The 144,179-nt window shown below is 42.9% G+C and overlaps 6 protein-coding genes across 7 annotated transcripts in view; 2 read left to right on the top strand and 4 right to left on the bottom strand.

Annotated features, from left to right (window-relative positions):
• Positions 1-40,423: 40,423 nt before the first annotated feature.
• Positions 40,424-49,737, top strand: gtf2a2 (general transcription factor IIA, 2). Its single transcript, XM_075471328.1, has 4 exons — positions 40,424-40,595; positions 41,329-41,433; positions 46,432-46,589; positions 49,489-49,737. Coding segments are annotated over exons 1-4 (336 nt in total). The 5' UTR covers positions 40,424-40,523; the 3' UTR covers positions 49,490-49,737.
• Positions 49,738-50,551: 814 nt separating this feature from the next.
• znf395a (zinc finger protein 395a) lies at positions 50,552-67,170 on the bottom strand. The gene is made up of 10 exons (XM_075468646.1): positions 67,072-67,170; positions 60,735-60,895; positions 59,340-59,494; positions 59,150-59,256; positions 58,101-58,303; positions 57,924-58,024; positions 55,826-56,069; positions 55,512-55,595; positions 53,156-53,226; positions 50,552-53,068 (listed from the first exon to the last, which is right to left on the bottom strand). The coding sequence occupies exons 2-10, from the start codon at positions 60,891-60,893 to the stop codon at positions 52,957-52,959; spliced, it is 1,236 nt and encodes a 411-aa protein (XP_075324761.1). The 5' UTR covers positions 60,894-60,895; positions 67,072-67,170; the 3' UTR covers positions 50,552-52,956.
• Positions 67,171-72,931: 5,761 nt separating this feature from the next.
• Positions 72,932-87,393, bottom strand: LOC142382594 (uncharacterized). The gene is made up of 7 exons (XM_075468632.1): positions 87,329-87,393; positions 80,311-80,487; positions 79,336-79,396; positions 79,204-79,264; positions 78,213-78,290; positions 76,961-77,035; positions 72,932-76,091 (listed from the first exon to the last, which is right to left on the bottom strand). The coding sequence occupies exons 2-7, from the start codon at positions 80,439-80,441 to the stop codon at positions 75,850-75,852; spliced, it is 648 nt and encodes a 215-aa protein (XP_075324747.1). The 5' UTR covers positions 80,442-80,487; positions 87,329-87,393; the 3' UTR covers positions 72,932-75,849.
• Positions 87,394-90,675: 3,282 nt separating this feature from the next.
• On the bottom strand, positions 90,676-101,393 carry LOC142383411 (membrane progestin receptor beta-like). 2 transcript variants are annotated; one of them, XM_075470296.1, is made up of 6 exons: positions 101,271-101,393; positions 98,205-98,515; positions 97,279-97,391; positions 95,919-96,075; positions 93,958-94,173; positions 90,676-91,320 (listed from the first exon to the last, which is right to left on the bottom strand). In XM_075470296.1, the coding sequence occupies exons 2-6, from the start codon at positions 98,481-98,483 to the stop codon at positions 90,979-90,981; spliced, it is 1,107 nt and encodes a 368-aa protein (XP_075326411.1). In that variant the 5' UTR covers positions 98,484-98,515; positions 101,271-101,393; the 3' UTR covers positions 90,676-90,978. The 2 variants fall into 2 exon arrangements, with proteins under 2 accessions (XP_075326411.1, XP_075325570.1); XM_075469455.1 differs by lacking the exon at positions 101,271-101,393 and adding an exon at positions 100,069-100,468.
• A 2,143-nt stretch (positions 101,394-103,536) lies between these two features.
• Positions 103,537-106,510, bottom strand: il17a/f2 (interleukin 17a/f2). Its single transcript, XM_075468740.1, has 3 exons — positions 106,475-106,510; positions 104,646-104,800; positions 103,537-103,838 (listed from the first exon to the last, which is right to left on the bottom strand). The coding sequence occupies exons 1-3, from the start codon at positions 106,508-106,510 to the stop codon at positions 103,610-103,612; spliced, it is 420 nt and encodes a 139-aa protein (XP_075324855.1). The 3' UTR covers positions 103,537-103,609.
• A 35,853-nt stretch (positions 106,511-142,363) lies between these two features.
• The window catches only part of LOC142381787 (interleukin-17F-like), a 3,378-nt gene continuing 1,562 nt past the window's right edge, over positions 142,364-144,179 (top strand). Inside the window, exon 1 of the mRNA XM_075467429.1 lies at positions 142,364-142,420. Within this exon, the coding sequence (XP_075323544.1) occupies positions 142,388-142,420 (33 nt within the window). The 5' untranslated portion in view covers positions 142,364-142,387. The remainder of the gene's footprint in view (positions 142,421-144,179) is intronic.

Here is a 144,179-nt window from a genome sequence, read left to right as displayed (position 1 = left end):
ATAATCTGTAACATCTGTAGCATCTGTAGCATCTATAACATCTGTAACATCTGTAGCATCTGTAGCATCTGTAACATCTGTAACATCTGTAACATCAGTAACATCTGTAACATCTGTAACATCTGTAGCATCTGTAACATCTGTAGCATCTGTAGCATCTGTAGCATCTGCACAGAGGAGACGGCTGTTCATCTGTAAAATCTGTAGCATCTGTAGCATCTGTAGCATCTGTAGCATCTGCACAGAGGAGACGGCTGCACATCTGTATAATCTGTAACATCTGTAGCATCTGTAGCATCTGTAGCATCTATAACATCTGTAACATCTGTAAAATCTGTAGCATCTGTAACATCTGTAGCATCTGTAGCATCTGTAGCATCTGTAGCATCTATAACATCTGTAGCATCTGTAGCATCTGTACAGAGAAGACGGCTGCACATCTGTAAAATATGTAGCATCTGCACAGAGGAGACGGCTGCTAATCTGTAACATCTGTAGCATCTGTAACATCTGCACAGAGGAGACGGCTGTTCATCTGTAACATCTGTAGCATCTGTATTTATTATTTATTCTCTTTATATTCTTTTATGTATTTTAATGCTTCTTCCACTCCCTGCTGCAATGCTTTTATTTTATGTGAAGCACTTTGAATTGTTTTGTACATGAAATGTGCTACAAATAAATTTGATTTGATTTAAATTAAATCAAGTTTGATTCAACTTTGATCAAATCAAGCTCAAGTTTGACCTTCAGATGGGACTTTTACTGATTTATTTGTGTTTCATGTGAAGGATTTTGGGCTTTTTGTGAAGCCAAACAGCACATTTTCCTCACAGTTACTACTTATTTATCAAAAACTCCTCAGTCTTTGACTCTCATTTTTTTCCGGATCAAATGAAATGAATTATTGAGGAAATGTTGTCGGGTCGTCTCTTGATTCTGTGCGTTTTGTTATGAATCGGTTGGATTTCACTTCCCTGTCGTTCCGTCTCGGTTCACTCGTTCCCAGAACAGTAAGTTGTGCAGAAATAAAGATACTTTTATCATCATTATTCACCTGAAACGAGTGAGTTCATTCGTTCTCTTCAAAACCTACAGCCGCTCGCAGCGTTTGATGTATTTTTTGCAGGTGCAAAGCAGAATAAGTGCGAGTGGATGCAGAATCAAGATGAATGCTGAGCGCGGACGGGCCGCGGCTGATGGAAACTCGCCGGGAGGCCACTCCATCTTAACATGGCCGTCCTGTGTCTTATGATATCTTATCATTAGTTTCTCTGACAGTGATGGAGCAGCCGGCGGCGCCAACCCCCCCCCAGCGCTGCGAGCCGTGTATAAAAGTAACCTTCTTTCCATAATAATGGCCATTCGTCACTTCTTTAACTGTCAGAGGATGAGAGACGCAAACAAAGTGGGATTTAACAAGCCGTGGGGGGGGGGCATTCAAATGGTCCTGAAGTGTTAGAGAGACCATCTGATGTGTCCAGGGAGCGTGGGACCAGAGAGCAGCGGTGGAACTACATCGACCCTGTGGTTATTAAATAGAAGTGAGGAGGAAGCCCTCCATTATTCTGCGGTGACGGGTCCCTGAGGAATCGAGCGGAGCTCGCGTCCTGTCAGACAGAACTGAGGGCGGATTAGAACCGGCCAGAGCTCACGTCCTGTAAGACAGAACTGAGGGCGGATCAGAACCGAGCAGAGCTCAGGTCCTGTAAGACAGAACTGAGGGTTTACCAGAACCGAGCCGAGCTCATGTCCTGTCAGATAGAACTGAGGGCGGATTAGAACCGAACCGAGCTCACGTCCTGTCAGACAGAACTGAGGGCGGATTAGAACCTTACGGAGCTCACGTCCTGTCAGACAGAACTGAGGGCGGATTAGAACCTTACGGAGCTCACGTCCTGTCAGTCAGAACTGAGGGTTTATACAGAACCGGGCAGAGCTCACGTCCTGTCAGACAGAACTGAGGGCGGATTAGAACCGGTCAGAGCTTACGTCCTGTAAGACAGAACTGAGGGCGGATCAGAACCGAGCAGAGCTCAGGTCCTGTAAGACAGAACTGAGGGTTTATACAGAACCGGGCAGAGCTCACGTCCTGTCAGACAGAACTGAGGGCGGATTAGAAACGGTCGGAGCTCACGTCCTGTCAGACAGAACTGAGGGCGGATTAGAACCGACGAAGCTCACGTCCTGTCAGACAGAACTGAGGGCGGATTAGAACATTACGGAGCTCACGTCCTGTCAGACAAAACTGAGGGTTTATACAGAACCGGGAAGAGCTCACGTCCTGTCAGACAGAACTGAGGGCGGATCACAACCGAGCAGAGCTCACGTCCTGTCAGACAGAACTGAGGGCGGATCAGAACCGAGCAGAGCTTACGTCCTGTCAGATAGAACTGAGGGCGGATCAGAAACGAGCAGAGCTCAGGTTCTGTCAGACAGAACTGAGGGCGGATCAGAACCGAGTAGAGCTCACATCCTGTCAGACAAAACTGAGGGTTTATACAGAACCGGGAAGAGCTCACGTCCTGTCAGACAGAACTGAGGGCGGATCAGAACCGAGCAGAGCTCACGTCCTGTCAGACAGAACTGAGGGCGGATCAGAACCGAGCAGAGCTTACGTCCTGTCAGACAGAACTGAGGGCGGATCACAACCGAGCAGAGCTCACGTCCTGTCAGACAGAACTGAGGGCGGATCAGAACCGAGCAGAGCTCACGTCCTGTCAGATAGAACTGAGGGCGGATCAGAAACGAGCAGAGCTCAGGTTCTGTCAGACAGAACTGAGGGCGGATCAGAACCGAGTAGAGCTCACATCCTGTCAGACAGAACTGAGGGTGGATCAGAACCGAGCGGAGCTCAGGTCCTGTCAGACAGAACTGAGGGTGGATCAGAACCGCTCGCAGCTCAGGTCCTGTCAGACAGAACTGAGGGACGGATCAGAACCGAGCAGAGCTCACATCCTGTCAGACAGAACTGAGGGATGGATCAGAACCGAGCAGAGCTCACGTCCTGTCAGACTGTGGTATGCAGTATGTAGTATGCATTATGTAGTATGCATTATGCAGTATGCAGTATGCAGTATGTAGTATGTAGTATGCATTATGTAGTATGCAGTATGTAGTATGCATTATGCAGTATGCAGTATGCATTATGTAGTATGCAGTATGTAGTATGCATTAAGTTGTATGCAGTATGTAGTATGCATTATGCAGTATGCAGTATGCAGTATGTAGTATGCAGTATGCAGTATGTAGTATGCAGTATGTAGTATGCAGTATGTAGTATGCATTATGCAGTATGCAGTATGTAGTATGCAGTATGTAGTATGCAGTATGCAGTATGTAGTATGTAGTATGCAGTATGCAGTATGTAGTATGCAGTATGCAGTATGCATTATGCAGTATGCAGTATGTAGTATGCAGTATGTAGTATGTAGTATGTAGTATGCAGTATGCAGTATGTAGTATGCAGTATGCAGTATGTAGTATGCAGTATGCAGTATGTAATATGCAGTATGTAGTATGCATTATGCAGTATGCAGTATGCAGTATGTAGTATGTAGTATGCAGTATGTAGTATGCAGTATGCAGTATGCAGTATGTAGTATGCAGTATGTAGTATGTAGTATGCAGTATGTAGTATGCAGTATGCAGTATGCAGTATGCAGTATGTAGTATGCAGTATGCAGTATGCAGTATGTAGTATGCAGTATGTAGTATGCAGTATGCAGTATGTAGTATGTAGTATGCAGTATGCAGTATGCAGTATGTAGTATGTAGTATGCAGTATGTAGTATGCAGTATGTAGTATGTAGTATGCAGTATGCAGTATGTAGTATGTAGTATGTAGTATGCAGTATGCAGTATGTAGTATGTAGTATGCAGTATGCAGTATGCAGTATGTAGTATGCAGTATGTAGTATGCAGTATGCAGTATGTAGTATGTAGTATGCAGTATGCAGTATGCAGTATGCAGTATGTAGTATGCAGTATGCAGTATGCAGTATGTAGTATGTAGTATGTAGTATGCAGTATGCAGTATGTAGTATGTAGTATGCAGTATGCAGTATGTAGTATGTAGTATGTAGTATGTAGTATGCAGTATGCAGTATGTAGTATGTAGTATGTAGTATGCAGTATGCAGTATTTAGTATGTAGTAGGTGGTTTCTAACACAGCCAGCAGGTATCCCTGGCCTGGTGTTACGCTGCTTGTTGTCCCCTCTTTCCTGTCCTCTCAGCCCCCAGCTGGTCCAGGCAGATGGTTCCTGGTTCAAAGGGAGTTTTTTCTCCCCACAGTCGCCTCGTGCAGCTCAAGACGGAGGATTGGATCAGAGAGAAGTTTTAGTTAATCTGTTGGTTTCTTTTAGCTCGGCTACTTGTGTGTGAACTGGACTGATTTGGAATTTAATGAATTTAATGAATTGCGTCTTTGAAGTTCTGTGATTTGTTGTGATTTAGCACTCTATAAATAAAGCTGTAGTGAACGGAATAAAATCATTCACCCACATGTGGATTGATATTGTGTCGTACTAATCGAACATTGAATATACCCAAAAATAATCAGACAATAAGGCAGCAAATAAAATGATACATTTAATCACCTAAAACAACTTTAACTGGAAACATTTGACTTGTATTGCACCATTTTGGTCTCCTCGATAATAGTCTCATTATAGCGACTCGGAGTTATAACGCTCATTTTTTTATCATTTGACCCCATGTGTGCAGCAGAGTGGCCAAACCCCCCCCCCTTGTACATGCAGAGCAGAAGCTGGCGTGCATGTCCTCAAATTTCTTCATGTTGTATTTGTAGTTTGTTGTTGTAATCATAGTGAGACATTCAGGATGAGCATGGTTTCTGTGCTGGTTCTTGCCCTTTTTAAATTAAAAACCGATCCATTGTGCCTGCATCTCGCGCTGGCTAAAGCAAAGCATCTTTATTTATACAGCGTATTTCATACCACAGGCAACTCGATGTGCTTTACATAAAGACAAGGCATTTAAAAGAACAGCATAAAGCAGCAATTTAAAGAGAAAAAAAATAGAATAAAAATTAAAAGAAAGGGAATAAAGGAGCTAGCGTGCTCTGCGGTCAAGTGTGATGGTGGTTTAAGCGGGCTGCGTTGCCAGGTTTAACAGAGCCCCCTTTAGGAAACACCATTAAGCCTTAATTACTATTTAACAAAAATACTTAATAATACAAAAACACAAACTTAATAAAAATACTTAATACTGTGCAGTATTCGCTGTATGTTATTTGAAAAAAATGTATTGTTATTGTTACCAAATTGTTATAAGCTACTATGCGAGTGCGAGCCGCCAATTAAAGGTTGAGGAGCCGCACAATGAGTTTCTCTGGTTTAATGCATGTTTTCCTTTTCTTTAACCTAAATTTTAACCTGAATGTTTGGTTTATCCAGGCTGCTGTAGTACCGCTGGTGGCCACTGGGGGGAGCAAAGCTCAACGCGGCCTGGAAAGATGATGCAGCTGAGACTTTAACTGATTAATAAACTATAATCGGTGTGTGTGATCTGGTTGTGTAAATCATTAACTTTGAGGTGCAGACCTGGTTCAGGATGACAGATTTCAGAGTGAGACCGTAGACGTGTCCGTGTGCTGCAGACTGACGGCGGGTTAATGACGGCTTTGTGCGGCTGACACTTGGGTCGATACTGTTTCGGCGCCCCGGTTAAGCCAACAAACGAGCAGATCATTGCGTCTCCTTCTGTTGGAGAAGCGATCGATCTGCTCCGTGTTCGTCCATCCATCAGCACACACACACCTCTCAGATCTGTTGTCGTGGTAACCTGACTCTGAAGCTGCTCTGTTGTCGTGGTAACCTGACCACCTCTGAAACCCTCCAGTAATGCAGGTGAACCATGAAGCCATGGGCGTCAATTGGGTATGTCAGCTGCCACTCGGCTCCAGGGGAAAATGGAAATGTTCGTTTTTCTTTTTTTTTTTAATGGATTTATGGAATTACTCTGTGTCAATTTGTATTGATTATTTTATTATTTTATACATATAAAGCACGATGTAAAGAATGAAGTAAAGCACGAAGTAAAGAACGAAGTAAAGAACGAAGTAAAGCATGAAGTAAAGCACGAAGTAAAGAACGAAGTAAAGCACGAAGTAAAGCATGAAGTAAAGCACAAAGTAAAGAACGAAGTAAAGCACGAAGTAAAGCACGAAGTAAAGCACGAAGTAAAGCACGAAGTAAAGAACGAAGTAAAGAACGAAGTAAAGCACGAAGTAAAGAACGAAGTAAAGCACGAAGTAAAGCACGAAGTAAAGAACGAAGTAAAGCACGAAGTAAAGCATGAAGTAAAGCACGAAGTAAAGCACGAAGTAAAGCACGAAGTAAAGCACGAAGTAAAGAACGAAGTAAAGCACGAAGTAAAGCACGAAGTAAAGAACGAAGTAAAGCACGAAGTAAAGCACGAAGTAAAGCACGAAGTAAAGCACGAAGTAAAGAACGAAGTAAAGCACGAAGTAAAGAACGAAGTAAAGCACGAAGTAAATGAAAACGAAGTGAACTACAATTGAAATTCTGAACAACACAATCAATTGATCTAAGTATCATCTTCCCTTTTGAAATGTGGTATCTCCCAGCCGTCCCTCCCTCCCACGAGATGACGGAGCCTGGAGGTCAAAGCTGATGTTATTAGCTGGATTTATTGTTTGCTAATTAATGTAAAATATGAAAAGGAAACAGAAAACTTTAGATTTATTTATCACCAAAAAAAGGGCAGGTGATGATGGGTCCAATGTTGCCCCAGCGGCGGAGGAAGGAGGACCAGGTAGTGAAGGCGGGATTCAGGCTGTTAACGAGGCTGTCTACTTCAGCACCTCCGCAGCTAATGCTAAAACTAATGATAATGCTAATGCTAACAGGGAGACGGAGACGAGTCCATTGTTATGTTAGCAGCTATGTGAGTGAAACTGCATTTGTACATAGATAAGCTACATAGCAGACTTTTGTGGTGATTATTTGCTGGGCATCTATATTTATTGATTGTTACTGTAGTCATGTGACTATAGTGACCTTGCCATACCTTAGCTTTGGCTGAATTGATGCCTCTGCATGAAGCGTCAGCAGGAGCTCCATCCGCATGCTGGACCATAGATCTAGTTCCAACATGAGATTCTGAACCGGTTGAACTCGGGTTGATGAACAACATCTGGAGGCCGATCGTGAAACTAAAGGACCGCAAAGAGAAGGGCTCCAACAGATACTTTGAACATGATTTCAACGTCATTTGAAGTCAGTTTCTTATTTGTTACACAAACCAAGAGAAAAGAACTTGGACTTTAATGAATCGGACTCTAATCGGCTTGAATTGGAGTGCATCTTTAAGTGTCCTGAGGTGACATCTGTTGTGATTTGGCACTTTATAATTCAATTCAGTTTATTTATACAACAAATGTCATCTCAAGGAGCTTAAATAATAAAGTCCAATTCAAGCCAATTGGAATTCAATTCATTGTAATCATAATTATTTACAAAATAATCCAATTCATTCATACAGAGCCAATTCAAAAACTATTTCCTAGCTAAGGAAACCAACAGATTGCACCGAAACTCGTCTTTATAAATCAAACTTAATTGAATTGTTGAGGGAAGGTGAGCCAACACAACAACATATTGTATTATTTTATTAAATATAATCTTAAATACAAAAAGGTACAAAAAGATACCACACGTAGCTTACAAAATGCCATGTCAATATATATTAGAAGTTATTTAAGTTATTTAATTTAGCATATAGCTCATAACAATAAAACAAATCCACAGTCAGGACTTCTTGTTGTGTTGCAAACACAAACCAGACCAGGTTGCCTTTGGGTGAAATTAATTGTATGACATGATGCCTCAATTCTAATTCTAGTTCAGCGTAAAACTAAAAATCAAACACAGTCATGGCTAATAGCAACATGTTAGCAAGAGGCTAACAGATAGCCTATAGCCTACGTTCCTCAGGTCACTCAGGTGACTACCTACATGCTAGCTTGAGGAGCAGAGCAGCTTGAGAACAGGCACAAACCGCCAGGTCTACCATGTTTTGACTGGCAGCCAATCAGAAAGACAAGCATGGCAAATAACATTTTGATATGATACATTATTATAAATTGTATTTTACAATACTGATTAAAGAAATGTGACAATTTTTTATAATGAAGTTTAAAAAAAAATTTAATTCTATTTTTTTATTTTTGCATTTTTTTCTTATCTTCACTCCAATTATCTGAGGCCCCCCTAGCGCCCTTTTGAAAACCACTGGTCAAGAAAACTGGCAAGTTTTTGGGGTTTTTTGTTTGTTTTTTTGAGGGCGCTCGTGCGCCCTGGGCGGTCGCCAACATTGCCCATAGAAAAAACCGGCCCTGGACGGAGGACCGATAAAGTTTGGGCCGATGATGATGCCAGGAGTCTGAAGCTGCGATTTTTTGATGAATCGACTCCAAACTCGTTCGGTCTCTGGTTAAACAGACAGCACTGATATCCTTCAGTCTGGTAACTTCTGAGTAAAAACAGTTTTAAATTGAATCGCTGATTGAGTTTCAGCTGAATGATGAGCTCAACACTGACTGAGCAGCGACAGAGAAGATTAATTCGTCCGGGCACAGGAGCAGCCCTCTCTCCCCTCTTTCATTAGTCTTTAGGACCATTTAACTCCGAACTGGGGGGGATGAACGCAGCCCCGCTGCTCTGCTGTGATTGATGCACCTGATTACCATCATAAAGTGCTGTTAGAGGAGGTCGCTTGTGTCATGTATGAGGAAATGACTTACGGCTCCGTGTTCTCGACACAAAGAAAACAGAGAGCATTGGAAAAGAAAGTTAATATGTGATTAGCTGCGGTTTGTTGGCCGATCAAACTCCGAGCGGAGAAGCCGGCATCAGCTTCCAGCATGCTTCATCATGTCGGAGCAATGAGACACCAGGAGAACGCTGCCTTTTAAAAAGAAATACACCAGACGATGGGAGAAAGGTTGAAAACCTGACCTCAGCTAAGTTCTGACACTTCTAGATGTTTTCTGCTCTGAAAAACCTTTTTAAAAGGTCACAACGAAAAGAAATCACACAACTTTTTAACGTAAAGCATGAATTAAAGCACAAAGTAAACCCGAAGTAAAGAACAAAGTAATGAACGAAGTAAAGAACGAAGTAAAGCACGAAGTAAAGCACAAATTAAAGCACGAATTAAAGCACGAAGTAAAGCACGAAGTAAAGCACGAATTAAAGCACGAAGTAAAGCACAAAGTAAACCCGTAGTAAAGAACAAAGTAAAGCACGAAGTAAAGCACGAAGTAAAGAACAAAGTAAAGCACGAATTAAAGCACGAAGTAAAGCACGAATTAAAGCACAAATTAAAGCACGAAGTAAAGCACGAAGTAAAGCACGAATTAAAGCACGAAGTAAAACACGAAGTAAACCCGAAGTAAAGAACAAAGTAAAGCACGAAGTAAAGCACGAAGTAAAGAACGAATTAAAGTACGAAGTAAAACACGAAGTAAAAGACGAAGTACACCTGAAGTAAAGAACGAGTAAAGCACGAATTAAAGCACGAATTAAAGCATGAAGTAAAGCATGAAGTAAAGCACGAAGTAAAGCACGAAGTAAAGCACGAAGTGAAGCACGAAGTGAAGAACAAAGTAAACCCGAAGTAAAGCACGAATTAAAGCATGAAGTAAACCCGAAGTAAAGAACAAAGTAAAGCACGAAGTAAAGCACGAAGTAAAGCACGAAGTAAAGCATGAAGTAAAGCACGAAGTAAAGCACGAAGTAAAGCACGAAGTGAAGCACGAAGTGAAGAACAAAGTAAACCCGAAGTAAAGCACGAATTAAAGCATGAAGTAAACCCGAAGTAAAGAACAAAGTAAAGCACGAAGTAAAGGACGAATTAAAGCACGAATTAAAGCACGAAGTAAAGCACGAAGTAAAGCACGAAGTAAAGCCCGAAGTGAAGCACGAAGTGAAGAACAAAGTAAAGCACGAAGTAAAGCACGAATTAAAGCACAAATTAAAGCATGAAGTAAAGCATGAAGTAAAGCACGAAGTAAAGCACGAAGTGAAGCACGAAGTGAAGAACAAAGTAAACCCGAAGTAAAGCACGAATTAAAGCATGAAGTAAACCCGAAGTAAAGAACAAAGTAAAGCACGAAGTAAAGCACGAAGTAAAGCACGAAGTAAAGCACGAAGTAAAGCACGAAGTAAAGAACAAAGTAAAGAACAAAGTAAACCCGAAGGAAAGCACGAAGTAAAGCACGAAGTAAAGAACAAAGTAAACTCGAAGTAAAGCACGAAGTAAAGAACAAAGTAAACCCGAAGTAAAGCACGAAGTAAAGCACGAAGTAAAGCACGAAGTAAAGCACGAAGTAAAGCACGAAGTAAAGAACAAAGTAAACTCGAAGTAAAGCACGAAGTAAAGAACAAAGTAAACCCGAAGTAAAGCACGAAGTAAAGCACGAAGTAAAGCACGAAGTAAAGCACGATGTGAAGCACGAAGTAAAGTCCGAAGTGAAGCACGAAGTAAAGCACGAAGTAAAGCACGAAGTAAAGAACAAAGTAAACTCGAAGTAAAGAACCAGTTCTTCAAACTTTCGGCTTCACTGGAGATACAGCTGAAATGAGACTTTTCAGAGTTCATATCATGTTTCTGTGATGATGCTGAAACACGCCACTACAACACGTGTGTGTGTGTGTGTGTGTGTGTGTGTGTGTGTGTGTGTGTGTGTGTGTGTGTGTGTGTGTGTGTGTGAGTGAGCGTGTGAGTGTGCATATGAGTGTGCATGTGAGTGTGTGGCGACTGCCTGGTAGGATGAATTACTGTAATCCAGATTTTTTTCTTACATATTCCACTTAACAGGAACTGAGACATAATTAAATATGCGGCTGAGCGACCTTGAGAGTTAAAAACATGATGGATGGAAGGCACATGCACACACGCACACACGTGTTCCTACACCTGTGAGGACGCTTATAAGTCAAGTCAGGTCAACTTTATTTATACGGCACATTTAAAAACAACTGAGCTTAATAAAAGAATACAACCATCACAAAAGCAACAATGAATAATCCATCATGATCATGAAGCATCATGGAGCTGCTCAACTTTAGAGGGATGCGGAGACAAAGAGAGTCTTCAGACATTATTTCACCTGTTCAGCAGCGGGAGCAGATTTAATATAAAGAGATAAACTGTTCCAAAGTTTAGGGGCAAACTTTCTGACAAAAACTGAATTTTATTAGTTTGAACCGGAGTCAAAGATCTCCAGAGGTTCAAACATCGAGGCTTCAGCAGGATGTTGGTGAAGGGTTAGTTTCTGTCTCTCTGTTGGCTGAGGACATGCTGTCCTGCTGCTGTGCAGAGTTATGCTGCGTTTACCTGCGTTAGCTGCGTTTACCAGCGTTAGCTGAGTTTACCTGCGTTAGCTGCGTTTACCTGCGTTAGCTGAGTTTACCTGCGTTAGCTGTGTTTACCTCCAGAGGTTCAAACATCGAGGCTTCAGCAGGATGTTGGTGAAGGTTTAGTTTCTGTCTGTCTGTTGGCTGAGGACTGAGGACACGCTGTCCTGCTGCTGTGCAGAGTTATGCTGCGTTTACCTGCGTTAGCTGCGTTTACTTGCGTTAGCTGTGTTCACGGACATGAGCTGCGTTTACCTGCGTTTACCTGCGTTAGCTGTGTTTACGGACATGAGCTGCATTTACCTGCGTTAGCTGCGTTTACCTGTATTAGCTGCGTTTACCTGCGTTAGCTGCGTTTACCTGCGTTAGCTGCGTTTACCTGCGTTAGCTGTGTTTTAGGGACGTTAGCTGCGTTTTAGGGACGTTAGCTGCGTTTACCTACGTTAGCTACGTTTACCTGCGTTAGCTGAGTTTACGGGCGTTAGCTGCGTTTACCTGCGTTAGCTGCGTTTACCTGCGTTAGCTGTGTTTTAGGGACGTTAGCTGCGTTTTAGGGACGTTAGCTGCGTTTACCTACGTTAGCTACGTTTACCTGCGTTAGCTGAGTTTACGGGCGTTAGCTGCGTTTACCTGCGTAACCTGCGTTAGCTGAGTTTACCTGCGTTAGCTGTATTTACCTGCGTTAGCTGAGTTTACCTGCGTTAGCTGAGTTTACGGACGTTAGCTGCGTTTACCTGCGTTAAGCCTGATTCTTACTCAGCACAACCTCGCTTTGACCCATTCTTACTAGCTGGTCGCAAATGGCACAAACGGTCACGTGACCCAAAATTCCGCCACGCCCCCCGTCGCAAGCTAAAAAATCCTCGCGCGAAAGGAAACATGAACACTGCAGAGACCGCGGTGACCGAGAGGGTGCGCCTCTACAAACATCTGTACGACACGTCTATGAAGTTACACTGGGACAACGTTGTCCCAAAGGACAACGTTTGACAACGTTTGACAAAGTTCGTCTTGTTGCAAAGGACGAACATTCCACCTTCTCTTATGTTTTTGCCAAAGCCGCTTAGCTCTGAGATACATATACAGTTCTACACCCAGAGTAAATTCATTCCGCATCAGATGTGCCAGCCTCTGCTGACGTGACACCACAGGTGGCATTGTGTATGCTTTCTTCGTATGCTTTTCTTCGTCCGGTTCTTCAGCTTGTTTCCTCAACAGTGACGCCCGCTGGTCTGGAGAGAACTGCAAATGTGACGCATACTTGGCGCAAACTGCGCTTATGAGCTGAAGGAACTGTGAAGGGGCTGGCGCTTTCGATGACGTCATTAATGGTTCTCGAGCCAGAACAGTTGCGCGTTTGCGCCGAGTAAGAATCAGGCTTTAGCTGAGTTTACCTGCGTTAGCTGAGTTTACCTGCGTTAGCTGAGTTTACCTGCGTTTGCTGAGTTTACCTGCGTTTGCTGAGCTTACCTGCGTTAGCTGAGTTTACCTTTGTTTACCTGCGTTAGCTGCGTTTGCTTCCGTTAGCCGTATTTACCTGCGTTAGCTGCGTTTACCTGTATTAGCTGCGTTTGCCTCCGTTAGCCGTATTTACCTGCGTTAGCTGCGTTTACCTGTATTAGCTGCGTTTACCTGCGTTAGCTGAGTTTACGGACATGAGCTGCGTTTACCTGTGTTAGGTGCGTTTACCTGCGTTAGCTGCGTTTACCTGCGTTAGCTGTGTTTACCTGTGTTAGCTGCGTTTACCTCCGTTAGCCGTATTTACCTGCATTAGCTGCGTTTACTTGTATTAGCTGCGTTTACCTGCGTTAGCTGTGTTTACGGACGTTAGCTGCGTTTACCTACGTTAGCTACGTTTACCTGCGTTAGCTGCGTTTACCTGCGTTAGCTGAGTTTACCTGCGTTAGCTGAGTTTACCTGCATTAGCTGCGTTTACCTGCATTAGCTGAGTTTACGGACATTAGCTGCGTTTACCTGCGTAACCTGCGTTAGCTGCGTTTACCTGCGTTAGCTGCGTTTACCTGTATTAGCTGCGTTTACCTGCGTTAGCTGCGTTTACCTGCGTTAGCTGTGTTTACCTGCGTTAGCTGTGTTTACGGACATGAGCTGCGTTTACCTGCGTTAGCTGCATTTACCTGCGTTAGCTGTGTTTACGGACGTTAGTTGCGTTTACCCACGTTAGTTGCGTTTACCCACGTTAGTTGCGTTTACCCACGTTAGTTGCGTTTACCCACGTTAGTTGCGTTTACCTGCGTTAGCTGCGTTTACCTGCGTTAACTGCGTTTACCTGCGTTAGCTGAGTTTACCTGCGTTAGCTGCGTTTACCTGCGTTAGCTGAGTTTACGGACGTTAGCTGAGTTTACCTGCGTTAGCTGAGTTTACGGACGTTAGCTGAGTTTACCTGCGTTAGCTGTGTTTACCTGCGTTAGCTGAGTTTACCTGCGTTAGCTGCGTTTACCTGCGTTAGCTGAGTTAGCTGCGTTTACCTGCGTTAGCTGAGTTTACGGACGTTAGCTGAGTTTACCTGCGTTAGTTGAGTTTACGGACGTTAGCTGCGTTTACCTGCGTTTACCTGCGTAACCTGCGTTAGCTTAGTTTACCTACGTTAGCCGTATTTACCTGCATTAGCTGCGTTTACCTGTATTAGCTGCGTTTACCTGCGTTAGCTGTGTTTACGGATGTTAGCTGCGTTTACCTGCGTAACCTGCGTTAGCTGCGTTTACCTGCGTTAGCTGCGTTTACCTGCGTTAGCTGAGTTTACCTGCGTTAGCTGAGTTTACGGACATTAGCTGCGTTCACCTGCGTTAGCTGAGTTTACGGACGTTAGCTGCGTTTACCTGCGTTAGCTGCGTTTACCTGCGTTAGCTGCGTTAGCTGAGTTTACCTGCGTTAGCTGAGTTTACCTGCGTTAGCTCCGTTTACCTGCGTTAGCTGTAAACACTGCTGGTGACCTCAGACGCCCTGATATATGCTCCCAGGAACAGGAAGAAGGAGTTTTACACTTCAGACGCCCTGATATATGTTCCCAGGAACAGGAAGAAGGAGTTTTACACCTGCTGGGGCCCTCAGACGCCCTGATATATGCTCCCAGGAACAGGAAGAAGGAGTTTTACACCTGCTGGTGACCTCAGGCGCCCTGATATATGCTCCCAGGAACAGGAAGAAGGAGTTTTACACCTCAGACGCCCTGATATATGCTCCCAGGAACAGGAAGAAGGAGTTTTACACCTCAGACGCCCTGATATATGCTCCCAGGAACAGGAAGAAGGAGTTTTACACCTCAGACGCCCTGATATATGCTCCCAGGAACAGGAAGAAGGAGTTTTACACCTCAGACGCCCTGATATATGCTCCTAGGAACATGAAGAGGGAGTTTTACTGAATACGTCACCTTTAACAGATCATTAAACCATAAAAATTCACCATAAGACAAAGTTTCCTATCTGTGTTTGTAGCCTACTTTTTTTTTTTTGAGAATCAGACCAAGTCAGAGATGAGAACAGAAGGTCAGTTAAATTAATGAGACGAGTTTCCATGATATACTTTCTACACACCAAAGAAGCGTGTTTGAACCAGTTTTAACTGTCCACCTCCTTCAGACCATGAAACTCGCAGATAACTTTTGTTTCTGAGATATTTTTCTGTTGCGAGCTGTTCGTTGGGACGTTCAGTCTGAATGAGGATCTGGAACCGGCTGCTGGATGTTTGACTGCAGATTACTGAGAGCTAATTAAACCAAATGCTGCTAATGAGAGCAGCCATGTTTGCTGTGTGAGATCAGAGGAGCCCGATTAAAGGAGTAATCCACCAAAATGACTCAAACAGCAGCATGTTTGTCTTCTGCTGAGGAAATATTGGAGTTTTCTGTCGTCAAACACACCGAGACAGCCGTCCACACACTCTTTAAGAATGTGTAATTAACTTCCATTCATTGTGGAAAGCCTAACCAGTGACAGTGATTAAAAAACAGCCTGGGCCTGTACAACAGCAGCTAACTTACCAAACTCCAATCCCACACGATGTTAGCATAAAAAGCTTCAAGTTAAAACTAAAAACTAGGGCTGGGCAACGATTAAAATGTTTAATCTAATTAATCACATGATTTCCCTGATTAAAGACATGGTTGGTAATCCTGTTCAGAAACACATTTTGTAATACTGGGTGAAATGGTCCGTCTATCCTGAGAGAAATCTATACAAGATGTATTTAGAAAAAGGGACGAAAATAATCAGACCTCTGTGGCAGCTGCAGGACTGAGAAAAAGCTGACGCCTACAAAAAACCAATCAGATGCCTCTGCTTTCTGCCTACGCCCCCCTCTGCCGGCTCCCTGCTCCGTGTGCGCATGCGGTTCCACCGGCTTTGGATGAAGCACTGACGGAATGGGGAGGGGGGGGTGGAGCTTAGAGGAGTGGACACTTTCGAATCTTGCTAGCTCTCTTGCTAGCTCTCTAGGATTACCTACCATAGCTAGCCTGGGAATTCCCATGCTGCTTTGCGCTCGATTTCATTCTCATTGCAAAGTCAGCCTGGAAACCACCGCCCTTATTTTTGCTAGAGTTTGGGAACCAATCACAGAACGGGGGGGCAGCAAGACGATGACGACGTCTATGCGCTACACCGAAGCTTGTAGAGCGTTAATTCAACATGACAGCGGACACAACGTTACCGTTCAATGCAGCCTTAGAAAGTGATGGTTCGGAGTAGATTCAACCTGGGGTCATTTGAACCGTGACATCCAGCCAAGTAGCCCACCCGAAATTTTTCCGATATTGGCTGAACATCAGCTGAGTTACTGAGTTATCCCGAATAGCTTAGTACAAGCGCTAACGGACCCTGGCAGTATCTCCAAAATTACCACACTAAAATCACGTCATGACACCAAACTTCTACAGTAGATACAAATATGGTCTGTACTCACAAAACGATGCATTTGGAAGTTTGTACATAGTCCAGGAGTTTATTATTATCAACACAAGTCTGATAGCTTTTCTGCTGCTAAAGCTGCGTCGACGTCACTTCTGGGAGCTGGGAGCTTCAAAGTAAGATGAGGGTTGATCTACTACTGTAGACAACAAAGCAAGGCTGCTCAATTTCTCCATTATTAAAATAAATTCACAACTCTACAACATAAAAATTCATGTAGAATATAGCATATAGGCCTACTTTGTTGTCAATTTAAGTAGCTTAGAGCGCAAGTCTACTTTTATTTTCCATTTTTTTCTTCTTCCTCGTCGAATTTCTGTCGCTCTACATACGTCATCTGGTATAAGTGATACAATTGTCTATGAATCGCGCGCAAAGCAGCATGGGAAGAACCAGACGCCATTTGATAGACATTCGTAGCGCCCAATAAACGGCTCTAGGCATTCGTAAACCACGCCTCAAATACGAGAAAATGCACACCTAGTTCCCAGACCACCATCTCATCGAGATTGTGGACGCGTCAGCCAGACTATACCATAGCTTTAATCACGATTAATCGCATTTGTACGCAGAATCCAAAAATGAATCCAAAAGTAGCGTATAGCTTTTAGCATTTAGCTTTATTTTAAATGTGCTGCCATATGAATGAAAGTGCCATAACATTTGTTGTGCAAACACACTTTTAACATCAGCATCTTTCTGTAGTTTTTATGTAGAAGCCTCGCTCCACTGTCTGTTTCCTTGAATGACTTGCTGCTATCAGTTGTGTGTTTTGCCTTTAAGTGATATTTTAGACTGGAACTACTACGCTGAGAAGACAATTCAACTTGGCAGTGTTTACAGATGACTTTGGTTCTGTCGACTCCGCTGTCTTAAATTAAAATAATCCAGGTAAATTCAAGAACTTCAATAAAAAATAAAAGAGACTTAGGAAATGTTTAAAACATATGTAACCCATATGTAACCTAAAAAACAAACATTCACCTATCCATGGGGGGAAAAACGAGTTTAGGAAACTTAGCGCTACATGTTTCCTCAAGTTAGATGTTGAGTTTCTGCTGAAATGTGCGTTTGTTTTGGTTGACACAGAAGACACATAATGTAGCTGCTGTTTCTCACTCTTTGTAAGGTAAACATGCTTTCAGTATGAGGCCTCGTCTGCGTCTTCATTTCCCACCGTTGGTTCTGACATTTTTCATCTGTTTCTTTGTTTGTTTGCTACGACTAATGCTAATGCTAACGCTAACCCGTCCCGCCGCTGAGATTGAGTACGGTCACGTGACCAGACTGCACGGCTGCGTCTGATTGGTGGAACACAGTCAGGTGGTAGAGCCTTTGGCGGAAGTCTCTCTCTCTGTCAGAATAAAACATTAAAATGAGGCGTACGCGGGGGGATAAAAATAATGAGGCGCAGAATACCAAAGAGGTAAGAAGAAAAGTAACCAGCTCATTGTAGCCTAATGTAGCGGAGTAAGGCTGTGTTCCAAACCGCATACTCCATACTGCATACTCATCGATCAGACAGTATGCATAGCGTTTACCCACAATGCATTTCGCTCCTGCCCGAGCCCAAATCAGCCGGCCTGAAGCTGATTTCTCTTAAGCTCTAAACTCTGTAAACTTTAGCAACATTTGAAACATTTTCAGGTGAGAAAGTAGTCGTTTAGATCCCCAACGTGTTGAAAACCTGACAAAATACCGGCTGTTTACAATTTTGTTCCCACGAATTCGGGGCTACTAAAGCTAGCCGCACTGAGCTAACGCATTTCCGGTTATTTTCACAAAATTTGAGAAAGAGGGGTAACTCTAGCCTGTTTCACAAAGAGAGGTAACTTAGGCTCTCGGTCTGTTACCGTAGTAACAGACTCTCTGAACTTAAAGGGGAACTCCGGGGCATTTGAAGCGTGTTTCCATTGCTAGAGGTTGTCAAATACTGATACTAGGACACAGAGAGGTCCAGATCTGTGCTCCCTGTGTGAAGATCGCTCTGTCCGCACAGCATGTCATGCGAGGCTAATACGTGGTGGCTAAGGGGCAAGCGCTAACCCTTCCACGTAAAACAACAACTTGCACACTGCAGAAACGTCACACCACTTTATAACCCATCCGACAATAAAGTCACAAGCCTTACCATCAAAACCATATGCATGGTTCTCACATTACTGGCATGGGGACGTTACAAAACAACTTTATAAACAGCATGTAACTCACCGGCTGGTTGTAGGCTCGCGCATGTGAAAGCCCAAAAGAGTCGATGGACGATAATCCCATATACAAAACAATTATATTCTCTAGAAAAACTGCGTTCAAGTATTTAAAACATTACAAGAATATTACTGGGCATGTATTGTTGTAATGTTTTAAATACTTGAACGCAGTTTTTCTAGAGAATATAATTGTTTTGTATATGGGATTATTCTCCATCGACTCTTTTGGGCTTTCACATGCGCGAGCCTACAACCAGCCGGTGAGTGACATGCTGTTTATAAAGTTGTTTTGTAACGTCCCCATGCCAGTAATGTGAGAACCATGCATATGGGTTTGATGGTAAGGCTTGTGACTTTATTGTCGGATGGGTTATAAAGTGGTGTGACGTTTCTGCAGTGTGCAAGTTGTTGTTTTACGTGGAAGGGTTAGCGCTTGCCCCTTAGCCACCACGTATTAGCCTCGCATGACATGCTGTGCGGACAGAGCGATCTCCACACAGGGAGCGCAGATCTGGACCTCTCTGTGTCCTACTAGCAGTATTTGACAACCTCTAGCAATGGAAACACGCTTCAAATGCCCCGGAGTTCCGCTTTAACCTGGTCAGGTTTTACAGGGGGAACAGATGGATAAACAGAACCAACACTAACTCCCCGGCAGACGTCCATCGAGCTGAGACACAAACCGAACCACAACACTTCCAACTGCTGACTCCCATTCATCAGGTGACATCCACACTTTGTAAATCCTCAAATTAAACCTGCAAACAAACAATTACTGGAGTCAACGAGAACAATTAGGTGCGCGAGGCCTCTGAGGGCCCCGATCTGCATACTGAAGGAGCTGATTATCATACCGGTGAGCGATGGAGGAGCCCCACATTAATCAGCTGGCTAACCTCCAGATAAACACTCCACAATTAAACCCTCAGCTGGTACCAACACTCTCTGCTGAGCCCATGTGTTCGGATCTGTTGGCACGAGTCTGAAGGCTCATTTCACACGTTAAACTGTAGACTTTCTGCTCTGGATTCTGTGAATCTGAGCATCAAACAAGTTTTAAAAAAGTTTTATAAAGTAGCCTAGCTAAGGAAACGTCTCTCTGATCCGATCCCCCGTCCTGAGCTGCAGGGGGCGACTGTAGGGGGAAAAAACTCCCTTTAACAGGAAGAAACCTCCATCAGAACACAGAATCAGTCCAACATGGCCGCCGTGTCTGTGCTCGCTGTGAGAGGAGTAACGCAGTAAATATCCATCGCTGCCATCACAGGTTCATCCTCACACCTCCGGCTGCTCAGGTTTGTGATGCTCCAGGCTTCATTTTTACTCCTTCTGCCTGATGCCCCCCCGACTCGGTCAGAGGTCAGAGGTCACATATCTGTTCATTAACAAACAGCCGCTCCGGTCGGCAGCCTCATGCAGCAGCCCGAACGCCGCCTCCACCTGCAGGTCAAACGTGCGCTCACGGTTCACGGCCGCCGCTCGCTGAGAGGAAGCGTGCACGTTTGTCTCCTGACACCGAGGTGCACGTGATGAACGAGTCCAACAGGGAAGAAACGCTGCTTTTTATCCTGAAACGAGGAACATTCAGTCGTTCAGACCGACCGTGGGACAGTCATTTTTTCAAATACACAGCGAATACTGCACAGTATTAAGTATTTTTTATCAAGTTTGCGTTTTTGTAGTATTAAGTATTTTTAATTAAGTATTAATTGAGGCTTGATGGTGTTTCCTAAAGGGGGCACACTGTTAAACCAGGGAACGCAGCCCGCTTAGCGCACGCTAGCTCCTTTAGCCAGTGGATCAGTTTTTGATTAAAAAAGGGCAAAAACCAGCACAGAAACCAGCACAGAAACCAGCACAGAAACCAGCACAGAAACTAGAACAGAAACCAGCACAGAAACCAGCACAGAAACTAGAACAGAAACCAGCACAGAAACCAGAACAGAAACCAGCACAGAAACCAGCACAAAAACCAGCACAGAAACCAGCACAAAAACCAGCACAGAAACCAGCACAGAAACCAGCACAAAAACCAGCACAGAAACCAGCACAAAAACCAGCACAGAAACCAGCACAAAAACCAGCACAGAAACCAGTACAGAAACCAGCACAGAAACCAGCACAGAAACTAGAACAGAAACCAGCACAGAAACCAGCACAGAAACCAGCACAGAAACCAGCACAGAAACCAGCACAGAAACCAGTACAGAAACCAGCACAGAAACCAGTACAGAAACCAGCACAAAAACCAGCACAAAAACCAGCACAAAAAACAACACAGAAACCAGCACAGAAACCAGCACAGGAACCAGCACAGAAACCAGCACAGAAACCAGCACAGAAACCAGCACAGAAACTAGAACAGAAACCAGCACAGAAACCAGCACAGAAACCAGTACAGAAACCAGCACAAAAACCAGCACAAAAACCAGCACAAAAAACAACACAGAAACCAGCACAGAAACCAGCACAGAAACCAGGACAGAAACCAGCACAGAAACCAGTACAGAAACCAGCACAAAAAACAACACAGAAACCAGCACAAAAACCAGCACAGAAACCAGCACAGAAACCAGCACAGAAACCAGTACAGAAACCAGTACAGAAACCAGCCCAGAAACCAGCACAAACACCAGTACAGAAACCAGCACAGAAACCAGCACAAACACCAGCACAGAAACCAGCACAGAAACCAGCACAAACACCAGCACAGAAACCAGCACAGAAGCCAGCACAGAAACCAGCACAGAAACCAGCACAGAAACCAGTACAGGAACCAGCACAGAAACCAGCACAGAAACCAGCACAGAAACCAGCACAGAAAACAGCACAAAAACCAGCACAGAAACCAGCACAAAAACCAGCACAGAAACCAGCACAGAAACCAGCACAAAAACCAGCACAGAAACCAACACAAAAACCAGCACAGAAACCAGCACAGAAACCAGCACAAAAACCAGCACAGAAACCAGCACAGAAACCAGTACAGAAACCAACACAAAAACCAGCACAGAAACCAGCACAGAAACCAGCACAAAAACCAGCACAGAAACCAGTACAGAAACCAGCACAGAAACCAGCACAGAAACTAGAACAGAAACCAGCACAGAAACCAGCACAGAAACCAGCACAGAAACCAGCACAGAAACCAGTACAGAAACAAGCACAGAAACCAGTACAGAAACCAGCACAAAAACCAGCACAAAAACCAGCACAAAAAACAACACAGAAACCAGCACAGAAACCAGCACAGGAACCAGCACAGGAACCAGCACAGGAACCAGCACAGAAACCAGCACAGAAACCAGCACAGAAACCAGCACAGAAACCAGCACAGAAACTAGAACAGAAACCAGCACAGAAACCAGCACAAAAACCAGCACAAAAACCAGCACAAAAAACAACACAGAAACCAGCACAGAAACCAGCACAGGAACCAGCACAGGAACCAGCACAGGAACCAGCACAGAAACCAGCACAGGAACCAGCACAGAAACCAGCACAGAAACCAGCACAGAAACCAGCACAGAAACTAGAACAGAAACCAGCACAGAAACCAGCACAGAAACCAGTACAGAAACCAGTACAAAAACCAGCACAAAAACCAGCACAAAAAACAACACAGAAACCAGCACAGAAACCAGCACAGAAACCAGCACAGAAACCAGCACAAAAAACAACACAGAAACCAGCACAGAAACCAGCACAGAAACCAGCACAGAAACCAGCACAAAAAACAACACAGAAACCAGCACAGAAACCAGTACAGAAACCAGCACAGAAACCAGTACAGAAACCAGTACAGAAACCAGCACAGAAACCAGCACAGAAACCAGCACAGAAACCAGCACAAAAACCAGCACAGAAACCAGCACAGAAACCAGTACAGAAACCAGCACAGAAACCAGTACAGAAACCAGTACAGAAACCAGCCCAGAAACCAGCACAAACACCAGTACAGAAACCAGCCCAGAAACTAGCACAAACACCAGCACAGAAACCAGCACAGAAACCAGCACAAACACCAGCACAAAAAACAACACAGAAACCAGCACAGAAACCAGCACAGAAACCAGCACAGAAACCAGCACAAAAAACAACACAGAAACCAGCACAGAAACCAGCACAGAAACCAGCACAGAAACCAGCACAAAAAACAACACAGAAACCAGCACAGAAACCAGCACAGAAACCAGCACAGAAACCAGCACAAAAAACAACACAGAAACCAGCACAGAAACCAGTACAGAAACCAGCACAGAAACCAGTACAGAAACCAGTACAGAAACCAGCACAGAAACCAGCACAGAAACCAGCACAGAAACCAGCACAGAAACCAGCACAAAAACCAGCACAGAAACCAGCACAAACACCAGTACAGAAACCAGCCCAGAAACCAGCACAAACACCAGCACAGAAACCAGCACAGAAACCAGCACAAAAACCAGCACAGAAACCAGCACAGAAACCAGCACAAAAACCAGAACAGGAACCAGCACAAAAACCAGCACAGAAACCAGCACAGAAACCAGCACAGAAACCAGCACAGAAACCAGCACTGAAACCAGCACAGAAACTAGCACAGAAACCAGCACAGAAACTAGAACAAAAACCAGCACAGAAACCAGCACAGAAACCAGCACAAAAACCAGCACAGAAACCAGCACAGAAACCAGCACAGAAACCAGCACAGAAACCAGCACAGAAACCAGCACAAAAACCAGCACAGAAACCAGCACAGAAACCAGCACAAAAACCAGCACAGAAACCAGCACAGAAACCAGCACAGAAACCAGCACAGAAACCAGCACAGAAACCAGCACAAAAACCAGCACAGAAACCAGCACAAAAACCAGCACAGAAACCAGCACAGAAACCAGTACAGAAACCGGCACAAAAACCAGCACAGAAACCAGCACAGAAACAGCACAGAAACCAGCACAGAAACCAGCACAGAAACGAGCACAGAAACCAGCACAGAAACCAGCACAAAAACCAGCACAGAAACCAGCACAGAAACCAGCACAGAAACCAGCACAGAAACCAGCACAGAAACCAGCACAGAAACTAGAACAAAAACCAGCACAGAAACCAGCACAGAAACCAGCACAAAAACCAGCACAGAAACCAGCACAAAAACCAGCACAGAAACCAGCACAAAAACCAGCACAGAAACCAGCACAGAAACCAGCACAGAAACCAGCACAGAAACCAGCACAAAAACCAGCACAGAAACCAGCACAGAAACCAGTACAGAAACCGGCACAAAAACCAGCACAGAAACCAGCACAGAAACCAGCACAGAAACCAGCACAGAAACCAGCACAAAAACCAGCACAGAAACCAGCACAGAAACCAGCACAGAAACCAGCACAGAAACCAGCACAAAAACCAGCACAGAAACCAGCACAAAAACCAGCACAGAAACCAGTACAGAAACCAGCACAGAAACCAGCACAGAAACCAGCACAGAAACCAGCACAAAAACCAGCACAGAAACCAGCACAAAAACCAGCACAGAAACCAGTACAGAAACCAGCACAGAAACCAGCACAAAAACCAGCACAGAAACCAGTACAGAAACCAGTACAGAAACCAGCACAGAAACCAGCACAGAAACCAGCACAGAAACCAGCACAGAAACTAGCACAGAAACCAGTACAGAAACCAGCACAGAAACCAGTACAGAAACCAGCACAGAAACCAGCACAGAAACCAGCACAGAAACCAGTACAGAAACCAGCACAGAAACCAGCACAGAAACCAGCACAGAAACCAGTACAGAAACCAGCACAAAAACCAGCACAGAAACCAGCACAGAAACCAGCACAGAAACCAGCACAGGAACCAGCACAAAAACCAGCACAGGAACCAGCACAGGAACCAGCACAAAAACCAGCACAGGAACCAGCACAGGAACCAGCACAAAAACCAGCACAGGAACCAGCACAGAAACCAGCACAGAAACCAGCACAGAAACCAGCACAGAAACTAGAACAAAAACCAGCACAGGAACCAGCACAGGAACCAGCACAAAAACCAGCACAGGAACCAGCACAGGAACCAGCACAGAAACCAGCACAGAAACCAGCACAGAAACCAGCACAGAAACCAGCACAAAATCCAGCACAAAAACCAGCACAGAAACCAGCACAGAAACCAGCACAGAAACCAGCACAAAAACCAGCACAGAAACCAGCACAAAAACCAGCACAGAAACCAGTACAGAAACCAGCACAGAAACCAGCACAGAAACCAGCACAGAAACCAGTACAGAAACCAGCACAGAAACCAGCACAAAAACCAGCACAGAAACCAGTACAGAAACCAGCACAGAAACCAGCACAGAAACCAGTACAGAAACCAGCACAGAAACCAGCACAGAAACCAGCACAGAAACCAGCACAGAAACCAGTACAGTAACCAGCACAAAAACCAGCACAGAAACCAGCACAGAAACCAGCACAGAAACCAGCACAGAAACCAGTACAGAAACCAGCACAGAAACCAGCACAAAAACCAGCACAGAAACCAGCACAGAAACCAGCACAGAAACCAGCACAGTAACCAGCACAGAAACCAGCACAAAAACCAGCACATAAACCAGCACTAAAACCAGCACAGAAACCAGCCCAGAAACCAGCACAGAGACCAGCACAGAAACCAGCACAGAAACCAGCACAGAAACCAGCACAAAAACCAGCAAAGAAACCAGCACAGAAACCAGCACAGAAACCAGCACAAACACCAGCACAGAAACCAGCACAAAAACCAGCAAAGAAACCAGCACAGAAACCAGCACAGAAACCAGCACAAACACCAGCACAGAAACCAGCACAAAAACCAGCACAGAAACCAGCACAGAAACCAGCACAGAAACCAGCACAGAAACCAGTACAGAAACCAGCACAGAAACCAGCACAGAAACCAGCACAGAAACCAGCACAGAAACCAGTACAGAAACCAGCACAGAAACCAGTACAGAAACCAGCACAGAAACCAGTACAGAAACCAGCACAGAAACCAGCCCACAAACCAGTACAGAAACCTGCACAGAAACCAGCACAGAAACCAGTACAGAAACCAGCACAGAAACCAGTACAGAAACCAGTACAGAAACCAGCACAGAAACCAGCACAGAAACCAGTACAGAAACCAGCACAGAAACCAGTACAGAAACCAGCACAGAAACCAGCACAGAAACCAGCACAGAAACCAGCACAGAAACCAGTACAGAAACCAGCACAAACACCAGTACAGAAACCAGCACAGAAACCAGCACAAAAACCAGCATAGAAACCAGTACAGAAACCAGCACAGAAACCAGCACAAAAACCAGCACAGAAACCAGCACAGAAACCAGTACAGAAACCAGCACAGAAACCAGCACAGAAACCAGCACAGAAACCAGCACAAAAACCAGCACAGAAACTAGCACAGAAACCAGTACAGAAACCAGCACAGAAACCAGTACAGAAACCAGCACAGAAACCAGCACAGAAACCAGCACAGAAACCAGCACAGGAACCAGCACAAAAACCAGCACAGGAACCAGCACAGGAACCAGCACAGAAACCAGCACAAAAACCATCACAGAAACCAGCACAGAAACCAGCACAAAAACCAGCACAGGAACCAGCACAGAAACCAGCACAAAAACCAGCACAGGAACCAGCACAGAAACCAGCACAAAAACCAGCACAAAAACCATCACAGAAACCAGCACAGAAACCAGCACAAAAACCAGCACAGAAACCAGCACAGAAACCAGCACAGAAACTAGAACAAAAACCAACACAGAAACCAGCACAGAAACCAGCACAGAAACCAGCACAGAAACCAGCACAGAAACCAGCACAGAAACCAGCACAGAAACCAGCACAAAAACCAGCACAAAAACCAGCACAGAAACCAGCACAGAAACCAGCACAAAAACCAGCACAGAAACCAGCACAAAAACCAGCACAGAAACCAGCACAGAAACCAGCACAGAAACCAGCACAGAAACCAGCACAAAAACCAGCACAGAAACCAGTACAGAAACCAGCACAGAAACCAGCACAGAAACCAGCACAGAAACCAGTACAGAAACCAGCACAGAAACCAGCACAGAAACCAGTACAGTAACCAGCACACAAACCAGCACAGAAACCAGCACAGAAACCAGCACAGAAACCAGTACAGAAACCAGCACAGAAACCAGCAAAAAAACCAGCACAGAAACCAGCACAGAAACCAGTACAGTAACCAGCACAGAAACCAGCACAAAAACCAGCACATAAACCAGCACTAAAACCAGCACAGAAACCAGCACAAAAACCAGCCCAGAAACCAGCACAGAGACCAGCACAGAAACCAGCACAGAAACCAGCACAGAAACCAGCACAAAAACCAGCACAGAAACCAGCACAGAAACCAGTACAGAAACCAGTACAGAAACCAGCACAGAAACCAGTACAGAAACCAGCGCAGAAACCAGCACAGAAACCAGCACAGAAACCAGCACAAACACCAGTACAGAAACCAGCACAGAAACCAGCACAAAAACCAGCACAGAAACTAGAACAAAAACCAGCACAGAAACCAGCACAGAAACCAGCACAAAAACCAGCACAGAAACCAGCACAGAAACCAGCACAGAAACCAGCACAGAAACCAGCACAGAAACCAGCACAAAAACCAGCACAGAAACCAGCACAGAAACCAGCACAAAAACCAGCACAGAAACCAGCACAGAAACCAGCACAGAAACCAGCACAGAAACCAGCACAGAAACCAGCACAAAAACCAGCACAGAAACCAGCACAAAAACCAGCACAGAAACCAGCACAGAAACCAGTACAGAAACCGGCACAAAAACCAGCACAGAAACCAGCACAGAAACAGCACAGAAACCAGCACAGAAACCAGCACAGAAACGAGCACAGAAACCAGCACAGAAACCAGCACAAAAACCAGCACAGAAACCAGCACAGAAACCAGCACAGAAACCAGCACTGAAACCAGCACAGAAACCAGCACAGAAACCAGCACAGAAACTAGAACAAAAACCAGCACAGAAACCAGCACAGAAACCAGCACAAAAACCAGCACAGAAACCAGCACAAAAACCAGCACAGAAACCAGCACAAAACCAGCACAGAAACCAGCACAGAAACCAGCACAGAAACCAGCACAGAAACCAGCACAGAAACCAGCACAAAAACCAGCACAGAAACCAGCACAGAAACCAGTACAGAAACCGGCACAAAAACCAGCACAGAAACCAGCACAGAAACCAGCACAGAAACCAGCACAGAAACCAGCACAAAAACCAGCACAGAAACCAGCACAGAAACCAGCACAGAAACCAGCACAGAAACCAGCACAAAAACCAGCACAGAAACCAGCACAAAAACCAGCACAGAAACCAGTACAGAAACCAGCACAGAAACCAGCACAGAAACCAGCACAGAAACCAGCACAAAAACCAGCACAGAAACCAGCACAAAAACCAGCACAGAAACCAGTACAGAAACCAGCACAGAAACCAGCACAAAAACCAGCACAGAAACCAGTACAGAAACCAGTACAGAAACCAGCACAGAAACCAGCACAGAAACCAGCACAGAAACCAGCACAGAAACTAGCACAGAAACCAGTACAGAAACCAGCACAGAAACCAGTACAGAAACCAGCACAGAAACCAGCACAGAAACCAGCACAGAAACCAGTACAGAAACCAGCACAGAAACCAGCACAGAAACCAGCACAGAAACCAGTACAGAAACCAGCACAAAAACCAGCACAGAAACCAGCACAGAAACCAGCACAGAAACCAGCACAGGAACCAGCACAAAAACCAGCACAGGAACCAGCACAGGAACCAGCACAAAAACCAGCACAGGAACCAGCACAGGAACCAGCACAAAAACCAGCACAGGAACCAGCACAGAAACCAGCACAGAAACCAGCACAGAAACCAGCACAGAAACTAGAACAAAAACCAGCACAGGAACCAGCACAGGAACCAGCACAAAAACCAGCACAGGAACCAGCACAGGAACCAGCACAGAAACCAGCACAGAAACCAGCACAGAAACCAGCACAGAAACCAGCACAAAATCCAGCACAAAAACCAGCACAGAAACCAGCACAGAAACCAGCACAGAAACCAGCACAAAAACCAGCACAGAAACCAGCACAAAAACCAGCACAGAAACCAGTACAGAAACCAGCACAGAAACCAGCACAGAAACCAGCACAGAAACCAGTACAGAAACCAGCACAGAAACCAGCACAAAAACCAGCACAGAAACCAGTACAGAAACCAGCACAGAAACCAGCACAGAAACCAGCACAGAAACCAGTACAGAAACCAGCACAGAAACCAGCACAGAAACCAGCACAGAAACCAGTACAGTAACCAGCACAAAAACCAGCACAGAAACCAGCACAGAAACCAGCACAGAAACCAGTACAGAAACCAGCACAGAAACCAGCACAGAAACCAGCACAGAAACCAGTACAGAAACCAGCACAGAAACCAGTACAGAAACCAGCACAGAAACCAGTACAGAAACCAGCACAGAAACCAGTACAGAAACCAGCACAGAAACCAGTACAGAAACCAGCACAGAAACCAGCCCAGAAACCAGTACAGAAACCTGCACAGAAACCAGCACAGAAACCAGTACAGAAACCAGCACAGAAACCAGTACAGAAACCAGTACAGAAACCAGCACAGAAACCAGCACAGAAACCAGTACAGAAACCAGCACAGAAACCAGTACAGAAACCAGCACAGAAACCAGCACAGAAACCAGCACAGAAACCAGCACAGAAACCAGTACAGAAACCAGCACAAACACCAGTACAGAAACCAGCACAGAAACCAGCACAAAAACCAGCATAGAAACCAGTACAGAAACCAGCACAGAAACCAGCACAAAAACCAGCACAGAAACCAGCACAGAAACCAGTACAGAAACCAGCACAGAAACCAGCACAGAAACCAGCACAGAAACCAGCACAAAAACCAGCACAGAAACTAGCACAGAAACCAGTACAGAAACCAGCACAGAAACCAGTACAGAAACCAGCACAGAAACCAGCACAGAAACCAGCACAGAAACCAGCACAGGAACCAGCACAAAAACCAGCACAGGAACCAGCACAGGAACCAGCACAGAAACCAGCACAAAAACCATCACAGAAACCAGCACAGAAACCAGCACAAAAACCAGCACAGGAACCAGCACAGAAACCAGCACAAAAACCAGCACAGGAACCAGCACAGAAACCAGCACAAAAACCAGCACAAAAACCATCACAGAAACCAGCACAGAAACCAGCACAAAAACCAGCACAGAAACCAGCACAGAAACCAGCACAGAAACTAGAACAAAAACCAACACAAAAACCAGCACAGAAACCAGCACAGAAACCAGCACAAAAACCAGCACAGAAACCAGCACAGAAACCAGCACAGAAACCAGCACAGAAACCAGCACAAAAACCAGCACAAAAACCAGCACAGAAACCAGCACAGAAACCAGCACAAAAACCAGCACAGAAACCAGCACAAAAACCAGCACAGAAACCAGCACAGAAACCAGCACAGAAACCAGCACAGAAACCAGCACAAAAACCAGCACAGAAACCAGTACAGAAACCAGCACAGAAACCAGCACAGAAACCAGCACAGAAACCAGTACAGAAACCAGCACAGAAACCAGCACAGAAACCAGCACAGAAACCAGTACAGTAACCAGCACACAAACCAGCACAGAAACCAGCACAGAAACCAGCACAGAAACCAGTACAGAAACCAGCACAGAAACCAGCACAAAAACCAGCACAGAAACCAGCACAGAAACCAGTACAGTAACCAGCACAGAAACCAGCACAAAAACCAGCACATAAACCAGCACTAAAACCAGCACAGAAACCAGCACAAAAACCAGCCCAGAAACCAGCACAGAGACCAGCACAGAAACCAGCACAGAAACCAGCACAGAAACCAGCACAAAAACCAGCACAGAAACCAGCACAGAAACCAGCACAAACACCAGCACAGAAACCAGCACAAAAACCAGCACAGAAACCAGCACAGAAACCAGCACAGAAACCAGCACAGAAACCAGCACAGAAACCAGTACAGAAACCAGCACAGAAACCAGCACAGAAACCAGTACAGAAACCAGCACAGAAACCAGCACAGAAACCAGCACAGAAACCAGTACAGAAACCAGCACAGAAACCAGTACAGAAACCAGCACAGAAACCAGCCCAGAAACCAGTACAGAAACCAGCACAGAAACCAGCACAGAAACCAGTACAGAAACCAGTACAGAAACCAGTACAGAAACCAGCACAGAAACCAGCCCAGAAACCAGCACAGAAACCAGTACAGAAACCAGCACAGAAACCAGTACAGAGACCAGCACAGAAACCAGCACAGAAACCAGCACAGAAACCAGCACAGAAACCAGTACAGAAACCAGCACAGAAACCAGCACAGAAACCAGTACAGAAACCAGCACAGAAACCAGCACAGAAACCAGTACAGAAACCAGCGCAGAAACCAGCACAGAAACCAGCACAGAAACCAGCACAAACACCAGCACAGAAACCAGCACAGAAACCAGCACAGAAACCAGCACAAACACCAGCACAGAAACCAGCACAGAAACCAGCACAGAAACCAGCACAAACACCAGCACAGAAACCAGCACAGAAACCAGCACAGAAACCAGCACAGAAACCAGCGCAGAAACCAGCACAGAAACCAGTACAGAAACCAGCACAGAAACCAGCACAGAAACCAGCACAGAAACCAGCACAGAAACCAGCACAGAAACCAGTACAGAAACCAGTACAGAAACCAGCACAGAAACCAGTACAGAAACCAGCGCAGAAACCAGCACAGAAACCAGCACAGAAACCAGCACAAACACCAGCACAGAAACCAGCACAGAAACCAGCACAGAAACCAGCACAAACACCAGTACAGAAACCAGCACAGAAACCAGTACAGAAACCAGCACAGAAACCAGCACAGAAACCAGCGCAGAAACCAGCACAGAAACCAGTACAGAAACCAGCACAGAAACCAGCACAGAAACCAGCACAGAAACCAGTACAGAAACCAGTACAGAAACCAGCACAGAAACCAGTACAGAAACCAGCGCAGAAACCAGCACAGAAACCAGCACAGAAACCAGTACAGAAACCAGCGCAGAAACCAGCACAGAAACCAGCACAGAAACCAGCACAAACACCAGCACAGAAACCAGCACAGAAACCAGCACAGAAACCAGCACAAACACCAGTACAGAAACCAGCACAGAAACCAGTACAGAAACCAGCACAGAAACCAGCACAAAAACCATCACAGAAACCAGCACAGAAACCAGCACAAAAACCAGCACAGGAACCAGCACAGGAACCAGCACAAAAACCAGCACAGGAACCAGCACAGAAACCAGCACAGAAACCAGCACAGAAACCAGCACAGAAACTAGAACAAAAACCAGCACAGGAACCAGCACAGGAACCAGCACAAAAACCAGCACAGGAACCAGCACAGGAACCAGCACAGAAACCAGCACAGAAACCAGCACAGAAACCAGCACAGAAACCAGCACAAAATCCAGCACAAAAACCAGCACAGAAACCAGCACAGAAACCAGCACAGAAACCAGCACAAAAACCAGCACAGAAACCAGCACAAAAACCAGCACAGAAACCAGTACAGAAACCAGCACAGAAACCAGCACAGAAACCAGCACAGAAACCAGTACAGAAACCAGCACAGAAACCAGCACAAAAACCAGCACAGAAACCAGTACAGAAACCAGCACAGAAACCAGCACAGAAACCAGTACAGAAACCAGCACAGAAACCAGCACAGAAACCAGTACAGAAACCAGCACAGAAACCAGCACAGAAACCAGTACAGTAACCAGCACAAAAACCAGCACAGAAACCAGCACAGAAACCAGCACAGAAACCAGTACAGAAACCAGCACAGAAACCAGCACAAAAACCAGCACAGAAACCAGCACAGAAACCAGCACAGAAACCAGCACAGTAACCAGCACAGAAACCAGCACAAAAACCAGCACATAAACCAGCACTAAAACCAGCACAGAAACCAGCCCAGAAACCAGCACAGAGACCAGCACAGAAACCAGCACAGAAACCAGCACAGAAACCAGCACAAAACCAGCAAAGAAACCAGCACAGAAACCAGCACAGAAACCAGCACAAAAACCAGCAAAGAAACCAGCACAGAAACCAGCACAGAAACCAGCACAGAAACCAGCACAGAAACCAGCACAGAAACCAGCACAGAAACCAGCACAGAAACCAGCACAAAAACCAGCACAGAAACCAGCACAGAAACCAGCACAAACACCAGCACAGAAACCAGCACAGAAACCAGCACAGAAACCAGCACAAACACCAGCACAGAAACCAGCACAGAAACCAGCACAGAAACCAGCCCAGAAACCAGTACAGAAACCAGCACAGAAACCAGCACAGAAACCAGTACAGAAACCAGCACAGAAACCAGTACAGAAACCAGTACAGAAACCAGCACTAAAACCAGCACAGAAACCAGCACAGAAACCAGTACAGAAACCAGCACAGAAACCAGTACAGAAACCAGCACAGAAACCAGCACAGAAACCAGCACAGAAACCAGCACAAACACCAGTACAGAAACCAGCACAGAAACCAGCACAAAAACCAGCATAGAAACCAGTACAGAAACCAGCACAGAAACCAGCACAAAAACCAGCACAGAAACCAGCACAGAAACCAGTACAGAAACCAGCACAGAAACCAGCACAGAAACCAGCACAGAAACCAGCACAAAAACCAGCACAGAAACTAGCACAGAAACCAGTACAGAAACCAGCACAGAAACCAGTACAGAAACCAGCACAGAAACCAGCACAGAAACCAGCACAGAAACCAGCACAGGAACCAGCACAAAAACCAGCACAGGAACCAGCACAGGAACCAGCACAGAAACCAGCACAAAAACCATCACAGAAACCAGCACAGAAACCAGCACAAAAACCAGCACAGGAACCAGCACAGAAACCAGCACAAAAACCAGCACAGGAACCAGCACAAAAACCAGCACAAAAACCATCACAGAAACCAGCACAGAAACCAGCACAAAAACCAGCACAGAAACCAGCACAGAAACCAGCACAGAAACTAGAACAAAAACCAGCACAGAAACCAGCACAGAAACCAGCACAGAAACCAGCACAGAAACCAGCACAAAAACCAGCACAGAAACCAGCACAGAAACCAGCACAGAAACCAGCACAGAAACCAGCACAGAAACCAGCACAGAAACCAGCACAGAAACCAGCACAAAAACCAGCACAGAAACCAGCACAGAAACCAGCACAAAAACCAGCACAGAAACCAGCACAAAAACCAGCACAGAAACCAGTACAGAAACCAGCACAGAAACCAGCACAGAAACCAGCACAGAAACCAGCACAAAAACCAGCACAGAAACCAGTACAGAAACCAGCACAGAAACCAGCACAGAAACCAGCACAGAAACCAGTACAGAAACCAGCACAGAAACCAGCACAGAAACCAGCACAGAAACCAGTACAGTAACCAGCACACAAACCAGCACAGAAACCAGCACAGAAACCAGCACAGAAACCAGTACAGAAACCAGCACAGAAACCAGCACAGAAACCAGCACAGAAACCAGCACAGAAACCAGTACAAAAACCAGCACAGAAACCAGCACAAAAACCAGCACATAAACCAGCACTAAAACCAGCACAGAAACCAGCACAAAAACCAGCCCAGAAACCAGCACAGAGACCAGCACAGAAACCAGCACAGAAACCAGCACAGAAACCAGCACAGAAACCAGCACAGAAACCAGCACAGAAACCAGCACAGAAACCAGCACAAACACCAGCACAGAAACCAGCACAAAAACCAGCACAGAAACCAGCACAGAAACCAGCACAGAAACCAGCACAGAAACCAGTACAGAAACCAGTACAGAAACCAGCACAGAAACCAGCACAGAAACCAGCACAGAAACCAGCACAGAAACCAGCACAGAAACCAGTACAGAAACCAGCACAGAAACCAGCCCAGAAACCAGTACAGAAACCAGCACAGAAACCAGCACAGAAACCAGTACAGAAACCAGCACAGAAACCAGTACAGAAACCAGTACAGAAACCAGCACAGAAACCAGCCCAGAAACCAGCACAGAAACCAGTACAGAAACCAGCACAGAAACCAGTACAGAGACCAGCACAGAAACCAGCACAGAAACCAGCACAGAAACCAGCACAGAAACCAGTACAGAAACCAGCACAGAAACCAGCACAGAAACCAGTACAGAAACCAGCACAGAAACCAGCACAGAAACCAGTACAGAAACCAGCGCAGAAACCAGCACAGAAACCAGCACAGAAACCAGCACAAACACCAGCACAGAAACCAGCACAGAAACCAGCACAGAAACCAGCACAAACACCAGCACAGAAACCAGCACAGAAACCAGCACAGAAACCAGCACAAACACCAGCACAGAAACCAGCACAGAAACCAGCACAGAAACCAGCACAGAAACCAGCGCAGAAACCAGCACAGAAACCAGTACAGAAACCAGCACAGAAACCAGCACAGAAACCAGCACAGAAACCAGCACAGAAACCAGCACAGAAACCAGTACAGAAACCAGTACAGAAACCAGCACAGAAACCAGTACAGAAACCAGCGCAGAAACCAGCACAGAAACCAGCACAGAAACCAGCACAAACACCAGTACAGAAACCAGCACAGAAACCAGCACAGAAACCAGCACAGAAACCAGCACAGAAACCAGTACAGAAACCAGTACAGAAACCAGCACAGAAACCAGCACAAACACCAGCACAGAAACCAGCACAGAAACCAGCACAGAAACCAGCACAAACACCAGTACAGAAACCAGCACAGAAACCAGTACAGAAACCAGCACAGAAACCAGCACAGAAACCAGCACAGAGACCAGTACAGAAACCAGTACAGAAACCAGCACAGAAACCAGCACAAACACCAGCACAGAAACCAGCACAAACACCAGTACAGAAACCAGCACAGAAACCAGTACAGAAACCAGCACAGAAACCAGTACAGAAACCAGTACAGAAACCAGCACAGAAACCAGCACAAACACCAGCACAGAAACCAGCACAGAAACCAGTACAGAAACCAGCACAGAAACCAGCACAGAAACCAGCACAGAGACCAGTACAGAAACCAGTACAGAAACCAGCACAGAAACCAGCACAAACACCAGCACAGAAACCAGCACAGAAACCAGCACAGAAACCAGCACAAACACCAGTACAGAAACCAGCACAGAAACCAGTACAGAAACCAGCACAGAAACCAGTACAGAAACCAGCACAGAAACCAGCCCAGAAACCAGTACAGAAACCAGCACAGAAACCAGCACAGAAACCAGTACAGAAACCAGCACAGAAACCAGCACAAACACCAGCACAGAAACCAGCACAGAAACCAGCACAAACACCAGCACAGAAACCAGCACAGAAACCAGCACAGAAACCAGCACAAACACCAGTACAGAAACCAGCACAGAAACCAGTACAGAAACCAGCACAGAAACCAGTACAGAAACCAGCACAGAAACCAGCACAGAAACCAGCACAGAGACCAGCACAGAAACCAGCACAGTAACCAGTACAGAAACCAGTACAGAAACCAGCACAGAAACCAGCACAGAAACCAGCACAGAGACCAGCACAGAAACCAGCACAGTAACCAGCACAGAAACCAGTACAGAAACCAGTACAGAAACCAGCACAGAAACCAGCACAAACACCAGCACAGAAACCAGCACAGAAACCAGCACAGAAACCAGCACAAACACCAGTACAGAAACCAGCACAGAAACCAGTACAGAAACCAGCACAGAAACCAGCACAGAAACCAGCACAGAGACCAGTACAGAAACCAGTACAGAAACCAGCACAGAAACCAGCACAAACACCAGCACAGAAACCAGCACAAACACCAGTACAGAAACCAGCACAGAAACCAGTACAGAAACCAGCACAGAAACCAGTACAGAAACCAGTACAGAAACCAGCACAGAAACCAGCACAAACACCAGCACAGAAACCAGCACAGAAACCAGTACAGAAACCAGCACAGAAACCAGCACAGAAACCAGCACAGAGACCAGTACAGAAACCAGTACAGAAACCAGCACAGAAACCAGCACAAACACCAGCACAGAAACCAGCACAGAAACCAGCACAGAAACCAGCACAAACACCAGTACAGAAACCAGCACAGAAACCAGTACAGAAACCAGCACAGAAACCAGTACAGAAACCAGCACAGAAACCAGCCCAGAAACCAGTACAGAAACCAGCACAGAAACCAGCACAGAAACCAGTACAGAAACCAGCACAGAAACCAGCACAAACACCAGCACAGAAACCAGCACAGAAACCAGCACAAACACCAGCAGAGAAACCAGCACAGAAACCAGCACAGAAACCAGCACAGAAACCAGCACAGAAACCAGCACAAACACCAGTACAGAAACCAGCACAGAAACCAGTACAGAAACCAGCACAGAAACCAGTACAGAAACCAGCACAGAAACCAGCACAGAAACCAGCACAGAGACCAGCACAGAAACCAGCACAGTAACCAGTACAGAAACCAGCACAGTAACCAGTACAGAAACCAGTACAGAAACCAGCACAGAAACCAGCACAGAAACCAGCACAGAAACCAGCACAGAAACCAGCACAGAAACCAGCACAGAAACCAGCACAGTAACCAGTACAGAAACCAGTACAGAAACCAGCACAGAAACCAGCACAGAAACCAGCACAGAGACCAGCACAGAGACCAGCACAGAGACCAGCACAGAAACCAGCACAGAAACCAGCACAGAAACCAGCACAAACACCAGTACAGAAACCAGCACAGAAACCAGTACAGAAACCAGCACAGAAACCAGTACAGAAACCAGCACAGAAACCAGCCCAGAAACCAGTACAGAAACCAGCACAGAAACCAGCACAGAAACCAGTACAGAAACCAGCACAGAAACCAGCACAAACACCAGCACAGAAACCAGCACAGAAACCAGCACAAACACCAGCACAGAAACCAGCACAGAAACCAGCACAGAAACCAGCACAAACACCAGTACAGAAACCAGCACAGAAACCAGTACAGAAACCAGCACAGAAACCAGTACAGAAACCAGCACAGAAACCAGCACAGAAACCAGCACAGAGACCAGCACAGAAACCAGCACAGTAACCAGTACAGAAACCAGTACAGAAACCAGCACAGAAACCAGCACAGAAACCAGCACAGAGACCAGCACAGAAACCATGCTCATCCTGAATGTCTCACTATGATTACAACAACAAACTACAAATACAACATGAAGAAAGTCGAGGACATGCAGGCCAGCTGCCGCTCAGCCCAGTATTACATTTATAAGGTACATGTGGTCTGAGTTGAACATGTATTGGCTGTGTTGTTTCTTTTTTATATGTAGAAATGCATATTTGCAAAAGGGGACTTTAGTATGTTGTCGTAAAAGTGGCTCTCATCAGGCTTTTTAACAGTGATGCTGAGTTCTTCTCTTTAATTAATTATGTATTGATTGATTGATTGATTGTTTTATTTATTTCTTTAATTATTTATTGATTTATTGATTGAGTGATTGATTTAATTATCGATTTAGTCATTTTATTATTATTATTAGTTAGTAGTTGTATTTTTATTAGAATTGGTATTATTATTGTTGTTGTTAATATACAATCATTGTAAATATTAATAATTTTTTGAGCTACTTGACTAATTTGAATTTCCCCCATTGGGGGATGAATAAAGTATTGTTCTATTCTATGAAGACGTGTTATTAATCATTAAGGTGGTGTCTTTAATTATGAAATTTCTAACTTGTAGACATCTGTAGAAGTCCCCTTGCTGAAAGGAAAGTAGAATCTGGCCTTTAACTGGATCCCCCAGTTTCTTTAACCCTTGGTTGCCCCACACTTTAAAGCCCTGGTCCTAAAAGCCCGGCAGGAAGTTATCAAGAAAGGGAGTGAGAGGAGATGGTAACTGAGCCCTGCTTCTGTAGAGCGAATGGATCTCCAGAGGGTGATAGGGTCAGTGCAGAGGCTTGTTTTAACAAATTCAGGATTACTCATAAACAAGTGTTGCTGTTTTCTGAGAGCTGGAGTTCAGACTTTGTGTTCATTCTGTGTCTCATGACAGTAAAATCAGACCCGAAGCAACAGTGAACTAAAACAAGACTTTAATTCTGACAGAAAAACTGAGAATCTGAGCTGAACAGGGTGAAAACTGTCAGAGTTTGATGCTCTGCTGCCACCTGGTGGGTGTTTTCATCAGCTGGCTCCATCTCAGCTGCAGTTTAATGACTCAGCTGTTTGGAAGCTCCTAACCTGAGACTAGCAGCAGGAGGCAAGAAATATACAAAAAAACACCTTTTTTTAATAAAGGACCAAAATTTAAACATTAAACAAAATCATGAAAAAACATTCTGACTTTTTTTATTAAAAAAAAGGAAAAAAGATCAAATAAAATGTCTAAAAAAAAGGATGTAAGAATGTTTATAAAAGATCCACTACTAAAATACGTACAATTTTAATTCCCCAAACAGTTGGGACGCTGTGTAAAATGTGGCTTCTTCACTGTCCACTGAGAGAAATCTAACAAACAACTTTTGATTTACAATAAAAACAAAACATATCGAATATTTTGAATGAGAAATTTAACTATTTCATGAAAAATATGAGCTCATCTTGAGTCTGATGGCAGCAAAGCTCAGAAAAGCTGGAACACATGAAGATTGATTCATTTCTACATGAAACATTCAAATGCAGCTTTGAGTTGTTTTTATTCAGTCTCACGGCCAGCAGCACTACTCAATTAGTTTAACGTATATAACTTAATTACGTATAAAACTTAATTACGTATAAAACTTAATTATAACGTAAATAACTTAATTATTTAACGCCGATAAATATTTTATCGTCCATTAACACTGATTTTATTTATTTATTTTTTGGGGCTTTTGTGCCTTTAATGTATAGGAAAATCCTACAGGTATGTACAAAGACAATGAGACACACGTACAGTCAAAATCTGGATTTCTTACACTTAATCACAAGAAAAAAGAAAAAAAAGACCATTTTTGCTGGTTAAATGAAAAAAAGGCTAATTGTGGTAGTTGTGTGTGATGAATTGGATCTGATCCGTCAATAATTAAGTTGTTTTTTTTATATTTTGCTATTTTGTTTGGTTTAAGTTTAATTTGTTTTTTATGGACAAATGGCCACAACAGGACCAAAATTTAAACATTAAACAAAATCATGAAAAAACTTTTTTTTTCATTAAAAAGATCAAATAAATGTCTAAAAAAAGGATGTAAGAATGTTTATAAAAGATCCACAACTAAAATACGTACAATTTTAATTCCAAAACAGTTGGGACGCTGTGTAAATGTGTCTTCTTCACTGTCCACTGAGAGAAATCTAACAAACAACTTTTGATTTACAATAAAAACAAAACATATCAAATATTTTGAATGAGAAATTTGACTATTTCATGAAAAATATGAGCTCATCTTGAGTCTGATGGCAGCAAAGCTCAGAAAAGCTGGAACAAAGGCACCAAATCATAAAAACAGCCATTTAAATCCAAATTTAAACTAATTTCTTACCATTAACGAATTTACGTTGAAAGGTTTGTTTCCGGCCGGCTTCTCGGTTTTATTTTTAAAAGTCTAAGCGGAAGCGTGTCGTCGTGTTGTTCCGCGCATGCTCAGTCTGCGTTTTGTAGAGGAACGCAGCTAGCTTCGTTAGCTTCGAGGTTGTGTTTGGAGGATAGTTTGCTGCTGTTACTCGCTGCTGAAGTAGTTCTCATCATGGCGTACCAGCTGTACAGGAACACCACTCTGGGGAACAGCCTGCAGGAGAGTCTGGACGAGCTCATCCAGGTGACACCGACCCGGCCAGGCGGCGGCGGTTAGCGCTCCGGCAGCCTGAATTAGCGGGCTGCTAACAGGCTAGCAGCGGTTAGCACCATTAGCAGCGGCTTGTTTCAGGCTGATTCACATGAGACTGAAGTTAAGAGTCGCGCTTTGTGTCTGTGGCGCCACTTTTGTGCACGTAGCTCTGCTGAAGCTAATTAGCAACAGCTTTTTAAAATAAAAAAATAAAAAGTATGTTTAGGTTAACAATAAAAAAAAGTCAGTGGGGGATGGATTTGGTATTTATGGTGCTAAAACTAAAAGATTCCGATTTCACATTCTGCTCATTTATGTTAATCAGAATATTTTGTGGTTGTCGGGGAGACGGATTTTATTTAAATAAAATACTTAAAAATCCTTTTAGAGAAGTAGAACTGCAGATTGAGTCAAAGTGAAAATATTACAGGGTGTAAAGTGTGCTTTATTGATTAAAGAAAGACTTTAAAGGACTGTTCCACCAGCTTAGTTATGTGGGGGGGGGGCTGTGTGTAAAACTCTCTGAAACTGAACTTTATCAGCTGCTGCTGGAGAAGAATACAAAGAGGTTTTTAAAAGTTAGATTATTTTAGGGGGGGGGGGGGGGGCAGATCTGAGCATCTGGACTGCATCAGATGATAAAATGTCCAAAGAGTGTCTGTGAAACATTTATTAGATTAGAAGAAGATTACATGTTTGAGTAAATGTCTCGTTTTGTGTTCAGGCTCAGCAGATCACTCCTCAGCTGGCTCTTCAGGTCCTCCTTCAGTTCGATAAGGCCATCAACACGGCGCTCGCCAACCGCGTCCGAAACAGAGTCAACTTCAGGGTGAGTCTGCCCGTTAGGCCCCGCCCCCAAAACTGACCACACCAGCCTGAAACCGTAACACCAGGCCCGGGTCCCACTCCATCCGACCCCGTCTCACTCCATCCAACCCAGTCTCACTCCATCCAACCCGGTCTCACTCCATCCAACCCGGTCTCACTCCATCCAACCCAGTCTCACTCCGTCCGACCCGGTCTCACTCCATCCAACCCGGTCTCACTCCATCCAACCCAGTCTCACTCCATCCAACCCGGTCTCACTCCATCCGACCCGGTCTCACTCCATCCAACCCGGTCTCACTCCGTCCAACCCAGTCTCACTCCGTCCAACCCAGTCTCACTCCGTCCGACCCGGTCTCACTCCGTCCAACCCAGTCTCACTCCATCCGACCCGGTCTCACTCCATCCGACCCGGTCTCACTCCATCCAACCCGGTCTCACTCCATCCAACCCGGTCTCACTCCATCCGACCCGGTCTCACTCCATCCGACCCGGTCTCACTCCGTCCAACCCGGTCTCACTCCGTCCAACCCGGTCTCACTCCGTCCAACCCGGTCTCACTCCGTCCAACCCGGTGTCACTCCATCCAACCCGGTGTCACTCCATCCAACCCGGTGTCACTCCATCCAACCCGGTCTCACTCCATCCAACCAACCCAGTCTCACTCCATCCAACCAACCCAGTCTCACTCCATCCAACCAACCCGGTCTCACTCCATCCAACCCGGTCTCACTCCATCCAACCCGGTCTCACTCCATCCAACCAACCCGGTCTCACTCCAACCAACCCGGTCTCACTCCATCCAACCCGGTCTCACTCCATCCAACTTGGTCTCACTCCATCCAACCAACCCGGTCTCACTCCAACCAACCCGGTCTCACTCCATCCAACCCAGTGTCACTCCATCCAACCCAGTGTCACTCCATCCAACCCGGTCTCACTCCATCCAACCCGGTCTCACTCCATCCAACCAACCCGGTCTCACTCCATCCAACCAACCCGGTCTCACTCCAACCAACCCGGTCTCACTCCATCCGACCCGGTCTCACTCCATCCGACCCGGTCTCACTCCATCCAACTCGGTCTCACTCCATCCAACCCGGTGTCACTCCATCCGACCTGGTCTCACTCCATCCAATGCTGTCTCACTGTCTCACTCTCTCTCACTCCGTCTCACTGCTGTCTCACTGTCTCACTCTCTCTCACTCTGCTGTCTCACTCTCTCTCACTCCGTCTCACTGCTGTTTAACGGTCTCACTCTGTCTCACTCTGCTGTCTAACGATCTCACTCCGTCTCACTCCCTCTCACTCCCTCTCACTGTCTCACTGTCTCACTCCCTCTCACTGTCTCACTCCCTCTCACTGTCTCACTCCCTCTCACTGTCTCACTCTGTCTCACTCCCTCTCACTGTCTCACTCCCTCTCACTCTGTCTCACTCTCTCACTCTCTCACTCTCTCTCACTCCGTCTCACTCCGTCTCACTCTGCTGTCTCACTCTGTCTCACTCTGTCTCACTCTCTCACTCCGTCTCACTCTGCTGTCTCACTCCGTCTCACTCTGCTGTCTCACTCTGCTGTCTCACTCTGCTGTCTCACTCTCACTGTCTCACTGTCTCACTCTCTCACTCTGTCTCACTCTCTCACTCTGCTGTCTCACTCCGTCTCACTGCTGTCTCACTCCGTCTCACTCTGCTGTCTCACTCCGTCTCACTCTGCTGTCTCACTCTGTCTCACTCTGCTGTCTCACTCTGCTGTCTCACTCTCTCACTCTGTCTCACTCTCTCACTCTGTCTCACTCTGTCTCACTCTGTCTCACTCTGTCTCACTCTCTCACTCCGTCTCACTCTGTCTCACTCTCTCACTCCGTCTCACTCTCTCACTCTGTCTCACTCCGTCTCACTGTCTCACTCTGTCTCTCTGTCTCACTCTGTCTCACTCTGTCTCACTCTCTCACTCCGTCTCACTCTGTCTCACTCTCTCACTCCGTCTCACTCTCTCACTCCGTCTCACTCTGTCTCACTCTGTCTCACTCTGTCTCACTCTCTCACTCCGTCTCACTCTGTCTCACTCTCTCACTCTGTCTCACTCTCTCACTCCGTCTCACTCCGTCTCACTCTCTCACTCCGTCTCACTCTGTCTCACTCTGTCTCACTCTGTCTCACTCCGTCTCACTCCGTCTCACTCCGTCTCACTCCGTCTCACTCTCTCACTCTGTCTCACTCTGTCTCACTCTGTCTCACTCTCTCACTCCGTCTCACTCTCTCACTCCGTCTCACTCCGTCTCACTCTCTCACTCCGTCTCACTCTGTCTCACTCTGTCTCACTCTGTCTCACTCTGTCTCACTCTCTCTCACTCTGTCTCACTCCGTCTCACTCCGTCTCACTCCGTCTCACTCTCTCACTCTGTCTCACTCTGTCTCACTCTGTCTCACTCTGTCTCACTCTGTCTCACTCTCTCACTCCGTCTCACTCTCTCACTCCGTCTCACTCTCTCACTCCGTCTCACTCCGTCTCACTCTCTCACTCCGTCTCACTCTCTCACTCTGTCTCACTCTGTCTCACTCTGTCTCACTCTGTCTCACTCTCTCACTCTCTCACTCTCTCTCACTCCGTCTCACTCCGTCTCACTCTGCTGTCTCACTCTGTCTCACTCTGTCTCACTCTCTCACTCCGTCTCACTCTGCTGTCTCACTCCGTCTCACTCTGCTGTCTCACTCTGCTGTCTCACTCTGCTGTCTCACTCTGTCTCACTCTCACTGTCTCACTGTCTCACTCTCTCACTCTGTCTCACTCTCTCACTCTGCTGTCTCACTCCGTCTCACTGCTGTCTCACTCCGTCTCACTCTGCTGTCTCACTCCGTCTCACTCTGCTGTCTCACTCTGTCTCACTCTGCTGTCTCACTCTGCTGTCTCACTCTCTCACTCTGTCTCACTCTCTCACTCTGTCTCACTCTGTCTCACTCTGTCTCACTCTGTCTCACTCTCTCACTCCGTCTCACTCTGTCTCACTCTCTCACTCCGTCTCACTCTCTCACTCTGTCTCACTCCGTCTCACTGTCTCACTCCGTCTCACTGTCTCACTCTGTCTCTCTGTCTCACTCTGTCTCACTCTGTCTCACTCTGTCTCACTCTCTCACTCCGTCTCACTCTGTCTCACTCTCTCACTCCGTCTCACTCTCTCACTCCGTCTCACTCTCTCACTCCGTCTCACTCTCTCACTCTGTCTCACTCTGTCTCACTCTGTCTCACTCTCTCACTCCGTCTCACTCTGTCTCACTCTCTCACTCCGTCTCACTCTCTCACTCCGTCTCACTCCGTCTCACTCTCTCACTCCGTCTCACTCTGTCTCACTCTGTCTCACTCTGTCTCACTCTGTCTCACTCTCTCTCACTCTGTCTCACTCCGTCTCACTCCGTCTCACTCCGTCTCACTCCGTCTCACTCCGTCTCACTCCGTCTCACTCTCTCACTCCGTCTCACTCTCTCACTCTGTCTCACTCTGTCTCACTCTGTCTCACTCTGTCTCACTCTGTCTCACTCTCTCACTCCGTCTCACTCTCTCACTCCGTCTCACTCTCTCACTCCGTCTCACTCCGTCTCACTCTCTCACTCCGTCTCACTCTCTCACTCTGTCTCACTCTGTCTCACTCTGTCTCACTCTGTCTCACTCTCTCACTCTGTCTCACTCTCTCACTCTGTCTCACTCTGTCTCACTCTCTCACTCTCTCACTCTGTCTCACTCTCTCACTCTGTCTCACTCTGTCTCACTCTGCTGTCTCACTCTGTCTCACTCTGTCTCACTCTGCTGTCTCACTCTGCTGTCTCACTCTCTCACTCTGTCTCACTCTCTCACTCTGTCTCACTCTCTCACTCTCTCACTCTGTCTCACTCTGTCTCACTCTGTCTCACTCTCTCACTCCGTCTCACTCTGTCTCACTCTCTCACTCCGTCTCACTCTCTCACTCTGTCTCACTCTCTCACTCTGTCTCACTCCGTCTCACTGTCTCACTCTGTCTCACTCTGTCTCACTCTCTCACTCCGTCTCACTCTCTCACTCCGTCTCACTCTGTCTCACTCTCTCACTCCGTCTCACTCTCTCACTCTGTCTCACTCTCTCACTCTGTCTCACTCCGTCTCACTGTCTCACTCTGTCTCACTCTGTCTCACTCTGTCTCACTCTCTCACTCCGTCTCACTCTGTCTCACTCTCTCACTCCGTCTCACTCTGTCTCACTCTCTCACTCCGTCTCACTCTGTCACTCTGTCTCACTCTGTCTCACTCTGTCTCACTCTCTCACTCTGTCTCACTCTGTCTCACTCTCTCACTCCGTCTCACTCTCTCACTCCGTCTCACTCTGTCTCACTCTCTCACTCCGTCTCACTCTCTCACTCTGTCTCACTCTCTCACTCTGTCTCACTCCGTCTCACTGTCTCACTCTGTCTCACTCTGTCTCACTCTGTCTCACTCTCTCACTCCGTCTCACTCTGTCACTCTGTCTCACTCTGTCTCACTCTGTCTCACTCTCTCACTCTGTCTCACTCTGTCTCACTCTCTCACTCCGTCTCACTCTCTCACTCCGTCTCACTCCGTCTCACTCTCTCACTCCGTCTCACTCCGTCTCACTCTCTCACTCCGTCTCACTCTCTCACTCTGTCTCACTCTGTCTCACTCTCTCACTCTCTCACTCTCTCACTCTGTCTCACTCTGTCTCACTCTCTCACTCTGTCTCACTCTCTCACTCCGTCTCACTCTCTCACTCTGTCTCACTCTGTCTCACTCTCTCACTCCGTCTCACTCTGTCTCACTCTCTCACTCCGTCTCACTCTCTCACTCCGTCTCACTCCCTCTCACTCCGTCTCACTCCGTCTCACTCTGTCTCACTCTGTCTCACTCTGTCTCACTCTGTCACTCTGTCTCACTCTGTCTCACTCTGTCTCACTCTCTCACTCTGTCTCACTCTGCTGTCTCACTCTGTCTCACTCTGTGGCTCTTCTGTCCTGCAGGGCTCTCTGAACACCTACAGGTTCTGTGATAACGTCTGGACGTTTGTTCTGAACGACGTTGAGTTCAGGGAGGTGACGGACCTGGTGAAGGTGGACAAGGTGAAGATCGTTGCCTGTGATGGAAAGAGTGAGTCCACCCAGAACAAATCCGACAAATGGTGAGAATAACATCCGCACATTTCACAACTCTCACATTCTTCTTCTGTCTCTGTTCAGCGTTACAGCATTTACCCGCCATGCTTCTCCTGTTTAAAGGCTTGTGTATACTTCGCAGCAGTGTGTCGCAGACACGACGCAGTTATTTTTGATTTATGCCTTGAAGTGCTGTCTTCGCTATGTTAATCCCACGCCACAACGCAAGAGGGACAATCACGAACAAGCTAGGATTGTGGGTGTTACGGTTACGGTGCGTTCACACCAGACGCGGTCGGGCGACGCGATTACATACAAAGTCAATGCAAAGACGCGATTAGACGCGGATTCGAGCCGGCGGCGCGATGAGGAGCGGTCGGGCGGCGCGGTGAGGAGCGGTGAGGAGCGGTGAGGCGGTGCGGTGCTGCGGTGGCCGCCGCGCGAGTGAAAATATGCGATTCGCGCGAGTTCAAAAAATCCAACTTTGGCGAAATATTCGCGCCAGACAGCCTATCAGCGTTGAGATTCTGGACGACAGTGACGTGGAGACAGATGGACAGGCGCTGTCTGTGACATGCAGATGGGACTGCAGATGGAAATTAGCTTCTAAGCTACAATCTGGTGCAGGTCATCTACTTTGTAATTAATGTACTTTGCACATGGTCCCTGACTAAATAAAATAAAAAAATTAAATCACCGCCTTCTCCAGTAGTTCCGTCTGGATGACGGCCGCCTCCGAGCAGGCCACCAAACTGGGTCCCGGCGAGCCCGAAACACCGCTGGAAGCGGCCGCCACGGGAGGATCGGTGCCGTGATCTCTCGGCGGGACGCCGGCTGCAGGCGCTCCGCAGCTGGGCCGCGGCTCCGTTTCAGCTGCGGGGCGCCTGTGGCATGGTGTCCTGCCGAGAGATCGCGGCGCCGGTTCTCCCGAGCGGGTCGTCGGGCTGGGGCCTGGTGGGCCTGGGGTGCCGCTGGAGGCGGCCGTCATCCAGACGGAACTCATGGAGGACCGGCGCCTCGATCTCTCCCGCAGCTGAAACGGAGCCGCGGCCCAGCTGCGGGGCGCCTGTGGCATTGTGTCCTGCCGAGAGATCGCGGCTCCGGTCCTCCCGAGCGGGTCGTCGGGCTGGGTCCTGGTGGGCCTGGGGTGCCGCTGGAGGCGGCCGTCATCCAGACGCAACTCCTGGAGAAGGCGATGAAATTATCCGAGCTGAATGCACCACCGGATGATGTCACTGATCCAGACAAGACGGCGTGTGCGTTTCAGACGAATCTCGGACTGCCACAGCAGGTACAAGGACGCGATCAGCCATGGATAGCCCCTTGAGCTATTCACTCGTTTTTTTACTCGCGCGAAAGAGGCGTTTGAGGCGATGGAATTTAATTTACACCTGCGGCAACGATCGCGCGATGAAGGCGGTGCGAATATTCGCATCGCGTTTGGTGTGAACGCACCGTTACGGAGGTCATTCAACAACAATGGCGACTGGACGAATGCGCACTTTGATTGAGATGCAGCTGATCGATCTAGAAATAGAAGAAATATTGCTACTACTGGAGCTGGCCGAGAGGCGAAAGAATCGTCACGGTTAGCACGGTTAGCGTCAGCCGGTTAGCAAACCGGAAATACGCATAGTGTAGAGCGGATGTAGAGTTGACCAATCAGAGGCCTCCTTTCTCTCCTCCCTGCGGCGATGTCTGCGGCACTGTCTGCGGTGAGTTACAATTTTGAGGAGGTGCACCAGAGTGTCTGCGTAGTGTCTGCGTAGGGGGGGGGGGCATGTCTGCGTTAACTGCGACACACACGCAGACGACCTGGTTTCCGAGTATAAATCAGGCTTAAGGCTGTCTTTATCTAGTGATTTAATCTGATGAGTCTTCTTCTTCTGTGGCTGTTTTACCTGTAGTTAATGCTGTTTCTTCTTCTCTGGCTGTTTTACCTGTAGTTAATGCTGTTTCTCTTCTTCTTCTGTGGCTGTTTTACCTGTAGTTAATGCTGTTTTTCTTCTTCTTCTCTGGCTGTTTTACCTGTAGTTAATGCTGTTTCTTCTTCTTCTCTGGCTGTTTTCCTGTAGTTAATGCTGTTTCTTCTTCTCTGGCTGTTTTACCTGTAGTTAATGCTGTTTTTTCTTCTTCTCTGGCTGTTTTACCTGTAGTTAATGCTGTTTCTTCTTTTTCTCTGGCTGTTTTCCTGTAGTTAATGCTGTTTCTTCTTTTTCTCTGGCTGTTTTACCTGTAGTTAATGCTGTTTCTTCTTTTTCTCTGGCTGTTTTACCTGTAGTTAATGCTGTTTCTTCTTTTTCTCTGGCTGTTTTACCTGTAGTTAATGCTGTTTCTTCTTTTTCTCTGGCTGTTTTCCTGTAGTTAATGCTGTTTCTTCTTCTTCTGTGGCTGTTTTACCTGTAGTTAATGCTGTTTCTTCTTCTCTGGCTGTTTTCCTGTAGTTAATGCTGTTTCTTCTTCTCTGGCTGTTTTCCTGTAGTTAATGCTGTTTCTTCTTCTCTGGCTGTTTTCCTGTAGTTAATGCTGTTTCTTCTTCTTCTTCTCTGGCTGTTTTACCTGTAGTTAATGCTGTTTCTTCTTCTTCTCTGGCTGTTTTACCTGTAGTTAATGCTGTTTCTTCTTCTTCTCTGGCTGTTTTACCTGTAGTTAATGCTGTTTCTTCTTCTTCTCTGGCTGTTTTACCTGTAGTTAATGCTGGTTTTCTTCTTCTCTGGCTGTTTTCCTGCAGTTAATGCTGTTTCTTCTTCTTCTCTGGCTGTTTTCCTGTAGTTAATGCTGTTTCTTCTTCTTCTCTGGCTGTTTTACCTGTAGTTAATGCTGGTTTTCTTCTTCTCTGGCTGTTTTCCTGTAGTTAATGCTGTTTCTTCTTCTTCTGTGGCTGTTTTACCTGTAGTTAATGCTGGTTTTGTTGTTTCTCTCCAGACTCGGGCTCCAGAGCGGCAGAGACTGACCACCTCTGCGTATTTCAGCATCAGCTGGAGTTACAGGCGGACCTGGACTGTACATATAATTTATTACAGCACAGTTACGTGTGTGTGTGTGAGTGTGTGTTTGTGTGTGTGTGCTCACCTGCAGCAATTTTTTCTATGAATATCAGGAGGTTTGTGTTCAGTTTTCTGTTATAATAGAGCTGAATTATCTTGAATAAAAACTTTATTTAAAGCACAGAAAGGCTTCTCTAGTGTCTCTGTTAACAGTCTGTTTTCATGATGAAGCTGTTCCTGCAGTCAGACCAACAACCCTCCAGCTCTACATACAGATACAGATAGCTCCTCTGTTGATCCCAGAGGGAAACAGGTTAGCATTGTTAGCTGTAAGCTAGCAGCAGATGCTAGCAAACAATGCTTCCTCATCAACAGTGATGGACCAAGCCGGAGATGTACGCAGCGTAACTCGTAGTAATGCACGTGTCCCGTTAATTACTGCGTTTAAACACTTTGGATATATTAACCTCATTAAACAGTTGTGCTGGGAGACCTCCATCTTTATCAGAAACATGCCGATAATGTGACGTAAGCGCACCGAGTGCGACACCTGCTGGGGCCCTCAGACGCCCTGATATATGCTCCCAGGAACAGGAAGAAGGAGTTTTACACCTCAGACGCCCTGATATATGCTCCCAGGAACAGGAAGAAGGAGTTTATACACAAGATTTCATCTTTAAAAGATAATGAAACCATAAATATCTCAGTAAATGTTGTAACATACTGAGTAACAGATCTTTTTCTGCCACTTCAGCTGACTTGAAAACAACTCTTATAAGATGGTGAGGTTCCTCCATCGCCACAGTTCCATGATGTTATTTTTTACGTATCGTAAAAAACTATAATTTCTCTCATGTTTGTTTGTCCAATTGAAATAGGTCATTTTTTTAAACTGAACAACTGAATTAAACCGATGTGTTGAGGATCCTGCTGATCGAGCCGAGGTCACATGACCTGAGTTCTGAGACGATTCAACAAACAGACAAAACAAACGAAGCCATTTCTCTGCTTTATTAGAACATCAGGATTGATATCATGTAGAAAAGATCGTAAAACAGATCCATTTATGATCATAAAAGTTTCTTATTAACAAGATAAACAGAGCCGTGTCTTCGCAGTGGAATGATTTTCTGTGGACCCCAGAATACATCCGAATAAACAAACTCCAGGACAAAGTAGATGCTATAAAACCTACTGCTTGTGTTTCCCACAGTGAAGAGGGGACATGGCTTCTGCTTCCTTTCAGAAAAAAGAACAGATGAGAGGTTTAAACCGTTTAAAAAACAGTTTGTTTTTACGGAAGAACCACGGCTGGAATAAGTGCTGCTTCAAACCAACAATAACAAAAAAAAGTGATCTTTAAAGGATCCGTCTGCTCTGAAATGACGAGACACATTTTCCTCAAGAATGACAAAAAAACTTGCTTTTCAAATGTAATTCTTTTTTTAGTTTCTTCGGATGTTTTTAAAATTTATTTTAAAAGCTGTTAGTTTAATAAAATCAGTTAGTAGCTAAGTTTCCATTTCTGTCCGAGCCGACAAACAATAAACTCAGTGACTGACCGGCGTCTTCCCAGATATGATAATATATCCCAGATATTCCCAGATATGATATAATATTCCAGATATTCCCAGATTTTAAAGTAATTCCTGAAGAAGAGCTCTCTCCATTTTCCTCTCGTGGATGTCCTCCACAGCTGTTGTTTTTTCCTCCTATAGGTTTGTTTCCTGTTAGAATAACTACTTCTTCTACTGAATTACAGCCACTAACAGCGCAGCCTACAGCGCCCCCTCTGGTGACACCACACAGCTGAGTTTATTCACCGCAGACCATCGATGGAAACGTGTCAGATTCATGCTGGTTTTAGATTTACTTTCAGTGAACAGAAATCTGACAAATCTTCTACTTCTTTGACGAAGGAGTCTTTCTTTTCATGAAGGTGTTTCTGGTGTTTCACCGTTTAAACCGGCTTCAGTAACGGAGACACGAGGGAGTTCCATTTGCCTCAGAAATCAGAAATCGGAGTTGGGAACGACGCCACGCTCCAGTCTCCAGTTGGAAAACCGACAGGATTTGCTTACAAGTAGCGTTACAAGTTGATAACATCCAGAGGTGGGTAGTAACGAGTTCCATTTACTTGAGTAAGTTTTTGAAAACATACTTCTAGGAGTAGTTTTAAATCTCTATACTTTTTACTTTTACTTGAGTAGATGTGTGCAGCAGAAACTGTCCTCTTACTCCGCTACATTAGGCTACAATGAGCTGGTTACTTTTCTTCTTACCTCTTTGGTATTCTACGCCTCATTATTTTTACCCCCCCGCGTACGCCTCATTTTAATGTTTTATTCTGACAGAGAGAGAGACTTCCGCCAAAGGCTCTACCACCTGACTGTGTTCCACCAATCAGACGCAGCCGTGCAGTCTGGTCACGTGACCGTACTCGATCTCAGCGGCGGGACGGGTTAGCTTTAGCATTAGTAGTCGTAGCAAACAAAGAAAGAAACAGATGAAAAATGTCAGAACCAACGGTGGGAAATGAAGACGCAGACGAGGCCTCATACTGAAAGCATGTTTACCTTACAAAGAGTGAGAAACAGCAGCTACATTATGTGTCTTCTGTGGCAACCAAAACAAACGCACATTTCAGCAGAAACTCAACATCTAACTTGAGGAAACATGTAGCGCTAAGTTTCCTAAACTCGTTTTCCCCCATGGATAGGTGAATGTTTGTTTTTTAGGTTACATATGGGTTACATATGTTTTAAACATTTCCTAAGTCTGTTTTATTTTTTATTGAAGTACTTGAATTTACCTGGATTATTTTAATTTAAGCTATTTTGTAATTAATGAATTCGTTTTAATTTATTTTATCAATTGGATGAACTCTAATTAGCCTAAAGATGATTATTTAGTATTTTTGTCTGTCTGATTGAATGCTTGTGTTAACAAATAAATCAGACGTTACTCAACAGTTACTCAGTACTCGAGTAGTTTTTTCACTGAGCACTTTTTTACTCTTACTCAAGTAATTATTTGGATGAATACTTTTTACTTTTCCTTGAGTCATAATATTGTGCAGTAACAGTACTTTTACTTGAGTACAGCTTTTGGCTGCTCTGCCCACCTCTGGTAACAACACATCCGGCCGAATTAGTGCAAACACGACAGCAACATCCTAACAGATGGAGGTTGGATAGTTCTCTGTGTGTGTGTTCTCTCTTCATGTTCCTGATAAACGGACAGCCGAGTGCGTTCAATAAGCACAAAGAAGAGGAGAAAGCAGGATAAAAACTCCTGAAACAAACTGCAACCTGACCGAGTTTTTCTTTGAACAAACATAAAGTAGATAAACTGAAATAATTCTGATGTATGAAAGTAGAAAACAGGTCGCCTTTCTTCCTCTGGTTCAGTCCAGGAAGCGCTGGCAGGCTTTCTTCCAGCGGCAGGCCGTGCACCACTGCTCTCTGTGCTCGATGCCGTAAACTTTCCGACACTTCTTGGCCTCGCTGCGAATCCTCCTGAACAAACAAGAGAGGCGTCAGTGACTCATGGACCCTCGGAGCCCCGTGAGGCCCCTGGAGTCCCCGACAATGAGCAACACTGACCTGCAGGGGGCGCCCTGATGCTGCAGCCACTGCTCCCCAACACTGACCGAACGCACCCGGGGTGCCACGCCCTGAGGAAGAGGAGCAAGAAGAAGAAGAAGAGTTCAGTTTATGGTTAAATTCTGCTGTTTTTACTGCTTCAGAGTCAGAATCTAAGGATCTATCGTTCTGTTTTTCCTCTGTGTCAACGCTCAGTAAAATATCTCTTCTTTTCACTTCAAAGGAAAAAGTTAAAGGAATTAAAGGAACTGCATTAGGCTGGTTTAAATCATATTTATCTGATAGATTTCAGTTTGTTCCTGTAAATGAAGAATCTTCCTCACACACCAGAGTAAGTCATGGAGTTCCTCAGGGTTCTGTGCTTGGACCGATTCTTTTCACTTTATACATGCTTCCATTAGGTAACATTATTAGACAGCATGGCATAAATTTCCATTGCTATGCTGATGATACTCAGCTGTACTTATCTATAAAACCAGATGAACCCAATAGGTTGGTCAGACTACAAGCATGTCTTAAAGACATAAAGACCTGGATGACTCAGAACTGTCTGCTGCTAAACTCAAACTGAAGTCGTTATCTTTGGACCTGAGCGTTTCAGGGAGAAATTGTCTAGCTATATAGTTACTCTAGATGGTATTTCCTTGGCTTCTAGTTCTACAGTGAGGAACCTTGGAGTTATTTTTGACCAGAATTTATCATTTGACTCGCATATAAAACAGGTTTCTAGGACTGCCTTCTTTCACCTTCGTAATATTGTTAAAATCAGGAACATCTTGTCTCAGAGTGATGCAGATAAACTAATTCATGCATTTGTTACTTCAGGATTGGACTACTGTAATTCTTTATTATTGGGCTGTCCCACATATTCTCTGAAAAGCCTCCAGCTGATCCAAAATGCTGCAGCCAGAGTTCTGATGAGAACTAACAGCAGAGATCATATTTCTCCAGTTTTAGCTTCTCTTCATTGGCTCCCTGTTAAATTCAGAATAGAATTTAAGATTCTTCTCCTTACATATAAAGCTCTTAATGACCGAGCTCCATCATATCTTAAAGATCTCATTGTAAGATATTTTCCTAACAGATTACCATCATAAAAAGACAAAAAAATCTTTCTTTTATTCTCTTTTGTGGCTGTTTTGTGAGTCAGAAGCCTGGCTGTCTGATGTGTTGCAGTAGCGTATGTCAGCCTGCAGGGGGCGGTGCTACACCGAGGCAAGCTGATGGACAACAGTTCACCCACTCCCTCCCTCCAGCCAGCAGCCGGTTCCAGCAGGAAATAACCACCAGGCTGCTGCAGGATTCAGTGGCAGTTCAGAGTGGCAGCAGGGGACTGCCGGGTGTAAAAAATAAAGTATTTTCTCAGGGAAAGTCCTGAGAAAAAAACAGGGGACGGTCCTAAAGAAGAAAGTTGCAGAGTAACAGCATCTGGGTTTCAGCTCACACGTGATCATCATGTGCTCAGATCTGTAACCTGCCTCCTGAACACGCAGACTTTGGGTCAACAATAACAAATAAAAAAGGAGTTCACACGGTGACCCACAGATTCCCAACCAGACGTGTTGACCTGAATGTCTGAATCTGGTCAAAGTTACTGTGGAGACTAACCAGCTAAAGATCCACTCTGTTAGATTACCTGGTTAAAAGCTTAGTAACGGCAATAATTTACTAGCCTGGCTGAGGCGTCCACATCTGGATGAGATGGTGGTCTGGGAACTCGGTGTGCATTTTCTCGTATTTGAGGCGTGGTTTACGAATGCCTAGAGCCGTTTATTGGGCGCTACGAATGTCTATCAAATGGCGTCGGGTTCTTCCCATGCTGCTTTGCGCGCGATTCATAGCCGATTGTATCACTTATACCAGATGACGTATGTAGAGCGACAGAAATTCGACGAGGAAGAAGAAGAACGTTGCTCTTTTTTAAAAGTAAACTTGCGTTCTAAGCTACTTAAAACACTTTCTAAGGCTGCATCAAACGGTAACGTTGTGTCCGCTGCCATGTTGGATTAACACTCTACAAGCTTCGGTGTCGCGCGTAGACGTCGTCATCGTCTTGCTGCCCCCCCCCGTTCTGTGATTGGTTCCCTAACTCAGGCAAAAATAAGGGCGGTGGTTTCCAGGCTGCCTTTGCGGTGAGAATGAAATCGCACGCAAAGCAGCATGGGAATTCCCAGGCTAATAATTTACAGCAGAAGATGATTATATCAATAAATAGTCATGTCCTTCAGTTCTAAGGCTTCACTTATGATAAAATCATGAAAATTACACTTAGTTTTTCCCACCCTGCTTCTGTGTTCTGTCTCAGTTTCTGTTCAGTAAATAACGACTCGGTTTACATTCCAGATCAGCGTGTTACCTGTCTGGTGCAGGTGGTGGGCAGGGCTGTCAAACCACACAAGGCTAAAGCTGCCGGGGACACCATGGGACTCGGGGGCGGAGCCTAAATGACAAAATTGAAAACTTTTTACATAAAATATATATATTTTTTCCATATTTAAAAACATTTATTTCCAAATTTGTTATGAAAAATGGATAAAAGCTGCAACAAATACAGTTTTTTGTCCTTCTTTTCTAAACTTCTTCCACATTTCAGAGGAAAACTTTTTATTGATGAACCTGAAAATGATCAGTTTATTTGTCACACGATCAATCATTGGTGGGAAGTCCTACCTGGTAAGAATGCTCTGAATGGACCTGCCAGAAGCTGCCGCAGGGGGAGGGGGCGGAGCGACTCAGCGCGGCGGGGGACGGCGGGGACGGAGGCGGGGGGCTCGGGGGCGAGGATGGGGACGAGTTGGGTGAGGCGGCGGCGGGGCCAGAGTGGGCCGGAGGGGTGGGAGGATCCCATTGGTTGATCTCCGTGTAGTAAAAATCCTCCTCGCTGCGGGAACAGCGCTCGTGCTCGCCTCCGCGGCTGTGAAAGGTCAAAGGTTAACGTCAAAAGACGAGTCAAAACATCACGATTCACACGTCGTAACGAAGTTAAACATTTTTGCTAACAGGGATTAAACTGTGTAAACTGAACACGATAAAACTGGGTTTTACGGGTTTTACTAGTGGTTAGTTTGGGTACTGCACAGAGGAAAGAGGACTTTACTGTGGTAAGACGTCCTCTTATATAGTCCGGGATAATTAATAATTTTATATTATGTTTCAGATGTTTAGTTTTTATAATTTGCCATGTACTCACTGTGACCTTTGCTAACTGTTCTGAGCGCTAACTGTGAGCTATTAGACCATAAAAGTATGTTTACAGAGTTGTTAATGTTGCTAACCTAGCTTAAATGTTTCTCCTCGTGTCAGGTGTTGTTGATTGTTCAGACCGTGACGCTAACTTTCCCCCCACTGCGGTGCTACATGCTGTGTTGCAGGAAAAGAGCTGTAATAAACACCCCATAATCCACCTGGTCGTCGTCTGTGATATGTGGAAGCAACAGCAGTGTGGAGCTGCTAGCTGTGATCTGCTTGCTGTGATCCGTAACATGTGTTTGCAGATGTTTACAGATGTTCATACAGTGTGTATAAATTCTGGACTTATATACTGGAATCACTTTGGTCCTATAAGAGTTTGAGCTGCAGGTCTGAGCGGTAATGAAGCTGCAGACAAACAAATCGGCAGCATGGCACCTTCCCAGAGGGTCGTGTGGATATCTTTCAGAATCAGAAAGTAAGAATTTATCTCTCCGACCTGCTGCTTTCGCCTCATGATCAATGCTCTCAGAAGTATTCTCCAAACCGGGGCTGTTTTGGGCTGTAAACGTGTAAAAATATTGCCATAATTTAACTTGTATCTAGGGCTGGGCGAGTTAACTCGTTACTGTCGCGTTAACTCGTTAGTTATTTAACGCCGATAAATATCTTATCGCGCATTAATGCAGGTTTTATTATTTATTTTATATTTTTGTAAAAGTCTGTTGCTCACAGGCTTTTATTTTGTAAAAGTCTGTTGCTCACAGGCTTTTATTCTGTAAAAGTCTGTTGCTCACAGGCTTTTATTTTGTAAAGGTCTGTTGCTTACAGGCTTTTATTTTGTAAAAGTCTGTTGCTGTCTGCTGTGGAACAGGAAAAGAAAGTAATCGGCGGATCCACCAAACATGGAGAAGGGTACGGAACTTTTACTCGGCCATTTTCATGTTAAAGTTCTTCCAGACGGCGGAGTCGACAGAACCAAAGTCATCTGTAAACACTGCCAAGTTGAATTGTCTTCTCAGCGTAGTAGTTCCAGTCTAAAATATCACTTAAAGGCAAAACACACAACTGATAGCAGCAAGTCATTCAAGGAAACAGACAGTGGAGCGAGGCTTCTACATAAAAACTACAGAAAGATGCTGATGTTAAAAGTGTGTTTGCACAACAAATGTTATGGCACTTTCATTCATATGGCAGCACATTTAAAATAAAGCTAAATGCTAAAAGCTATACGCTACTTTTGGATTCATTTTTGGATTCTGCGTACAAATGCGATTAATCGTGATTAATCAGGGAAATCATGTGATTAATTAGATTAAACATTTTAATCGTTGCCCAGCCCTACTTGTATCATAAATAATTTTGGCATGAATGAGCCTCCATACTCAAAGAATACTGTTTTTTTGTTGTTTTCCTGTATGGAAGCTCATTGCCACCAGATAAATTAAAAAACCTCTTTACGGTTGTATTAACAAATGTTATAATCCGCTTCATAAACGTTTTTAAATCTTTAAACTTTAAAGCCTTTTGTCATGTAGCCGAGCAGCCGCACAGGAAGTGTCCGTCAGGTGAGTCTTACCACAGGTGAGTCGTCCTGATGTGGCGTTTGATTCCCACCACGGACGTCAGCACCTTCCCGCAGCTCGGCCACAGACACCTGTACGCCACCTTCACCGAGTTCTGCAGGAGGAAACGCACGTCACCACCTGCACACTTTATTTTCGTCCCTCCGTGACCTCCGTACGAACCCGCTCACCTTGCGTTTCCGCGGCGCCGGCTCGTCAAACAGAACCTGATCCAATTCCATGTCCAGACCCTCGTCAGTGGGCGTGGCCGCGCCCCCCTCAGGCTCCGCCGCCGGCGAGGAGGGGGCGGAGCTACCGTTGGCGTGGCCGATGCTCCAGTAGCCGCTGCTGCCGCTGTCAGAGAGCTCGCTGCCGCCACAGTCCATCGAAGAAGCTGCAACGCCAAAATTATCGATAAAATATCAGAAAAAATTAAATAGACTTTCCAACTCTCACTTAAATATCTATTTACAAATTTTATGTTTAAATTTATGCAAAATTATTCCACAAAATCATCAGAAAATGTTATTCGTCGGATCAGCTGGTCAAAGGTAAAACTTGTCTGAGAGGAAATCTGCTTTTAAGGCCAGTAAACAATAAGTAAACATCTGTTTATTAAAAGTTAACATCTGTTTATTAAAAGTTAACATCAGTTTATTAAAAGTTAACATCTGTTTATTAAAAGTAAACATGTGTTTATTAAAAGTTAACATCTGTTTATTAAAAGTAAACATGTGTTTATTAAAAGTTAACATCAGTTTATTAAAAGTTAACATCTGTTTATTAAAAGTAAACATGTGTTTATTAAAAGTTAACATCTGTTTATTAAAAGTAAACATGTGTTTATTAAAAGTTAACATCTGTTTATTAAAAGTAAACATGTGTTTATTAAAAGTTAACATCTGTTTATTAAAAGTAAACATGTGTTTATTAAAAGTTAACATCTGTTTATTAAAAGTTAACATCTGTTTATTAAAAGTAAACATGTGTTTATTAAAAGTTAACATCTGTTTATTAAAAGTTAACATCTGTTTATTAAAAGTAAACATCTGTTTATTAAAAGTAAACATGTGTTTATTAAAAGTTAACATCTGTTTATTAAAAGTAAACATGTGTTTATTTAAAGTTAACATCTGTTTATTCCGCCGTACATGGTTCTGTAGAGCAGTGGACACAGGGGTTTATTTGTTGTTTATTAGTTGTTTATCTGTTGTTTATTTGTTGTTTATTTGTTGTGTACCTGCTGCCTCTGAGGGGGCGGGGCACTGCGGTGGCGGCGGGCTGCAGGACAGGCTGCTGAGGACCATGGCCGCCATCAGCTCGTCCATGTCCACTTTCTGTGGACTCCTGAGGGGCGACAGGAAATGGGTCTGGAGTTGTTTATCAGTAAACACGAAGGTAAACAACAACAGAGAGGGGAGGAGTCTGACCTTCTGGGGACGTCGATGCAGGAGGAGACGGATCTGCTGCCGGACGGAGACGCAAAGGACGAGGAGGAGGGACGAGATGAAGACCAGGTGTCTATATGAGCTCCGTCGGGCTGATCGAGCACACCTGAGTGTTCGCCGCCGCACTGGAAGTACACCTGAGAGAGGAGGCAGCTCTGTGATAGGCTGAGACAGCTGTCAATCAAACTGCTGCTCATCACTACAAATATATAAACAGTAAACAGTTCCCGTTGTTCTGTAAACAAACAAACACAGCTGGAGGGGGGGGGGGGGGGGGTCATGATGCTGATGATGAAGGCGCCGAACCCAGAATGCTGTCATTTATTTATTTATTAGCTTGGTTTAGAGGTTTGTCTAAAAGAAAATAGGAGATGGTGGAACATGTGGCTGTGATGTACGGAACGAAGGAAGAAAAGAAAACTGAAATGATTGTAAAAAGAAACTAATAAAAATGTCTTCCTTCAAAAGGTAAGAAACCAGCTAAATTCAGCTTCTAAAAGAACCTAAGAGGCCGAGTTGTTGTTTTTATTCAGCTCGCTGCTCTGTAATGTTGGACTGGAACTCTTATTGGAAAACTGGCACTCTGGACCATACCTGACTCAATCTAATGACGAGCTTTTATTAAAAATAAAAATAGTTCCTCAGGGTTTAATTCTGGGGCCTCTTTTAGTCAACATTTACATGCTTCCACTGGCTCAGATTATGTCACAGTTAAGGCCTCAGTATGCTTCTCCGTCAGCTCTCTGTCCTTTCGAAGTTCTCAGTCGGGATGTTGGATACCCAAGGCAGTTCACCTCCCGATCAGCAGGCGGCGCTACGTTAGACGACCCAATCTCTTACGTCTATGGTGAAAGTCGTTGATCGATGGTTCACCTTCCGGCTCGTTCCTCTCCTCACAGTGAACGATGGCGACCGAGAGAGAAAGACTGTTGTTGGAGTCGGAGCTTGTTGATGTTGAAATGCAAATAATTCTGACCAAATGTTGACCGGCACACAGTAAACTCTTTCAGAAATGGCGGCGTTGTTGAATCGAACCACCACCCTTCCGACGACCGACTCTAACCACTGAGCCACGGCCGCCCGGATCGAGCCTGAACTAAGGCTGTTAAACTCAGCAGGAACAAAGCTGTCGGGAGCACAAACAAGAACTTCTGTTGTCCAGAGAGAAGGAAGGATAATGATCAGAACTCCGGTTCTTTATCTGGGTGTCATCTGCGTAATAACGACCCCTTTTAAAGGTGCCCGAGATGTGTCCGAGTAGCAGTGAATACAGTGCAAACAAAACCGGCCCAAAACAGCTTCCAACATCATTCATTCCAACACAAACTCAGACTTTTTTATTGAGTAAATATTTGTGTGTTTTTTTCCTCCTCTCACCTTCAGGTCAGCGTGACCTTTGACCCTGTTGATGCCTTCTTGTCCGGTCCCCGTTGCGATGGTCTTGCCCATCTCCAGGTGGGACCCGGCTCCCGGACAGGCGGCGCTCAGCAGCGCCCCGAAAGGAGAACGCTTTCCCAGACGAGTCTTCGGGATCATGTCTGCGGGAGAAGAGCTGATCAGGAACCGATCATTTCATTGATCAGGAACCGGCCGGTCCATCGTTTCATCGATCAGGAACCGGCCGGTCCATCGTTTCATCGATCAGAGCAGAGCTCAACGTCAGCTTTAACAGGAAGTGGTGAAGGAGAGCCTCCTCTGAATATTCCAGATGAAGTACGGTGCACTAAATGGGACAAAACTTTAGGCCTCCATCAGCTGATCTGCGGTCTGTCCCTCTTAGTGCACCGTACTCTCCAACCTTCTCACATGATTTTACATGATACACCTCCTACATTTGGTTAGAACCACTTTGGACCTGATTCTTAAACTTTTCTTATTCTAGAAGAGAACAGAAAGAAGCTAGCGGAGAACAGAAGGAAGCTAGCGGAGAACAGAAGGAAGCTAGCAGAGAACAGAAGGAAGCTAGCAGAGAATAGAAGGAAGCTAGCAGAGAACAGAAGGAAGCTAGCAGAGAACAGAAGGAAGCTAGCAGAGAATGGAAGGAAGCTAGCAGAGAACGGAAGGAAGCTAGCAGAGAACGGAAGGAAGCTAGCAGAGAACAGAAGGAAGCTAGCAGAGAACAGAAGGAAGCAAGCGGAGAACAGAAGGAAGCTAGCGGAGAACGGAAGGAAGCTAGCGGAGAACGGAAGGAAGCTAGCGGAGAACGGAAGGAAGCTAGCGGAGAACAGAAGGAAGCTAGCAGAGAACAGAAGGAAGCTAGCAGAGAACAGAAGGAAGCTAGCAGAGAATAGAAGGAAGCTAGCAGAAAACACAGAACTACTTGAAGTCAGGGTTGCCAACTCTCACGCATCTGCCGCTCTCACACTTAACAAAGAAATCTCACGCTAGATCATTTTTTCTTTCTGTGTTGATTTTTTTCACTCTCGTTCTATAATTTCCGAATGCCCTAACTCATGATTGGACCACAGCAGAATGTCTAATCCCTCTCTGATTGTTGATTCGCTGGAAACGGCTTGTCATTACGTCAGTCGGTACGTCAGTGACGTTGGTCTGCCGAGGCCAAACCTGATTGGTAACGCAGCGCTGTCTCACTACAGCAATGTAGTCTTATTCGATTCAAGTGAGCGCGGCCAGTTCAGTCTGAGGGGAAGGACAGAATTTGCCACTTCACTGAGAAGCCGTGAAATCAGTAAGATAACACAAGTAATAGGCTTTCACTCGATGGTACCCTCTCTTCCATTATGTGCATAAAAATGAACGACCTAGAGCCGTGCTACAAGTATGAGCCCCCGGCAAGTCTGCCACAACCCGCTATAACAGTTCTTTACGATGTGATGATTAAATATGCACACACTGATATCTTCTGGGTTTTTTTGTGCCTGGTGGTGTCTGTCTGTCTGTCTGTCTGTCTGTCTGGTGGTGTGTGTGTGTGTGTGTGTGTGTGTGTGTGTGTGTGTGTGTGTGTGTGTGTGTGTGTGTGTGTGTGTGTGTGTGTGTGCCTGGTAGCCTTTTGGAGGGGACTGTACTGTATGAGTTGGAAATTGAAGAGAGACACTTTGGATATGGACATTAAAGGCAAAAAAAAGATACCAAGAAAAGGCAAACAAAAAAATGGATGAGCAACCCTGATGAATGGTTATTTTTTGATGGTTAAAAATTTACATATACCATCTCACCTTTGCCCTGAAATTTGTTGAACCAGCCCAGACTAGTTTCTCTCTGTTAAACAACATTGTCTTTTGAAGGGCAGCTGAGGATGTAGGCTATGAATGAGATGTGGATTTAGGATTTGCCATGTCTAACTAGTCACCCTAAAATCAACTAGAATGGAAGAAATTGCATTTAAGAAATGCAAAATTTTCTAGAGGAAGGCCCCACACTCTGCACTATTGCATATTCATAAAATGTATACATGCATCTACATCATATCTACACAGATATATATATATCTGTACTGTGGAACAACTTCTGAGATGCGTGTCGCGAACCGACCCGCTGAAATCTCACTCCAAGGTTTTTGGAAAAGTTGGCAACCCTGCTGAAGTGCTCTTTGAAGATATATTCTGATATGGCAATTAAATGCACCAGTTGGTTTAGTTCTTTATACATTCAGTTAAATACTTAAATTTGTTGCTTTTTTTTTTTTTTAAATAAACCAATGAATGGTTCATTGTTAAGACACTTGTCTTTTTTCTCTTTTAGAAAAGCTATTATTGCAAAAGTATTTCTTATCCGATTACTCAATTAATCGATGGAATAATCAACAGAAAACTCGATTAGCTAAATAATCGTTTGCTGCAGCTGTTAACAGGATATTTGGACCTTTCCTGATAAAAAAAGCCATCTTGTTTGAGCCCCTCAGCAGAACAACACTGTAAATCTTTTCCTGTTAACTTGGCCTCAGATTTCAGATTGAAGCTCATGAACAGTTTGTTACTCAGCGGCTCGCTGGACGCTCTGCTGGTTTTGGTGGTAAATCACCAGCTTTGGTGGAGCTAAAATGGAATTAGACACGATTTTACAGGTTAGATCTACGGTTTGTGAACCAAACGATGACCCTTAACGAATCAAAATTCAACGTGGCACAGCTTCACGTTAATATTCAGGACTTGAAACAGATGAATTTAACTGTAAATATGTGTTTCTTCATCGGGCAACGTGCCCCCTCCTCCTGCAGCAGGTTTCCCGTTGATCAGTGAGTCACTGTTTCCATGTTGGAACGCACACACGTGTTCATACGCACATACATTAACACTGTGGTGTCTGCAGCATTAAGATCCTAACAGAGGAAACAGGACCGTCCTCATACTTCTGACCATCATTCATCCAGATATAACTGAAAGAAGTTTTAACGTAAATGTACAAAAAAGTTGAAACTATGAAGCCGTTTTCACACATGCAGCTAAAGAAATGGGAACAAATCTTAATTCCAGTCTGAAACCCACAAAGAGCTTCTAGATTATTCATTTCTGGTAGCATAAAACAGTTTAATCATTTCATTTATATTAATTGTTCCATAATTAGTCATTAGATTATATCTTATATTCCTTTTTAAAGATTTGAATTGAATCTTATTTACTTTTTCTTGATGTTGAATAACATATAATTCTTATTATTGTCTGTTTTTTTCCTACTTTTCTACTTTTAGACGTGATAACGTTAAATTTTTTTGGGATTAGGATTTTTTTTAAACTGAATTTCTTATATTAATTTGACTCTTTTGGTAACTGAAAGCAGTTTTAATGTAAATGTACAAAAAAGTTGAAACTATGAAGCTGTTTTTCACACATGCAGCTAAAGAAATGGGAACAGATGATGTGTCTCTGTGACAGGCTGCTGGGAACAAAGTGCCTAAAGATCCAGTTTAAAAGCTTCTTTGCTAAGTTGTCTGTTTATTGATTTTATTTAGTGTTTTTCTGTTTTATTTAGTGTTTTTTGTTTTGTTTAATTTTGTGTTTTTCTGTTTTATTTTGTGTTTTTTCTGGTTTTTGTGGTATTTTTTGTTTTATTTGGTGACTTTGGGTCACTAGACTAAGTTGTCTGTTCTGTGTGGACACAACACTGGTTCATCCCTTGAGTTAGGAGCCTTTTTCCGGCCTCAATGCTTCACAGCTCAGAGTTAAGTGGCTTAAAGGGACAGTTCGCCTCTTCTGACATGAAGCTGTATGACATCCCATATCAGCAGCATCATTTCTGAACATCTTCTTACCCCCTGCTGCGTCCTGTGAGCAGAGTTCCAGCCTCGTTTTGGTGTTGATGAAGGTAGTCCGGCTAGTTGGCTGGGGTTTAAAAAATATGTCTTTCAGTCGGATCTTTTTCACGTTTTTCTGTCATTTTATCCACATAAAACTCAGGAAAAAGTCAGACCTCACAATCTCTTGGCCCTATTTTCTCTCCCTTCGTATCACTGCCTGCTGCCACCTAGCGACAGCCGCGCCTGTTACGGTGTTTGCTGCTCGGTCTGCACAGCAGGCAGTGATACAAAGGGAGAGAAAATAGGGCCAAGAGATTGTGAGGTCTGACTTTTTCCTGGAGAACCATTTTGTGATGCAAATGTATTACTCTTTTGAACGCATATTGTTTTGAGAAGCAAAACGCTTTATTTTTTAAACCCCAGCCAACTAGCCGGACTACCTTCATCAACACCAAAACAAGGCTGGAACTCTGCTCACAGGACGCAGCAGGGGGTAAGAAGATGTTCAGAAATGATGCTGCTGATATGGGATGTCATACAGGCTTTTCTCTGTTCTGGCCCCCCGATGGTGGAACGATCTCCGACTGATGTCAGGACAGCTGAGTCGCTGCCCATCTTTGGCCGCAGGCTGCAAACCATCTCTGCAGGAAACACTACCCAGATCCGCCCTCTGAGGACATCACCTGCTTCCTCCCAGCTCCTTACGCACTGATTTGTTTCCTAAATTGTCTTCCCATTTGTCTCGGTACCTAACTTACTTCTATCATCATGCACTGCTCACACTTTATCACGCACACACTTTGTTTTTGCACTATTCAGCACAAGCATCCCACTCCTCTTCTTGTACAGTTTTGTTCATTCCTTGTTTTGTGTATGTGAACTGTGATCTGTGATGTTAGTAGGCTGTGCTGTGTGTTGTGTTGCACTAGTGTTGTATTTTGTATTCTGATTCATAATCAGTGTATTGTGTGTTCTGTGTCTGTGTATAAGCTACTGGATCCTTAAATTTCCCTTGGGATTAATAAAGTATCCATCTATCTATCTATCTATCTATCTATCTATCTATCTATCTATCTATCTATCCATCCATCCATCCATCCATCCATCCATCCATCCATCCATCCATCCATCCATCCATCCATCCATCCATCCATCTATCTATCTATCTAGCTATCTATCTATCTATCTATCTATCTATCTATCTATCTATCTATCTATCTATCCATCCATCCATCCATCCATCCATCCATCCATCCATCCATCCATCTATCTATCTATCTAACTTACCGCACTTACTCTAGCACTAGTTCTGCTCTTAGCTGTTTGGTTTTGGAAGGAAATGCACTTCTGATTTCTTGTGACATGAAGTTCTTTTGCCTACCGATGTGGAACACACTTATTGTAAGTCGCTTTGGATAAAAGCGTCTGCAGAATGACCGTAATGTAATGTAATGTAATGTAATGTGATGTGATGTAAAGATGAGGGAAGAAGCAGAAAATGTCCAAAGAGAAACTCTGAAAGAGCTTCAGGAAGCTGCACAACTGCTGATCAGGACACTTTAAAGGTTCCAGGAAAGTCTGAGAGAAATGAGGCTGATCAGGACTTCATGGTTTTCAGACACTCAGAAACATGAAAAAGTCAGACTTTTTCTAACTGTACTTGTTTATAAAGGTTTAGCCTTTATGATCTCAAACCTCTTTCCTGTAAAAAGTCTCTCAGAATGAGTCAGATTCAGGTCGACACAACAGAAAAACCTGTTTTTTTACCTGGAAATAACAGTAAAAAACTGTTCTAACTTCAGGGCCCGATCATGGCTGAGCTGTAAAAACACACCCATTCAGAGGGGGAACACCCCCCCACACACACCCCCCATCCGCCTGCAGCCACTCTGAAGCCTTCAGAAACTCCACATTCAGAGTCCTGAATGAGCAGAAAATCAGGTTAAATCTGCTGCAGATCCTCTTCATCATCATCAGAGACATTTTATCTCTGAACCGAGTCTTCAGCTTCAGCCCAAAGTTCCCAAACTGTTCAGTCTGAGCGACTCAAAGCTTCAAACCCAAAGCTTCAAACCCAAAGCTTCAAACCCAAAGCTTCAAACCCAAAGCTTCAAACTCAAAGCTTCAAACTCAAAGCTTCGAACTCAAAGCTTCAAACCCAAAGCTTCAAACTCAAAGCTTCAAACTCAAAGCTTCAAACTCAAAGCTTCAAACTCAAAGCTTCAAACCCAAAGCTTCAAACTCAAAGCTTCGAACTCAAAGCTTCAAACCCAAAGCTTCGAACTCAAAGCTTCAAACCCAAAGCTTCAAACTCAAAGCTTCAAACTCAAAGCTTCAAACTCAAAGGTTTCACACCAAAAACCAGCGAAGAAGAAAACCAAGAAGGAGAAAAGCTGCTGATCAGCCACAGAAAGGAGAGAAAGTGGTTTTTCTCTGTTTTCTGTGTTCAGCAGCTGCTTCACAGGCAGAGTCTGAGCACAACAACAACAACAACAACAACAACAAACAGGAAGCACCTACCTGCAGGCTCAGGGGCTCCACCGAGGTAAACGACAACAAAACAACACAAACAACAGGAGCTGTGAGTGAGTCCAGAGCTGCTGAATGAGAACTGAGAGAGAGATCTACTGCAGCAGCACCGTCAGGGAGGGGCGGGGCCCCCACCAAGACCTGGGCCGGATCCACAGGGCCGGAGCAACAGGGCCGGATCCACAGGGCCGGAGCCATCGAGAGCAGGGCCGGATCCACCGAGAGCAGGGCTGGATCCACAGGGCCGGAGCCACCGGGAGCAGGGCTGGATAAAGTCTGATTCACCACGTGCTTCAGCGTCTACAAGCAGGTTTAGAGTGACTTTCAACCCAGTTCTCTTGGGGTCTGAATCCGATCCGATCCAGTTCTTAGTCAGATTAAGGTGTCTACATGCACTTAATAACTCGGTCTGATTGTAATTTAGCCAATAATCCGATCTGATCCAATTCTTAGTCAGATTAAGGTGTCTACATGCACTTAATAACTCAGTCTGATTGTAATTTAGCCAATAATCCGATCTGATCCAATTCTTAGTCAGATTAAGGTGTCTACATGCACTTAATAACTCGGTCTGATTGTAATTTAGCCAATAATCCGATCTGATCCAATTCTTAGTCAGATTAAGGTGTCTACATGCACTTAATAACTCAGTCTGATTGTAATTTAGCCAATAATCCGATCTGATCCAATTCTTAGTCAGATTAAGGTGTCTACATGCACTTAATAACTCGGTCTGATTGTAATTTAGCCAATAATCCGATCTGATCCAATTCTTAGTCAGATTAAGGTGTCTACATGCACTTAATAACTCGGTCTGATTGTAATTTAGCCAATAATCCGATCTGATCCAATTCTTAGTCAGATTAAGGTGTCTACATGCACTTAATAACTCAGTCTGATTGTAATTTAGCCAATAATCCGATCTGATCCAATTCTTAGTCAGATTAAGGTGTCTACATGCACTTAATAACTCGGTCTGATTGTAATTTAGCCAATAATCCGATCTGATCCAATTCTTAGTCAGATTAAGGTGTCTACATGCACTTAATAACTCAGTCTGATTGTAATTTAGCCAATAATCCGATCCTTTCAGTGTCATGTCACCCCAGTGAGTGAGTGTGACCCTGTGATGGATGGGCGACCCGCCCAGGTGTACGCCGCCTCTGACCCGATGTCAGCTGGGATCGGCTCCATGTTCTGTCTTTGGTTTGTTATCAAACTTAAAGGGATAGTTCGCCTCTTTTGACATGAAGCTGTATGACATAGGACTTCGGTAAGACTATCCACAGAAGACTTCATGAACAGAAACACGGATGCTACGCTGCTACATGCTAACCGCTAGTTAGCCACAGAAACACAGAGGCTACATGCTAACTGCTAGTTAGCCACAGAAACACAGAGGCTACATGCTAACTGCTAGTTAGCCACAGAAACACAGAGGCTACACTGCTACATGCTAACCGCTAGTTAGCCACAGAAACAGGAAGGCCACATTATAGTTTGCCAAAAAGTCCTTAAAGGGATGTTCATATAGTCAATGTTCATAAATGATGTTGCTGATATGGGATGTCATACAGCTTCATGTCAAAAGAGGCGAACTGTCCCTTTAAACTGAGAAGTTTTGTGTCTTGGTGACATTTTAATTCCTCTTTACAACTCCACACGATCACATGGACACAAAAATAAACGTTCTATACTAAATACTACAGGCTCCGCCCCCTTCACCATCTTGGCTCCTCCCTCCCCAAACATGTTTGTTTTCAGAGGATTTTAATAAAGTTGTGTTTGTAATTTCCAGAGTCAGCAGCACGTTTTTCACGTGCAGCGGCGTCGAACAGGGGGGAAAAGTCAGACTGATTCACAGGGTACAGCCTACAGGGGGGGGGGCCCTAAGGAAAATTGTCTTCTTCTTTCGTTTTTTAAAAATCATTTTTTTAAATAATGTCAATATATGTTGGTAATTTATAAAAATCCAATGTTCTCTGGAAATACATCTGTTGAAATGTATATCCCAGCCTGCAAATAGGCTATAATCTATATCAGACACCCCCATTATCAGTGCGCATTGGTTTAGTCCGCCTTCTGGCGGACTTTTGATTGTACATGCGCAATAAATTCACTCGCTTCATTATTAGGCATTAAGCAGCAGCCGGCACATGAAAGATGTCATCCAAAAAAAAAATCAGGCTTTCAGAAAAGAAAAGAAAGGCAAGAGAGACAAAATGAAGGAAAGCAACTGCTTACTGATTTATTTCCCAAGAAAGGTGAGCCCAAATGTCAAAATTACAGCCTACAGTAACTGATTATCCCATTCCGTTGCATACCACTGTGATAGCAGCCGAAGTCAATTAATTAAAAAATAATCTCTCATTTTGTTGGCTACCACATAATTGTGATATAGAAGCCATATTTGTCTTAAATGTATTTATTTTCATAATAACTATTAGCCTATACAAGTGTCCCAAAAGCCTAACATAGGGTCGATGTTGGTTCAAATATGCACGGTAGTGGTTGCTCCTGGGGCCCCAAATTTGGTGCTACGGCCCTGTTCACGTGACTCCTGATCCTCTTTACTCCGGTCCGGTTGTTCCCGTTTACTACACGCTGGCCCTCCAGCCGTGTAGTAAACAGGAGGACCACGTGGGCAGCAGGTGGCCGCTGATTGGTGGATGGGCTCTCACACACCCCGTGGAAGGCCTGTTTACTGAGTGTTGGGTTGTAACTGTGGAGTTCTGCAGCACTTTTAATTTCATCGATGCCCTATTTTTTTTTTTGTTTTGTTTGTTTTTTTTTGTTTGTTTGTCATGTTTTTTTAAAAATTTTTTTTAAATTTTGATTTTTTTTTTTTCCTTTTTGATCATTTCAGAATGAACTGTGGGAAAAGGCATGAGGTTCTGCGGCTGCGCTTTGGAGCCCAGGCAGCAGCTGCACGAGGTCCAGGTGTTGCTGCAGCTGTGCTCCGGTCAGCGCGAGCTCAGTAACAAAGAGCAGCCGGGGGGGGGGGCGGAGCCTCCGCCGCGCGGGTGTGTGCGTGCGAGACACAGTGCGCACCCTTCCCCCCACACGCGCCAGCGCGTCGCGCTCGTGAGCTACGTGCAGAATTTGAGGGGGCTTTCCTTAAAGGAACAGTGCTCCCCTTTTTTTTTTGTCCTTCATGTTAAAAGTCACTGATGGTTTGATCGATTTTTACCTGTGATCACACAGCTGCTGCCATGGCAACAACCACGTGCGTGAGGGACGTGATCATCGATATCATGATCAGTTTGGTTAAAGTATGGAGAAACTTTAAAATAGTAAAAAAGGGAAGTAAAGAGGGGGTAAAAGAGAGAGCCATACTTTAAAATGTAAAGAGAGAGCCACTCATTATGAACTCATTATGAATTATTATGGCTAATAATTCATTATTATGTTTTATAATGAATTATAATGGTTTATTATGGATTATAATTCATTATTATGGATTATAATGAACTGGACTGTATCTCTAGGTGCCTTGAGATGATGTTTATTGTGATTTGGTGCTTTATAAATGAAACTAAACTGAATTAAACTATTTTAATCCATCTATCAATCTGAAAAACATGATCAGCCTTCCTGATCCAGTCAGAAAAACGGAGAGATCTGAGGAATTACTTTCATATCTGGAAATATCTGCGATATGATCTGATATCTGTGAAGAGAGAAAAGCTTCCAGGCCTCCTGCTGCCTCTGATCCTGGTCCCTGTGAGTCCAGTTCTCTGTCTTTGAGCTGCTTTAATGCTGATTCTGTGGTTCTAAAATCAGGATTTTATTAGAGCAGAGCGACAGTCTGGAAACGCTTTCAGTGAGCCGACTCGTGGTCTTAATGGGCTGATTTTCAGTCCCAGTTTCTGACAAAAGAACCTGTGAATGAGAGCAGCTTATTGGGGAATTCAGCTGGATTAATAAAGACTTTGCAGTTTTTACTGAAAGATGCAGAAAGATGGAAGTTTGGAGCCTGAACAGAGCAGCTGAGTCCAGCTGAGTGTTTTGGTTTGTCTGGTTTTGGTCAGATTTACACAATAAATATTCTTTTAATGACTCAAAATGAACGTCAGAGCTGCTCCTCAACAGGCAGCTGATCGACGAAGGAGACGTGCCTGGCAACTGGTTTCACAGCATCTTAGTCATCAGCTGAACTCTGAACCAATCTGACTCACAGGCAGCATGTTACTCTCACACGTTCGTCTGTTTGTGTACGTGAGGCCTGTCAGAAACATCCACGAAACCAGGTCTGAACCCTCCAACAAACCCGTAGAGCTCCCAGATCAGAACCAAAAAAAGGCTCAACTCTTCAGCAACGTCCCCACGCTCCAAAACATTTTGTCACTTTCCAAAACGTCCCGACTGTCTGAGAATATCTGACACCTTTCAGAAGGCGTCCTCACTTTCTAAATGCTTCTCTGCCCCTGGACTCGTACCTTCTCCTGAACCCCAACCAGCTCCAAACCCTCAAACACCAGAGAGAAAGTTTGAGATTAAAGCGCGTCAACACATGCTCTGACTCACCGTGGATTTCTGATTGTTGCAACTTTATTTCACACCACAGCGGGACAACAGTTTGATGGACATAATGAAATGACTTCCTGTCACACTATTACTTTGGCTGTGTTCCAAACTGCATACTTCTCCTACTTCTCATACTAACTTTTTGAGTTAGTAAGCGAGTTTGAGTAAGCAGAAGTTCCCGGATGCATACTAGATTCTCCGAAATGTTGGGTATGCATCATGAGGTCACTACTTATACTCAAACTACCCAAGATGCAACGTAACGTGACGTCGCCGATCGTCATTTCCTGTCAAAACGGCAGTTTCAAGCTAGCTACAACGAGGGTAGGTTCACTTCCTGTTTTCAAAACAAAAGCACCAATTGTATGGTAATGGCTTTCCCTATGATAAAAGGCAACGGGTATTTTATTTTGTGAAAATAACCGGAAGTGCATTAGCTCACTGCGGCTAGCTTTAGTAGCGCCGAATTTGTGGGAACAAAATTGTAAACAGCCGGTATTTTGTCAGGTTTTCAACACGTTGGGGATCTAAACGACTACTTTCTCTCCTGAAAATGTTTCAAATGTTGCTAAAGTTTACAGAGTTTAGAGCTTAAGGGAAATCAGCTTCAGGCTGGCTGATTTCGGCTCGGGCAGGAGCAAAATGCATTGTGGGTAAACGCTTTGCATACTGTCTGATCAATTAGTATGTTGTTTGTAGTATGTAGTTTATAGTATGTAGTATGCAGTATGTAGTGTGTAGTATGTAGTATGTAGTATGTAGTATGCAGTATGTAGTATGCAGTATGTAGTATGCAGCATGTAGCATGTAGAATGTAGCATGTAGCATGTAGCATGTAGCATGTAGAATGTAGTATGTAGTATGTAGCATGTAGTATGTAGTTTGTAGTATGCAGTATGTAGTATGCAGTATGTAGTATGTAGTATGTAGTATGTAGTATGCAGTATTTAGTATGCAGTATGTAGTATGCAGTATGTAGTATGTAGTATGTAGTATGTAGCATGTAGAATGTAGCATGTAGTATGCAGTATGCAGTATGTAGTATGCAGTATGCAGAATGTAGTATGCAGTATGTAGTATGTAGAATGCAGTATGTAGTATGCAGTATGCAGTATGTAGTATGCAGTATGCAGAATGTAGTATGCTGTATGTAGTATGTAGAATGCAGTATGTAGTATGCAGTATGTAGTATGCAGTATGTAGTATGCAGTATGTAGTATGCAGTATGCAGTATGTAGTATGTAGTATGTAGCATGTAGTATGTAGTATGCAGTATGTAGTATGCAGTATGTAGTATGTAGTATGCAGTATGTAGTATGTAGTATGTAGTATGTAGTATGTAGCATGTAGTATGTAGTATGTAGCATGTAGTATGTAGTATGTAGTATGTAGTATGCAGTATGTAGTATGCAGTATGTAGTATGTAGTATGCAGTATGCAGTATGTAGTATGCAGTATGTAGTATGCAGTATGTAGTATGCAGTATGTAGTATGTAGTATGCAGTATGTAGTATGCAGTATGTAGTATGTAGTATGTGGTATGCGGTTCGAACACAGCCTTACAGAAATGGACTAAGTATATCTGCACACAGCCAGACCTTCAGCACAGAATCCTTCTCTGCTGTTCCAGGAAGCTGGGTTTTCTGTCTGATGTCATGTGACGTTTGAACAACAAACACACGAGGTGAAACATTAAGGTGAGTTCATGTTGTAACTGTGATCTCTGCAGCCATGACCTGAGATCAGAGGCAGAGTAACGTTAACACGGCAGCACACACAGGTCCTCCAACAGCTTCATCAGCAGCTGATGGGAAAAGGTTTGCCGTGATGTCAGAGCGCTTCATACAGAGCTGACCTCAGCGTTAAACGTGAAACGATTGAATTCAGACGACAGGTTCAGAGGTGAGAGACGAGGAAAACAGGTCAGAGGTCACAGGACACACAGATAACAGCAGGAGGAGCCGTTACCCTGTCAGTTATAAGGCTGTTCCAACCTGGAAACAGCCGATGTGTGAAAGGTCCGTTATGAAGCACTTGGTCCTGGTGATGGACACCATGAAGGGTGTTGTGCTGTGCAGACCGAAGTGCAGTCCGAGCAGCAAACACCGTAACAGGCGCGGCTGTCGGCAGGCGGCAGCAGGCAGTGATACGAAGGGAGAGAAAATAGGGCCAAGAGATTGTGAGGTCTGACTTTTTCCTGGAGAACCATTTTGTGATGCAAATGTATTACTCTGTTGAACGCATATTGTTTTGAGAAGCAAAACGCTTTATTTTTTAAACCCCAGCCAACTAGCCGGACTACCTTTATCAACACCAAAACGAGGCTGGAACTCGTGTTTCTGTGGCTAACTAGCGGTTAGCATGTAGCATCGTAGCCTCTGTGTTTCTGTGGCTAAATAGCAGTTAGCATGTAGCAGTGCAGCCTCTGTGTTTCTGTGGTTAACTAGCGGTTAGCATGTAGCAGCGTAGCCTTTGTGTTTCTGTGGTTAACTTGCGGTTAGCATGTAGCAGTGTAGCCTCTGTGTTTCTGTGGCTAACTAGCGGTTAGCATGTAGCAGCGTAGCCTCTGTGTTTCTGTGGCTAACTAGCGGTTAGCATGTAGCAGTGTAGCCTCTGTGTTTCTGTGGCTAACTAGCGGTTAGCATGTAGCAGTGTAGCCTCTGTGTTTCTGTGGCTAACTAGCAGTGTTGGTCAAGTTACTTTTCAAATGTAAGTTACAGTTACTAGTTACTGCTCCCAAAAAGTAATTGAGTTAGTAACTCAGTTACCACATTGTAAAAGTAATTAGTTACCCAGCAAAGTAACTGTGGCGTTATTTTTTATGTTCTGTAATGCTGTTATGTTCTATAACATCTTTAACATCAAATATGTTTATTTTAACTGATTGAAGAATAAAAACACTACATACAGTAATTTAGAACATTCGGTATTTATTTGAACTCAATAGATTGCAGCCTGCCATATAAGGCACAGAAATAAAAACATAAATGTTGAATATAAAATGGTGATGGTGGTAACCTGTTTCTGACCCGAAAAATGGAGTGTTGTTTGTTTTCGATTGGCTCCGCCTCCTTCGCTGGGGCTTACGCTAGCTGCATTTGGGCCTGGGGTTGGGTTAGCTAGCTGCATTTGGGCCTGGGGTTGGGTTAGCTAGCTGCATTTGGGCTTGGAGTTGGGTTAGCTAGCTGCATTTGGGCCTGGGGTTGGGTTAGCTAGCTGCATTTGGGCTTGGGGTTGGGTCAGCTAGCTGCCTTTGGGCTTGGGTTAGCTAGCTGCATTTGGGCTTGGGGTTGGGTTAGCTAGCTGCATTTGGGCCTGGGGTTGGGTTAGCTAGCTGCATTTGGGCCTGGGTTGGGTTAGCTAGCTGCATTTGGGCCTGGGTTGGGTTAGCTAGCTGCCTTTGGGCTTGGAGTTGGGTTAGCTGGCTGCATTTGGGCTCGGGATTGGGTTAGCTAGCTGCATTTGGGCTTGGGGTTGTGTTAGCTAGCTGCATTTGGGGTTGGGGTTGGGTTAGCTAGCTGCATTTGGGCCTGGGGTTGGGTTAGCTAGCTGCCTTTGGGCCTGGGGTTGGGTTAGCAGCTGCATTTGGGGTTGGGGTTGGGTTAGCCAGCTGCCTTTGGGCTTGGGGTTGGGTTAGCTAGCTGCATTTGGGCTTGGGGTTGGGTTAGCTAGCTGCATTTGGGCTTGGGGTTGGGTTAGGTAGCTGCCTTTGTGCCTGGGGTTGGGTTAGCAGCTGCAGAAGCAACAAGTGCTTCATATTCGCATGGGTTGATGGAAGGTGCTTCATCAGATTTGAGTTACTTGAGGCAGATGTGGATAAAGTTTTTTTCCCTGGGCATAGCGTGCATGTTACATACACATTCTTGCCTTTAATCTCCACGAGTGAGAAGTAGTGCCGGTACTTCCAGTTAGAGAACGCTACCTTTGAACTTTCCTGGCTCGTCGCCGCTGTCCTGTGTGTGTTTAGTAGGCATCATTCCCCACCCCTGCTCTCTCCAGGCAGCTGATGTGTAGCCGAAAGCCTACAACCAAATTGTAGTAACGCGCCACTTTATATTCTCAGTAACGATAACGGCGTTGTAACGATGGGAAAATTAATTAATTAGATTACTCCGTTACTGGAAAAATAACGCCGTTAGTAACGCCGTTATACTTAAACGCTGTTACTCCTAACACTGCTAACTAGCGGTTAGCATGTAGAAGCGTAGCCTCTGTGTAGCCTCAGTTCTCTCCCGCCATCCTTCATCCCTCCATCTCTTCGGTCCTGTAGGGCAGCGGAGGTGAAGGCTCCTCCTCCACCTGTGACTCCTCAGCTGTGGGAACAGGCGGCTCGGTCAGACGCATCTTCTTGTTGATTCGAGCGTAAACCGAATTCCTGCCTCGGTCGCCTGGCTCCTGCGCCGGCTTGTGATTCGCCGGTGCATCACTGCCGCCTCCCCGCCCTCCTTCGATGGTTTGGTAGATGTGGGAGGAGCCGTTCAGATCTGTAAACACACAAACACAACTTAATAAATCGATCTGCTTCCTAAGAGGTTGAATAACAGCCGCTGGACTTCTTGGTTTCTGCACCACAGCCAGAGGTGGACCTGAATCAGCTCTGAGGGTCACCTGACCCGGATGAGTCTAATCACTCCTCTTTCCTCTCCTTTATTCTCTCCGGTTGTGTTCCAAACCGCATACTTCTCCTACTACTCCTACTAACGTTTTGAGTTAGTATACGAGTTTGAGTAAGCAGAAGTTCCCGGATGCATACTAGATTCTCCTAAATGTTGGGTATGCATCATGAGGTTACTACTCATACTCAAACTACCCAAGATGCAACGTAACGTGACGTCGCCGATCGTCATTTCCTGTCAAAACGGCAGTTTCAAAGCTACAACGAGGGTAGGTTCACTTCCTGTTTTCAAAACAAAAGCACCAATTGTATGGTAATGGCTTTCCCTATGATAAAAGCCAACGGGTATTTTATTTTGTGAAAATAACAGGAAGTGCGTTGCTCACTGCGGCTAGCTTTAGTAGCGCCGAATTCGTGGGAACAAAATTGTAAACAGCCGGTATTTTGTCAGGTTTTCAACACGTTGGGGATCTAAACGACTACTTTCTCACCTGAAAATGTTTCAAATGTTGCTAAAGTTTACAGAGTTTAGAGCTTAAGGGAAATCAGCTTCAGGCCGGCTGATTTCGGCTCGGGCAGGAGCGAAATGCATTGTGGGTAAACGCTCTGCATACTGTCTGATCGATCAGTACGCAGTATGCGGTTTCGAACACAGCCTCCGTTTCCTTTTCAACACTTTCTTCTTTCTCTCTCTATCCTTTCAGTTCCTGCAGATTTAGAAAAACAGATGGTAGAAACCTTTGCTCTGCGGCGCCATCAGGTGGCTCCTCCAGGGAGTGAACGCGCCCGAGGGTTCCTCCTCAGGAAGTGGGTCTGAAAACACAAGCAGGCATCATGGGAAATGTAGTCTGCCGAGTGTCAGATCCGAATGTATTTCTGAAGCACATCTGGAAGCTGAACAAACAAACATTATCAACAAGTTCTAAAAGAGTAATAAACACGAGTTCAAATTAAAACAGTAAAACTTCACACAGATAAAAACTTTATGATAAAAGCCAAAAGCTGGCTATTTATTATTAATTTATTATTGAATAATTTTTTCTGATTTAATAAATAGTATTAAATTATTATTTAATAATAATATAATAATATTATTATTATCTAATATATTGAAATAATATAATATTTTATAAAATATTATTAAAATACAATATTTTTATAAAATATATAAAATATATTTTTTATACATGGCACTAGCCAGACTAGCCGGAGAATAAATAGGACTAAGAAACTGTGAGGTCTGACTTTTTCCTGGAGAACCATTTTGTGATGCAAATGTATTACTCTGTTGAACGCATATTGTTCTGAGAAGCAAAACGCTTTATTTTTTAAGCCCCAGCCAACTAGCCGGACTACCTTCATCAGCACCAAAACGAGGCTGGAACTCTGCTCACAGGACGCAGCAGGGGGTAAGAAGATGTTCAGAAATGATGCTGCTGATATGGGATGTTACACAGCTTCATGTCAAAAGAGGCGAACTGTCCCTTTAATGTTTTAGATCCGGTCTGACGGCTGCATTTTCTTCAGCACTAACATACAAAGAGCTGCAATAACCTGAACAAGAGGTAATAAAAGCATGAATAACCCCCCCAGAGTAAAAGGATGCAGGCCGTCGCCTTACTGAAGGAAAAAGGCTCATTTTGATGACTGAACCAATCGAATTCAAAGATCACACCGACCAACAGCACAGCTGGAACCATTTAAAATTATACAATTATTCTCATTTTGGTTTAATTCAACTTCATCCATGATTGTGCAGAATGAACATACTTCAAGTCCTAAAAAAGAACAGGAAACATCCTCATAAAAGCTTCTTTCTCACAACAACCTAAACGAACTCACGTTAAGATTCATGTAAGAATCAACAATAATAACGACATTCATTAAATAAATCATTTACAATCAGTTTCATGCTCATCTTTTCTTTTTGTTTAGTTTTAATTCACATTTAGAGAGTTTCAGTGTCTGAAGGACCGAAGGAGACACTGACCTGGGGGGGTCTGTGGCGCCCCCTGCTGCCTCTGAAAGGAACTGGAGGACTCGGCCGTCGCTTCTTTAGGACGAAACTCTGAACAAACAGGAGAACAGACACTGAAGGCCGGCTTTAAGCTTTAAAGGGACACTATGTAATATATTAAGTCATTTATTAGCTCAAATCAACATATTCATTCATAAATTAGTCCTCATTGGTGTAAAATTATCTCTGTCAAAAATCTCACTTATCCTCCTGAGTGAAGAATAACTTGTCTGTATCTACATAGAGCGGGCGAGCTCTATGGAGGCTGCCATGTCCTTCCGCTCTATGAAAAACGACGAAGTGCCGAGAGGGACATAAAGCACTTCGAATCGATTTCCCCAACGCCAGCTGCAAGCCACGTCCGGCGAATGGCTTATTACTGGCGCTAATGGTAAATAGATTTTATCTCGTAAATTATCCCACTAATAATGCTTTGATTGTTACCAAACTTCTGCCATGGTACACATAGGCTCTTAACTCACAAAACGAGGCATTAGAAAGTTTGTAAGTTTACCGGGAGTTTATTTAAAAGAACACTTTCCAGATAGCAACTACACACTGCTGCTAACGCTACCGCTGCGTCGACGTCACTTCCGGTAACTCCCGGAATATGACTAATTGCATTGTTTGAACACCAAAGGCTATGTCAACTTATGTTATCTGACATGTTATCTGTCATCTGTATTTATAGTGTTGTTGTATGTGTGTTATGTAATCCTTTGTACTGTGTGTATTGATGTATTTTTGTTTGTATGGACCTTGAGTCTGAAGCTATAGCTTCTTGAATCTTGACACATACCGCCTGCCGTAGTTCAAGAAGTTGCAACGCACATTTGAAAACGTGAGGCGCTAGAGAGCAAATTCATTCGACTTTGCAAAATAAAATTGCACCACTAGATGGGGGAAGAAATTACATAATGTCCCTTTAAGCTGTAAGCAGCTGGTTTACGTTCCCTCCGCTCACCTGTTTCATCCCTCTGGATGTCGGCCATCATGGGGTTTTCTCTCACCTCCTCCAGCTTCACCTGTGGACAAAGACACGTCAGACACGCTTCAGGTAATGATGGAGGCTCAGCGGAGCTTCTTCACGTCTTACCACTCGGATGAGAGTTGATGGATTTCGTTCCACCTCCAGATGCTGAAGCTCAAACGAACGTCTGGAAAACAAACAGATTTCTTACTAATCTGGGTGATTTTAACAGAAACAGAAGACAGTTTTCTGACCACCAAAACCAGAAAGAGTTGGTTGAAAATCAGTAAATTCATGTTTTTAAAATCCTGCTGATGGGTTTTAGTCTTTTCTGTTTATCCTTGTAGCACCCACAGTTGCAGATATGCAACAAGCTTTTTATTTATTTACATTATTTATTTACATTTTATTTTTATTTACATTACATTATTTGATTTTTTAAATTTACATACATTATTTATATTCATGTGTAATATTTTTTTACATTACATTTGATGTGCCGACAGTTGTCACAGCATCATTTTCTCGGCTCAGTGAATTACACTCTGCTTTGCGGTGCTCTGTTCTAGTTCGTTCTGGTCTCGTTTGGTGTGGTCTGCTTTGTCCACCTTTCACAGCGCTAATGGGAGCTCAGCTCTCCAAATTGTATTATTATGATTATTTTTTTGCATTTTTTTTATTAGCTTCATGTGCACATTTTTTTATTTTTTTATTTTTTTTAATTAATCAGGAAAGCCCACAGTTGCAAATGTGCAACATTGCCTGAAATGATCAAAAATAGCCCAATTCCAAAAGTTCCAAAAATATTGGTTTATTCCCACCCAAAAGGATGCAAGAAGACCCAAAATGTTTTTTTTAATGATTATTCATATGCTTGGGTGCTACAAGGTTAATCGTCACTTTATTCACCATCAAACCCTTTTTGTTCTCCAGGTACGGAATCACAACAGTGCCATTAAACGTATTTTATTTTATTTATTTCTCTGTATATTTGTGATATAAATATTGTGCATGTTGTTTTATTCTTCACCTTTAACAAAAAAGTGAGGAAGAAAACAAAAGTGTATATATAAATAAAGATGAATAAAGGAAGGAGCTGACCTGGAACAGTCGTTGCACAGAGCTGTGAGGAAGATGGAGAGGAGGAAGAGGAGGATGAGGAGGAGGAAGAAGCCGACGGGTCCTGCCGACAGAAACCACGACGCGGCGAGCTCTGCTCCGACTGTCGCCATGGAGACGGGATGGGATGGATCCGTTGGTTCAGGAGGGTTTGAATACCTGAGAAACAAAGCCATTTCAGTTAATGAGCACGTGTTCATGAGCCTTCAGTTATCAGGCCCCTCTCTGTGGAACCAGCTGCCAGTTTGGGAGGCAGAGCCTTCAGTTATCAGGCCCCTCTCTGTGGAACCAGCTGCCAGTTTGGGAGGCAGAGCCTTCAGTTATCAGGCCCCTCTCTGTGGAACCAGCTGCCAGTTTGGGAGGCAGAGCCTTCAGTTATCAGGCTCCTCTCTGTGGAACCAGCTGCCAGTTTGGGAGGCAGAGCCTTCAGTTATCAGGCCCCTCTCTGTGGAACCAGCTGCCAGTTTGGGAGATAGAGCCTTCAGTTATCAGGCCCCTCTCTGTGGAACCAGCTGCCAGTTTGGGAGGCAGAGCCTTCAGTTATCAGGCCCCTCTCTGAGGAACCAGCTGCCAGTTTGGGAGGCAGAGCCTTCAGTTATCAGGCCCCTCTCTGTGGAACCAGCTGCCAGTTTGGGAGGCAGAGCCTTCAGTTATCAGGCCCCTCTCTGTGGAACAGCTGCCACTTTGGGAGGCAGAGCCTTCAGTTATCAGGCCCCTCTCTGTGGAACCAGCTGCCAGTTTGGGAGGCAGAGCCTTCAGTTATCAGGCCCCTCTCTGTGGAACCAGCTGCCAGTTTGGGAGGCAGAGCCTTCAGTTATCAGGCCCCTCTCTGTGGAACCAGCTGCCAGTTTGGGAGGCAGAGCCTTCAGTTATCAGGCCCCTCTCTGTGGAACCAGCTGCCAGTTTGGGAGGCAGAGCCTTCAGTTATCAGGCCCCTCTCTGTGGAACCAGCTGCCAGTTTGGGAGGCAGAGCCTTCAGTTATCAGGCCCCTCTCTGTGGGACCAGCTGCCAGTTTGGGAGGCAGAGCCTTCAGTTATCAGGCCCCTCTCTGTGGAACCAGCTGCCAGTTTGGGAGGCAGAGCCTTCAGTTATCGGGCCCCTCTCTGTGGAACCAGCTGCCAGTTTGGGAGGCAGAGCCTTCAGTTATCAGGCCCCTCTCTGTGGAACCAGCTGCCAGTTTGGGAGGCAGAGCCTTCAGTTATCAGGCCCCTCTCTGTGGGACCAGCTGCCAGTTTGGGAGGCAGAGCCTTCAGTTATCAGGCCCCTCTCTATGGAACCAGCAGCCAGTTTGGGAGGCAGAGCCTTCAGTTATCAGGCCCCTCTCTGAGGAACCAGCAGCCAGTTTGGGAGGCAGAGCCTTCAGTTATCAGGCCCTCTATCGATTTGAATTGGACTGTATCTTTGATGGCATTTGTTGTAATTTGTATAAATAAAACTGAATTGACCACGAAGTGAAAATAATAAAAACAAATCGTACTGAAACATGCAGCCTGCACATTTCTGGAGTTTTTAGCCTCAAATTTAATGTCTTTTCCTGCACGGCTCCTTTTTACTGTCCACCAAAATTATATATACAATATTAGAAAGTGTTTTCTTCCCGGATGTGATGAACTTCGTCTTTAGCTGGATACAAACATCAGACAGTAAATGAAAAACAAGCTGCAGGTTGTTCCGTTTTTCTTTCCATCAACATGCAGAACCTGTTCAGCTTCCAGGCAGCAAACAGCAGATTAAACAGCCAGTGTTGGAGCTTAAATGGCAGAAAAAGACTTTATGACCATGTGGGCTTCAGTTTCTCTGATCATTAAAATGTTAAAGATAAACAAAGCCGCCAGTCTGTCAGTGAAGAACAAAGATGGCCGACATCAGTTAGCTTAACTTAGCATTAGCATAAAGTCTGACTTTAAGTCTGCAAAGAGGAAACCAGCTGAACTGGAGTTTATCTTCCGAAGGCACTTTAAAGAAAGTAAAAACAAATTTAGGGCAGTCCAACTCAATCCAATTAATTATAATTATTTTCATAAAATGCCAATTGTCCAAAAACAGGGACGGGGGGCTCGAGAGACTCAGTTCAGTTTTATTTTTATGGCACCAGGTCACAACAAAAGCACCTTCGACAGAGAGCAGAACCCTCAATGGTTGAATGAAAATCCTCGAATCACAGACAGAACCAACATTTATTTACAGTTGGAAGGTCTGTCAAATACAAAAGCCTCAAAAGAAGAAAACATGCAAGAAAAAAAACAGCAAAATACACTTTTAAAAAGACACAAAACTTACAAAACAACAACAAAAAGGTATAAAGCACGAATAAAATTATTACAGAAACAAAACAAGAGAAGAAGAAATTACAGATAATTCGAGATGAAAAACAAATGTTAAAGCAAGAAAACAGTGAAGCACGAAACATCTCAGCAATAATCACAGAAGGCCACAGAACCACCCCCCATTTCAGCGTAAACTATAGAACTACATTAATTTTAATAATATAATGTATTCGTGCAGATAACAGACACCAAACAGAACCTTATAAAGCCCCCCCATCGGATTATTGGCTAAATCACAATCAGACTGAGTTATTAAGTGCATGTAGACACCTTAATCTGACTAAGAATTGTATCGGATCAGATTATTGGCTAAATTACAATCAGACTGAGTTATTAAGTGCATGTAGACACCTTAATCTGACTAAGAACTGGATCGGATCGGATTATTGGCTAAATTACAATCAGACTGAGTAATTAAGTGCCTGTAGACACCTTAATCTGACTAAGAATTGGATCGGATTATTGGCTAAATTACAATCAGACTGAGTTATTAAATTCATGTAGACACCTTAATCTGACTAAGAATTGTATCGGATCAGATTATTGGCTAAATTACAATCAGACTGAGTAATTAAGTGCATGTAGACACCTTAATCTGACTAAGAATTGTATCGGATCGGATTATTGGCTAAATTACAATCAGACTGAGTTATTAAATTCATGTAGACACCTTAATCTGACTAAGAATTGGATTGGATCGGATTATTGGTTAAATTATAATCAGACTGAGTTATTAAGTGCATGTAGACACCTTGATCTGACTAAGAATCGGATCGGATCGGATTATTGGCTAAATCACAATCAGACTGAGTTATTAAGTTCATGTAGACACCTTGATCTGACTAAGAATCGGATCGGATCGGATTATTGGCTAAATTACAATCAGACTGAGTTATTAAGTGTATGTAGACACCTTAATCTGACTAAGAATTGGATCGGATCGGATTATTGGCTAAATTACAATCAGACTGAGTTATTAAGTGTATGTAGACACCTTAATCTGACTAAGAATTGGATCGGATCGGATTATTGGCTAAATTACATTCAGACTGAGTTATTAAGTGCATGTAGACACCTTAATCTGACTAAGAATTGGATCGGATCGGATTATTGGCTAAATTACAATCAGACTGAGTTATTAAGTGCATGTAGACACCTTAATCTGACTAAGAATTGGATCGGATCGGATTATTGGCTAAATTACAATCAGACTGAGTTATTAAGTGCATGTAGACACCTTAATCTGACTAAGAATTGGATCGGATCGGATTATTGGCTAAATTACAATCAGACTGAGTTATTAAGTGCATGTAGACACCTTAATCTGACTAAGAACTGGATCGGATGGGATTCAGACCCCGAGATAACTGGGTTGAAAGTCACTCTAAACCTGCTTGTAGACGCTGAAGCTCGTGGTGAATCAGACTTTGCGTTCTGCGCATGCTCCAGATGTTTTCCCGGGGTCGTGACCCGGAAGTCAAAGGAGACGATATTCCTGTTGTTGTCGCCGTCAGAAAGAAACAAACAACGCGATGGAGAATGCTCCGTTGGGCATCGAGTTTGTGCAACAAGCAGCTCATCACAGACCAAATGTAGAGGGACGTAGCTTCATCTGGCTCTGCGTTCTCCATCTTTCTCCAACGCCTGAGTTTGTTGTTGTTGTTGGTGGTGAAGAGGTCAACAGGAAGTGGCTCTATTAGCAACAGCTGGAATGGGTACAGCCAGTGGCTAATCTGGAGGACCGGGCCAATTCGTGGTGGGGCGGTCTGATGTTGGGGCCGTAAGGGCCGGTGTTCAGTCATGGCAGTGGGTTGATTACGTGCTAATACCGCTGTCCCTGGACCGCCTCCACTGGCAGCTCTCGATTTAATTTTATTTGTTTGTACTCGGTAGGAGGTGTTTGAAAGACGGAAAGTAGAAAGATCGAGGTGAAGGTTAAAGTTAAAAAATGGAAAGCTCTGGAAACAAACGCAGCTAAATATGCAAATATTGTCAACTTTTTCACTAAAACGAGCTCACGGTTTGTAACGTAGTAAATACAAGATAGTAAATACACAAAGCCCACAATTGAAAGAGAATAAGATTAAAGCAATATGAAAGTAGAAAGAGCTTTTCCTGCAAAACAGCAGTGAGAATGCTTATGAGCTAAATGGGGATAGCTGACCATAAGCATTCTCACTGCTGTTTCGCAGGAACAGCTCTTTCTAGTTTCATATTGCTTTTATCCTATTCTCTTTCAATTGTGGGCTTTGTGTATTCTTGTAGCTGAAAATAGTTCAATTTTAGCAGTAAAAACTGTTGCTAAGGTATTGGTTGAAAGCATTTTGTGATTTTTGTGTACTACCAAACTTAACATTGGAGTTAGAGAATTTGAGAAGTTGATCTCGGTTCAAGGCTCATAGCTGAAATTCTGTAAATGTGAGCTCTTTAGTAGTTACATCGGCTGAAAGGGGACAATTTTCTCCTACATTTTAAGGTATAATTAGTTTCTGTAAGTTAAAATGTATGAAAGTTAGAGGAATTTGTTTAAAAAAAAATGAAAAATTTGAAACTTATCAGCATGCACTCAACTGTGTTCTCATTCATAAAAATCAAGAAGGAGCAAAATGTTCATGTTTTTGAAACTATCATATTTCAAAATTGGCTGAAAATTTGAAAAAGCTGAAACAATTGGTAATAGCTGAATGTCTTGTGACCCATTTAAAGTTTGAATGGTGTCTCCAGCTGAAAGCATGCAGAAACAGTTAGGTTGGAAAGAGGAAGATGATTTGGAAGAGCTGAAAGCAGTTTCCATTCATTTGAATGACAGGAAAATTTGAATAAAAGTTGAAAATCTTAAAAAGTTTAAAAGTTAAAAACACCAAAAATGATAGCGGGAATCTGCTGAAAGAGCTGAACGTTTTGATATCAAAATTGTAGAAATAGCTGAAAATATGCAGGAGTGGTAAGGTGCTGAAAACTGGCGGAATAATAATAATAAAGAGTACGGTATTTTGAGCTTATAGGCTCTCCGTAGTTTTTCCTGTGTGTTCTATGTGAAATGCGCATGCACAGACAGAGGCGCCAGAACGCGAGCCACCTTTGGCAGGTTGTGATGTTTGTTGAAGTACTTCAGTAAATGTGGTTAAATGCGTGCAAGCGTATCGTCATTAATACACCACAAAGAGAAACAGGAACTTAATGGTGAGAAGCACTCTCACTATCAACCTGCATATTTTGCCATTGAAAATATCTTAGTTGGTTGAGTCAAAATGTGTTTTTCATATCAAATATAAGGTTATAATGACATGATTTTGATAATAGGTTATGATCTAAAGTGGGCCGGTCTAAGGCGTGAAACGCTTTGTGCCAATGATCCCATTCATTCACCGCCATATATCCAAGGAGAATTGCCCCCGCTCAGCTCATTATGGGCGCCAAGGACGAAGGCATTAGACACACATCTTACTCTGTTGCCACTCTTTTTTTCCGTTTCCGCCCTAAAGATCGGCGCCCTGCTAGTCTGGCAGCGATGGTCCGACCGACAGAAAAAGCACACCGCTGCGTGCGCATCGATCAGGAATGGTGTGCCATGACTTTTGGCTCTCATTAGTCAAAAGGAATTCCGGCAAAATGGGAAAAAGTTGGAAAATTGCGGATGGGACAAAGCATTGGAAATGAAAAAAATAGGCCATTTTGGCGCTCAACGAGCATGGCAGCCATGTAAACATGGCTGTCTACAGCAGACATGTTTTAGGACTTTTGGGCCTCGCAGACTCTCAACTTCACAGGGTTTGTTCCAGGCATATGCATCAGGATTAAAACTCATGGTCGTAAGGAGAGAAAAAGAAGGCACTTTTGTCTCAAATGCCAAAAAACTGCCCTATTTTGGAGTTGTCATAACTCAGCCATACGACATCCCAGAGACCTCATTCAAAGTTTATATGTGACAGGAGACTCTCAACTTCAACTAAACTAAAAAAATATTTTATAGGGCGGGCAGTAGATTGGCACCCATCAAAATTTCTTCAGAAATGTTGTAGTTTTGATTGTAATTTAGCCAATAAGCCGATCCTTTCGGTGCCATGTGACCCTACTGAGTGACGGAGACGAAACATCTTCAAAATAAGAGCATTTTAAACTAAATTCCCTCCACTTAAAACAGAGCCTGGGGTCCCTGTTTAACCATTCGTCCCTTGATCTTTAGTGTGAACAGTAACACCTCACGGGGCTGCCAGGTGGACTTTCAGTCCATGTCCACCGGTCTCAGGTGAAACGGTTCAGAGCTCTAAAAGGTCCGACAGAAAAACTGATTCTTACATGAGAAGCGCTGCTGGTTGGCTGTGAATTTCTGTGAGGAAAATGCTTCTTTAGACATAAATGATGTTAAATATGTGAAGGCAGACTGCTGCAGCTGCAGTTTGGTGTTTAAGGCAGAAAGAACAGAAGATGTGCTGAAATACGCTGAGAATACGAGATCAGACACCTGCTGAGGAGGAAGTTTGAATCCAGTGTTTTTCATTCCTGTTTGATTTAAGAGTCATTAAAATAAATCTGTTCATGTTCTACAGGCACAAAGGTTCAAAAGCTCAGACACGAGAACACGACTGAACCTAAAGTCTGAAGGTGACATTAACCCAACACCAGTGCTGGTTAGTAACTGTCCCGAGTTAAACTAGTTAATGAGACGAACCTGAGAGCCGAGGGTTCTGCTTCAGCCGGCGTTGGTCAGAAGTCGTTCCAGCTCCACGTTTACTGATTGACAGACTGAACAAACACTGAGCTTAAAGGGACAGTGACGCCGGGGGGGCCGTCCTCCCACTGAGGGCCGTCCTCCTGCTGCCGGGGCCTCTGAGCAGCGTCTGACAGCCCAGATCAGCACTTTAAACTCTGTTTTATACTGTAAACTCATCACCAGTCAGTTTGGGAGGCAGAGCCTTCAGTTATCAGGCCCCTCTCTGTGGAACCAGCTGCCAGTTTGGGAGGCAGAGCCTTCAGTTATCAGGCCCCTCTCTGTGGAACCAGCTGCCAGTTTGGGAGGCAGAGCCTTCGGTTATCAGGCCCCTCTCTGTGGAACCAGTTTGGGAGGCAGAGCCTTCAGTTATCAGGCCCCTCTCTGTGGAACCAGCTGCCACTTTGGGAGGCAGAGCCTTCAGTTATCAGGCCCCTCTCTGTGGAACCAGCTGCCAGTTTGGGAGGCAGAGCCTTCAGTTATCAGGCCCCTCTCTGTGGGACCAGCTGCCAGTTTGGGAGGCAGAGCCTTCAGTTATCAGGCCCCTCTCTGTGGAACCAGTTTGGGAGGCAGAGCCTTCAGTTATCAGGCCCCTCTCTGTGGAACCAGCTGCCAGTTTGGGAGGCAGAGCCTTCAGTTATCAGGCCCCTCTCTGTGGAACCAGCTGCCAGTTTGGGAGGCAGAGCCTTCAGTTATCAGGCCCCTCTCTGTGGAACCAGTTTGGGAGGCAGAGCCTTCAGTTATCAGGCCCCTCTCTGTGGAACCAGCTGCCAGTTTGGGAGGCAGAGCCTTCAGTTATCAGGCCCCTCTCTGTGGGACCAGCTGCCAGTTTGGGAGGCAGAGCCTTCAGTTATCAGGCCCCTCTCTGTGGAACCAGTTTGGGAGGCAGAGCCTTCAGTTATCAGGCCCCTCTCTGTGGAACCAGCTGCCAGTTTGGGAGGCAGAGCCTTCAGTTATCAGGCCCCTCTCTGTGGAACCAGCTGCCGGTTTGGGAGGCAGAGCCTTCAGTTATCAGGCCCCTCTCTGTGGGACCAGCTGCCAGTTTGGGAGGCAGAGCCTTCAGTTATCAGGCCCCTCTCTGTGGAACCAGTTTGGGAGGCAGAGCCTTCAGTTATCATACCTCTGCTGCATCATGATGCATTGTACACCTGATCCAAACTGAGTCCAGACTTTCAGAACCGGGCAGATTACAGCTCAGGAGGATCTGGCACCGAGCTAAATCTATGAGAGTTTATGGGATGAAGGCAGATACTGATGTTGTGCAATGCTTTGACCTCAGTTGACCTTTTATGTTTCCTTTAAGAGCAAATAAAGATTGGACTCCGTCTCAGTACACATTGTACTAATGTGCCTTCTTTTTGGTGTCTTTTACATGTGAAACTCTCTGTAATTTAGGTCATTTTGTTGGATTTGGCAGATTTTTCCTCTCAGAACGGGATGATTTTCAGAGTCCAAGCTCATTAAAAAAGTGTCTCAAGCTCTTCAAGTTTTCCATTTTTCACACTTCCAACATGCCTCCTGTCTTTGGGAGTCAGCATCGCGTTTTTCTGCTGTAATTTTTTGCTGAAGAACTTTGAACTTTCATGAATGCGTTTCTCTTCTGTGAAGCCAAACAGGGAGGGAGTGGCTGCAGTTTTTACGGCTCTGACCACAGGCAGCTGCCACTGATAAGTTCCTTTAAGCCCAAATCAAACTGAAACTGGAACTTTATCAGCAGCCCCACCCCAGCAAATGCTGTAACTGACGCCGAGCCGTTTGGTTCCTGTGCGTCTCCATGGAGACGTTTCTGTCTCAGCTCTTTTATTTGCTAATATTCACCAGATATTTGACTCATTTAGCCCACAAACGTGTTTCAGACGACACATTTACAGATGTGTAAACTTCACACGGTTGTTTTTATTTATTCCAAAACTGTGAAACAGGTTTTCTGTACGTTGGAAACCATTGCTTACTTATTTAGATAGGTTGCCGGCTCAGGAGGTAGCGGGATGAAGCCCCACATAGGAGATCTTCCCCTCATGGCAGCAGTGACAGTTGGTTTGTCCCGGTGATGGGGGAGTAAGCTGCCAATAATACTCACGTTGTATATGTAAAGATCAGTACTAGCACGTTGTATCATTTATTTAGTCGTTTGTATTTGTTTATGTTGTTATTATTATTATTATTATTATAGTATTTATTCATCTATATCTTTTTTATTATTAATTTATTTATTTATTTTAATTATCCTTAGTGCTCTTAATTGTTGTTGTTTTTGTCTTTATTTAGCTATTTACTCATCTGTGAAATCCTACAACATGTAAAAGACCTGGGGGAGGGGAGGGTGGGATGTACACAAGTTCTTAAGTTGTTTGGAAAAAGAAAAAAAGTAAATTACTTGTATTCCTGTATACACGTAATATTTTGTCTCGCATTTGATAAATTAAAGAAAACAAAAAAAAAAACAAAAAAAAAACCTGAAACATCGAAACATTTTATTCGGGTTTTATTTTGAAGAAGTTTCTGACGGCTTCAGGGAAACTTTGCAAAAAACACAAGAAAGTAAATAACTGAGTAAAGCTATAAAACACTGTTTATGGATCAGAACATGCGTTAAATGGTTTTGTATTGATAAACTTAACAAATATTGACCGTTTGGATTTCGGATGAGAGAGATACAAGATGGCTGGAGGTTGAAAAGTCACTCTGATGCCTTTGTCAAGTGTCCCATTCACTGTAAATAAAGCTCTTGAAGAGACCCTGGGCAAGTGTTGCTCATTTAGAAGGGTTTATGCCTCTGAAATGGGACGGGGGATACAAAAGATGGGGACATCTGAACCTACATTTTATTCACCAGCTTATCAGGGAACATTTGAACAGTTAGTTGATGCATTCAGTCAGATTTTTATAGGTATCTTCAGATAAGAAGCTATCTGACTAAACACCCAGACTGGACTTCCATTAAAGAAACTCATTCACCCAGAGAACAATACTAGGAAAAGGATCCAAAAAAGAGAGCATCCTAGGAGACCAATATGTAGTGTATACAATGCGTATGTATGTGTATGAAACAAGAAAACACTCTATATATTAAACAAAAATATATATACATATATATGTATACAGTATATATACATATATGTATATACAGTATGTATATATACATACTATATACATATATATATACATATATATACATATATATATATACAGATATACATATATATATACTGTATACATATATATGTATACTGTATAAATATATATGTATATATACATATACACATATATATATGTATGTATATATATGTATGTAGGCTACATACTTATTGAAGAATTAAAGTGGTCCCGTGTGTTGGCACTGATCGGCCATCTTTTTTAGGTCTGCAGACATAAGAAATGTCGAAATAATAAAGACATCAAATAGAGATATTAAAGATATAAAAAAAAGAAATCTCCATGTTTAAAAAACATAAATTATATAAAAATAAAACCACAAAACAAAACGAAAAGAACTTAAATTTGAATGATTAACAGTTGATTTAGAAGTTTCAGGAACTTTTTTCTCTCCACAGTCGCCTCGTGCACGCTCGTGCACGCTCGTGCACGCTCAGGACGGGGGGATTTGGACGCTAGTTTGTGCTCGGGGGGTCGCAGCCTTTCCTCTTCTTCTGCCTCCGCTCTTGAGCCTGAGCTCGCCGGCTCACGGCGGCCGCCGTCCCCGCGCAGGTGAGCGCCAGGCAGGGGAAGGAGGCGCAGGCCCGGAGGAGCCGCCCCGCCCCGAACTGCCTGAACAGCGCCGGCCGCCGCCACAGGAAGTCCCGGAACAGCGCCTCCTGCTGGGCCAACGCGCACAGCGCCAGCAGCACGTGGGACAGCTGGTGGCCGTGACCCACGAGGTCGAAGCGGCCGGGGCAGAAGCGCTCGGGGATAGGGCAAGAGAAGAAGAATGCTGACAGCGGAAACAGCACCACCTGGTGGACAAATGAGGAATATATATTTTTTAAAATGACCAAAAGAAGGTAAATCAACAACAAAGAAAAACAAAAAACTATGATCGGCTTCTGTTTTATTCAAATCAAATCCAATTTATTTGTTGCACATTTCATGTCCAAAACTACGGAAGAGTATTAGGGCCAGGCATAAGAAAAAAGAATAACATTTTGCCTGTCGAGATTAAAGTCAACATGTCGAGAATAAAGTCAACATGTCGACAATAAATTTTTCAACTTTATTGCGGGCTTTATACGATGATGGACTACGTCACTAAAGAGCGCTTGGTTTGAATTCTGATTGGTTATAGGTTTATCCAATTGAGCGAAGAAGCATTTTTTCTCCTGGTTCGGTTGAAACACGCCCCATACTCAAAACTCTATTGAGCGGTATCAGACTGACATTCTGATTGCAGCATAACAGCTAAATGCTGCTTCTCCATGTTTAGTCTGGACTCTGGACTGGACCAGCTGACCTGAGTCCTTGGATCTAAGAGCTCTGCTGGCTTTATATTCTCTGAACACATCACAGATGTATTTTGGCCCTAAACCGTTCTGGGTTTTAAATTAAACAACAAAGTTAAATCAACAACAACAAAAAAGAAAAACAATGATCGGCTTCTGTTTTATTCAAATTAGCAGGGCGTGGAAGAAGCATTAAAAATACATAAAAGAAGATAAAGAGAAACAAATAAAATAATTCAAATGAATTTAAAAACAAGCAACAGTCCAGATAAATTAAAGCATCAAATCACAACAAATGTCATCTCAGGGCACTTAAAAGAAACAGCCCGATTCAAGTCAATTCATTGTAATACAATTCATTACATTTTCAAATTAGTCCATTTTCCAGAGCCAATTAAAAAGGTTTCCTAGCAAAGGAAACCAACAGATTGCACTGAAACGTGTCTTGATCCAATGAATCACGCTCGTCCTGAGTGCGCACGAGCTAACATGCTAACACTTCTGAATCAAGAGTAGTTTTTTTAAGTAAAGGTTTGATTACAGCAACCTTAAAAGGCTGAGGTACATATCCTGTCAACAAAGACATGTTTTTATTTAAACATTTTTATTAGAATTGGTATTATTATTGTTGTTGTTAATATACAATCACTGTAAATATTAATAATTTTTTGAGCTACTTGACTAATTTGAATTTCCTCCATTGGGGGATGAATAAAGTATTTTTCTATTTCTATTCTATGTTGATCAAATCCAATATGGAAGTGTCGATTAATGGGAAAACCTCCTTGAACAGTCTGGTTGGGATTGGGTCTAAAACACAAGTTGATGGTTTAGAAGAGACTATTGCTGTTGTTAGTTCAGAGAGATCAACTGGGCAGAAGCCGTCTAAATACAAATCAGGTTCTAAAGATACTTCTAAAGCTGCTGTACTTGATGATACATCACTGATAATGGTGGGAAGGACTCCATCAATCTTCTCTCTGATAGAAACAATTTAATTGATAAATAATCTCATGAAATCATCACTGCTGAGAGTTAAAGGAATAACTGGCTCAGCAGAGCTCGGACTCTTAGTCAGACTGGCTACAGTGCTGAAGAGAAACCTGGGATTGTTCTTATTCTCTTCTATCTACAAGTACGTTTATTTTGACTTTCAACCCAGTTATCTCGGGGTCTTAATCCAATCGCGAGTAACTCGATTCGACCCAATTTCTTGTCAGATTAAGGTGTCTACATGTACTTAATAACTCAATCTTATTGTAATTTAGCCAATTATCCGATCCTTTCAGTGCCATGTGACCCCACTGAGTGATGAACAATAAGCAGTTCTAGCTTTACGAAGGGCTTTCTTATACATTTTAAAACTATCTTTCCAGACTAAACAAAGAAAATTAAAACTAATTGTAGGAGCGATTTGTTATTTTGTATATTTGGCTCTTTTGGGGGTTTAGTTTGGGAAATACACCTTTTTTAGTTGTTTATGATATTTAGTATTGTTTGAGTTAATTTGGGTATTTAATTATGCTTTTATTTTGAAAGCACGGGTTAGCTGGGGCGCACTGGGAGAGTTTATTTAGATGGGCAGGCACCTGGGAGGGCTAATGGTTTTTTACCAGGGCAAGAGAGGCGGCAAAGGCCATTGTTCTTTGTTACAATGTCACTTTAATCACATTGTCATTTTAATTTTATCGACGCCTTATTTTATTTATTTGCTAAATTTTTTTTTTTTTTGTCACCCCCTTTAATCTTTTTATTTTCTTTGTGATTCCATTTTCTTGTTCTTTTAATGTACCGCTCTTCACCCTTCTAATTGCCCTTCAGGGATAAATAAAGTTTTTTCTGATTTTGATTCTGATTCTGATTCTGATTCTTTGTTTGTTTGCTTGTGGTTGGAGAAATAAACCTAAAGAAACCTCATTTTTTTGCCTGGACAATGGACTCAATTTACCTGCGTAAATTCACTCCCTCGGTGTCACAGTGGCCGTTTGATTTTTCATTTAGTTTATTATGGTTTTGACGTGTTTTTTTTTTTAGTTTTGATTATTGACACAAGAGGACGAATAGCCACGACACTAATGATGAATAATAATGACCAATGAAACAGAACAAAGTGTTAGTTGCAGACCAAAGTGAATGCACGATAACAGGCGCTACCTGCAGAAGGTGCAGCAGCAGCGCGGGGCTTCTTCTCCAGCTGTGGGTGGCGAGGCGGTGGGCAACAGGACTGATGACCAGCCAGTAGGCAGCGCCCATCGGGACAAGTTGGCAGAGCTTCCTGTGGAGCCGGTACGGCCTTCGGAGGTGAAGCTCGGCGTAGCAGCAGGCAGCACAGGAGAACCAGACGAGGAGGGCGGAGGCAGGGAGGAAGATCTAAAAGCACAGACCTCATCAGGACATCTGAGTTTATTCACTGAGGGTGGATGAAACGAAACTGTTCATCGAACTGATCACAGAACGTTTCATCACTCAAACATCATGTGAAGCTCAAACAATCGACCCGTTCACAGCTCTGACAAAGAAAACTACAACAACCTTCCCGTCTATTCAGAGCAGAATCACCTCAGAATCTGTTCCGATTCATTCTCCTGATTTAACAATGCAGCAGCTTTAACTTTAAACTAATTCAAACATCCAGCCGTTCAACCATCGGTCAGTTTAATGATTCGGCAACTTCACCAACATCCAACCGTGTATCCAAAGTGTAAATAAAATGTAAGATTATATTACAGGTTAGTCTGTCACAAGGCCGGTATACATGGCAACATAACCAAGTATTAAGAAGCTGGAGGTATTGAAGATAAACGAAAGCAGGTAAACTTAGGAGAGTCTAAGGTGAAGAGAGTTGCAATTCAGTTTGTTCAAGAGGGGGAGAAAGTTAATAAGACGATAAGGAGGCACAGCAGCTTGGAGGATGCTTGTGATTGGGAGATGCAGGTAGATCTAGGAAATAAACTTGTTGTTCCCCAGGAAATAGCCTCTATAAATCTAAGGCCTGATATAGTCTTGTGGTCTATGAGTAGAATGAGAGTCTAATTTCATAGAGCTGACTGTTCCTTGGGAGGAATTAGTATCAGAAGCATATGAAAGGAAAAAGCTTAGATATGTGGAGTTGGGGGCAGAAGCAGAGCAGCGAGGATGGAAAGTTAGAATCTGTCCAGTGGAAGTAGGATGTAGAGGATTTGTTGCAAAGTCTGTTGTCTCATTGTTGAGGGAGCTGGGTGTAAGTGGACAGAGTGTGAGGAAAATAGTGAAGGAAGTGTCAGATGAGGCAGTAAAGTCCAGTCAGTGGATTTGGATTAGAAGAAGCAATAGCAGCTGGGGGCCCAGCAGGGGGAGCACTTAGGGTAAACAGACTCTTGGAAGAAGCAAAGAAGAAATTCAAGATATTTAAATGGAGGGTGTGGCCCATGTGAGCCTTTTGAAACCAGGCGGCCATTTTAGCTGAGTTGGACTGTATGGCTTTGTTTTTGCTGGAATTTTTAGTGATTGTAGGACTGTTTAGGTGAGTTTGTCTGCTGAATCTGCTAGTGTGTCTTGTCTTGCCTCCACCTCTGGCACCTTCTATACTTTCATTACCCCCTACCCGAACCAGGGTTTGAATCTCATTCCTACTTATCTTTACCTCTTCTATTTCTACCCCCTACCCGAACCATGGTTTGTATCCCCACCCCACTGTGACTGGTGTGCAGTTGGTGAGAGGCTGGGGTAGCTTGTGGCTGTAAAGAAAAGATGATTGTTGTGGTGTGAGGAGCAGTGTTGGCTGGCATTAGGGGGGTGACTCTGGGACGCCAGTAGTCACTGTCTAGCCTCCTGGAGGTGTTGTGGGCCCAACTAGATGAAACACTGATGAAAGGAGGTTCCCACCTGATGACCCCAATGATATGTCGGTCAGCACTGCTCACTGATCTTAAAAATACAGTGAATTGCATTATAAATGGATTGAATTGGCTGTATCTTTGAAGTGTGCTGAGATTACTTTTGTTGTGCTTTATAAATAAAACTGAACTGTATCGAACTGCCACACATCCAACTTTCCAACTTCCTGCATCACACGATGCAGCCACTCAACCATCCGCACGCCACACCGATCAACCGTCTGACATCCAGGAACAGACCTGTCCCAGCATGCTTTGTGTCCAGGCGCCGTCGGCGCTGTACAGGCAGAGAGCCAGAGCGCAGCCGTACTGGTAGATGGCCACGCCCACAAAATCCAGGAGGAAGAGCGAATGATGTGCCTGCTCTGAGTGGGCGTGGAACAGGTGAGCTGCAGCACTGCAACATGAAACAGAGTCACATGATGTTTTCTGTTCCTCAGGTCACTGTTCATCAATACATTTCATTGATCTCTTGGGACTAAAGATGTTACTTCAACAAAAGGACACGCCTGTGGATGTATTTTTAAACAACGATGCCATAAAAGATTTCTACCATTTAAAGATAATGAGTTTCACTTTAATTCAATTTTATTTAAAAATCCCCAAATCACAAAAAAACGTAATCTCAAGGAACCCCAAAGACAGTCCAATTCAATCCAATTCATTGTAATACAATTATAATTCCATTCGAAGCCAATTCATCAAAGTTTCCCAGCTAAGGAAACCAACAGAGTAACTGAAACGTCTCTCTGATCCAATCTCCCGTCCTAAGCGTGCACGAGGCGACTGTGGAGAGAAAAAACTCCCTTTGAACAGGAAGAAACCTCCATCAGAACCAGAACCAGGAACCATCTGCCTGGACCAGCTGGGGGCTGAGAGGACAGGAAAGAGGGGACAACAAGCAACGTAACACCAGGCCAGAGACACCTGCTGAGAGAGAGAAACACAAGTTAATGAGAACAATGATGTCACATGTACATGGAGAGGTGCATCATGGGAGCTTCCCCAGCAGGCTGGGCCTATAGCAGCAGAACTATGGGATGTTTCAGGGTCAGCTGAGCCATCCCTAACTATAAGCTTTATCAGAAAGGAAAGTTTTAAGCCTGGTCTTACAGATAGAGAGGGGCCTGATAACTGAAGGCTCTGCCTCCCAAACTGGCAGCTGGTTCCACGGAGAGGGGCCTGATAACTGAAGGCTCTGCCTCTCAAACTGGCAGCTGGTTCCACAGAGAGGGGCCTGATAACTGAAGGCTCTGCCTCTCAAACTGGCAGCTGGTTCCACAGAGAGGGGCCTGATAACTGAAGGCTCTGCCTCCCAAACTGGCAGCTGGTTCCACAGAGAGGGGCCTGATAACTGAAGGCTCTGCCTCTCAAACTGGCAGCTGGTTCCACGGAGAGGGGCCTGATAACTGAAGGCTCTGCCTCCCAAACTGGCAGCTGGTTCTACAGAGAGGGGCCTGATAACTGAAGGCTCTACTTCCTAAACTGGCAGCTGGTTCCACAGAGAGGGGCCTGATAACTGAAGGCTCTGCCTCCCAAACTGGTAGCTGGTTCCACAGAGAGGGGCCTGATAACTGAAGGCTAACTGACCGAGCCTCACCTGCAGCTCAGGTGTGTAACAGCAGAGAACACGTAGAGCACCAGAGGCAGCGACGAGGCGTCCACAGAAATGCCCGGACCCTCAGGACCCTGCAGCTGGAAGCCCAGAACCCCCTGAGGAGGCGAGAAGGTCAGTAACAGCAGGTCAGTAACAGGAGGTCAGTAACAGGAGGTCAGTAACAGGAGGTCAGTAACAGCAGGTCAGTAACAGCAGGTCAGTAACAGCAGGTCAGTAACAGCAGGTCAGTAACAGCAGGTCAGTAACAGCAGGTCAGTAACAGGAGGTCAGTAACAGGAGGTCAGTAACAGGAGGTCAGTAACAGCAGGTCAGTAACAGCAGGTCAGTAACAGGAGGTCAGTAACAGCAGGTCAGTAACAGCAGGTCAGTAACAGCAGGTCAGTAACAGGAGGTCAGTAACAGCAGGTCAGTAACAGCAGGTCAGTAACAGCAGGTCAGTAACAGGAGGTCAGTAACAGCAGGTCAGTAACAGGAGGTCAGTAACAGCAGGTCAGTAACAGGAGGTCAGTAACAGGAGGTCAGTAACAGCAGGTCAGTAACAGCAGGTCAGTAACAGGAGGTCAGTAACAGGAGGTCAGTAACAGCAGGTCAGTAACAGGAGGTCAGTAACAGCAGGTCAGTAACAGCAGGTCAGTAACAGCAGGTCAGTAACAGGAGGTCAGTAACAGCAGGTCAGTAACAGGAGGTCAGTAACAGGAGGTCAGTAACAGCAGGTCAGTAACAGCAGGTCAGTAACAGGAGGTCAGTAACAGCAGGTCAGTAACAGGAGGTCAGTAACAGCAGGTCAGTAACAGGAGGTCAGTAACAGGAGGTCAGTAACAGCAGGTCAGTAACAGGAGGTCAGTAACAGGAGGTCAGTAACAGCAGGTCAGTAACAGGAGGTCATTGGGGCAGTAAGAGCGTCCTACCCCTCCTCGCAGAATGGCGAACATCAGGAACCTGAGCGCCACGCAGACGGCAGCCAGCAGGTGGCTCCACACGTTCAGGGTGTCGTTGTGCACCTGGAAGAGGCTGAGGGCGTAAGAGCGCCACGGCTGCCCAGTGAGACGGTACCCCGCCAGGATGAAGCGCTCCCGGAACATAGGGGGGACGTCCACGTCCCGCACAGTGGGAGGGAGGGAGGGCAGGAGGCGGTCCAGCAGGGGCAGGAAGCTCAGGCAGGGCGTGGAGAATGACACCTGTGGCATGATGGGAGGCGGTCCAGGTGAGGTGAACCTACCTGTGGGGAGGAGACAGGCGCATCACTCACATCCCTGCTGAGACTCATGGGAACTGTAGTTCTGAAGCTAATCTGATTCCTTCCATGAAAATGTTTAAAAATAAACCTTAAAAACTCACAGTGGACCAAATAAACTGGATGTTGGGTTTAAGGAATGGGGGAAAAGAGGGCACCAGACGTTTGAGGGGGAAATTCTGCGGTATTTTAGACTTATAGACATTAAAGATTTGGTTTGGCAAGTAAAGACTTTTATAGTTACTTGCAACTGAGAAGTTACTTGATGTCACACAAAGAATGGAGTCAACTCAAGAAACAACCCACTCCTATTCACCCTATTCTCCATGGTTACAAGGGCGGAGCCATCTTGTTTATTTTGTGTTAGAACTTCCAGTGGAGCAGCTAAGTCATTAAAATCAAGGGTAAAAAGAAGTCAGGTAAAATGACTAGTATCATTTGTGCAGTCCGTGGTTGCCACAATACTTGGAATAAGAGAAGATTGTCTCTTCAGCAAGAGTGTTTTACTCACGGGAAGAGGCGAATTGAATGCTGTGGGCCAAGTTTTCATCTACATCCGCCTCCTAGCGTTGAGGAAGACCGGCGTCTTTGGCTGAGGGCACTTAACTTAAAAAACCCTCCAAAAAAGCCCTATGTCTGTTCGTTTCATTTTGTGGATGGTAGACCTACTACCAAACGCCCGTATCCTGAGAAATGGCTCGGCTATGAAGCTCCGGTGCGATGTACGCGACGACAGCTTGTTAGGCAATCAGGTAAGTTCTCAGAACATACTTTGCCCTGACGCGAGTTAGCAGCTAGCTACATTTGTGGTAACATTCTGTTATCGTCTGCTTGTCAACACAGTTTTAAACGATTGTAGTTTAGGAGTAAATGTTTTAAAAATAGTGTTAAAGCTGCAGTCGGCAGGTTTTCAAAATTCCGAGTCTAAAGTCGGAAAATTCGAACTGACACAACTCTCAGGTCCCTCCCCCAACCTCTAACAAGCTCCGAATCGCCCCCCAAACCCCTCCCCCTCTGTGGACGAGGTTGTGCACGTGAGTTCACACCAGTGTGAGCGCACACAAGCTGGGGCAGACTCACGCTCAGCAGCGTGTGCACAAGCTGTGATTGACAGGTAGGATTCCTCCACCCTAACGATTGGTTAAAAACAGCCGGGAGCGCTCGGTTTTTGCAAGCATGATTACAGGCTTCAGAGGGAGCTACAGAATTCGTAATTTTTCCTAAACAGCCTATTTAATATTCTACTTCCAGAATCCCATGACAGTTCAAGCTAATATGACTAAAAAAAAGTTGCCGACCGCAGCTGTAACCTTAGTTAAGCCATGACAACACAGATAAATCTTAGTTTTAACTGAGTCATTACTTTCATAGAGGCATCAACCAGCAATGCTGCTGAGGCTGAGCCTGAGCTCGAGCCCGAGGGTGATGGACATCGCAACATTGGAACACAGTGGGAGGATCAATGCATGACCGATCACGACTATGCTGCAAGACAACTCACAAAATTACACACATCAACATAGCGCTGCCTTACTTACCTTCCACATCCTGTTGTCTCCACAACTCCCTCCGTTGTTACCAAAACCCAAGTGTTGTGACCTAGAGAGCTGGCCTGGCTTGGGCTTACGGTGGCTTTTAAAAATAACTTTTGATCATCCAGTTTATGCAGCAGGACGCGACCGACCTCTCCGCTGTGTAAGTACTGGAATGCTTCGGAGCTTTTAAAGTTTTTCATCGAAGCCCCGTCTACGCATACAGATAAAACCATATGATTGAAAATATCGCCGTACATCACAGGGGGCCATCTCCTCCTTTCGCCCATCCACTCTGTGATTAGACTAGGGTGTAGTAACATTTCACCTCCACTACTACGAACAGCATCGCTTGTCTCTGCCCAGGTAACATCCATCTTACACTACCTTACCCTAGCTAACCGGAAGTTCCAACACAAAGCGGAAGAAAAAAGGCTGTTAAAAATGGGCGGGGCGTAATAGGGTGAATAGGAGAATTGTTCATAAATATTATAAAAGAAAAGACTGGTACTAAGGTTGTTTCACGAATTTATAAATGCTTAAATTTGTTTTTGTCAGGGAGCTCTCTTGATATAAAAGTAGGGCTGGGCGAGTTAACTCGTTATTATCGCGTTAACTTGTTCATTATTTAACGCCGATCAATATTTTATTGTGCAATAACGCAGGTTTTATTATTTATTTTATTTAGTAAAAGTCTGTTGAATGCATCACATTCACACAGTTACAGCAAACACCACAAAGCATAGAGTAATAAAATAAAGATAAACTAGCAGGTAACATCACCGTTACAGGTGTGAAGCTAACGGAGCTAACCGGCGCTACTTCCTGTTTTACTGGTTTCAACATAAAAGCACGTATTTAAAAATAAATTAAAAAAAAAAACTCCTGCATTTACAGCCAAGTTGAATTGTCTTCTCAGCGTAGTAGTTCCAGTCTAAAATATCACTTAAAGGCAAAACACACAACTGATAGCAGCAAGTCATTCAAGGAAAGCTATACACTACTTTTGGATTCATTTTTGGATTCTGCGTACAAATGCGATTAATTGTGATTAATCAGGGAAATCATGTGATTAATTAGATTAGAGTTTTAATCTTTGCCCAGTCCTAATTATAACCAATTAAACCTGCTAAACATGCTTCAAACTGGATCATCACATAACTGGAATGTACAGAGAGGAAGTTCAGAGTCGAGAGAAACAAACTGACCTGAATCAGACGGCAGGACGAGGCTTTTCTTCTGTCCTCTGCTGAGTTCTGCTGGTCGCTGTTCTGTCTCCGATGGGTCACATGTCCTGCGTCTCACACCACAATGTGCTCCTGTTTCCGTCTAATTCAAGCTGATTCCAGTCTGAATGAGTTCCTCTGCAGAGGATTTCAGACGTCATGAGACCCTTTGAGTCATTTTCCCTCCCGAACAAAAACACATTCACAAGATAAAATGGTTCAGCTCGTTTTCTGATGAGTCCACATGGTGGGAAATGTGGAAGCTGAGGTCACCAGAATATTGTTCCATCGTAGCTTTAAGGAGATGATCTGAGGATCAGAACTGATCATAACAGGATGAGATCTGCACAAATTAAACAGGAAACACTGCTGCCCAATGTGGTCTAAATACAATATTATTTACGAAATATGAGGTGATGTTTCAACAGCTGATTTTAACCAGGATCTGGTCCTAAAGCCTCCATGATGAGTCTCTGAGGAGCAAAGATGTTCAGAGGATCTCCGGTTTGTTCACAAATGTGTTTAAAACAATGTTCCTCATGCAACAACCGTTCGTACGCGCGTATTTAAGAGAATTTGCGCATTCACCAATCTTTTCGTATTTTACGTAAAATAGTCAGCTGTTATTCCAATCAAGTTTGCTTGACTAATGGATTGTATATTTAATTACATTCAATCCAATCCACTTTATTTATAAAGCACAGTTTAAATATACACAAAGGTTTCCAAAGCGCTGTACAATAAAATAAATACAATAAAACATAATAAATAAATAGACTGTCCACCCCACCCCAAATAAAATATCTGTGAACATAAAATCAACAGCCTACGTACTATTAAAAGCCAAGGAAAAGAGGTGCGTTTTAAGAAGAGTTTTATAATTAGACAGTGAGGAGTCTAATGTGCAGTGGCAGGTCATTCCATAATTTGGGAGCTGCAACCGAGAATGCTGGGTCCCCTCTGAGCTTCAGCCGAGTTCTGGGAACCCTCAGGAGCAGCTGGTCAGCTGACCTGCGGGCCCCTGCCCCATGGGCCACAGCTTCGAGCCCCTCCCTCCCACCCTCAGACTTTTTGGGTAGTCTGGGATCCCTTGAGGGGGGGGGGCTCTGTCACGCCATGGGACTCATGTTTTAAGTTTTGTGTTTTATGTGTTCAGTTCATGTCCAGGTTTTGCGTTTCAGTCTTGTCATTGTCAATCCGGCTCAGCCGCGCTTTTTGTTTGTACTTTGTTTTTCTTGTAAATAAACCCAGTTTTGGTTTTGAAGTCCGCATCCGTGTCCTAGCTTCACTTCCCACCAACCCAACCCTGACAGAAACGATGTTTGTTAACAGATGAAACGATGTTTGTTAACGGATGAAATTATGTTTGTTAACGATGTTTGTTAACGATGTTTGTTAGCGATGTTTGTTAGCGATGTTTGTTAGCGATGTTTGTTAGCGATGTTTGTTAACGATGTTTGTTAATGATGTTTGTTAGCAATGTTTGTTAGCGATGTTTGTTAACGATGTTTGTTAGCGATGTTTGTTAGCGATGTTTGTTAACGATGTTTGTTAGCGATGTTTGTTAGCGATGTTTGTTAGCGATGTTTGTTAACGATGTTTGTTAGCGATGTTTGTTAGCGATGTTTGTTAGCGATGTTTGTTAGCGATGTTTGTTAACGATGTTTGTTAATGATGTTTGTTAGCGATGTTTGTTAGCGATGTTTGTTAACGATGTTTGTTAGCGATGTTTGTTAGCGATGTTTGTTAACGATGTTTGTTAGCGATGTTTGTTAGCGATGTTTGTTAACGATGTTTGTTAGCGATGTTTGTTAGCGATGTTTGTTAGCGATGTTTGTTAGCGATGTTTGTTAGCGATGTTTGTTAACGATGTTTGTTAATGATGTTTGTTAGCAATGTTTGTTAGCGATGTTTGTTAACGATGTTTGTTAGCGATGTTTGTTAGCGATGTTTGTTAACGATGTTTGTTAGCGATGTTTGTTAGCGATGTTTGTTAACGATGTTTGTTAGCGATGTTTGTTAGCGATGTTTGTTAGCGATGTTTGTTAACGATGTTTGTTAACGATGTTTGTTAGCGATGTTTGTTACCAGATGAAACGAAGCTGAACAGGAAACATGCTGAGTTCAGACTGACAGGAAGTAGAAGTCACAGAAGATGGAAGAATTATTGCATTTTATTTTTGTTCTACAGTGTTTTCAGATTTGAGGTTGTAACAACAATCAGTCGTTCTTTTAGTTCTTCCCAGCAGCTCGAGTTCAGATTCTACATTCAGGTCCAGGTTCAGCTTCCGGTTCTGGTCCAGGTTCAGCTTCTTGCAGGCTTAGTTCTGGCTGGCCTTGGCCCGGATGCAGGTACAGCCAACAGCCACCGAGCGATACGAGGCCACGTAGCAGCGTCCGTCGTCCTTCCGGGTCAGAACCAGGACGCTCTGGTGGATGGGGACCGAGTTCAGGTTGTGGTTTTCCGTCTGATCCGGGCCGGAACAGAACATGCTGCTGCACTCGGCCTCCCAGAGGGTGGCGGGGATCCGGTTCTTCACCGAGGTCGACCTGAGCAAACGTTTCATCAGACGGACAGAACGGCAGAACCAGAGGTCCAATGTGTCACCCACCCTTTCATCCATCCTTCCATCCTCTCATCCATCCTTTCATCCTCTCATCCCTTCATCCATCCTTCCATCCTCTCATCCACCCTTTCATCTACTCATCCCTTCACTCACCCTTTCATCCTCTCATCCCTTCATTCATCCATCCATCCTCTCATCCATCCTTTCATCCTCTCATTCATCCCTTCATCCACCCTTTCATCTACTCATTCATCCCTTCATCTATCCACCCTTTCATCCTCTCATCCCTTCATTCATCCCTTTCATCCTCTCATTCATCCTCTCATCCTTTCATCCACCCTTTCATCTACTCATCCTCTCATCCATCCCTTCATCCTCTCATTCATCCCTTCATTCATCCTTTCATCCCTTCATCCTCTCATTCATCCCTTCATCCACCCTTTCATCTACTCATCCCTTCATCCTCTCATCCTTTCATCCACCCTTTCATCTACTCATCCTCTCATTCATCCCTTCATTCATTCTTTCATCCCTTCATCCTCTCATTCATCCCTTCATTCATCCTTTCATCCCTTCATCCTCTCATTCATCCCTTCATCCACCCTTTCATCTACTCATTCATCTGTTCATCTACTCATCCCTTCATCCTCTCATCCATTCCTTCATCCTCTCATCCATCCTCTCATCCATCCATTCATCCGTCCTTCCATCCATGCTTTCATCCTCTCATTCATTCGCTCTTTCATCCCTTCATCCTCTCATCCCTCCCTTCATCCCTTCGTCCTCTCACCTCCAGCTCCATGGCGACAGGGACCTGTGGTGGATTTTCCCGTTTTCTTGACTCGAGCTCTGGACCTCGGAGGAGAACTCCAGCGTGGAGGAGCACGCAGGAGGCGGAGCTTGTTCCTCAGAAGAGGAGGCGACCCACAATGCACTGCAGCATGCCTGAGGACAGGGAACAGGTGAGGGCTGACAGTCTGTGACAGATGAGCTGACCTTCTGTCTGAAGGTCGTTCTGTGACTCCGACTCGCAGCCCGATTAAAGTTTTATCGTCCAAAACAAGCGAGAAATAAACAAATAATCAAATAAAGTTTGTTTCATGTCGCCACAGGTAGCTTTAAGCTGCAGTAAGGGTGAAAAGGATCAAATCTTTGACTCTAATGTGCGACCAGGACAGAAACGAGCTTTAACAATCACCTCCGTCTTTTCTTCTCAAAACTTTCATTGTGATTCCTTAAAATCAAACTGTTATTCAGAAGCTTCCGGCACATTTTAACGGGTTACAGTTGATAAAAAGTGATGAAACAGAACTTAAATTGCAACTAAAACTCACCTGAGAGGGTTTTATTCCAAGAACCCGACAATTTTCACCCAATTTTTGGTAAATAATAAAATTTCCACAAACATATAATTGAGTCTTTATGAAATCGTAAACTGAAAGTTTGACATCTCATCAGTTTGAACATTTTGTTGATTGTTTGAGTTGTTTTTACAATCGAGACACACATGGGCGTCAGTTTGATTTCAGAAGTGCTGGGGACAGTTACCATAAACCTGAGTAAGGTTTGAAAAGTGCTGGGTACAAGCTAGGCCCATTACTTCCGAATTGAGGTTTCATGATAAATAATAGGCATTGCATTAGATGATGCGTATTGACGCGATATTGTCCCCTTATTAAAAGTTAAAACCATCTGCGCGGTCTTGTTTAGGCCGTCGGAAACATCCTGGGTTGGAACAAACTTAAGAGTAGGCCCTATTCGTATTTCAAAATCCGCATTTTAGTACAAGACACGATTTCGGTTATTGCACAGCCATCGACACACCAACAAATCTCAGACAAACCTCAACCAAGCAAGAGCACATCAGGAGACGTAGCCTGGCTACAAACAGCCCTCGCCCTGAGAAAGTTTTCAAACTTTGCCAGGCTATGAAACGACGGGCAAGAGTGAACGAGCAGCAACCCCTCTGTGAAATAAGTTTTCATTCATTGTCTATCTCGCCTGATATGCATCATAAACACTGAGGAATCTTCACTTGCAACACCAGCGACGTCTTTCATCGCTCGTTACACTGTAACAGACCGCCAGCGCAGTGTGTCGGAGCGGATTCAACATAGTTGCTATTCAGCTATGGGGGCTGATCGCAAGCGCATCCATACAAGGAGAGTGAAAGCAGAGCGGATCATATAGTCTTTGGTTAGGAGAATGCCATGATATAAAATTATAGTTTTTAGGAAAGCAGAGTAGACTGTTGCATGCATGATGCACAGCTCACCAATTCAGCTTCTGCACCAAAAAGCGGCGTTTGCACTTTCTCTACTTTTTTAAAGTGGTGGGGACAAATCTGCTCGTCAGACAAAGTGCAGGGGACGCGTCCCCACCGTCCCCGGTGGAAATGACGCGCCTGGAGACACAAATTCAGACTGAATAAAATGTGCTTTTTTGGGTAAATTTGTCCCATTTTGAGCAGATCTCTACAGAAGTCATCGATCAGATTCTCTCGTTTCCAACCTCAACGATATTTAACATGTTTCTGTCGTCTTTGGCTGATTTCTTTGAAGGTCTGAAGACAGAATCTGGAGTCAGAGATAGGAGATTGAGGCTGATGTGGAAGCTCACCAGCAGAGTGTAGACGAGGCGTCTCAGCAGCTTCATGTTGTCGCCGTGGCCCGGTCCAGGTTCTGAGTCTGACTGCTCGGATCGGCTTTATTTAAGGGGAAGCGTGACCCTCAGATCTGATCTGTGATCTGAGAAGCAGCCGATGAAACGGCGGGGAGATTCCTGTTATCTCTGCAGTCCATCTGCTTCACTCATCAAAGTCTGATCAGCAGCCCGCGACATGATAAGATCTTTGAGAGAAAACAGCAGCAGAAACCTGAGGAACTGCAGCCACAGGTGGAACAAGAAGTTTACAGTTTGTAGGTTATCTGCAGCCTCGTTTGCCTTTTCAAGGTCAAAGTACGGGTGGGGAACGCGGGGTCGAAGCCGATCCGCCACGATGCCGGCCTGATTCCGGCCAAACTTTTGGTTTCCTTAGAGAAGCAACTTTTTTTTATTGGCTCTGTATGAATTGGACTAATTGAAACTTATTATTTTCACTTTTGTCCACAATGTTTTTGCTGTTTCTGTATTGTTTTTCTTTTGAGACGTAGTGTTTCGTATTAGCTTTGCTTTGCAGTATTTCATCATGATGACAGTCCATAAGGAGCAGGAGTTGTTTCCCCCAGTGTATAAATGTGCAGCCAGTAAAGACTCTGATAAGACTCAGTAAAGACTCAGTAAAGACTCAGTAAAGACTCAGTAAAGACTCAGTAAAGACTCTGATAAGACTCAGATAACCCAGATAACTCAGATAACTCGGATAACCCTAACCCTAAAAGCAGGAATGGGATTCAAACCCTGGTTCGGGTAGGGGGTAATGAAAATATAGAGGGTGCCAGAGGTGGAGAAAGGACAAGACACACTAGCAGATTCAGCAGACAAACTCACCTAAACAATCCTATAATCACTAACAATGCCAGCACAAACAAAGCCATGCAACTCACTCCAAGCCAACTCAACCAAAATTTTACTGCTTTATCTGAAACCTCCTGCACTATTTTCCTCACACTCTGTAAACTTACACCCAGCTCCCTCAACAATGAGACAACAGACTTTGCAACAAATCCTCTACATCCTACTTCCACTGGACAGATTCTAACTTTCCATCCTCGCTGCTCTGCTTCTGCTCCCAACTCCACATACCTAAGCTTTTTCCTTTCATATGCTTCCGCTACTAATTCCTCCCAAGGAACAGTCAGCTCTATGAAATAGACTCTCATTCTACTCCTAGACCACAAGACTATATCAGGCCTTAGGTTTGTAGAGGCTATTTCCTGGGGAACAACAAGCTTTTTTCCTAAATCTACCTGCATCTCCCAATCACAAGCATCCTCCAAGCTGCCGTGCCTCCTTTTTAACTTTCTCCCCCTCTTGAACAAACTGAATTGTAACTTTCTGTACCTTGGACCCTCCTAAGTTTACCTGCCTTCGTTCAGTAAAGATTCTGATAAGACTCAGTAAAGACTCGGATAAGACTCTGATAAGACTCTGATAAGACTCAGTAAAGACTCAGTAAAGACTCTGATAAGACTCTGATAAGACTCTGATAAGACTCAGTAAAGACTCAGTAAAGACTCTGATAAGACTCTGATAAGACTCAGTAAAGAATCAGTAAAGACTCTGATAAGACTCCGATAAGACTCCGATAAGACTCCAATAAGACTCCAATAAGACTCCAATAAGACTCAGTAAAGACTCCAATAAGACTCAGTAAAGACTCTGATAAGACTCAGTAAAGACTCAGTAAAGACTCTGATAAGACTCAGTAAAGACTCCGATAAGACTCAGTATAGACTCTGATAAGACTCAGTAAAGACTCCGATAAGACTCCGATAAGACTCCGATGAGACTCCGATAAGACTAAATAAAGACTCCAATAAGACTCAGTAAAGACTCAGTAAAGACTCAGTAAAGACTCAGTAAAGACTCAGTATAGACTCTGATAAGACTCAGTAAAAACTCTGATAAGACTCCGATAAGACTCCGATAAGACTCCGATAAGACTCGGTAAAGACTCAGTAAAGACTCTGATAAGAATCTGATAAGACTCAGTAATTACTCAGTAAAGACTCAGTAAAGACTCTGATAAGACTCTGATAAGACTCAGTAAAGAATCAGTAAAGACTCTGATAAGACTCCGATAAGACTCCGATAAGACTCCAATAAGACTCAGTAAAGACTCCAATAAGACTCAGTAAAGACTCGGATAAGACTCTGATAAGACTCAGTAAAGACTCAGATAAGACTCTGAGAAGACTCTGATAAGACTCAGTAAAGACTCAGTAAAGACTCAGTAAAGACTCTGATAAGACTCTGATAAGACTCAGTAAAGACTCAGTAAAGACTCTGATAAGACTCTGATAAGACTCTGATAAGACTCAGTAAAGACTCTGATAAGACTCCGATAAGACTCCGATAAGACTCCAATAAGACTCCAATAAGACTCCAATAAGACTCAGTAAAGACTCCAATAAGACTCAGTAAAGACTCCGATAAGACTCAGTAAAGACTCAGTAAAGACTCTGATAAGACTCAGTAAAGACTCCGATAAGACTCAGTAAAGACTCTGATAAGACTCAGTAAAGACTCCGATAAGACTCCGATGAGACTCCGATAAGACTAAATAAAGACTCCAATAAGACTCAGTAAAGACTCAGTAAAGACTCAGTAAAGACTCAGTATAGACTCTGATAAGACTCAGTAAAAACTCTGATAAGACTCAGTAAAGACTCAGTAAAGACTCAGTAAAGACTCTGATAAGAGTCAGTAAAGACTCAGTAAAGACTGATAAGACTCAGTAAAGACTCAGTAAAGACTCTGATAAGACTCTGATAAGACTCTGATAAGACTCAGTAAAGACTCAGTAAAGACTCTGATAAGACTCTGATAAGACTCTGATAAGACTCAGTAAAGACTCAGTAAAGACTCTGATAAGACTCCGATAAGACTCCGATAAGACTCCGATAAGACTCCAATAAGACTCCAATAAGACTCAGTAAAGACTCTGATAAGACTCAGTAAAGAATCAGTAAAGACTCTGATAAGACTCAGTAAAGACTCCGATAAGACTCAGATAAGACTCCGATGAGACTCCGATAAGACTCAGTAAAGACTCTGATAAGACTCAGTAAAGACTCCGATAAGACTCCGATGAGACTCCGATAAGACTAAATAAAGACTCCAATAAGACTCAGTAAAGACTCAGTAAAGACTCAGTAAAGACTCAGTATAGACTCTGATAAGACTCAGTAAAAACTCTGATAAGACTCAGTAAAGACTCAGTAAAGACTCAGTAAAGACTCAGTAAAGACTCTGATAAGAGTCAGTAAAGACTCAGTAAAGACTGATAAGACTCAGTAAAGACTCAGTAAAGACTCTGATAAGACTCTGATAAGACTCTGATAAGACTCAGTAAAGACTCAGTAAAGACTCTGATAAGACTCTGATAAGACTCTGATAAGACTCAGTAAAGACTCAGTAAAGACTCTGATAAGACTCCGATAAGACTCCGATAAGACTCCGATAAGACTCCAATAAGACTCCAATAAGACTCAGTAAAGACTCTGATAAGACTCAGTAAAGACTCAGTAAAGACTCTGATAAGACTCAGTAAAGACTCCGATAAGACTCAGATAAGACTCCGATGAGACTCCGATAAGACTCAATAAAGACTCCAATAAGACTCAGTAAAGACTCAGTATAGACTCTGATAAGACTCAGTACAGACTCTGATAAGACTCAGTAAAGACTCTGATAAGACTCATTCAATATAAACACAAGAAACTTGTGCTAAAGAAAATAAAAATAAAATAAAATAAAATAAAATAAAGGACCAGACTCAGTGAGTAATTCCCTACACTCCGATAAGACTCCGATAAGACTCGGTAAAGACTCAGTAAAGACTCTGATAAGAATCTGATAAGACTCAGTAATTACTCAGTAAAGACTCAGTAAAGACTCTGATAAGACTCTGATAAGACTCAGTAAAGAATCAGTAAAGACTCTGATAAGACTCCGATAAGACTCCGATAAGACTCCAATAAGACTCAGTAAAGACTCCAATAAGACTCAGTAAAGACTCGGATAAGACTCTGATAAGACTCAGTAAAGACTCAGATAAGACTCTGAGAAGACTCTGATAAGACTCAGTAAAGACTCAGTAAAGACTCAGTAAAGACTCTGATAAGACTCTGATAAGACTCAGTAAAGACTCAGTAAAGACTCAGTAAAGACTCTGATAAGACTCTGATAAGACTCTGATAAGACTCAGTAAAGACTCTGATAAGACTCCGATAAGACTCCGATAAGACTCCAATAAGACTCCAATAAGACTCCAATAAGACTCAGTAAAGACTCCAATAAGACTCAGTAAAGACTCCGATAAGACTCAGTAAAGACTCAGTAAAGACTCTGATAAGACTCAGTAAAGACTCCGATAAGACTCAGTAAAGACTCTGATAAGACTCAGTAAAGACTCCGATAAGACTCCGATGAGACTCCGATAAGACTAAATAAAGACTCCAATAAGACTCAGTAAAGACTCAGTAAAGACTCAGTAAAGACTCAGTATAGACTCTGATAAGACTCAGTAAAAACTCTGATAAGACTCAGTAAAGACTCAGTAAAGACTCAGTAAAGACTCAGTAAAGACTCTGATAAGAGTCAGTAAAGACTCAGTAAAGACTGATAAGACTCAGTAAAGACTCAGTAAAGACTCTGATAAGACTCTGATAAGACTCTGATAAGACTCAGTAAAGACTCAGTAAAGACTCTGATAAGACTCTGATAAGACTCTGATAAGACTCAGTAAAGACTCAGTAAAGACTCTGATAAGACTCCGATAAGACTCCGATAAGACTCCGATAAGACTCCAATAAGACTCCAATAAGACTCAGTAAAGACTCTGATAAGACTCAGTAAAGACTCAGTAAAGACTCTGATAAGACTCAGTAAAGACTCCGATAAGACTCAGATAAGACTCCGATGAGACTCCGATAAGACTCAGTAAAGACTCTGATAAGACTCAGTAAAGACTCCGATAAGACTCCGATGAGACTCCGATAAGACTAAATAAAGACTCCAATAAGACTCAGTAAAGACTCAGTAAAGACTCAGTAAAGACTCAGTATAGACTCTGATAAGACTCAGTAAAAACTCTGATAAGACTCAGTAAAGACTCAGTAAAGACTCAGTAAAGACTCAGTAAAGACTCTGATAAGAGTCAGTAAAGACTCAGTAAAGACTGATAAGACTCAGTAAAGACTCAGTAAAGACTCTGATAAGACTCTGATAAGACTCTGATAAGACTCAGTAAAGACTCAGTAAAGACTCTGATAAGACTCTGATAAGACTCTGATAAGACTCAGTAAAGACTCAGTAAAGACTCTGATAAGACTCCGATAAGACTCCGATAAGACTCCGATAAGACTCCAATAAGACTCCAATAAGACTCAGTAAAGACTCTGATAAGACTCAGTAAAGACTCAGTAAAGACTCTGATAAGACTCAGTAAAGACTCCGATAAGACTCAGATAAGACTCCGATGAGACTCCGATAAGACTCAATAAAGACTCCAATAAGACTCAGTAAAGACTCAGTATAGACTCTGATAAGACTCAGTACAGACTCTGATAAGACTCAGTAAAGACTCTGATAAGACTCATTCAATATAAACACAAGAAACTTGTGCTAAAGAAAATAAAAATAAAATAAAATAAAATAAAATAAAGGACCAGACTCAGTGAGTAATTCCCTACACTCCGTATTATATAGTCCAGTGAGCAGTCCTGACCAACATGTCATTGGGGTCATCAGGTGGGAACCTCCTTTCATCAGTGTTTCATCTAGTTGGGCCCACGACACCTCCAGGAGGCTAGACAGTGACTACTGGCGTCCCAGAGTCACCCCCCTAATGCCAGCCAACACTGCCCCTCACACCACACCACAACAACCATACAACCATAATCTACCTCAGCCTCTCACCAACTGCACACCAGTTACAGCGGGGTGGGGATGCAAACCCTGATTTGGGTAGGGAAAGAAATAAAAGAGGTAAGAAAAGCAGGAATGGGATTCAAACCCTGGTTCGGGTAGGGGGTAATGAAAGTATAGAGGGTGCCAGAGGTGGAGGAAGGACAAGACACACTAGCAGATTCAGCAGACAAACTCACCTAAACAGTCCTATAATCACTAACAATGCCAGCAAAAACAAAGCCATACAACTCACTCCAAGCCAACTCACCCAAAATGGCCACCTGGTTTCAAAAGGATCACATGCGCCACACCCTCCACTTAAATAGCTTGAACTTCTTCTTGATTTTTCGAAAGTCTGTTTACCCTAAGTGCTCCCCCTGCTGGGCCCCAAGCTGCTATTGCATCTTCTAATCCAAATCCACTGGCTGGATTTTACTGCTTTATCTGACAACTCCTGCACTATTTTCCTCACACTCTGTCCACTTACACCCAGCTCCCTCAGCAATGAGACAACAGACTTTGCAACAAATCCTCTACATACTACTTCCACTGGACAGATTCTAACTTTCCATCCTCGCTGCTCTGCTTCTGCTCCCAACTCCACATATCTAAGCTTTTTCCTTTCATATGCTTCCGCTACTAATTCCTCCCAAGGAACAGTCAGCTCTATGAAATAGACTCTCATTCGACTCCTAGACCACAAGACTATATCAGGCCTTAGGTTTGTAGAGGCTATTTCCTGGGGGACAAAAAGGTTATTTCCTAAATCTACCTGCATCTCCCAATCACAAGCATCCTCCAAGCTGCCGTGCCACCTTTTTAACTTTCTCCCCCTCTTGAACAAACTGAATTGCAACTTTCTGTACCTTGGACCCTCCTAGGTTTACCTGCCTTCGTTCAGTAAAAATTCTGATAAGACTCAGTAAAGACTGATAAGACTCTGATAAGACTCAGTAAAGACTCAGATAAGACTCAGTAAATACTCAGTAAAGACTCTGATAAGACTCAGTAAAGACTCAGTAAAGACTCAGTAAAGACTCCGATAAGAGTCCGATAAGACTCAGTAAAGATTCTGATAAGACTCCGATAAGACTCAGTAAAGATTCTGATAAGACTCTGATAAGACTCAGATAAGACTCAGATAAGACTCAGTAAAGACTCAGTAAAGATTCTGATAAGACTCAGTAAAGACTCTGATTAGACTCAATAAACACTCCGATAAGACTCAATAAAGACTCAGTAAAGACTCATATAAGACTCAGTAAAGACTCTGATAAGACTCAGTAAAGACTCAGATAAGACTCAGTAAAGACTCAGTAAAGACTCAGTAAAGATTCTGATAAGACTCAGTAAAGACTCTGATTAGACTCATTAAACACTCCGATAAGACTCAGTAAAGACTCAGTAAAGACTCAGTAAAGACTCAGTAAAGACTCCGATAAGACTACGATAAAACTCAGTAAATACTAAGTAAAGATTCTGATAAGATTCAGTAAAGACTCAGTAAAGACTCTGATAAGACTCTGATAAAAACTCTGATAAGACTCTGATAAGACACTGATAAGACTCTGATAAGACTCCGTAAAGATTCTGATAAGACTCAGTAAAGACTCTGATAAGACTCTGATGAGACTCAGTAAAGACTCTGATAAGACTCAGAGAACACTCAGTAAAGACTCTGATAAGACTCAATAAAACACTCAGATAAGACTCAGTAAAGACTCAGATAAGACTCAGGAAAGACTCCGATAAGACTCAGTAAAGACTCTGATAAGACTCAGTAAAGATTCCGATAAGACTCAGTAAAGACTCTGATAAGACTCAGTGAAGACTCTGATAAGACTTAGTAAAGACTGATAATACTCATTAAAGACTCAGATAAGTCTCAGTAAAGACTCTGATAAGACTCTGATAAGACTCTGATAAGACTCAGTAAAGACTCTGATAAGACTCAGTAAAGACTCCTATAAGACTCCTATAAGACTCTGATAAGACTCTGATAAGACTCAGTGAAGATTCTGATAAGACTCAGTAAAGACTCTGATTAGACTCCGATAAGACTCTGATAAGACTCTGATAAGACTCTGATATGACTCAGTAAAGACTCTGAAAAGACTCAGTAAAGACTCCGATAAGACTCAGTAAAGACTCTGATAAGACTCAGTGAAGACTCAGATAAGACTCAGATAAGACTCAGTAAAGACTCAGATAAGACTCAGTAAAGACTCTGATAAGACTCAGTAAACACTCAGATAAGACTCAGTAAAGACTCCGATAAGACTCAGTAAAGACTCTGATAAGACTCAGTAAAGACTCTGATAAGATTCTGATAAGACTCTGATAAGACTCTGATAAGACTCAGTAAAGACTCTGATAAGACTCAGTAAAGACTCCGATAAGACTCAGTAAAGATTCTGATAACACTCAGTAAAGACTCTGATAAGACTCTGATAAGACTCAGTAAAGACTCTGATAAGACTCAGTAAAGACTCCGATAAGACTTAGTAAAGACTCTGATAAGACTCAGTAAAGACTCAGATAAGACTCAGTAAAGACTCAGAAAAGACTCAGTAAAGACTCTGATAAGACTCAGTAAAGACTCTGATAAGACTCAGTAAAGACTCCTATAAGACTCCTATAAGACTCTGATAAGACTCTGATAAGACTCAGTGTAGATTCTGATAAGACTCAGTAAAGACTCTGATTAGACTCTGATAAGACTCTGATAAGACTCTGATAAGACTCTGATATGACTCAGTAAAGACTCTGATAAGACTCAGTAAAGACTCCGATAAGACTCAGTAAAGACTCTGATAAGACTCAGTGAAGACTCAGATAAGACTCAGATAAGACTCAGTAAAGACTCAGATAAGACTCAGTAAAGACTCTGATAAGACTCAGTAAACACTCAGATAAGACTCAGTAAAGACTCCGATAAGACTCAGTAAAGACTCTGATAAGACTCAGTAAAGACTCTGATAAGATTCTGATAAGACTCTGATAAGACTCTGATAAGACTCAGTAAAGACTCTGATAAGACTCAGTAAAGACTCCGATAAGACTCAGTAAAGATTCTGATAACACTCAGTAAAGACTCTGATAAGACTCTGATAAGACTCAGTAAAGACTCTGATAAGACTCAGTAAAGACTCCGATAAGACTTAGTAAAGACTCTGATAAGACTCAGTAAAGACTCAGATAAGACTCAGTAAAGACTCAGAAAAGACTCAGTAAAGACTCTGATAAGACTCAGTAAAGACTCTGATAAGACTCAGTAAAGACTCCGATAAGACTCAGTAAAGACTCTGATAAGACTCTGATAAGACTCTGATAAGACTCAGTAAAGACTCTGATAAGACTCAGTAAAGACTCCGATAAGACTCAGTAAAGACTCTGATAAGACTCTGATAAGACTCTGATAGGACTCAGTAAAGACTCTGATAAGACTCAGTAAAGACTCCGATAAAACTCAGTAAAGACTCTGATAAGACTCAGTAAAGACTCAGATAAGACTCAGTAAAGACTCAGATAAGACTCAGTAAAGACTCTGATAAGACTCAGTAAACACTCAGATAAGACTCAGTAAAGACTCTGATAAGACTCAGTAAAGACTCCGATAAAACTCAGTAAAGACTCTGATAAGACTCAGTAAAGACTCAGATAAGACTCAGTAAAGACTCAGATAAGACTCAGTAAAGACTCTGATAAGACTCAGTAAAGACTCTGATAAGACTCTGATAAGACTCAGTAAAGACTCTGATAAGACTAAGAGAAGACTCAGTAAAGACTCTGATAAGACTCAGTAAACACTCAGATAAGACTCAGTAAAGACTCCAATAAGACTCAGTAAAGACTCTGATATGACTCTGACAAGACTCTGATAAGACTCTGACAAGACTCAGTGAAGACTCTAATATGACTCAGTAAAGACTCTGATAAGACTCAGTAAAGACTCAGATAAGACTCAGTAAAGACTCTGATAAGACTAAGTAAAGACTCTGATAAGACTCAGTAAAGACTCAGATAAGACTCAGTAAAGACTCTGATAAGACTAAGTAAAGACTCTGATAAGACTCAGTAAAGACTCAGATAAGACTCAGTAAAGACTCAGATAAGACTCAGTAAAGACTCAGATATGACTCAGTAAAGACTCTGATAAGACTAAGTAAAGACTCTGATAAGACTCAGTAAAGACTCAGATAAGACTCAGTAAAGTCTCAGATAAGACTCAGTAGAGACTCTGATAAGACTCTGATAAGACTCTGATAAGACTCTTATAAGACTCAGTAAAGACTCTGATAAGACTCAGTAAAGACTCAGATAAGACTCAGTAAAGACTCTGATAAGACTCTGATAAGACTCTGAGAAGACTCAGTGAAGACTCATATATGACTCAGTAAAGACTCTGATAAGACTCAGTAAAGACTCAGATAAGACTCAGTAAAGACTCTGATAAGACTCAGATAAGACTCAGATAAGACTCAGTAAAGACTCTTATAAGACTCAGTAAAGACTCAGATAAGACTCAGTAAAGACTCTGATAAGACTCAGTAAAGACTCTGATAAGACTCAGTAAAGATTCCGATAAGACTCAGTAAAGACTCTGATAAGACTCAGTGAAGACTCTGATAAGACTCAGTAAAGACTCTGATAAGACTCAGTAAACAATCCGATAAGACTCAGTAAAGACTCTGATAAGACTCAGTAAACACTCAGATAAGACTCAGTAAAGACTCTGATAAGACTCAGTAAAGACTCTGATAAGACTCAGTAAACACTCAGATAAGACTCACTAAAGACTCCGATAAGACTCAGTAAAGACTCTGATAAGACTCAGTAAAGACTCTGATAAGATTCTGATAAGACTCTGATAAGACTCTGATAAGACTCTGATAAGACTCAGTAAAGACTCTGATAAGACTCAGTAAAGACTCCGATAAGACTCAGTAAAGATTCTGATAACACTCAGTAAAGACTCTGATAAGACTCTGATAAGACTCAGTAAAGACTCTGATAAGACTCAGTAAAGACTCCGATAAGACTTAGTAAAGACTCTGATAAGACTCAGTAAAGACTCAGATAAGACTCAGTAAAGACTCAGAAAAGACTCAGTAAAGACTCTGATAAGACTCAGTAAAGACTCTGATAAGACTCAGTAAAGACTCCGATAAGACTCAGTAAAGACTCTGATAAGACTCTGATAAGACTCTGATAAGACTCAGTAAAGACTCTGATAAGACTCAGTAAAGACTCCGATAAGACTCAGTAAAGACTCTGATAAGACTCTGATAAGACTCTGATAGGACTCAGTAAAGACTCTGATAAGACTCAGTAAAGACTCCGATAAAACTCAGTAAAGACTCTGATAAGACTCAGTAAAGACTCAGATAAGACTCAGTAAAGACTCAGATAAGACTCAGTAAAGACTCTGATAAGACTCAGTAAACACTCAGATAAGACTCAGTAAAGACTCTGATAAGACTCAGTAAAGACTCCGATAAAACTCAGTAAAGACTCTGATAAGACTCAGTAAAGACTCAGATAAGACTCAGTAAAGACTCAGATAAGACTCAGTAAAGACTCTGATAAGACTCAGTAAAGACTCTGATAAGACTCTGATAAGACTCAGTAAAGACTCTGATAAGACTAAGAGAAGACTCAGTAAAGACTCTGATAAGACTCAGTAAACACTCAGATAAGACTCAGTAAAGACTCCAATAAGACTCAGTAAAGACTCTGATATGACTCTGACAAGACTCTGATAAGACTCTGACAAGACTCAGTGAAGACTCTAATATGACTCAGTAAAGACTCTGATAAGACTCAGTAAAGACTCAGATAAGACTCAGTAAAGACTCTGATAAGACTAAGTAAAGACTCTGATAAGACTAAGTAAAGACTCTGATAAGACTCAGTAAAGACTCAGATAAGACTCAGTAAAGACTCTGATAAGACTAAGTAAAGACTCTGATAAGACTCAGTAAAGACTCAGATAAGACTCAGTAAAGACTCAGATAAGACTCAGTAAAGACTCAGATATGACTCAGTAAAGACTCTGATAAGACTCAGTAAAGACTCTGATAAGACTCAGTAAAGACTCAGATAAGACTCAGTAAAGTCTCAGATAAGACTCAGTAGAGACTCTGATAAGACTCTGATAAGACTCTGATAAGACTCTGATAAGACTCTTATAAGACTCAGTAAAGACTCTGATAAGACTCAGTAAAGACTCAGATAAGACTCAGTAAAGACTCTGATAAGACTCTGATAAGACTCTGAGAAGACTCAGTGAAGACTCATATATGACTCAGTAAAGACTCTGATAAGACTCAGTAAAGACTCAGATAAGACTCCGATAAGACTCCGATAAGACTCCGATAAGACTCGGTAAAGACTCAGTAAAGACTCTGATAAGAATCTGATAAGACTCAGTAATTACTCAGTAAAGACTCAGTAAAGACTCTGATAAGACTCTGATAAGACTCAGTAAAGAATCAGTAAAGACTCTGATAAGACTCCGATAAGACTCCGATAAGACTCCAATAAGACTCAGTAAAGACTCCAATAAGACTCAGTAAAGACTCGGATAAGACTCTGATAAGACTCAGTAAAGACTCAGATAAGACTCTGAGAAGACTCTGATAAGACTCAGTAAAGACTCAGTAAAGACTCAGTAAAGACTCTGATAAGACTCTGATAAGACTCAGTAAAGACTCAGTAAAGACTCTGATAAGACTCTGATAAGACTCTGATAAGACTCAGTAAAGACTCTGATAAGACTCCGATAAGACTCCGATAAGACTCCAATAAGACTCCAATAAGACTCCAATAAGACTCAGTAAAGACTCCAATAAGACTCAGTAAAGACTCCGATAAGACTCAGTAAAGACTCAGTAAAGACTCTGATAAGACTCAGTAAAGACTCCGATAAGACTCAGTAAAGACTCTGATAAGACTCAGTAAAGACTCCGATAAGACTCCGATGAGACTCCGATAAGACTAAATAAAGACTCCAATAAGACTCAGTAAAGACTCAGTAAAGACTCAGTAAAGACTCAGTATAGACTCTGATAAGACTCAGTAAAAACTCTGATAAGACTCAGTAAAGACTCAGTAAAGACTCAGTAAAGACTCAGTAAAGACTCTGATAAGAGTCAGTAAAGACTCAGTAAAGACTGATAAGACTCAGTAAAGACTCAGTAAAGACTCTGATAAGACTCTGATAAGACTCTGATAAGACTCAGTAAAGACTCAGTAAAGACTCTGATAAGACTCTGATAAGACTCTGATAAGACTCAGTAAAGACTCAGTAAAGACTCTGATAAGACTCCGATAAGACTCCGATAAGACTCCGATAAGACTCCAATAAGACTCCAATAAGACTCAGTAAAGACTCTGATAAGACTCAGTAAAGAATCAGTAAAGACTCTGATAAGACTCAGTAAAGACTCCGATAAGACTCAGATAAGACTCCGATGAGACTCCGATAAGACTCAGTAAAGACTCTGATAAGACTCAGTAAAGACTCCGATAAGACTCCGATGAGACTCCGATAAGACTAAATAAAGACTCCAATAAGACTCAGTAAAGACTCAGTAAAGACTCAGTAAAGACTCAGTATAGACTCTGATAAGACTCAGTAAAAACTCTGATAAGACTCAGTAAAGACTCAGTAAAGACTCAGTAAAGACTCAGTAAAGACTCTGATAAGAGTCAGTAAAGACTCAGTAAAGACTGATAAGACTCAGTAAAGACTCAGTAAAGACTCTGATAAGACTCTGATAAGACTCTGATAAGACTCAGTAAAGACTCAGTAAAGACTCTGATAAGACTCTGATAAGACTCTGATAAGACTCAGTAAAGACTCAGTAAAGACTCTGATAAGACTCCGATAAGACTCCGATAAGACTCCGATAAGACTCCAATAAGACTCCAATAAGACTCAGTAAAGACTCTGATAAGACTCAGTAAAGACTCAGTAAAGACTCTGATAAGACTCAGTAAAGACTCCGATAAGACTCAGATAAGACTCCGATGAGACTCCGATAAGACTCAATAAAGACTCCAATAAGACTCAGTAAAGACTCAGTATAGACTCTGATAAGACTCAGTACAGACTCTGATAAGACTCAGTAAAGACTCTGATAAGACTCATTCAATATAAACACAAGAAACTTGTGCTAAAGAAAATAAAAATAAAATAAAATAAAATAAAATAAAGGACCAGACTCAGTGAGTAATTCCCTACACTCCGATAAGACTCCGATAAGACTCGGTAAAGACTCAGTAAAGACTCTGATAAGAATCTGATAAGACTCAGTAATTACTCAGTAAAGACTCAGTAAAGACTCTGATAAGACTCTGATAAGACTCAGTAAAGAATCAGTAAAGACTCTGATAAGACTCCGATAAGACTCCGATAAGACTCCAATAAGACTCAGTAAAGACTCCAATAAGACTCAGTAAAGACTCGGATAAGACTCTGATAAGACTCAGTAAAGACTCAGATAAGACTCTGAGAAGACTCTGATAAGACTCAGTAAAGACTCAGTAAAGACTCAGTAAAGACTCTGATAAGACTCTGATAAGACTCAGTAAAGACTCAGTAAAGACTCAGTAAAGACTCTGATAAGACTCTGATAAGACTCTGATAAGACTCAGTAAAGACTCTGATAAGACTCCGATAAGACTCCGATAAGACTCCAATAAGACTCCAATAAGACTCCAATAAGACTCAGTAAAGACTCCAATAAGACTCAGTAAAGACTCCGATAAGACTCAGTAAAGACTCAGTAAAGACTCTGATAAGACTCAGTAAAGACTCCGATAAGACTCAGTAAAGACTCTGATAAGACTCAGTAAAGACTCCGATAAGACTCCGATGAGACTCCGATAAGACTAAATAAAGACTCCAATAAGACTCAGTAAAGACTCAGTAAAGACTCAGTAAAGACTCAGTATAGACTCTGATAAGACTCAGTAAAAACTCTGATAAGACTCAGTAAAGACTCAGTAAAGACTCAGTAAAGACTCAGTAAAGACTCTGATAAGAGTCAGTAAAGACTCAGTAAAGACTGATAAGACTCAGTAAAGACTCAGTAAAGACTCTGATAAGACTCTGATAAGACTCTGATAAGACTCAGTAAAGACTCAGTAAAGACTCTGATAAGACTCTGATAAGACTCAGTAAAGACTCAGTAAAGACTCTGATAAGACTCCGATAAGACTCCGATAAGACTCCGATAAGACTCCAATAAGACTCCAATAAGACTCAGTAAAGACTCTGATAAGACTCAGTAAAGACTCAGTAAAGACTCTGATAAGACTCAGTAAAGACTCCGATAAGACTCAGATAAGACTCCGATGAGACTCCGATAAGACTCAGTAAAGACTCTGATAAGACTCAGTAAAGACTCCGATAAGACTCCGATGAGACTCCGATAAGACTAAATAAAGACTCCAATAAGACTCAGTAAAGACTCAGTAAAGACTCAGTAAAGACTCAGTATAGACTCTGATAAGACTCAGTAAAAACTCTGATAAGACTCAGTAAAGACTCAGTAAAGACTCAGTAAAGACTCAGTAAAGACTCTGATAAGAGTCAGTAAAGACTCAGTAAAGACTGATAAGACTCAGTAAAGACTCAGTAAAGACTCTGATAAGACTCTGATAAGACTCTGATAAGACTCAGTAAAGACTCAGTAAAGACTCTGATAAGACTCTGATAAGACTCTGATAAGACTCAGTAAAGACTCAGTAAAGACTCTGATAAGACTCCGATAAGACTCCGATAAGACTCCGATAAGACTCCAATAAGACTCCAATAAGACTCAGTAAAGACTCTGATAAGACTCAGTAAAGACTCAGTAAAGACTCTGATAAGACTCAGTAAAGACTCCGATAAGACTCAGATAAGACTCCGATGAGACTCCGATAAGACTCAATAAAGACTCCAATAAGACTCAGTAAAGACTCAGTATAGACTCTGATAAGACTCAGTACAGACTCTGATAAGACTCAGTAAAGACTCTGATAAGACTCATTCAATATAAACACAAGAAACTTGTGCTAAAGAAAATAAAAATAAAATAAAATAAAATAAAATAAAGGACCAGACTCAGTGAGTAATTCCCTACACTCCGTATTATATAGTCCAGTGAGCAGTCCTGACCAACATGTCATTGGGGTCATCAGGTGGGAACCTCCTTTCATCAGTGTTTCATCTAGTTGGGCCCACGACACCTCCAGGAGGCTAGACAGTGACTACTGGCGTCCCAGAGTCACCCCCCTAATGCCAGCCAACACTGCCCCTCACACCACACCACAACAACCATACAACCATAATCTACCTCAGCCTCTCACCAACTGCACACCAGTTACAGCGGGGTGGGGATGCAAACCCTGATTTGGGTAGGGAAAGAAATAAAAGAGGTAAGAAAAGCAGGAATGGGATTCAAACCCTGGTTCGGGTAGGGGGTAATGAAAGTATAGAGGGTGCCAGAGGTGGAGGAAGGACAAGACACACTAGCAGATTCAGCAGACAAACTCACCTAAACAGTCCTATAATCACTAACAATGCCAGCAAAAACAAAGCCATACAACTCACTCCAAGCCAACTCACCCAAAATGGCCACCTGGTTTCAAAAGGATCACATGCGCCACACCCTCCACTTAAATAGCTTGAACTTCTTCTTGATTTTTCGAAAGTCTGTTTACCCTAAGTGCTCCCCCTGCTGGGCCCCAAGCTGCTATTGCATCTTCTAATCCAAATCCACTGGCTGGATTTTACTGCTTTATCTGACAACTCCTGCACTATTTTCCTCACACTCTGTCCACTTACACCCAGCTCCCTCAGCAATGAGACAACAGACTTTGCAACAAATCCTCTACATACTACTTCCACTGGACAGATTCTAACTTTCCATCCTCGCTGCTCTGCTTCTGCTCCCAACTCCACATATCTAAGCTTTTTCCTTTCATATGCTTCCGCTACTAATTCCTCCCAAGGAACAGTCAGCTCTATGAAATAGACTCTCATTCGACTCCTAGACCACAAGACTATATCAGGCCTTAGGTTTGTAGAGGCTATTTCCTGGGGGACAAAAAGGTTATTTCCTAAATCTACCTGCATCTCCCAATCACAAGCATCCTCCAAGCTGCCGTGCCACCTTTTTAACTTTCTCCCCCTCTTGAACAAACTGAATTGCAACTTTCTGTACCTTGGACCCTCCTAGGTTTACCTGCCTTCGTTCAGTAAAAATTCTGATAAGACTCAGTAAAGACTGATAAGACTCTGATAAGACTCAGTAAAGACTCAGATAAGACTCAGTAAATACTCAGTAAAGACTCTGATAAGACTCAGTAAAGACTCAGTAAAGACTCAGTAAAGACTCCGATAAGAGTCCGATAAGACTCAGTAAAGATTCTGATAAGACTCCGATAAGACTCAGTAAAGATTCTGATAAGACTCTGATAAGACTCAGATAAGACTCAGATAAGACTCAGTAAAGACTCAGTAAAGATTCTGATAAGACTCAGTAAAGACTCTGATTAGACTCAATAAACACTCCGATAAGACTCAATAAAGACTCAGTAAAGACTCATATAAGACTCAGTAAAGACTCTGATAAGACTCAGTAAAGACTCAGATAAGACTCAGTAAAGACTCAGTAAAGACTCAGTAAAGATTCTGATAAGACTCAGTAAAGACTCTGATTAGACTCATTAAACACTCCGATAAGACTCAGTAAAGACTCAGTAAAGACTCAGTAAAGACTCAGTAAAGACTCCGATAAGACTACGATAAAACTCAGTAAATACTAAGTAAAGATTCTGATAAGATTCAGTAAAGACTCAGTAAAGACTCTGATAAGACTCTGATAAAAACTCTGATAAGACTCTGATAAGACACTGATAAGACTCTGATAAGACTCCGTAAAGATTCTGATAAGACTCAGTAAAGACTCTGATAAGACTCTGATGAGACTCAGTAAAGACTCTGATAAGACTCAGAGAACACTCAGTAAAGACTCTGATAAGACTCAATAAAACACTCAGATAAGACTCAGTAAAGACTCAGATAAGACTCAGGAAAGACTCCGATAAGACTCAGTAAAGACTCTGATAAGACTCAGTAAAGATTCCGATAAGACTCAGTAAAGACTCTGATAAGACTCAGTGAAGACTCTGATAAGACTTAGTAAAGACTGATAATACTCATTAAAGACTCAGATAAGTCTCAGTAAAGACTCTGATAAGACTCTGATAAGACTCTGATAAGACTCAGTAAAGACTCTGATAAGACTCAGTAAAGACTCCTATAAGACTCCTATAAGACTCTGATAAGACTCTGATAAGACTCAGTGAAGATTCTGATAAGACTCAGTAAAGACTCTGATTAGACTCCGATAAGACTCTGATAAGACTCTGATAAGACTCTGATATGACTCAGTAAAGACTCTGAAAAGACTCAGTAAAGACTCCGATAAGACTCAGTAAAGACTCTGATAAGACTCAGTGAAGACTCAGATAAGACTCAGATAAGACTCAGTAAAGACTCAGATAAGACTCAGTAAAGACTCTGATAAGACTCAGTAAACACTCAGATAAGACTCAGTAAAGACTCCGATAAGACTCAGTAAAGACTCTGATAAGACTCAGTAAAGACTCTGATAAGATTCTGATAAGACTCTGATAAGACTCTGATAAGACTCAGTAAAGACTCTGATAAGACTCAGTAAAGACTCCGATAAGACTCAGTAAAGATTCTGATAACACTCAGTAAAGACTCTGATAAGACTCTGATAAGACTCAGTAAAGACTCTGATAAGACTCAGTAAAGACTCCGATAAGACTTAGTAAAGACTCTGATAAGACTCAGTAAAGACTCAGATAAGACTCAGTAAAGACTCAGAAAAGACTCAGTAAAGACTCTGATAAGACTCAGTAAAGACTCTGATAAGACTCAGTAAAGACTCCTATAAGACTCCTATAAGACTCTGATAAGACTCTGATAAGACTCAGTGTAGATTCTGATAAGACTCAGTAAAGACTCTGATTAGACTCTGATAAGACTCTGATAAGACTCTGATAAGACTCTGATATGACTCAGTAAAGACTCTGATAAGACTCAGTAAAGACTCCGATAAGACTCAGTAAAGACTCTGATAAGACTCAGTGAAGACTCAGATAAGACTCAGATAAGACTCAGTAAAGACTCAGATAAGACTCAGTAAAGACTCTGATAAGACTCAGTAAACACTCAGATAAGACTCAGTAAAGACTCCGATAAGACTCAGTAAAGACTCTGATAAGACTCAGTAAAGACTCTGATAAGATTCTGATAAGACTCTGATAAGACTCTGATAAGACTCAGTAAAGACTCTGATAAGACTCAGTAAAGACTCCGATAAGACTCAGTAAAGATTCTGATAACACTCAGTAAAGACTCTGATAAGACTCTGATAAGACTCAGTAAAGACTCTGATAAGACTCAGTAAAGACTCCGATAAGACTTAGTAAAGACTCTGATAAGACTCAGTAAAGACTCAGATAAGACTCAGTAAAGACTCAGAAAAGACTCAGTAAAGACTCTGATAAGACTCAGTAAAGACTCTGATAAGACTCAGTAAAGACTCCGATAAGACTCAGTAAAGACTCTGATAAGACTCTGATAAGACTCTGATAAGACTCAGTAAAGACTCTGATAAGACTCAGTAAAGACTCCGATAAGACTCAGTAAAGACTCTGATAAGACTCTGATAAGACTCTGATAGGACTCAGTAAAGACTCTGATAAGACTCAGTAAAGACTCCGATAAAACTCAGTAAAGACTCTGATAAGACTCAGTAAAGACTCAGATAAGACTCAGTAAAGACTCAGATAAGACTCAGTAAAGACTCTGATAAGACTCAGTAAACACTCAGATAAGACTCAGTAAAGACTCTGATAAGACTCAGTAAAGACTCCGATAAAACTCAGTAAAGACTCTGATAAGACTCAGTAAAGACTCAGATAAGACTCAGTAAAGACTCAGATAAGACTCAGTAAAGACTCTGATAAGACTCAGTAAAGACTCTGATAAGACTCTGATAAGACTCAGTAAAGACTCTGATAAGACTAAGAGAAGACTCAGTAAAGACTCTGATAAGACTCAGTAAACACTCAGATAAGACTCAGTAAAGACTCCAATAAGACTCAGTAAAGACTCTGATATGACTCTGACAAGACTCTGATAAGACTCTGACAAGACTCAGTGAAGACTCTAATATGACTCAGTAAAGACTCTGATAAGACTCAGTAAAGACTCAGATAAGACTCAGTAAAGACTCTGATAAGACTAAGTAAAGACTCTGATAAGACTCAGTAAAGACTCAGATAAGACTCAGTAAAGACTCTGATAAGACTAAGTAAAGACTCTGATAAGACTCAGTAAAGACTCAGATAAGACTCAGTAAAGACTCAGATAAGACTCAGTAAAGACTCAGATATGACTCAGTAAAGACTCTGATAAGACTAAGTAAAGACTCTGATAAGACTCAGTAAAGACTCAGATAAGACTCAGTAAAGTCTCAGATAAGACTCAGTAGAGACTCTGATAAGACTCTGATAAGACTCTGATAAGACTCTTATAAGACTCAGTAAAGACTCTGATAAGACTCAGTAAAGACTCAGATAAGACTCAGTAAAGACTCTGATAAGACTCTGATAAGACTCTGAGAAGACTCAGTGAAGACTCATATATGACTCAGTAAAGACTCTGATAAGACTCAGTAAAGACTCAGATAAGACTCAGTAAAGACTCTGATAAGACTCAGATAAGACTCAGATAAGACTCAGTAAAGACTCTTATAAGACTCAGTAAAGACTCAGATAAGACTCAGTAAAGACTCTGATAAGACTCAGTAAAGACTCTGATAAGACTCAGTAAAGATTCCGATAAGACTCAGTAAAGACTCTGATAAGACTCAGTGAAGACTCTGATAAGACTCAGTAAAGACTCTGATAAGACTCAGTAAACAATCCGATAAGACTCAGTAAAGACTCTGATAAGACTCAGTAAACACTCAGATAAGACTCAGTAAAGACTCTGATAAGACTCAGTAAAGACTCTGATAAGACTCAGTAAACACTCAGATAAGACTCACTAAAGACTCCGATAAGACTCAGTAAAGACTCTGATAAGACTCAGTAAAGACTCTGATAAGATTCTGATAAGACTCTGATAAGACTCTGATAAGACTCTGATAAGACTCAGTAAAGACTCTGATAAGACTCAGTAAAGACTCCGATAAGACTCAGTAAAGATTCTGATAACACTCAGTAAAGACTCTGATAAGACTCTGATAAGACTCAGTAAAGACTCTGATAAGACTCAGTAAAGACTCCGATAAGACTTAGTAAAGACTCTGATAAGACTCAGTAAAGACTCAGATAAGACTCAGTAAAGACTCAGAAAAGACTCAGTAAAGACTCTGATAAGACTCAGTAAAGACTCTGATAAGACTCAGTAAAGACTCCGATAAGACTCAGTAAAGACTCTGATAAGACTCTGATAAGACTCTGATAAGACTCAGTAAAGACTCTGATAAGACTCAGTAAAGACTCCGATAAGACTCAGTAAAGACTCTGATAAGACTCTGATAAGACTCTGATAGGACTCAGTAAAGACTCTGATAAGACTCAGTAAAGACTCCGATAAAACTCAGTAAAGACTCTGATAAGACTCAGTAAAGACTCAGATAAGACTCAGTAAAGACTCAGATAAGACTCAGTAAAGACTCTGATAAGACTCAGTAAACACTCAGATAAGACTCAGTAAAGACTCTGATAAGACTCAGTAAAGACTCCGATAAAACTCAGTAAAGACTCTGATAAGACTCAGTAAAGACTCAGATAAGACTCAGTAAAGACTCAGATAAGACTCAGTAAAGACTCTGATAAGACTCAGTAAAGACTCTGATAAGACTCTGATAAGACTCAGTAAAGACTCTGATAAGACTAAGAGAAGACTCAGTAAAGACTCTGATAAGACTCAGTAAACACTCAGATAAGACTCAGTAAAGACTCCAATAAGACTCAGTAAAGACTCTGATATGACTCTGACAAGACTCTGATAAGACTCTGACAAGACTCAGTGAAGACTCTAATATGACTCAGTAAAGACTCTGATAAGACTCAGTAAAGACTCAGATAAGACTCAGTAAAGACTCTGATAAGACTAAGTAAAGACTCTGATAAGACTCAGTAAAGACTCAGATAAGACTCAGTAAAGACTCTGATAAGACTAAGTAAAGACTCTGATAAGACTCAGTAAAGACTCAGATAAGACTCAGTAAAGACTCAGATAAGACTCAGTAAAGACTCAGATATGACTCAGTAAAGACTCTGATAAGACTAAGTAAAGACTCTGATAAGACTCAGTAAAGACTCAGATAAGACTCAGTAAAGTCTCAGATAAGACTCAGTAGAGACTCTGATAAGACTCTGATAAGACTCTGATAAGACTCTGATAAGACTCTTATAAGACTCAGTAAAGACTCTGATAAGACTCAGTAAAGACTCAGATAAGACTCAGTAAAGACTCTGATAAGACTCTGATAAGACTCTGAGAAGACTCAGTGAAGACTCATATATGACTCAGTAAAGACTCTGATAAGACTCAGTAAAGACTCAGATAAGACTCAGTAAAGACTCTGATAAGACTCAGATAAGACTCAGATAAGACTCAGTAAAGACTCTTATAAGACTCAGTAAAGACTCAGATAAGACTCAGTAAAGACTCTGATAAGACTCAGTAAAGACTCTGATAAGACTCAGTAAAGATTCCGATAAGACTCAGTAAAGACTCTGATAAGACTCAGTGAAGACTCTGATAAGACTCAGTAAAGACTCTGATAAGACTCAGTAAACAATCCGATAAGACTCAGTAAAGACTCTGATAAGACTCAGTAAACACTCAGATAAGACTCAGTAAAGACTCTGATAAGACTCAGTAAAGACTCAGATAAGACTCAGTAAACACTCCGATAAGACTCAGTAAATACTCTGATATGACTCTGATAAGACTCAGTAAAGATTCTGATAAGACTCAGTAAAGACTCTGATAACACTCTGATAAGACTCAGTAAAGACTCTGATAAGACTCAGTAAAGACTCCGATTAGACTCAGTAAAAACTCTGATAAGACTCAGTAAAGACTCAGATAAGACTCAGTAAAGACTCTGATAAGACTCAGTAAAGACTCCGATAAGACTCAGTAAAGACTCTGATAAGACTCTGATAAGACTCAGTGAAGACTCTGATATAACTCAGTAAAGACTCTGATAAGACTCAGTAAAGACTCTGATAAGATTCAGTAAAGACTCAGATAAGACTCAGTAAAGACTCCGATAAGACTCAGTAAAGACTCTGATAAGACTCAGTAAACACTCAGATAAGACTCAGTAAAGACTCTGATAAGACTCAGTAAAGACTCAGATAAGACTCAGTAAAGACTCTGATAAGACTCAGTAAAGACTCTGATATGACTCTGATAAGACTCAGTAAAGATTCTGATAAGACTCAGTAAAGACTCTGATAAGACTCTGATAAGACTCAGTAAAGACTCTGATAAGACTCAGTAAAGACTCCGATTAGACTCAGTAAAGACTCTGATAAGACTCAGTAAAGACTCAGATAAGACTCAGTAAAGACTCTGATAAGACTCAGTAAAGACTCCGATAAGACTCAGTAAAGACTCTGATAAGACTCTGATAAGACTCAGTAAAGATTCTGATAAGACTCTGATAAGACTCAGTAAAGACTCCGATAAGACTCAGTAAACACTCAGATAAGACTCTGATAAGACTCTGATAAGACTCTGATAAGACTCAGTGAAGACTCTGATAAGACTCAGAGAACACTCAGTTAAGACTCAGTAAAGACTCAGTAAAGACTCTGATAAGACTCAGTAAAGACTCTGATAAGACTCTGATAAGACTCTGATAAGACTCAGTAAAAACTCTGACAAGACCCAGAGAAGACTCAGTAAAGACTCCAATAAGACTCAGTAAACACTCAGATAAGACTCAGTAAAGACTCAGTAAAGACTCAGATAATACTCAGTAAAGCCTCTGATAAGACTCTGATAAGACTCAGTAAAGACTCTGATAAGACTCAGTAAAGACTCAGTAAAGACTCTGATAAGACTCAGTAAAGACTCAGTAAAGACTCTGATAAGACTCAGTAAAGACTCTGATAAGACTCAGTAAAGACTCAGATAAGACTCAGTAAAGACTCTGATAAGACTCAGTAAAGATTCTGATAAGACTCAGTAAAGACTCTGATAAGACTCAGATAAGACTCAGTAAAGACTCTGATAAGACTCTGATAAGACTCAGTAAAGACTCAGATAAGACTCAGTAAAGACTCCGATAAGACTCAGTAAAGACTCTGATAAGACTCCGATAAGACTCAGTAAAGACTCTGATAAGACTCAGTAAAGACTCAGATAAGACTCAGTAAAGACTCAGATAAGACTCAGTAAAGACTCCGATAAGACTCAGTAAAGATTCTGATAAGACTCTGATAAGACTCTGATAAGACTCAGTAAAGACTCCGATAAGACTCAGTAAAGACTCTGATAAGACTCTGATAAGACTCCGATAAGACTCAGTAAAGACTCTGATAAGACTCAGTAAAGACTCTGATAAGACTCAGTAAAGACTCAGATAAGACTCAGTAAAGACTCTGATAAGACTCAGTAAAGACTCAGATAAGACTCAGTAAAGACTCTGATAAGACTCAGTAAAGACTGATAAGACTCAGTAAAGACTCAGATAAGACTCTGTAAAGACACTGATAAGACTCAGTAAAGACTCAGTAAAGACTCTAATAAGACTCTGATAAGACTCAGTGAAGACTCTGATAAGACTCAGTAAAGACTCTGATAAGACTCAGTAAAGACTCTGATAAGACTCAGTAAAGACTCTGATAAGACTCAGTAAAGACTCCGATAAGACTCAGCAAAAACTCCGATAAGACTCAGTAAAGACTCCGATAAGACTCAGTAAAGACTCATATAAGACTAAGTAAAGACTCTGATAAGACTCAGAGAACACTCAGTTAAGACTCAGTAAAGACTCAGTAAAGACTCTGATAAGACTCAGTAAAGACTCTGATAAGACTCTGATAAGACTCTGATAAGACTCAGTAAAAACTCTGACAAGACCCAGAGAAGACTCAGTAAAGACTCCAATAAGACTCAGTAGACACTCAGATAAGACTCAGTAAAGACTCAGTAAAGACTCAGATAATACTCAGTAAAGCCTCTGATAAGACTCTGATAAGACTCAGTAAAGACTCCGATAAGACTCAGTAAAGACTCAGTAAAGACTCAGATAAGACTCAGTAAAGACTCCGATAAGACTCAGTAAAGATTCTGATAAGACTCAGTAAAGACTCTGATAAGACTCTGATAAGACTCAGTAAAGACTCAGATAAGACTCAGTAAAGACTCTGATAAGACTCTGATAAGACTCAGTAAAGACTCAGATAAGACTCAGTAAAGACTCCGATAAGACTCAGTAAAGACTCTGATAAGACTCTGATAAGACTCCGATAAGACTCAGTAAAGACTCAGATAAGACTCAGTAAAGACTCCGATAAGACTCAGTAAAGATTCTGATAAGACTCTGATAAGACTCTGATAAGACTCAGTAAAGACTCCGATAAGACTCAGTAAAGACTCTGATAAGACTCTGATAAGACTCCGATAAGACTCAGTAAAGACTCTGATAAGACTCAGTAAAGACTCAGATAAGACTCAGTAAAGACTCTGATAAGACTCAGTAAAGACTGATAAGACTCAGTAAAGACTCAGATAAGACTCAGTAAAGACACTGATAAGACTCAGTAAAGACTCAGTAAAGACTGTAATAAGACTCTGATAAGACTCAGTAAAGACTCTGATAAGACTCAGTAAAGACTCTGATAAGACTCAGTAAAGACTCTGATAAGACTCAGTAAAGACTCCGATAAGACTCAGCAAAAACTCCGATAAGACTCAGTAAAGACTCCGATAAGACTCAGTAAAGACTCTGATAAGACTAAGTAAAGACTCTGATAAGACTCAGATAAGACTCAGTAAAGACTCCGATAAGACTCAGTAAAGACTCTGATAAGACTCAGATATGACTCAGTAAAGACTCCGATAAGACTCAGCAAAGACTCTGATAAGACTCAGTAAAGACTCAGATAAGACTCAGTAAAGACTCAGATAAGACTCAGTAAAGACTCCGATAAGACTCAGTAAAGACTCAGATAAGACTCAGTAAAGACTCAGATAAGACACAGTAAAGACTCCGATAAGACTCAGTAAAGACTCTGATAAGACTCAGTAGAGACTCAGTTAAGACTCAGATAAGACTCAGTAAAGACTCTAATAAGACTCAGTAAACACTCAGTAAAGGCTTCGATAAGACTCAGTAAAGACTCAGATAAGACTCAGTAAAGACTCTGATAAGACTCAGTAGAGACTCAGTTAAGACTCAGATAAGACTCAGTAAAGACTCTAATAAGACTCAGTAAAGACTCAGTAAAGGCTTCGATAAGACTCAGTAAAGACTAAGTAAAGATTCTGATAAGACTCAGTAAAGACTCTGATAAGACTCAGTAAAGACTCTGATAAGACTCAGTAAAGACTCCAATAAGACTCAGTAAAGACTCAGTAAAGACTCAGTAAAGACTCAGATAAGACTCAGTAAAGACTCTGATAAGACTCAGTAAAGACTCTGATAAGACTCAGTAAAGACTCAGATAAGACACAGTAAAGACTCCGATAAGACTCAATAAAGACTCTGATAAGACTCAGTAAAGACTCAGTTAAGACTCAGTAAAGACTCAGATAAGACTCAGTAAAGACTCTAATAAGACTCAGTAAACACTCAGTAAAGGCTTCGATAAGACTCAGTAAAGACTAAGTAAAGATTCTGATAAGACTCAGTAAAGACTCTGATAAGACTCAGTAAAGACTCAGTAAAGATTCTGATAAGACTCAGTAAAGACTCAGATAAGACTCAGTAAAGACTCAGTAAAGACTCAGTAAAGACTCAGATAAGACTCAGTAAAGACTCTGATAAGACTCAGTAAAGACTCTTATAAGACTCTGATAAGACTCAGTAAAGACTCTGATAAGACTCTGATAAGACTCAGTAAAGACTCAGATAAGACTCAGTAAACACTCTGATAAGACTCAGTAAAGACTCTGAACTGACTGGTGGACTCGGCGGACTCTGAATCGTGATCCTCACAGTTCAGAGAACACGATTATCCAAAGATCCTAGAAGGACGTTGTTGACCTTTCATGTTTATTGCTGAACTACTTTTTGGATAAAAGCGTCTCCTAAATGCATAAACATAAACATAAACATAAACATAAACATTACTTTTCTTCCAACTAATGTTCATCAAGTCTTCTTCAAAACAGACAAAAACCACCTCAAGAGCGAAAGTAGAAACTTTTCCCGCTTTTTTTTTTGCTGATTTTCTTCAGATTGTCTTTTTTTCGCATCTCCTGAGATCTAATTCTAAACATGAAACTGATGTCTGATTAGCATCTGTTCCTCTTTTACCGGCTGTTCGTCTCATCTCGCCCTTCAGTCAGTAGTTTTTGTTCCATGTTGAGTTTCTATTTGTTCTTATCTGAACCACAAATCTGTTTTTCTTTCAGCTGCCGTGAGACTTCAGTTTCTGTTCACAAGATCAGCAACTTTGACCTGATTTTATCTTCTGCCTGTTTTCCCGAAAACGTGCTGCTTTAATCTCTGCTCAGAGGTTCTGTTTGGTTCTGACTTTTCTCTTAGATTTCAGGTTTTTGTGATCAGCCATGGAGCTTCCTGGCTAAAGTGACCTCCAATGACATCCGTCACCTATTGGTCGCCTCGTAAATCAAACTGAAAATGCACTTGGCGCCGTGCTGAGGCCCCGCCCCCGCAGTGACATCACAGCTGTGGTGCGTTTCGGCTGTGGTGCGGTCTGAGGTTTGAGCAGAGTGCTTTCTATCCGTCAGCATCTTCTGTCTGACCTGGTTTTGATTGAGAGAGGAAGCCAGAGACGACAAGGAATCATATGATACATCACCGGCTTTTAATGTGCCGCCAGTTACCAGCACAGCCGTCAGCACTCTGCCTGCAGGAAGGAGGGGGCGTCGGCTTAATGTGGGGCTGGTCAGATTAACAGTTTCAGATTAAATTAGGAGGTCACTCGTTAGACGTTCCCAGAGTTTCTAAAAGTAGAATTTGAGGCAGAGCCTTCAGTTATCAGGCCCCTCTCTGTGGAACCAGCTGCCAGTTTGGGAGGCAGAGCCTTCAGTTATCAGGCCCCTCTCCGTGGAACCAGCTGCCAGTTTGGGAGGCAGAGCCTTCAGTTATCAGGCCCCTCTCCGTGGAACCAGCTGCCAGTTTGGGAGGCAGAGCCTTCAGTTATCAGGCCCCTCTCTGAGGAACCAGCTGCCAGTTTGGGAGGCAGAGCCTTCAGTTATCAGGCCCCTCTCTGTGGAACCAGCTGCCAGTTTGGGAGGCAGAGCCTTCAGTTATCAGGCCCCTCTCTGTGGAACCAGCTGCCAGTTTGGGAGGCAGAGCCTTCAGTTATCAGGCCCCTCTCTGAGGAACCAGCTGCCAGTTTGGGAGGCAGAGCCTTCAGTTATCAGGCCCCTCTCTGAGGAACCAGCTGCCAGTTTGGGAGGCAGAGCCTTCAGTTATCAGGCCCCTCTCTGTTTAGGTGACTCTGAAACATCCCATAGTTCTGCTGCTATAGGCCCAGACTGCTGGGGGAGCTCCCATGATGCACCTCTCCTCCCTCTGCTCTCTTTCCTCTCCATGTACATATGACATCATTGTGACTAAAATGAAAAAAATAAAACTTGAGGCCATTTTTGTCGTACTAAACTCATTCATAAATTATTACACCTGTGAAATTAATAAATTTGGCTCTTAAATAAGCAAATACACTGTGTGTAGAATTATAAGGCAAATGAGTATTTTGATCACATCATCCTTTTTATACATGTTGTCCTACTCCAACGTTGTATAGGCTTGAAAGCCAACTACCAATTAAGTAAATCAGGTGATGTGCATCTCTTTAATGAGAAGGGGTGTAGTCTAATGACATCAACACCTATATAAGTGGTATATGTTACCGTACATTACTGTACTACTGTAATGTATAAGGTGTGCTTAATTATTAGGCAACTTCCTTTCCTTTGGCAAAATGGGTCAGATATCCAAACAGATATCCTCCTAAGATAGCCAAATGTAAAAAAAACACTCCAACTTCCAAAAATATTAAGCTTTGATATTTACGAGTCTTTTTGGTTGATTGAGAACATAGTTGTTGTTCAATAATAAAAAGAATCCTCTCAAATACAACTTGCCTAATAATTCTGCACACAGTGTATGTTGATGTTTTTATTAACTTTTATACTATGATTTTGGGAATAAATGGGCACGGCCAAAGTGTGAACTTTCACTGTTTACTTGATATTATCTGAAATGGGCTTCCAGCACACACGCAGCTGATGAACTGTCGCAGACGTTTGGGGATCATTAAACAGTATTCAGCTGCTAACGGAAGTAAGAACCTGTCTGCACACTTTGACTTTCAGATCGTTTGTCCTGCAGGGATCAGAGGGAGGTGTGGAAATCATTAAACTCTGCAGAATTCTTAGTGAGTCGGAGGTTGTGTTCCTGGATGTCAGTAAGAGCTGCGGTTCAGTCCGACCACATCAGAGGCTCTGGTGTGTTCAGAAAGCCCCTCCTGAAGAAAATCACTCTGTGAACATGTTTCCAGTCACCCTGCAGCAGCATGCCTAGAAACAAGCGTCTCCACGCTGTGCACGGAAACTCTGTGAGCCGTTAGCTCGCTCTGATGGTGGGGAGCGAGGGGGGTTAAACAGCTTGTAGAAATACAGGAAGTGATGTAATCTTTCCTTTCTACACATCTACTTTCCTGGAAAAGTTTTTAGGATTTACTCCGTAATTCAAATGTGAAATTTATCGTGTATTTAAGGCTCAGTGCTTGGTTTCAAAAGTGAAAAAAAAAAGAAGTCCAGTTGCCTTCTATGTATTTAGAGAAAACACACATTTTTGTTGTTGCATTACAACAAAAACCCTCAACTGTTCTGAGTGGGATTAAAGGAACTGCATTAGGCTGGTTTAAGACAAGGCAAGTTTATTTGTATAGCACAATTCAACTACAAGGCGATTCAAAGTGCTTTACAGATACATTAAAATAAAAAGCATGATTTAAATTTTAAACAAAAAAGAAAGAAATAAGAACAATAGATATAATCAGATAAAATCAATAGTTTAAGTCATATTTATCTGACAGATTTCAGTTTGTTCTTGTAAATGAAGAATCTTCCTCACACACCAGAGTAAGTCATGGAGTTCCTCAGGGTTCTGTGCTTGGACCGATTCTTTTCACTTTATACATGCTTCCATTAGGTAACATTATTAGACAGCATGGCAGAAAGTTCCATTGCTATGCTGATGATACTCAGCTGTACTTATCTATAAAACCAGATGAAACTAATAGGTTGGTCAGACTACAAGCATGTCTTAAAGACATAAAGACCTGGATGACTCAGAACTGTCTGCTTCTAAACTCAAACTGAAGTCGTTCTTTGGACCTGAGCGCTTCAGGCAGGAACTGTCCGGTTATAAAGTTGCTTCTTTAACCAGTTTCTCTTTGACAGGAGGTTCATATTTGTGACAAAACGGATGAGATCTGCACGGTGGTGTGGTGGTTAGCACCGTCGCCTCACAGCAGAGGGTTCCACGTTCACCTCCCGGCTGGTTCTTTCTTTGTGGAGTCTGCATGTTCTCCCTGTGTATGCGTGGAATCTCTCCAGCTTCCTCCCACTGTCCAAAAACATGCATGTTAGGTGTTGTGGCCATTTATGTTTTGTAAGTCATGGGTTCTATTGGTTTGGTTTTCTTTAGGAAGTTGGAATATACTTTGGTTGATTTGAAGTCAAGATCTGGGTTTAATTTTTGTATTTGAGATTGTTTAGATTATTTTGGTGACTTTTAGGCCCCCCCCATTAATCAGACAGATTAAGAACACACCGGGGGCTTTTTTTTTGTTTGTCAAATGTCCGGTGTGAGGACGGGAGGTGGTGGTTGAATTATTTTTTGATAACTTTCAGATCTTGTTAAATCAGATTAAGTTAACTTTCGTTTTTCATCCAAATTGTAAGAAATTTTTTGTTATTGTTTTGTTCATATTTTTTTTTGTTGTCAAAAATAAACTACATATATATTTTTTAACAATCAACTGAAGTGCGTGCAAGAACACAACCACCCGCTGCCACCCACGGCCTTTGTTGGAAAATATCATTTGAAAACTTAAAAAGGCCGCGACATTAGGTTAACTGGTGTCTCTAAAATTGTCCTTAGGTGTGAGTGGTTGTTTGTCTCTGCGTGGGTTAGGGTTAGGATGGGTTTAGGATAGGATTTATTTTCTGTGATGAGATCTCATCTCTTCTCCATCAGAGGACAGATCCAGGTCAGAAATAACTCCGAGGTTCCTCCCTGTAGGACCAGAAGCTGAGGAAACACCATCTGGGGCAGCTTCAGTGTGCTGATGGAAACTCACTGGTTTTTTTGGGCTTTTTATGCCTTTATTAGATAGGACAGTGTAGAGAGACAGGGATCAGGGGGAAGAGAGAGAGGGGGAACAACATGCAGCACAGGGCCGCCCGATGCGGGAATGGAACCGGGGCCCGCTGCAGTGAGGACTGTAGCCTCTGTACATGGGGCGCCTGCTCAGCCCACTACGCCACGGACCCCCCCTGAAACTCAGTGTTTCAAAAAGAAAGGACACAGAGTCCTGACCAGGCTGCTGAGCAGGGCAGCTGGATGAGAGGTGAGTGTGAGGACATCTAGTGGTGAGCGGAGAACGGCAGGACAGAGGAATCCCTGCAGCTTCAGACTCTAAACTTCATACAGAAACCAGATGTAATCTGTGACGATGAGCCAATACGCACTCATGAACTGTCTGAGAATCCTCATGTTTCTGCTCACGTTCATCCAGTCGTCCGTGCGTCAGGTGTTCCTGAGACACTCAAAGTTCTGCATGTGTGGTGGCCAGCAGCCACACAGTCAGTCAGCCCACACACCAACACTTTTTCACTCTGAGTTTACAGGTTTACTGCAGCACAGATATACGGGTTGTTTATTTTCATTTGATAATATTAAAATACATTAGTTCTATTTGTAGCGCGCGCATTTAGTTAGCTTTTGTATGTTTAATTTAGTCAAATACTTAATTTCTTTTGCTGGTGCTGCATCAGTTCTCTTTGCTTTTGTGACTTGCTTATTTTGTTAACTTTGTTTAGTTATTAGTGATTTAAGTTAACTCTTAAGATCACTGTGTTTAGTTACTTTTGTTATTTATATTTGTGTAGATGTTTCCCTTCTTCCTCGGTGTGTCACTATGGTCTGATCAGCCAGTATTTAACTTCCCTTTGTTTGTAATTGTCAGGTCAGTTTTGTTTGTTTTGAGCCGTTAGTTTGAGGTTGTGTTGTGTTAAAAACTTTTTTGGTCTTGAGTTTAGTTTCTTCATTTTGACTTCTTTTAAGGGCTCTGAAACTATTGTTTGAAGTTTGGTATTTTTTGGGGAATAAACCCATTTTTCTTGATAATTATTTCTGTGTGCTCATGCTTGACCGGCTCGGTCCCTCACAGCATGTAATGACATCACAAAGCATGTGCATGTGAATGAGAAACATGTTTAAAGAACAATGTGGTGACGCTAACATTTTCATTTTAACAGCAGCAGTTTGACTTCCACAGAGAAGCAGAATTTCACTCTGAGCTGAGGAAGGAAAGAGGGAAACGAGTCACTTTAAAACATAAGGAAGGCTCCACAGGAGCTCATTCTGACTTAAATCTGAAGTAAATGTGCTGCTGGTTTGTTACCATTTAATCAGAAAGCTTAAATTCTTCCATTTTTTTTTTAAAACATATTTTTATTATGATTTTTCATTGATTTAAACATTGACATTTCAACATGAACATTATATCTGGCAATAATAATAATAAAAGTAAATAAATGAAATAGAATAAACAGATAAATATAGAATAAAACAAACAAAATGATCCTATTAAATTCTTCCATTTATTGTCTGTTTTGTGTTTTTTTTTAACACATAAAAGAGCACAAACTCCTGAGTGCGGCGACTCTTTTTCTCCTTAAATGGTGTTCAAGTCTTTTCTCTGATGCTCAGGGTTTATTCTGAGGCAGCGGGGGGGGGGGGCGCAGACTGTTGCAGGAAGCAGGAAGTCTTTAAGACTGTTGATAAGCAACGAGTCGTCAATAAAAACAGGTCAGAGTGAAGCTGGCAGCGTGGGCTGCGGAGGAGAACAGGCAGGATGTAAGCGATGATGCTGCGATCCGGACCAGCCTGAGTCACATCACAACTGTAAACCAGGTCAGAGTCTGCAGCGCCCTGCATCCCAGGACTGATGCAACAGGGCTGAGAGCTGCAGCAGGGCTGAAGGGCCCCACGGACCCCCGGGGGCCCCACCAACACTCGCAGGGGAGTTTCTGCAGTTTCATCAAGCTTTAAACTTTAAAGAGACGCAAAAAACACAAAGTGTGACGTTGTGACGTTGTGATGTGGCTCAGATGAACACTTTCATGTCTTTGTGTGTCACACACATGCAGAGTCATCAACATTTAGAGCCCAGCAGCAACTTCCACTCTGAAGCCTCAGAGAACTCACAAATCCGTCTGTTGGCATTACCCTAACACCATGTTTGGATCCACCAAACATGGAGAAGGGTACGGAACTTTTACTCGGCCATTTTCATGTTAAAGTTCTTCCAGACGGCGGAGTCGACAGAACCAAAGTCATCTGTAAACTCTGCCAAGTTGAATTGTCTTCTCAGCGTAGTAGTTCCAGTCTAAAATATCACTTAAAGGCAAAACACACAACTGATAGCAGCAAGTCATTCAAGGAAACAGACAGTGGAGCGAGGCTTCTACATAAAAACTACAGAAAGATGCTGATGTTAAAAGTGTGTTTGCACAACAAATGTTATGGCACTTTCATTCATATGGCAGCACATTTAAAATAAAGCTAAATGCTAAAAGCTATACGCTACTTTTGGATTCATTTTTGGATTCTGCGTACAAATGCGATTAATCGTTATTAATCAGGGAAATCATGTGATTAATTAGATTAAACATTTAATCGTTGCCCAGCCCTAGTTTTAGTTCTATCCACCATGTTTTGTTTTGTATTTTCAACCCTGACTGAGTAGATTGGGTTTCTAAATGTTTTTGCTTAAACCAGCCAGGTGAAGGGATGACAGAGTGTAACCCAAAGGGAAAAGCACGGGTGTCGTACATGAGGAAACACTTTAAACTGAGGTTACATGAGTGACATTTCCCATCATTTAGAAGCGATAATGCCTCCCGTACATGAGCCAACAGACTGACCCATCTGAGTCTCATCGGGACTCTGCTCCAGCTCAGAGAGCTTCGGTTCTGATGATGTCATCGCAGAGAGGACGGAGCAGGTTTACCTGCCAACTTCTTCTACGTCGAGCCGTGACAAATGAAACTCAGAGAATAAACTGAACGCTTGGTTCTAGGGCCGGGCAACGATTAAAGTGTTTAATCTAATTAATCACATGATTTCCCTGATTAATCACGATTAATCGCATTTGTACGCAGAATCCAAAAATGAATCCAAAAGTAGCGTATAGCTTTTAGCATTTAGCTTTATTTTAAATGTGCTGCCATATGAATGAAAGTGCCATAACATTTGTTGTGCAAACACACTTTTAACATCAGCATCTTTCTGTAGTTTTTATGTAGAAGCCTCGCTCCACTGTCTGTTTCCTTGAATGACTTGCTGCTATCAGTTGTGTGTTTTGCCTTTAAGTGATATTTTAGACTGGAACTACTACGCTGAGAAGACAATTCAACTTGGCAGTGTTTACAGATGACTTTGGTTCTGTCGACTCCGCCGTCTGGAAGAACTTTAAAATGAAAATGGCCGAGTAAAAGTTCCGTACCCTTCTCCATGTTTGGTGGATCCGCCGATTACTTTCTTTTCCTGTTCCACAGCAGACAGCAGCAGACTTTTACAGAATAAAAGCCTGTCAACAACAGACTTTTACAAAATAAAAGCCTGTGAGCAGCAGACTTTTACAAAATAAAAGCCTGTGAGTAACAGAATTTTACAAAATAAAAGCCTGTGAGCAACAGACTTTTACCAAATAAAAGCCTGTGAGCGACAGACTTTTACAAAATAAAAGCCTGTGAGCGACAGACTTTTACAGAATAATTTATCGGCGTTAAATAATGAACGAGTTAACGCGATAATAACGAGTTAACTCGCTCAGCCCTACTTGGTTCAAATGAAACATAAAGATAAATCTAACAAAGTTCGGAGCAACGACAGAGAAAAGTCATGTTATTCCATCTCAGACTCTGCGTAATGTGAAACAACGACATGCCATTAAAGGCCCGAAGAAGGTTTCACAACTCTTTAAGAAACGGCGCCGAGAGTTCAAATGTTCACAAGTGTCGCAACGTGCAGCAGAATTCAAACCGAATCATCGACTTTCCTGCTTTAAAGAGGTAGATGTGACCTAGAAAAGCTGCTGCAGGTCCGTGTGTGCAGAATAACGTCAGGTGTGAAAGTGGGTCGACCTTCAGGCTTCGTCATGCATTCTGGTGGCTGCGGTTTACAGAGGAGGATCAAAGGCAGACAGGTGGTGCCATCATCACAGGAGGTGTGACCCCGCGGCCGATCAGGATAAAACCCCGAGCAGCGAAAGCTGGAGTCCATCAGAACACCGGCGCACCTCAAAGTGAGCATCAGACGATCAGCTTCTTTCTCAGACCTGCAGAGACTAACCAGGAGGCCCTCAGAGCAGCAGGAGCCAGAAGAGTTCAGCAGCATGTTGTCAGCAGCCAGCTCCTCTAAAGCCACGGTAAGGAAACCTAAAGTATGGAAGCACCAAGGGGTCAAAACTGAAGGAGCAACGAAGCCATGTGGATAAATGAGAGTGAAAAGTGTGTGAACCCCGGCTCTAAATCTGAATCCATCATCTGATGTCATCGCATTTAGAAAGTGAAGTAAAGTAGAGCGAGCTTTTTCCTTCCGGGCTCCTAAGCTTTGGAACAGTCTTCCTGTAGATATAAGACAGGCCTGCTCTGTGGATGTTTTTAAAGCTAAGCTAAAGACCCACTTGTTCACCTTGTGTTATGTGTCATGAGTGTTTTTAACTTTTTTATATGCTATTTTAACTGCCTGTACAGCACTTTGATTTGAAAGTGCTTTACAAATAAAATTATTATTATTATTATTATTATTATAGAAAGGATGAATTATTATCTTTATTATTATTATCATAAAATCTGTTCTTTTTATATTCATAATATCATCAAACTCTTAAATGTAAGATTAATACATTTTATGAATAAAATACATTTAATTCAAAGTGATTTTAAACTGTAAATTTCACACTTTCATGTGTAAAATATCCTAAATTTCTCATCTTTTAAACTACATTTAATCATCAGAAGAGTTTCTGCCTAGATGAGAAGGAGAAACAAATGTTTTTATTTAACATCTGTGCACATCTGGAGTAACTTCTCAGATATGTTTATTTAACATCAAAATCAAATCCAATTAAACCTGTTTATCTGTAGCACATTTCATGTCCAAACAGTTCAAAGAGCTTAACATAAAATAAAAGCATTGCAGCAGGGAGTGCAAGAAGCATTAAAAATACATAAAATAATATAAAGAGAAACAAATAAAATCATTTAAATGATTAAAAACAAGCAACAGTCCAGATAAGTTCAAAGATATCGTGCAGATTTCATGCATAGACACATGAGAACAGAAATGTCTTTAACCTGGATTTAAAAATGTCTCCATTTGGTGAAAGTTTAATCTCCACTGGCAGTTTGTTCCACTTGTTTGCAGCATAACAGCTAAATGCTGCTTCTCCATGTTTAGTCTGGACTCTGGACTGGACCAGCTGACCTGAGTCCTTGGATCTCAGAGCTCTGCTGGCTTTATATTCTCTGAACAGATCACAGATTGTAAACCATCAGCAGGCTTTTAAAATCTATTCTGTGACTGACTGGAAGCCAGAGTAAAGATTTTAAAGCGGCTGTGATGTGTTCAGTTCTCTTAGTCCGGGTTAAAACTCCAGCAGCAGCGTTCTGGATGAGCTGCAGATGTTTAATGCTCTTTTTGGGAAGTCCAGTTAAAAGAGCGTTACAGTGATGGAGTCTGCTGGAGATGAATGCATGGATGAGTTTCTCCTGGTCTGTTTGGGAGAGGAAACCTTTAATTCTGTTGATGTTTCTGAGGTGGTAAAAAGCTGCCTTGGTGACAGCTTTGATGTGGCTGCTGAAAGTCAGATCTGAGTCTATCAACACTCTGAGGTTACCGACTTGGTCAGTGATTGTAAGGTCCCGAGTCTCAAGATATGTACCAAAGCTGACCCTCTTCTCTTTGCTACCAAACAGGATGATCTCAGTTTGGTCTTCATTTAATTGTAGAAAATTCTCTCTCATCCAGGTGTTTACTTCCTCCAGACACTGACACAGTACGTCTGCTGGGCTGCAGTCGCCATGGTGACAGAGACACATAAAGTTGTGTATCGTCTGCATAACTGTGATAATTGATGTTAAAGTTCTGCAATATCTGACCCAAAGGGAGCATATACAAGTTAA

Source organism: Odontesthes bonariensis, chromosome 1, assembly GCF_027942865.1.
Source record: "Odontesthes bonariensis isolate fOdoBon6 chromosome 1, fOdoBon6.hap1, whole genome shotgun sequence".
NCBI classification, from domain to species: Eukaryota; Metazoa; Chordata; class Actinopteri; order Atheriniformes; family Atherinopsidae; genus Odontesthes; species Odontesthes bonariensis.
The sequence above is the reverse complement of the archived record's forward strand: the minus strand, read 5'-3'. Positions and strand labels throughout refer to the sequence as shown.

Bases quoted from the DNA above. Each gene is read 5' to 3' on its own strand.
- gtf2a2 (XM_075471328.1), top strand. From the start codon at position 40,524: ATGGCGTACCAGCTGTACAGGAACACCACTCTGGGGAACAGCCTGCAG. The intron at 40,596-41,328 runs GTGACACCGACC...TTTTGTGTTCAG, and splicing joins GTCTGGACGAGCTCATCCAG to GCTCAGCAGATCACTCCTCA. The intron at 41,434-46,431 runs GTGAGTCTGCCC...TCTGTCCTGCAG, and splicing joins GAAACAGAGTCAACTTCAGG to GGCTCTCTGAACACCTACAG.
- znf395a (XM_075468646.1), bottom strand. From the start codon at position 60,893: ATGATCCCGAAGACTCGTCTGGGAAAGCGTTCTCCTTTCGGGGCGCTG. The intron at 58,025-58,100 runs GTGAGCGGGTTC...TTCCTCCTGCAG, and splicing joins CGGCGCCGCGGAAACGCAAG to AACTCGGTGAAGGTGGCGTA. The intron at 55,596-55,825 runs GTAGGACTTCCC...TTTGTCATTTAG, and splicing joins ATTCAGAGCATTCTTACCAG to GCTCCGCCCCCGAGTCCCAT.
- LOC142382594 (XM_075468632.1), bottom strand. From the start codon at position 80,441: ATGGCGACAGTCGGAGCAGAGCTCGCCGCGTCGTGGTTTCTGTCGGCA. The intron at 78,291-79,203 runs GTGAGCGGAGGG...CTGTTTGTTCAG, and splicing joins CATCCAGAGGGATGAAACAG to AGTTTCGTCCTAAAGAAGCG. The intron at 76,092-76,960 runs GTTTCTACCATC...GTGTGTTTACAG, and splicing joins GATGGCGCCGCAGAGCAAAG to ATCTGAACGGCTCCTCCCAC.
- LOC142383411 (XM_075470296.1), bottom strand. From the start codon at position 98,483: ATGCCACAGGTGTCATTCTCCACGCCCTGCCTGAGCTTCCTGCCCCTG. The intron at 97,392-98,204 runs GTAGGACGCTCT...TCGCCTCCTCAG, and splicing joins TCGCCATTCTGCGAGGAGGG to GGGGTTCTGGGCTTCCAGCT. The intron at 91,321-93,957 runs GTAGCGCCTGTT...TTTGTCCACCAG, and splicing joins TGCTGCTGCACCTTCTGCAG to GTGGTGCTGTTTCCGCTGTC.
- il17a/f2 (XM_075468740.1), bottom strand. From the start codon at position 106,510: ATGAAGCTGCTGAGACGCCTCGTCTACACTCTGCTG. The intron at 104,801-106,474 runs GTGAGCTTCCAC...CCCTGTCCTCAG, and splicing joins GCCTCGTCTACACTCTGCTG to GCATGCTGCAGTGCATTGTG. The intron at 103,839-104,645 runs GTGAGAGGACGA...ACGTTTGCTCAG, and splicing joins CTGTCGCCATGGAGCTGGAG to GTCGACCTCGGTGAAGAACC.